The following is a 121,554-nucleotide window of genomic DNA, read 5'->3' as shown; positions in this document are numbered from 1 at the left end:
TTACTGTCATTCTAGGCAAAGCAAATTTACTGAAAGTGACTTCGGAAAATTAGGTACATCGTAGAGCTCGCCAAATCACAATTCACGGCGTTATTTACCAGAGGGTATACTGTGTGTTTAGAATTAAAAAAATCGGATATTTACTCGAAAAATCAAAGTAGAAAAATAGCATATTAGTGATGACGGCTTTCAAATCACTAATGATAACTTTGAAACGTCGCTAATAGCCTAGAATCGTTTAGAATGTTTTGGAAAAATCCGCATACACGAACGCCGAAGTGTTCGTTCCACCATATTGGATTGTGTTTACAAAATGCATTTTTAGAGGTACTTTCGTCTAATTGTTACATACATTGGCTCAATCACACGTTTGAGAATATTCATGGGAAGAGTATCGTTGCACTAATTAAGGAATTTCCAATATATACCTTACAATGAGGTGGTGAATTCTGTCCTGTGTGACGCCATGACGCTAAATCACGCACAACGACGACGGTAGTTATCTGCATTTCTGACTAATTCTCTTTGTTACATTGGAAAACATGGTAAACCAATAACAGTACACAGATTGTCAGTATGGTTCAGATTACTTACGTGCCACATTTTTGTACATACGATCCCTCAATCAAGAAAATCCCTCCTCTGGAAATACAGCGTACTGTTGTCAGTGAACACGCCATTTTGTAAAGGTCGGTCACCGGTAGTGATGTCATACGGATGTAAACATTGTACATATTTGGTAATTTCTTTGAGGTGTAAACCTCTAACTCGGTACCCAGCGTGTTCTTTGTTTTTGTCTAGTTTGAATTATGATCAACGTCTTGATAATCCACAGATATGGCGGAAACCTTTTTGTGTAGGGTCACATTATTTATGGGTAGTAAGCAGTACAGAGAACGACGTCACTTATGACAGTGGTGTTATGTTTTAATGCGCTACTGCGATCATGAGAATGAGACAAAATGCATCGATTCGATGCTAAAAAGGTGCGATTTTAGAGTGTGTAAGGAACAGATTACTGCACTCGTGTCTGTCAGATACCATTGATCTTACAACTCGTTGTTACAAAGCGTATCTAACTCGGTTCCGCTCGTTAGATACGTTTTGAAACAACTCGTTGTAAGATCAACGGTATCTGACAGACACTCGTGTAGTAATCTCTATATCTCTTTCACTGCCGAGGCTTAAACTAATCGGAATAACAAATATGATGGGACGGATGAAAAGCCGGCGTACCTGGGAGATGCACATATGACACTATAATGTGGGAAGCGCACGTAGTATACCTACAAAATACGAACAATCATTTTTATACTAATATATGAGTTTCATTTGCTTGTTTCCTGTTTAACGCTGTAATCAGCAATATGCAGTCTTTGTTTCGACAGTTTTGACTAGACATAACATTGACCTATGATGTAGTTGGTTGGTTTGTTGTTTAACGCCGCACTCAGCAATATTCCAGCTATATGACGGCGGTCTGGAAATAATCGAGTCTGGACCAGACAATCCAGTGATTTACATCATGAGCATCGATCCACGCAATTGGGATCGATGACATGCATCAACCAAGTCAGCGAGCCTGACCTCCCGATCCCTTTAGTCGCCTTTAACGGCAAGCATGCATGGGTTGCTGAAGACCTATTCTACCCCGGATCCGGAATCTTCACGGGTCAACTTATGATGTAGATGGAGTCTCACACAGCTGGTATGATGCCGCGCAAGCATCGAACCTGCCAAGGCGATAGGTTGGCAATCTGCAAACAGAGGGCTTGACGTAAATAGCCGAAAGTGAGATTGATAGTTTGGTCGGCTTTATTTACTGGAACCCTTTCCACCCCACAATCCACACGGGGAATATAGGCTATAAAACTGGGCGAAGATAATTATTGTTAATTATTTAATTATTTAAAGTAATAAATGAAAATAACGTCCAAAACTGGAGGTGCTAAGCTTATTTCAACAATAATGAAATGCTAAAATTATTAATGTGACTTCCTGATATGGGTGAGTGAGTGAGTAGAGTTTATACGTCGCTTCTAGCAATATTTCAGCAGTATCACTTGACACTTGAAAAGAGATTCGCACCTTGTAACCATGTGGGAAATAGATCGCGGGTCTTCGGCATGAAAAGTAAAACGTTTAAAACCATTTGTCTACCCCAAGAAAATTGTCGTTAAAACATTTGTCACACTTTTACTGGATATGTGTTTCTGTTCTAGATACTTATGTATGATTGATAGTTATAAACCTATCCAACCAATTACGATGTACGTTTCTTATAAAACATTTCTATATTATGAGAGAGACGATTATCAAACGGATGACATTCTTTTTGTTTCGACTAATGGTCTGGCTTTATTTCTCCCAGACACTGAGAATGATGAAAGGTGCCAACTAGATAAGGATAGACTGTTTTAACACTTGGTACACCAAGCAACACCAACGTATTGCAATTTAAAGAAATGTTTTTCGACCTACCGACCCTTCCTTTTTGTCAGAAAATCCTTAAGGAAACTAGGCTGGTCTAACTGAGCATAATACTAAATTTCTAAAGAATTTCACTGTCCCTCTCGTTCACCTGTATACGGAGGAACCGGTCGGTAGGCAGCTACAGTGAAATGATGTGATATCATCACCCGATCACTGAATACCATTGTGTACAGGTGCAATGTATGACAAATATAATATAAAACGTCAATGCCAGAGCATAACCCGTCTCTATTATCTGCAAACACATATTCCATTTGGCGCTTAAAGCACAATAATGATGAAAAATGTAGGAATGGATCATTGACAATGAGTGATGACACCAGGTGTTCGCGATAGGGTATGTCTTGCCCTACTAGTAGCAACCACCTTCTACACAATTTGCATTAAGAAATATGTGTTCTTGTTCCGGGGATACCATGCGTTATGATTATGATGATGATTATGATTAAGTTTAACCGCTGTTGTGTTTGATAGTGACTATGTTGTTTACAGAAGGCCCGGACTTTATTCGCCGCATGGGTACAACGTGTGAAGCCAATTTCAGGTGTCCCCTACAGTGATTTGGCTGGAATATTGCTTCAAGCGGCGTAAAACCTCACTCACTCACTGATTTTGTTGGCTGTTGTGATACATCTGGAGTATTGCTGACTTTAAACAACATTCGATTCAGCTTCCATCACATATACCACTGCACTTCTGACAAAAGCAGTTATTATTTACAATATGTTTATGTTTACACTATTCTAAACTGAAAGAACTGTATCCTTCTTTACATTGTCGGTGCACGTGGCGAATCTTTGTTTTCATATTGATTAAAAACAACAAAATTCAAAAGTACTTTTATTTTCATGTTCCGGGTCAATGTTTGAGAATTTCTTCATATGCAGCACCATTCGTATATATGAAAGTCACCAAAGCAGTATCATTAATACGACTGGCCTAACACTCATATACAGCCCCGTCCAAACATAAGAAGGTCACCAAGGTATCATTAATACAACTGGCGCAAAACCCATAGACACAGCTCCGACCAGAAGCCATTTAACCAATCAGAACACTGCTATCCTTCACTGCCGACTAGCCTGTCTCTTGGGCGCCATCTTGTAGCCAAAGCGCTACCGGTATCCACAAATTTTACCGCCATTTGTTGCATTTCTGTGTGGAACGTCCTCAAAGACGGTTATTATTGTCAATTTTATGGCGAACGAAAAGTAGGAAGTAAACAGCACGTGAGATACCGACGGGTTGGACTCGCATTTGCTGGTTGAGATGATATCTGGTCGGATGAACCTGAATGGGCTACAAGCTCATCATCAGCTGATGAATTCATGAAATATTGTCGGCTACAGTCGAGGCCTACGTGGACTTAATGGTAGCCTCACTAGGACGTCATCGAGTCCAACCTACTAGCATTTCTTATTTTATATACAGGTCATATTTTTTCGTTTAGCATGAATGTGGGAATTCGTACTTAAATGCTAGCTTTTCCTTCATGACTACAAGAACTGTTACAACGATTACTACAACACATCTAGCTACGTCCTAGATGTCGCTAGGAAAGTATTGGAAAATATTTTGAATTTTAAGAAGATCTACTGAATTTCATTGTCAAATGTCATCATTGTCGGAGAAGATTTCTTACAAATAAAAATACGTAGCTTAATCTACAGACATAATAGGGAAAGTGTAGATATTGAGTGACGGGGGGAAAAGAGATATTTTCGCGCGAATGAAAATATCACCTGTTCCCCCGTCACGAGATGAGAGAAACATGATATGTCACGAGACACATGGAATATCCTATTTATTATAAATATACTTTTTGTGCAGTTACCTACCGGAAAATTAAACTAGTTCATTACAAATGTAAAACCTTGAAACTTCAATTCTCCCTACCTGAAACACAGGGACGGTTCACCACCCCTTGTATTTGCGAGTCAAAAAGTACTTTCGTGTTTGCAAAATCTTAAAAATATACACAAAAGTATCCAAAAATATTTAGGGTCACGATAATTCTTAATCATACATTTCTATATTATTATATACAAAATCCACTTTAACAAAAAATATTCTTGAATACTAGGAGACGCTGAGAGAAGCGAAAGAATACACGCTGGTCAAGTAACCTAAAAATTTCGCTGTGCGAAACGAACAGTCTCGATTGACGAATTAAATGAGAAATTTACAGTTCATAACGAAGCATTTCCAGAGAAGAATAATAAGCAAGAAGTGATATTAAATCCATAAATGACCATCCGTCATTATTTTGCCTTGTCAATATGGAACTTACGAAACAAGGACGTCAACAATTGTGTTGGGGCTAGTCACATACGACAAAGGGAGACAATTAAAGGGGAAGTAACTGTTGTATGACAATAGTTCTATCACTGCAGTGAAATATCAAGTGTTATGTTCACTGCAGTGAAAAAATCACTTTTCTCAATTTCAGAAAACTATTTCATGCTAAAGTATTAAATAAATAGCAGCATCACCATTGGTTCAATAGATACAAACGGTTTAACCGACTGACGGTGTAACACCATTTCTTATTTGTTATGACGCAGGTTGCCCAGTGATCCAAGGCGATGGAAATCTCCTTGCAGAGATGCATCCATTATTTGCATGAGGATTCGCTGATCGTTGGTCTTAATCAAATATTTCCCCTGATGATAACACTTGGTTTGTCAGCACCATATCCGTACTCGTGGGTTTCAACAAAATAGTACATGTCTACGCCCGCATCATTTCGGTCTTTCCGCACTCACTCACTCACTCACGCACTCAACCACTCTCTCAACCACCCAAACTAACCAACCAACAAACCAAGTACTTACTAAAGCACTCCCTCACTTGTTAAGTGTTTGATACTACTAGACTTCATCACTACCAAGTTATGACAAATAGAAGTGGTTGGTCATTGAATTTACTTCTCAGCTTCTAGAACGCCATCAGACGACGCTGACAGTGACGTGTGCATATGTGCTTACAGTAAGGGAGGTAACTCTCAAGCCATCAATACGTAACATCACTCAAACCCTCACTCACTCAAACATCCTCTGTCCAGTATCTCTAAAATATTATGCCACCGGTATCATATTTAGTTTCGCAAAGCAGCCGTGCAGCTTCAGCTGAACGTACACCAGCAGTGGTCATTCATAAACCTTTCACCAAATCATAAGGAACTTGCATAAACTTCATACAACAATACCCTCTCGTGTTTCAACTACAGTGAATCGATAAAGTTCATCATAATTCATGCTGCCATCCAGGTTGCCATACAAACTGACGACAGCACCTGCTTGTTTAGGCTGAATTTGGCCTTGAAACACGGCCGGAGACACCGGTGAAGCTCCTCGCCCGTCCACGAGGATTCGCTTCAATTTCACAGAATCGACAAGGAAATCGACGGTCTGCCCTGCTGGAATGAACCCGCTCTGAGGTTCGACCAATGTGGCCATGCAAGCCTGGGTGAATGGGTAAGAAGTTGGGAAGGGTTGACAGTCTTGTACAGCAGTCTTGCATTGGACAAGGTAAACTGCAATCAAATCAACACTGTTTCCATCGGTGCCAGGTGGCTTTGCAAACAGGGATATCTTATAGTACCCCACCTTCGGGAAACGCGCCCTCACCCTCATACCACTGTAGGAGTACTCTGATGTGACAAAATCGTTGAGATCGGGGATGTTCTGAACGGCATGTTCCATCTTTAGCAGGGTTGAAGCATTCTCAACCATGCCCACAGAGAATTCTAAAATACCGCTGTCTGTCACAAAGAAGTCATCTTTATAAACATCATTGACAAAACCATAGTTCTCTGCGACCGCCTTGACACCCCATAGTCCATTGTTTTCAGGAAATGGCTTCATCCCTGGTATGAAAGACATACATTTTATTGAATATGAGATCAGTGCGCAGTGACGATACTCCTCTCCATGTGCTTCTCCGTATACTTGCAGCCTGTAGGTAGCTCTTGCAGGAGGGTACACCGTTATGCCAAACGAACCGTCTTTCTTTCGACGAGGAACAACATACCTGTCACATTCTTCTCCAGTGTCGGAGTTTTTGAATTTGCAAACAACATTCACAAGCATCAGTCTGTTGACTCTGAACTCGATCTTCACAGTCCTGTCCACATGGATGACACAGTCTTTGTGAGTCAGAAGCTCCAATCCCCATTGCAACGCTGCCAGGGTTGGTGATACCTTCTTGTTGAAGAGGTTCAGATTCAGAGGGGGATTCAGCAGCTGGTACTGGCAACTGACATCAAGTCCTCCACGGAGGTACGGGTAATGGCTCCACACAAACTTCTGTGGGTCCATCAGGAAGTAGAAGTCGTTGAACATGGGACAGAACTGGTTCTCGTCATCAATGTAACCAGATCCCCATGTGCAGTCGACTTGACGCCATTCCCCGTGAACGAAGACGATGTTCCAGGTGTGGTTTACGTCATCAAATGATTTGAATGGGGTGTCGGGGTCGTAGAAGTAGTCTTTGGAGAATCCCGGCACAACTCTTGCCACGATGTCAACTTCTCTGAAATAAATGCAACTAGCACTCATCGCGTGAACAAATAACATGTATTTTATAATAAAATTATTTTTTGAAGAATGAAGAAAATGACATTGGAAGATAATGCATACATATATTATATTACTCAAAAGAAGTTGAGGATCACAGGATTCCTTCGTATTATCATTATATGCATCGACTCAAGCTTATGGCTGCCCAGCCTTCATCAGGCAAACAATGAGTGTATATGTATGTATTTATCTCCTTTCCCCAATGGGAATGAACACAAAAGAGGTTTCATATAATTAATCTGATATGGCATGACGGCTCAACTAAAGTTAATCTCTTTTGACCAGTATATTATGTGATAAAAGCGTTAAGCATTGGTTAACCTAATGGTAGTTTATAAAGCCTATAGTGGCATTTGGGACAATAAATGATTGCTACGAGCGTGATTTATAAGTATGAAAATATGTTTCATACTCAACTTGGGTACATAAGCAATTGAACGAAAATGTATTGTACAAACTTGAAACTGTATTGCTTACGTTAAATGTACAGCTAATGTTACCTGCAAAGAGCTGTGAAAATATTTGCAAATCCATGACACACCGCCTTCCTTGTTAACAAAATTGTTTGGGGGTCACAAGGCATATTCCTGTAAGTGCCTGAGAGAATCGAGATGATGTCGTATCTGAAACAAATATTAACTACATACAGCTGTATGAGATAGTCCTTACATTAAAATAGTGAGTGAGTTAGCCCATATACAGTACATACATTTGAAATTTGTGGTAAATGAAAAAAAGTATATTGGTTCTATGCTGCTTTGAACACTATTCCAGTAATATCACGACGTGTCAGCTTAATGTGGGAGGAAAGCCCAAAGTGATGCATGTCTCGGACGTTTACCACTTCGTGAAACCCACGAGCACGGGTATGCTGCTGACAAACCTAGAAACATAATCTGAACCGGGATTTGAACCCTCAATCACGTCTCGGGCGTGCCCAAGGGACGCAACTCTGCACAGCGAACAACGTCGCCTTCAGATGACTGGGTCACCCGTATCTGTCATCTTAACTGCATTATCATAATAATAAGTAAATGATCGGATGGTCAGGCTCGGTAATTTGGTTGTGATCGTACCCTAATTCTGGGGATCGTCGCGCAAAATATCAATCACTGGAATATCGGTTACAGACTCAATGGTTTACAGGCTCTCAAAAGTGTGGCTCCCAGTTCCGATTTCGGAGATAATTTCATAGTAATTCCGGAGTAGAATAGGTACACAGTATCCAATGCCTTTGGGTATTCCTCGTCAGTATAGAGACACAGAGTACCCGAGGAGTCTCTAAGCCAGAATTAAGGAGAATAAGGCGATTACAATATGTATCCGGATGTATTATGTGTTGTTCAACTGCTAGGCCAGGGCCATGATAAAGCTTATAAACTGCCCCCATTTGGTACTTGGGGCATGTACTGTCCCAGGATGTTCTTTATGGAGATGAAGGTGAAATGGGGTTTAACGTCGCGTCAAAGATTATTGCACTTATATAGCGACGTGCATGCACGTGTATATGTGTGTGTATGGCTGCTTGTGATAATCCGGACTGATGCCGATTTATAGTGCTAGCTCACTGAGATACCATGCCGCAGTTTAACATGTATACCCCACTCAGAGACAGTATACTGACTCCGAGCCGACCAGTCCTTGTTTTAGCCCCTTAATGTCGAGCGCCAGACAGGGTAACAACAAGTACCATCTTTTAACGTCTTTTGGTATGACGCGGCTGGGGATCGAACCCCGGACCTTCCGCTCTCCGGGCGGACGCTCTACCGTTAGACCACGGAGGCGGTCTTGTACTTTATGAAAGCACTGTATTCCGAATTGTAATATAAATCAACACCTATTCCAGGTGAGTGTCGTCGACGGAGACGTGTCTGGCAGTGTTGAAGTCATGCATTGGTCAGTTGATGCAGAAGGAAGCCATGGTGTCAGCTTCACAACACCGGAAAATGTATAACCCAGGCAGATCCACATCATGAGTATTAAACATGATGAGTATTGACCCAAAAGTGTACGTGTGAATTTCCCCCTGTCACATAAATAAAATAGGTGAGTGAGCTCACGCCGCTTTGAACAATATTTCAGTTATATCACAACATCCAAGTCTGAGCCGTTTACCACTGTTTAGTACTGAGAATCCTGAAACATGATAAGGGTGATCTGTCATTCAAACACAAGGGCAAAGGTTTCAGTGCCTGAGGTTGGTTGGTTTGGTTGGTTTGTTGTTTAACGCCACACTCAGCAATACCCCAGCCATATGACGGCGGTCTGTAAATAATCGAGTCTGGACCAGACAATCCAGTGATTAATGTCATGAGCATCGATCCACGCAATTGGTATCGATGACATGCATCAACCAAGTCAGCGAGCCTGACCACCCGATCCCGTTAGTCGCCTTTTACGACAAGCACAGTCACCTTTTACGGCAAGCGTGGGTTGCTGAAGACCTATTCTACCCCGGAATCTTTACGGGTCTCTGTGCCTGAGGGACAAAGGCGGAAGTTGTACCCACGTGATGCTGTGAGTGATCCACCGGTAGATGGCCCTCACACGGTGAAGATCATCCGGGGCTTTGTGTGTGAGATATGTAGCGAGAGATCTCAGACTGGAACATGACGTCTCCGGACACTGAAACATTCATCGAAGTGTAAATTAACTTTAATTTATAAAAGAGGCATTCACAAAATGAATAAAAAACACAATAAATGACTGCAATCAAAACCAAAGAACATATTGTCGAATCTGTAAAACAACTAATTCGAATGCATCTGAAGAGTCCCATAACGGTTGGTTGTTTAACGCCGCACTCAGCAATCACCCACCTATATGACGGCTGTCTGTAAATAATCGAGGCAGGATCAGACAATGATACATGGTCCAGGGGTACTTCAATCTATGTTTGTGAGTGAGTGAGTTGGATTTAACGGTGCTTTTAACATTATTCCAGACATATCACGGCGTGTCAGCCTTTGTGGGAGGCAAGCCCGAAGTGATGCAGGTCTCAGACGTTTACCACTTCGGTGAAACCCACGAGCACGGGTATGGTGCTGTCAAAATTAGAAACATAATCGGGGCGAACCGGGATTTGAACCCACAATCATGGGTTTCTGGCGTGCCCAAGGGACGCATCTCTGCCCAGCGAATCACGGCGCCTTAGACGACTGGGCCACCCGACTGGGCCCCTCTACATATCTAGATGATAACCTACCTGTAGAGCATGCCTATCAGTTTCTTCGAACACAGCGGCATTTCTTATTAAGTCCTTTCTCCGAGCAACTGGAGGTACCAAGGCAGGTTTCTGTGGGCCAAACGTATAACCGTTTGTTCGTATCTCCGAGTTGCTGCTCCTTCTGACGGTCACGTCCTTTGGCCTCACGTTTTTAGTCGGCGGGTTGGAAATCTTCATAGGTGTCGTCACAAGTCTCTGACCTGTACCGATAATTGGTGCTTGGTTGGTTGTCGTGACAACAACCTTGTTGCCGCTTTGTTTCACCGGTGACGTTCGACGTTCCGTACGACTTTCCATGGAGGTGCTGGAGGACAACCTCTGTCGTTCCCGCGATCGCCTCTCAGTTACGTGTGTCGCGTTATGCATCTTGCTGATGGATGCTTTCTGATTTGATGACATGGCAACGACTTTCTGGTTGCTGGAAGATCGAACCATATGTGGTCTTGAGCTTTCTGTGCGAGTTTCAGTATACTGATTTGAAGACTGTCGGACATACATCTCCTTTGAGGTTCCATCAAACACATGCATGACACTCGGTCTGCTTCCCGCCTTCCCGGGGTTCCTCTGCATAACGCCGACGTTAACAGGTGCCCCAGTGTCGGAGGCACTGAAGACCATGATTCCCCTTGAGCTTTCTTCGGACCCTCGACTCCTCCGGCCGGGACTACGACTCCTACTCCGAGTTCTGACTCTTGGCATGGAATAAAAACTTGTTGACCACTTCCCCATTCGTGGGGGGAACAGTGAGTATCGCTTCGTCACTTATAAATCTGTAGCCTCGACCAAACGAGCTGCTGTTTGAGGGGACCCTCAGGATCCGTCTCTCTGTCCTCTTCTTATTCCCCTTTTTTGATGATGACTGGCCCATGTTTTGTACCTGAGAGGAAACACGATTATGTTAAAATGCTAGGTTCATAGTGTTTGTTTGTATGTTTGTTGTTTAACACCGTACTTAGCAATATTCCAGCCCGGAGAGAGGAAGGTCCGGGTTCGATCCCCGACCGCGTCATACCAAAAGACGTTTTAAGATGGTACTTGTTGTTACCCTGTCTGGCGCTCGGCATTAAGGGGCTAAAACAAGGACTGGTCGGGTCGGAGTCAGTATACTGTGTCTGAGTGGGGTATTCATGTTAAACTGCGGCATGGTATCTCAGTGTGCTAGCACTATAAATCGGCATCAGTCCGGACTAGTCCGTGTGCGAAATACGCTACAGTCAGTCAGACTAGTACAAGCAGCCACACACACACACACACACACACACACACACGTGCATGCACGTCGCTATATAAGTGCAATAATCTTGGACGCGACGTCAAACCCCATTTCACTTCACCTCACCTCATGTGTACGTTTTTAAAAAAAACATATCTAGGTGTTTTAACTTACACAAACTAAACATTGTAAAATATACAAAAGATATTGTGAACGTTCTGTCAAGCGGTCTAATGTCAACACCTGCCAGTGATTCACTATAACAGTGAGTGAGTCATTTTACTCCGATGTTAGCAATATTCCAGCCATATCACGGCGGGGGACACCAGAAATGGGCTTCACATGTCGTGAATCGAACCCGGGTCTTCGGCGTGACCAGCGAACGCTTCAACCACGAGGCACCCGACCGCGATTGACTTTAACAACAAAAGGTACATCAGTTACATTGTTACGTATAAACGAGTTATTGACGTGTTTAACAGTATTTCAGTTATATCGCGGCGTGTCAGCTTAATGTGGGAGGAAAGCCTGAAGTGATGCAGGTTTACCACTTCGGTGAAACCCACGAGCACGGGTATGGTGCTGACAAACCTAGAAACATAATCGGAGCGAACCGGGATTCGAACCACAATCATAGGTTTCTGGCCTGCCCAAGGGACGCAACTCTGCACAGCGAATCGCGGCGCCTGAGACGACTGGGCCACCCGTGCCCCCACGTATAAACGAAGTAGATGCATGGGCGGATACAGCTTTTTTGAAAAGGGGGGATGCATAATTAAGATCTATTTATTGTCTTTGGTGGTAATTTATACAGAAATAAAGATTTTTTTCGAAATAAAAAGGCGTGTGTGTGTGTGTGTGTGTGCGCGCCCCCCCCCCCCCCCCCCCCCCTGTATCTTACCATGAGATGATTTAGATACAGTTAATGCTCTCAACAAATTAACATAATGATAAAAGATTGTACACTCGCCGACATATATGTTTTTTACTGTGTAGCACGAAACATGATCCACGCTACAACGTACAGTTACTCCCAACGAAATACGATTGTGCTGCACAGTGTGTCCATTCACAAATCGGGATATTCACAATGAGCACCGCCCACGTCGTCGCCTTAGTGTAACAGTCATGTCGAACTCCAACATGTGGGCTTTCGTGTGCTGAATAAACTAGTGTTGTTAAGCATGTCATGTCACCTCTCACTGCATTTGTGTGAATCTCTGACGATATCCAGGCGTTCCTTGGCGTGTTAATACCATAGACATAGTTTGAACAGACTTCAAATGGTCAAATTACTTGTCAGGTACAGACAAAAACAAACAATGATAAACTGCTGCAATAGCTTTCAGCTTGTAATCGCAGCGTGGTGTGGGTTAGAGGTGAGGTTAAATTGGGTTTAACGTCGCGTCCAAGATAATTGCACTTATATAGCGACGTGCGAGTACGGGTGTGTGTGTGTGTGTGTGTGTGTGTGTGTGTGTTGCTGCTTGTACTAGTCCGGACTGATGACGATTTATAGTGCTACCTCACTGAGATACCATGCCGCAGTTTAACATGAATACCCCACTCAGACACAGTATACTGACTCCGACCCGACCAGTCCTTGTTTTAGCCCCTTAATGCCAGACAGGGTAACAACAAGTACCATCTTTCAACGTCTTTTGGTATGACGCGGCCGGGGATCGAACCCCGGACCTTCCTCTCTCCGGGCGGACGCTCTACCACAAGACCACGGAGGCGGCGATGTGGGTTAGAACAGGGTAGAGGAAAGCGAATTGTTACTGAGTACATAGGAGTTAGGGAGAGAGTTATTTTTAATGCCAATAAAAACATTCAATGAAAGAGTGAGTGAGTGAGTAAGGTTTTACGCCACTTTTAGCATTATTCCAGCAATATCACGGCGGGGGACAGCACACAGGGGCGTGACGAGTGGAATGCAGAGAAGGGGTGTTGTGAAGGAATTCCAGGATGTAGCATATAACATACAAGACAAAGTGTGAAGAAGGGGAGGAGCTTCGGAATGGTAGCTGAGCTCCAGATAATTTTTTGAGCAATAGAGTTTTTACTAGAAGTTTTCTATTTTTATTGGGTTATTACATTTTTCATTGGGTGACCAATATTTTTTTCACTCATCTATTCATCACTCTTATCGGTTTTTCCTAAAATGAATAAGCATGTTGAGATTAAACAAAAATGAAAGAATGTTTTAGATGTATATAACGGTTCTAAATATAGGCTTGACTTGGAAAGTAAATTAGCTCGTAAATGTGTTTCAGAAATTAGCTCCGTCCAGCTTCACCGGCTTTTTACGCGTGATGAGTTTAAATATTTTAGTTTTTCATTTAATGCATGCGCTTCTGTATGCAAGTTAATTGAAGTAATTGGGTTTTGAATAGTTTTGGGGGTATTTTACGTAAATACGCCGCTTCTCTGCAGCTCTGTGGTAGTATTAGAATTATGGAATGGTTGCGATGGGGTGTTTGTGTGTGTGTGTGTGTGTGTGTGTGTGTGTGTGTGTGTGTGTGTGTGTGTGTGTGTGTGTGTGTGTGTGTGTGTGTGTGTTGGGGGGGGGGGAGTTGGTGCGGTTATGAAAGTATAGTCGACAAGGGACAAGAGAGTTAGGTGGGGTGAGCTATGGGGAGAGGGAATGGGGGGTTACGTCTCCTATAAACATTCAGTATATCCATTTATGTATTATCTGTGCCACGTCACATCCCTTCCTGTCTCCTTAGATGTAATATCCCAGCCTGCGGGATGCTTAACCAAACTTAAAGGTATGCACTGTGTGGGAGTGTGGTGGGGGAGGTGTGTGTGTGTGGGGGGGGGGGGGGGGGGGGGGGGGGGAGAGAGGGTGGAGAGTGCAAGGAAGTGAGGTTGGGTAGGGAGTGGGTATGTTTGAAGGAACAGTACGGTATCAGAGAGGAGGCGAGGGAGGAATGATGAATAAACGAGTTCCCCTTTAAACTCTTATTGGGGATGTTTGGATGAATAATTTTTTTCCGGAGAGGGAGGAGAGAGGTGCTGGTGAGAGTGAGTGAGTGAGTGAGTGAGTTTGGTTTAACGCCGCTTTTAACATTATTCCAGTTATATCGCGGCGTGTCAGCTTAATGTGGGAGGAAAGCCCGAAGTGATGCAGGTCTCAGACGTTTACCACTTCGGTGAAACCCACGAGCACGGGTATGGTGCTGACAAACCTAGAAACATAATCGGGGCGAACCGGGATTCGAACCCACAATCATAGGTTTCTGGCGTGCCCAAGGGACGCAACTCTGCACAGCGAATCGCGGCGCCTTAGACGACTGGGCCACCCGTGCCCCCCGGTGCTGGTGAGAAACTACAGTGGTAGTAGCGGTGAGTTGGGGCAGGCTTGAAGGATCATTATTCAGTCCAGTACCGAGTATGTCTGAAGGAGGGCGTGGTCGAGGGGACAGAAAGACGTGACTTGACGAGAGGGAGACGTTTGAAACAGAAAACCATACACCAGAAACACCTATACAACAACCGATGTCATTGCAGGAAAAAAAGGGATCCTTAAGAAGAGAGATCTTAAATTATGTGGTGATCTTTGCCTGCATGATAAGCCGCCTATGTCAGAGAAATACCTGACATTAAAAAGCTTGCAGTGATATTGTAATTAGTAACATGATAATCTATCTTACCGGTCGTATTCCCAACTGTATATCCTCGTTAACACCTGGATTATCACGGAAGTCGATAAAACAAAGGCAGACTGTCACTCGTGGGAGCGCCGCGCTCCACTGGCCATGACACAGTCTCGATGAGGACGACTGCAACGCATTCCTGCACGATCCGCATAATATCAATCGAAAATGATCCGAATCGGGACGTGAAAAGGCATTCACGAACACAAAGCCATTGACATACGAGTTTTGTATGTGACACAAATCTGAAAGGGAACGTCAGATCCTCTATGAATTATGACCGGTTCAATACATTCTCAGCCCGAGCTTGTGTTGTAGGGCTGTGCATTGCCGGCTAGCTTGAATAATACCGTTTGACTGACAGGTGGGTTTTACTGTCCAAGGGACGCAAACATAAAGGGGATAGCTTCGATTTTTCTTTAGTCAGACGCATCTCAAAGCCCAAGAAAATATCTCACGCCCTGGGTGTGTAAAGTTAAGATACTCTGTTGAGGTCAAGGCTTATGTTGGCGGTGTTCTGTTCATAACTAATGTTCTTGTAAGACACGCATGTTAAACAGGTGAAGAAGCTGTTATACCTGAATTTCCCTGAAGTTGAAATACAATCAAATGCCCGTTAGTAAACACGTCTGACCTGCTGTAGTGTGTTGTACGCTATTCAGTGTGTGCACAGGTTTCATACATGATATAACAAGTCCCGTAATGTCCCGTGTCATGCCTTAAACCCCCTTTGCATATATGTCACGGTGAATAACACGCTTGTGGGCCCTCTTTTATCAGAGAGCAACGTCACCTCTTGTACACAATATATACAGGCCCGTCAAATCAGGGTTAGAATCTTTAGCAACCCATGCTTGTCGTTAGAGGCGACTATGCTTGTCGTAAGAGGTGACTAACGGGGTCGGTTAGTCAGGCTCGCTGACTTGGTTGATGCAAGTCATAGTATCCCAATAGCGTGGATCGATGCTCAACATATCAATCACTGGATTGTTTGGTTCAGTCTCAATTATTTACAGCTCGACATCATATATCTTGAATATTGCTCAGCACGGCGTTATATAACAAACAAACAAGATATGTCCATATTATATGTATGTTTTCACCAAAAGTGGACATAGAACACCTTGGTTTTCAGGTGGCGATACTATTTTAGATTTACAACCTTTGGTAATGGTATGATTATGGACAAATAATATAATCGGGCATGGCTATATATGACCAGGACAAGTATTTAAAAGGCAATGTAACGCTCCAAGATGGACACTAACTGACCGTTGCCCGAAGGTAATTCCTCCGCAAAGACTGCACGGTAAAGGGTAAAGTACAAAGCTTCTCCCTACCCTATCTACCCGTGAAGACCCGGGGTAGAATAGGTGTTCAGCAACCCATGCTGGCCGTAAAAGGCGTCTATGCTTGTCGTAAGAGGCGACTAACGGGATCGGGTGGTCAGGCTCGCTGACTTGGTTGATGTCATCGATCACAATTGCGTGGATCGATGCTCATGATATTGATCACTGGATTGACTTGTCCAGACTCGATTATTAACAGACCCTTCCCTATCACCCAGATCCGTTTTTAATTTTTTATTCAGGTAACTATGGTTTCACGGCACCGAATCAGATCTCAATAACTGGTTGAAGACACGCCTCATGTACAGATGATTTCCCAAGGTATCCGACCAAGGCTGGGCTATTTATGCTGATGGCGTGTCATCGCGCCACGTTGGTGGGTATCGCTGCTCATAATTTCATTCACTCTGCCTGGTCCAGATTCGATTACTTGTCGTCTAAATACTGCTGACTGCGACGTTAAACAGCATTCACTCAGTCACATGTGATATAAAAGAAGCAGGTCATTACATCCCTCATATTTGTAATTTATTTGTCACATTTACAGAACATTGAAAGGGCGACACATCATGCAGATAAAGAGGCAACAACGCCTCAGTAACGATCTAACACAGAAACGCACATGTGTTGTTAACGAGGATGCATGTACGTCTCGAAACTGTACAATATTTTAGTAGGTGGGTATTGCAGCTATATTTCTACAGGGGACACCAGAAATGGCCATCACGCATTGTGAAGGAAATCGAACCGGGCCTTCAGCATTCCGAGCAAACACTTTAACCACTAGGCTTACCATTGCTACTGTACCATGGTTTTAGTGAGTGAGTGAGTATGGCTTTACGACGCTTTTAGCAATATCACGGCGGGGGACACCAGAAATGGGCTTCAAACATTATACCCATGTCGGGTATCGAACCCGGAGGTCACAGCAAAAGAAACGGAGTCACAGCAAAAGAAACGGGGCTCACAGCAAAAAAGAACCGAGGTCACAGCAAAAAATACGGAGGTCACAGCAATAGATACGGAGGTCACAGCAAAAGATACGGAGGTCACAGCAAAAGTAACGGGGGCCACAGCAGAAGATACGGAGGTCACAGCAAAAGAAACGGAGGTCACAGCAAAAGATACGGAGGTCCCAGCAAAAAAAACAGGGGTCACAGCAAAAGATACAGAGGTCACAGCAAAAGATACGGAAGTCACAGCAAAAGATACGGAAGTCACAGCTAAAGATACGGAGGTCACAGCAATACATACGGAGTCACATCAAATGAAACGGAGGTCACAGCAGTACACACGGAGGTCACAGCAAATGAAACTGAGGTCACAGCAATACATACGGAGGTCACAGCAATAGAAACGGAGGTCACAGCAAAAGAAACGGAGTCACAGCAAAAGAAACGGGGCTCACAGCAAAAAAAAACCGAGGTCACAGCAAAAAATACGGAGGTCACAGCAAAAGATACGGAGGTCACAGCAAAAGATACGGAGGTCACAGCAAAAGTAACGGGGGCCACAGCAGAAGATACGGAGGTCACAGCAAAAGAAACGGGGCTCACAGCAAAAGATACGGAGGTCCCAGCAAAAGAAACGGGGGTCACAGCAAAAGATACGGAGGTCACAGCAAAAGATACGGAAGTCACTGCAAAAGATACGGAGGTCACAGCTAAAGATACGGAGGTCACAGCAATACATACGGAGTCACATCAAATGAAACGGAGGTCACAGCAAAAGAAACGGAGGTCACAGCAATACATACGGAGGTCACAGCAATAGAAACGGAGCTCACATCAATAGAAACGGAGCTCACAGCAATACAAACGGAGGTCACAGCAGTACACACGGAGGTCACAGCAATACATACGGAGGTCACAGCAAAAGTAACAGAGGTCACAGCAAAAGATACGGAGGTCACAGCAAAAGATACGGAGGTAACGGCAATACATACGGAGGTCACATCAAATGAAACGGAGGTCACAGCTGTACATGGAGGTCACAGCAAAAGAAACGGAGCTCACAGCAAAAGAAACGGAGCTCACAACAATACAAACGGAGGTCACAGCAGTACACATAGAGGTCACAACAATACATACGGAGGTCACAGCAAAAGAAACGGAGGTCACAGCAATACATACGGAGGTCACAGCAATAGAAACGGAGCTCACAGCAATACATACGGAGGTCACAGCAATAGAAACGGAGGTCACAGCAATACAAATGGAGGTCACAGCAGTACACACGGAAATCACAGCAATACATACGGAGGTCACAGCAAAAGATACAGAGGTCAGCAAAAGATACGGAGGTCACAGCAATACATACGGAGTCACATCAAATGAAACGGAGGTCACAGCAGTACACATGGAGGTCTCAGCAAAAGAAACGGAGGTCACAGCAATACATACGGAGGTCACATCAATAGAAACGGAGCTCACAGCAAAAGAAACGGAGGTCACAACAATACAAACGGAGGTCACAGCAAAAGATACGGAGGTCACAGCAAAAGATACGGAGGTAGCAGCAATACATACGGAGGTCACATCAAATGAAACGGAGGTCACAGCTGTACACACGGAGGTCACAGCAAAAGAAACGGAGCTCACAGCAAAAGAAACGGAGGTCACAGCAGTACACACGGAGGTCACGGAAGTCAAGTCATCCTACCGGGTATCCATCCATTGCTGGGTGAACAGAGGCGTATTTTGAACAACGTCATTTGCCTAAAGAGACACCACATGTGTATTACACAAACAAATTACAACTGACATTGAGTATATACATGTATGTCCTACAGCCAAACAGTTAAACACAAAACCATGTATATAAATTACATCGCGATCAGTACGGTCGTGCCACGGTACTGTACCGAGGGCGTGCCATCATCTGTGGATTATTTAAATCTGTCATAGATGATGATGGGGAAACATAGCTCATTGCTTGCTGGTATGGAATTGGAAGGGTGTTTTGGCTGTACATACTAGGGTCCACGTGACCATACGAAGGCGAGACATATCCTCCCTGGTATTCATTCTGAATCTGAAGAGCTTGGAGACTAGACTGGTAGTCTGGTGTGCCGTGAGAGGGAACAGGGGAAGGACCTCTGTAGAATCCGTTATCAACATATCCTGTGTAACTCACTGCCGATAATCTTTGCTGCTTTGGTCTTGTATCTTCATCATCGTCTTCGTCTTCATTTTCATCATCCTCAGTATCCTCTTCCTCATCATTGTCACCGTTGTCACTCGCCTTGTTAACATTCGCTCTGTGGTGTGCATTGTTATTTGCTTTGGCATTTGCTTTATCGTCATTAATGTGTAAATCGTATTCATTGTCATTCTCATCTTCATCAACTTCTCTTTTGCCTGGTTCTTCCTCATCTGTGTCGTGTGTGTTTTTTACTACTGGTGCTCTGTGCACTCCCTGGTGTGGAACGTACCTATTGTTTCTCTGATTGTTCATATGTTCAGCGACCGGTTGATTTCCCCCTGCATTTCTGCCTTCATCATATTCGTCATCTTCTTCTTCATCATCCTCCTCCACCTCTTTATTGAACTGTTCAGGTTTAACAGGTTCAACCATCCTACCATTATAGGGCTCATACCTCATTGTATCCTCTTGCTCATCATACAGTATATCGGGCACTTGTTGCCAACTTCTCACTCTCGCTGTGGAAGAGGTCGACCCTCTCCTGCTTTTCACTAACACTGGCGGCTCCAATCCGTTCTTACTCTGGTTGTTCACTTGTTGCCAACTTCTTACACTCGCAGTGGAAGACGTCGACCCTCGCCTGCTTTTCACTAATACTGTTTGCCCCAAACCGTAACCCTGGTTGTTCACATGTGAAGACTCCACGCCATGCTCTCCTTTGCCGCCTTTGTGTCTTCCTTCATTCTGCAGTCTTCCCTTCTCACCATCAGGATCTTGATACACCGCAATTTCTGGAGGATCTATTGAAGGTGGTATATCGCCGTATGGTTCGTCTTCCTGTGATTCAGTATCTGGTTCAGGAGAAGGTGCTGGAGGAGGAGTTTTCCCCTTCTTTTTCCTTTTTCTTGGTTTGGAACTTTCTGAGGCTAAATACCTCTGTACTTCAGTTTTGTCAGAAAAGGAGGAACATGATCTCATGCCTTTCAAACAATTAATGAAAATGAAGACAACTGGATTATAACTGCCTGGCTCGTTTGGATCAGAAGCAAAAATCTGCAGTTTGTAATATCCAGAATAAGGCAACCTGACCATGATTGCCATCGTTGTACTATTTGTAGCTTCTGAAACAAAGTCATCTAGATTGCCAGATTGTTGCGAATGTTCCAGTCGAATAATGTTGTCTACTTTCCATTTCACTGGCAGTGAGAATTCAAGGGTTCCATCTTCTGACAAGAATAAATTTTCCTCATAAACGTCCTCTGAGAATCCACAATCGACAGCACCAGCCTGCCCACCCCACATGCCAAAATGTTCAGGGTATGGTTCACCATTGTCATCAGCTTCAATGCAGTTGATGATGTAACTTACAAGACCTTGGTGTTTAGACATGCCTTCTGTTTCTCCAAACAACATAAGTTTGTATGTACCTTCAGATGGAGGTTTTACCTTTGCTGAAAAAATACCATCTTTCTTATATAAGATCACATTACTTTCGTAATCCTGTCCGCTTCTCTTACGATGGAATGTACAGGATACATTCACCATATGTACTTTACTTGTACGGAAGTTTATAGTGACATCGTGTACAACGTCAATTTTGCCTTGGGTATGAGAGAGCAGTTCCAGCCCCCATTCCATGCCATTCCTGTCAGGCTTCACGGTCAGGTTAAACTCATCCAGTGTGATCGGCGTCTTGAGGAGTTGGAACGGAGCACTGTATTCCATACTGTCTTCCATGTAGGGATAATGGGCAAGAATGAATACATCAGGGTCTGTGAGGAAGTTCAGTTCATTGTAATTCCAGACAAACCTGTTGCTTTTGTCCATCTGACCTGCTCCCCACGTCACGTCAACTGGCCACCAAGTACCATTGATACAAACGATGTTCCAAGCGTGGTTGACGAAAGAGTCCTCGGTGATAGGGACACTGGGGTCGTAGGTGGTTCCCTTAGAGAAGCCTGCCACGTAGTAACAAGGCACGGAGACTACCCTGCAACAGAAGAAAACAAACAGATGCACTCATCTCTTATTACCTTGTATTTATCACACACATCGGTTGTCACATGAACACTTGTCTAGCGTTTGTGATGGAGGGAATGCCCCCATGTTGTTTCAAGATGCTTTCTAAATCTCTATGCTATGTTATGGTGCTTGGCAATCAGATTAGTGGATAAATCTTCTTTATCAGACATACACATCGTTACAAGGATACGTCTTTCCCCTTCACCTGTTGAACGTTTTGTGTGTATAATAAAGACGTTTTTAACATTTAACTCCTTGTCTTGTTTAGGTCCAACGTCTGAATGACTATAAAGGCTAAATCGCGGTGCAAATAAACGAATCAAGGCTATTCTTATTCTCAGTGTTTGAAGACATTTGGTCTCTCACTCCAAGTGGTCACGCTCAATTAGCATGACCAGATGGTAGAATGCTTAGTGTGCCCGGGTCAGTCGACTTAGTCCTGTACATTGCCAATCTCAAACTTACCCACAAGTTCTATGTAGTCGAAGGCCTACAACAAGACGTGTTACTTGGCCTTGACTTTTTAAAACAGCATACAGCTTCAGTTGACTACTCAAACAACAAGCTTTGTCTTTACAATGGCCTAGCTGAGGCGCCCTTCCTCTGCCCCCGTGCAGATAGCCTCTTGGCCAGATGTCCAACACATGTTAGCATTCCCCCAAGGTCGGAAATATGTCTTGTATTAGACATGCCAATTAACACCCCTGCCGACGCCTCTGGTACACTACAGCCACTTAGTGACTTAACCCAAACACACCAGGTGATAGGTACTCATTGTGTAGTCAGATGTGTTGACTCTCAAGTCCCATACAGATTACTCAACCCTACCAATTCTACAATCACCTTACCGGCAAATGCACCTATTGCTATGTTTGAGTCACTTGATTCCAACTTTGACTTAGGACCACTCAGAGACACTACAGCGGCTCAATTAAAGTCAATCAACAACATCTCCTTGACTGACAATTCAACTGCTACTGACTTCCGACAGCGAGCAGCTGAACTAGACATTGACCTCTCTCAAGCTGACTTGTCTGAAGACCAAAAACAGACTTTGTTAACATTCATTGGCCGACATCGTGACTGCTTTGCTAAAGACATCACTGAACTGGGCCGGACTCATATGTTTTCCCACTCTATAGACACTGGTGACAACCGCCCTGTTCGAAAGCGTCCCTATCCAGTACATCCCAAACATCGAAATGACATGGACACTCACATTAGGGATATGTTAGACAATGACATCATTGAGCCATCCTTTTCCCCATGGTCGGCACCTGTGTTACTAGTTAAGAAGAAGTCAGGAGATACAAGATTTTGCATAGATTTTCGCGAACTTAACAAAGTCACGCTTGTTCAACATTATCCAATAGGAAATATAGATGAATCCCTCATGTCACTAGGAAAAGGTAATCCCCAAATTTTCTCATCTCTTGACATGATGAGCGGGTATCATCAAATTCCCCTGTCCCCAGACAGTCGAGAGAAAACTGCCTTTATTGCCCCTGGTCACGGTCAGTTCCACTTCAAGGTCATGCCATTCGGACTGGTCAACGCCCCCAGTTGTTTTGCTTTCATTATGTCCTCCATATTTTCTGGAATGTCTTACAAATATGTTTTAACATATTTGGACGACTTGTTGATTCACAGCTCGTCCTTTGACGAACACCTTCAACACTTAGAAGCGGTTTTCAACAAATTTAGGGAGGCTGGGCTTAAGCTCAAGCCCTCAAAATGCAATTTCGCAGTGAAAGAAATTCCTTATCTGGGCCATATTATCTCTAAGGAAGGGGTATCTATGGATCCCTTGAAAGTAGAGAGTGTCAAAACATATCCCCGCCCAACAAACATCCGGGAGTTGCGAGCATTTCTTGGCCTGACCTCCTACTATCGCAAATTCATAAAGGGTTATGCAACGATAGCTACCCCTTTACATGCTCTACTTCACAAAAACGTCACCTTCACATGGCCTGAAGCAGCCGAGAAGGCATTCCTGGAGCTAAAACAAACGCTCATATCTTCCCCAATACTAGTATACCCTGATTTCAACAAACCCTTCATCTTAGCATGTGACGCCTGTGACAGCAGCATGGGTTGGGTACTGTCACAGATTGATGACAATAAACAGGAACATCCTGTTGCGTATGGGGGGAAAAGCCTTAACAAGGCACAGAAATTGTACCCTGTCACTCAAAAGGAGTGCCTGGCCATTGTTGAGGGGATCAAACATTTTAAGTCATATTTGGCATACAACAAATTCACAGTCATTACTGATCATTCGGCCCTGCAATTCCTCAGGTCGATCAAAGATGCAACGGGAAAGTTAGGTCGCTGGTCTCTCATGCTGAGCCAGTATGACTTTGACCTCCAATATGTCCCTGGTCCTAAACATGGCAATGCGGACGGCATGAGTAGACGTTCCTATGCCACTGCAGTTCCGTATGATGATGAGGAACAGCTGGGCATACATTCCATCACTACTCCTCAAGCAGATCTGATTCCCGACGAGGAATCACAAACTGACCCCAACCAAACCCCAGTGGATTATTGCAAAGCAGTTGGCATCTCGGCAGCACACTTAGCTAAATTACAACAGCTAGATGAGGCATTTGCTGACATAATCCGATATCTGACGGACAATGTACTCCCAGACAATGACAAATCAGCCCGCCGAGTGCTGTTACAGGCCCCTGATTACGTCTTGGATGATGGTTTACTAATCCATCATTACACACCACAGGATCAAGGGGGGTACCCCAAACGGTGTTACCGTCAGGTGTGCATACCCAAACCACTACATCATGACGTCATGAAAGCTTATCATGACAGTTTTCTGTCCTCTCACCTCGGCGTGGACAGATGTTATGCCTCCATAAGGCTCAAGTACTATTGGCCTGGTATGTATAACTTTGTCAAGATGTGGGTCGGCTCCTGCACTGACTGCCAGGCGGCAAAACGATATATTCATTACCGCCCTGCTCCACTGAGACCCCTGCCGTTTGTTGATGTTTTCGACCGTTGGTCCATTGACCTAATTGGCAAGCTCACCAAAACAGCAGAAGGATACCAGTATGTACTGGTGTGTGTTGATTCAGCATCACGCTGGTGTGAAGCATTTCCACTCAAATCTAAAGTTAGCAAAGAAGTTGCATCTGTCCTCTTTGACAACATCATTTGTAGGTACTCGTGTCCTCGTGCGATACTAAAAGACAGAGGCAAGGAGATGACATCCAAACTGATGTCAGAATTATGCCATATCTTGGGAGTTAACCGCCTCAAAACATCGCCATTTCATGCTCAGTGCAATGCTGCGGTTGAACGCATGAACGCGGTGATCTCACAGTCAATCAGAGCATACTGTGAGGATGCTAAAGAGGCGTGGCCCTACATTCTTCCAAGCATAATGGCTGGGTATCGGCTCAGTCCCGCAATTAATTCCACTGGGTATTCTCCCTATTTCATGTTGTTTGGGCGAGAACCCCGTATGCCCATTGACAACATATTACAGCCAATCCCTGGAAACTTACCTCCTCAAACAAGGACTGACCTCAGGGAACTGTTAGATAATCTGGAAATGGCGCGAAACATAGCCACACAGAATGTCCACGCAGCCCAAGAATCATACAAAGCTAGATATGACAAGAAGGCCCAAATTCCCACTTTCACGGTTGGGCAGAAAGTATGGTTAAAGAAAGGAAACCTAAAAGCCCACCTCAGCCGCAAACTGCAACGCCAGTGGGATTGGCCATACTATATTGTCTTTGCGTACGAAACGCCCAATTACTTATTGAGACAATGTTTAACCAACAAACCCCTGAAGGCGCCTATCCACGCAAATCGCTTAAGGCCCTACGTGGGAGAGGACAGTCGGCCGCAACCGCCCCCACTTGACCTTGCGAACCCTACCGATACCATTGGTGCCAATAACGCTGACCCAGATAACCATACGAGTACCCAAAGTGACAATGACAATACGCCACACATTACGCTCCCAACTTCCCAACAAGGCCACAAACAGCTAGCCACACCCACATCCAACTCGGCATTCAACTCCCACGATAACAGTTGGGATCCCGAGGATGATGTCCCACTGGCCATACTGCAAAGGAGATGGAATACGACTAACCAATCCACATCTAACACTGACACAGTAGAGGAAGCACCTTTCATTGAACAGGTGTTATCGTCAAAACGCATCGGCGGCATTCAACACTTCAAGGTGAAATACGTTGAACGTCCTACTCCACAGTGGGTCTCTCAGTCACAAATACCCACCTTTATCGTAGAAGACTACTATGCGAGATGCACTCTAAAGAGTAAACAAAAACAACAAAAACAAAAGAAAGCTGACAGCAAACCTATACTGTAACCAATTCTCCAGAATCCAACATCTTAGCATATCTTATGCTTAACAAAAGTGACACAGACATACCTGAAGCATTTTATGTCTTATACGTCAGTAACATTACACCATACATCCTCGGTCGCAATCAATTACATAATACGAATAACATTCATACACGCTATAGTAGTGGTGCAAGTATACACGACACGGCTGACTGACCGACACGGCGGACGTAATATAAATATACACACCTCATTTTTACTTTTATTTTCTCAATAATTCGGTCATCCCCTTTGTTGGTGATATATCTTATATTCATGTATGAATGGTTGGAGGGATGAAAGGACTGATCAGTTTGTGTTTTGTATAGGTGTCAACTGTAAGTAAACAGGTACAGGACAAACCACAGACAAAAGAGCCATCACGCCATTGTCTGTGGCCCTGGAGTGACACCAGGTGTTATAATGAAGGAATAGTCGTATAGTACAGAAGAGATGAGATGGAGAGGTGTCAACTGTAGATAAACAGGTACAGGACAACCCGCAGACAAAAGAGCCATCACGCCATTGTCTGGGGCCCTGAAGAGACACCAGGTGTCATGTCGCTATGCGGCAGGGTGGCTGATGGATTCCACCGTCTGTCTGTCCTTTGATCACGGACAGACACACAGGCGTGTTCGATACCCATGGGAGGGGGATAGAGCAATCATCCTCCCTCCTACAAGTCCCGGTAGTAGTTAAAGGGCCAGCCAACCCGAGGGGAACAATGTGAGGTTATTGCGGACCCGGGATGTTGATGTTATGTGAATATATGTACTGTAATTGTGGAGAACGAGAGTATTTGCGCAACAGAAAGAGGTATGAATGTTTCATGATTAAGTTATTGATTTTGTTTATGAAATGCCAAGCAATGGTAAACAAAGTCTTTTATACTAGAGATGATAGTAAGTAGGGTATCAATAGGTTTACAAAGAAACCTTTATCTTTACACAGGGTGATGACCGACTTACTTCTCTGTTCCTGGTTGTTTCTGGTCACTGTGACCAGTAAAGCATACGCACAGGACCATGACCGCCTACACTACGGTGTACTCTTTTCAGAGAGAGGGAAACTGACAGCGTTCGACGAGTCATGGACACACACATTCGCCTTAACCCTACCACAGCCTTACTTGAGAAATCTGTCATATGAATTACCAGCCTGTATGTCTCATCTTAATACCACCTGCAGAAACACACACTTTCATGTCAGCACAATACTCAATTTTGTAAATACAATCCATACACGCGCCAACACTGACCTGGAAAACACAATAAAATTAATCAGAGACCTAATTCCTGACACCCCTGAAATAACATCGAGAACACGAAAAACGCGTAGTTTATTACCCTGGCTAGGTCAACTCGCCAAGGGAGCCTTTGGACTGGCCACAGAGCGTGACCTAAAAATAGTAACTGACCACATAAGACTCATAGCAGAAAAAATGCACACACGTGACATAGGATTCAACACTTCCCAACATCAAATGGCCTCATACATGACACAAACAAACGCCAGGTTTGACGGCATCGTCAAACTCATCGAAAACAACCATAAACAAATAGTACAAACAGGTGCATTTTCTCTCCAAGAGATCAAGTGGTATGAGAAGTTCTTCTCCACACTCCTACTTATGGTGGGTCGAGAAAACCAACTTGCAGCCATCGTGCAGTCCCAATCCCAGTCTCTCCTGGCAGGCATCTTTCAACTCTTAAGAGGTCGCCTGTCCCCCAACATTGTACCATTACACACACTATTAACAACAATAACATCCATACAAGAAAACCTGGCTCATAACTACCCTGAATTCAAACTCCGGTATACGGACACCACAATGTATTACACAGACGTTGACGTACATCTGGCCCGCCATAACAACATAATGTTTGTTACCCTCTTAATACCCTTAGTGTCTGACAGTACTGTGATGCGAGTATACCGGACATCTACGTTCTCTCTACCGACTCACGTGGCCTCCCCACACGCTACGATAATTCGAAATGTGGCTCCATACATTGCTATATCCATGGATAGTAGGAAGTATGTGGAACTTCAGACTGAACAATATGAAGCGTGTAATGGACACTCACATATACACTGCAATATACTGCCACCAGAGTCCACGTTTGGATCACCGACTTGTACCCTAGCTTTATTTCTTAACGACATCGACTTGGTACACGAATTATGTAACTTTCATTTCCTACCAAATGGCACTAAAGCGGATATGTTTGAACTCAGGTCAGGTAAAGTTGTTTTACAAAATGTACCTGATATCACTTACAGGTGTGGAAGAAAAGTTAAAGTCCATAAGGGATGTAGTCTGTGTCATGCCCCTATGTATTGTTCATGCTCACTACATGCTAGCAATAAAACCATTCCCCCACGTCTTAACGACTGCAGTATCCACAACAATGCCACTCGTATCGAATATCCGGTAAACATTGGGTTCTTGCGTCATTTCTTTGATACAGACCAAATCAAAAACACCATTCAAACATTGTTAGCACAGGAACCGGTTCAATACAGAACCGCACCCCTCCGTTTGGCAAATGCTACTTTCAACAAACTGATAAAAACCGACAAAGAACTGAGTGTTAACGTTAAACACGTGGTGGCACAAGCAAAGGCAGATCAGATTATATATACGGATCCCTCTGACCCGTTGTTTACAAATTCCCTGACCGGAGAGTCCGATACATTCGGTTGGACTAACCCGTTTACTTATCTAAACATGGCAATGTGGGGAATATTGATTATCTTTGGATTCATACTATTTACCATGAATCGTAGAATTGGCCTCTTGCGGGTCCAACTACTAGCCCGAGGTATTACGGCGGCGAAAGTATCCACAACGCTGGACATATTAGTTTGGACTCCCTCCACATCTGGCACTGCAGCCAACTATACCCCGTCCATACTTACTCGTATTCAAGAGTATCTCAAACTAGAAATAATCATGCTAATGCTCATGTTCCTGGTTGTCCTCATGTTAAGCCTTTATATATATAAACTCAAAACAAGAGTGGTGTCCACACTCCACATTAGCTTTTCATCCGGTACCGAGTCTGTATGTTTGAAAATTGCCGAGATCTGTGCCCCACCTCTTGTTTTATCCCTCTCTGACCAGGATTATTCACCTTCATTGGTGGTCATCAATGACAGTCACCGGTTGTTCTCTGACCAACTTACGATTACATGGCCAGGTAACAACTTGTCAGTCATTACCCTAATCTCACAAACGCGCCTTGTCCTCCCTCCCAACCTCACTGTATCAAAACTAGTGGCAAGAAAATTGAAACGGCTACTTAAGTCCCATTATATAACTAGCCTGTACTTGGTCCACGCCAATGTCCATTACTTGGTCAAGGCAGTTGAAAAACCCAACCAACCAGGCCCACCACCCAGTTCTACCCATCGCTTGTACCCCTCTCTGCAAACATAAATATTTCACTGATGACTTTGTACCATTGTAATAACGAGCTACGGCAGTAGCATATGTACAAATGTAACTGATTTCTGTGTTATCATTGGTATATTGTAACGTTGGCACATTTTGTCTATACTGTTCCGACGAAACCGATGATTATATTTTAATTTGTAAATTATACATGTATAAGTATTGCAAAATTTTAAAGTCGACGTCATGTCAACGATATTGTCCATCACTACCATTCGTACAAATTGTCAACCTTTATTTATGCTGTCATCACTGCCGTCTTTTTGTTTATGCCATTGTACATAATATAGTCATGTGTATTTATCTATGTACGTATAGATAGAAAAATATAAAACGTGGTCCACACGCACTTGATTGTATATCATTTTTTTAAAAAGAACAACAAAATGAGTTTAAAAATTGTGTCCATTTGAAAACATGTTAACATATCATTCATAACTTTAGTTTCTCTTTTACCTGAATGTTTATAATTACCTTGACCACCGTACCTCATTTGCAATCCTGAGTTAGGACGCGTGGACGCGTCCTTAAACATAGAGGGGCCGTATATCATAGGCAAGATTTGCAGGACGGGCTCTGTATTAAGAAACATCAATCAGTGACATTACTCACACCCTCCCCCTTCGTCTCCCCCTTAGTCTCCCCCTTGGCAAAAGTACCTTGGGGGGGATGCACCTTGAACTACCGGTGACATGGCTAGAACACGCATGTTAGCCACGGAGGGACGTCTAAATAAGGGGTGAGGGAAGTCAGGTGTATTCCTAGAACTCAGAGATATTCTTAGAATACAAGTCCAAAAAGAAGATATCCTGATGGTCACTGCATTGACAACATGGGGGATTGCAGACGAGGTGCTACTGGTCAGGAGGTATAACCTTATTAGGAACATTGTCAGGAATGTGAGATATGTTGAGGAAAGATATATATGATTGTGAACCAGCCGAGCTGGGCAGTTGAGACTGAGAGTTAGAGCCAACCGTTGTAACTGTCTCAATAAAGTTGTTGTGGACCCTCAGACGGACTTGTGTCGTATATCGAAGGAGACAAGAGAAGTATCCCCTAGAACATAATCTTCTACGGCGGATATATGTTCTATGTGTGTAGCACTCAATGATAGGGCGAGGAAGTAAACTGTTTATAAGGGCTGTGGTTGACACACTGGACATGTCCAATTTAAATGAAAAAAAACATTCAATCGTACTAAAAGTATCAGACATCTTCAAACACTTGACAGTTACTCTTTTTCTTTCTTTCTGGCAAGTACACAATGATGGTCAAAATGAGGGTCTACACGTGAAGGGCAGGACAAAAAATCCTGTACAAGTTCAATGATAAAATCATCCTACCGGAAAACCACTGCAATCTGCCGTTTTGACACATTTTACTTTTATTTACGCATTAAGTGTTGTTATAAATCCACTGCGAAAACAAACGTGTTGAAATGAATAAAGCCTAGTTCTTATTTTATCATAGTAACATATCTGATAACTTTTATAACAATTCATCAAGGTTAAGTGAGTGAGTAAGTTTGGTCTTTCGCCGCTTTTAGCAATATTCCAGCAATATCACGGCGGGGGACACCACAAATGGGCTTCACACATTTTACCCATATCGGCAATCGAACCCGGGTCTTCGGCGTGACGAGCGAACGCTTTAACCACTAGGCTACTCCATCGCCTCTCTTAAGGTTTAGCTGATATTTTACATACAGAGCCTGTGATCGAGAACGAGCCCTTATCAGTTCTTGTCCTTTTTAAAGAGCATGTGAACAGTAGTGACACATTTCATTTCAGATTGGAAACACCGAGTTATTGCAGATCACCATTATGACAGTGGGTGAGTATGGTTTTACGCCGCTTTTAGCAATATTCCAGCAATATCACGGCGGGGGACACCACAAATGGGCTTCACACATTGTACCCATTGATGTTGGTGTTGATTACGATGTACAGAATTCACGCATGGATTGACAGACGGAGAATCTGTTTGGAACTACGTTTTCATAGTATATAGAAATATATAGTGACGAATCTGAAAGCCAACAGCTCTGTGAATACTGCCGGCATGAACCCTCCTTCATCTTGAGGTCATAACAGCAGGACTGGAGTGAGTAAGTGGGTTGGGTTTAACGTCGCTTTTAACAGTATTCCAGTTATATCACGCGTGTCAGCTTAATGTGGGAGGAAAGCCCGAAGTGATGCAGGACTCTGACGTTTACCACTTCGGTGAAACCCACGAGCACGGGTATGGTGAGCAGGATTGGAACTGACTGATGGATGTACAATCCGATAGCAAGGAAGGCATCTTACTTGCACAATGCTTCAAACAGCTGAGCATATCCGTCACACACGCTGATGCGATACTTCAGCACTGACTTGGGGTCGGACGGGTAGACGTGCTTCTTGGTGAGGAAGGATTCGGTATCATAGCTATGTCAAAACAAAATACACAACTTTGTTACAGATTGCAATGAACGGAGAACTCATAGCAATAAGAGTTCATTCTATGATTCCGACTATATCATGAGCATGTGTTTATAAATCAAAATCAAATAGTAATGATACTAGATGTTCTTGAAAAAGTGAACGTATCCTGCCCCATCGGTGGTATCCGTCACAAATACATGCAAAGGCAAGTCAAGTGTTCATCTCCTTTAATGATTGATGCGGCATATGCTTCTGGTAACAACGCATGTTGGGAGTGGATTATCCCAGGTTACCTTCTGAGTTGCCACATACTCATTGTCATCTCAATGTCAATACGAATTAGCTCACCTATATTGAAAATAACTATGATTATGATTATGGTAAAGTACATAACGTAATAATAGTAGGAGAGTAGATAATGTTCAGTATCAGTTTCCGCTGAGTGGTGGATCCCCTGAGGTACACAACGGTCGAGTTTCATATATATATACTACTCAACATTAGATATTTTTATAGTTCCATGACACACAAACTATTCCAATGGAATTACATATCGGATTATTCCTATCTAAGGTTGAATAGTATACAATACTGCCACCTTAAATAGTATTGTAACTATATGTTTAGGGGTGACAGTGACGACTGAAGTGAAAAAGACAAAAACGTGTTTACCATATATTCAGCGCCATCCATTTGTAGAAAGCTCGCACCTTCTCCAGGTCCTGCTTTGCTTCATGAGAAAGATACCTTGCCAAATCCTCCACCGATTGGCAATGCTCATCAGGAACCTGAAAGTAATCACACTCTCATTGCCCACAATGTGATGTAGATGTTTGAGACAACACCAGCGATCACGAATCCTTCTGGGCGTTGCCGTTGTGTTTTCATCCTCTCGAATGGGCATGTGGTAATGTCTACTGTTACTGATCATAATGAGTGAGTGAGTGAGTTGTGTTTAACGCCGCTTTTAACAGTTTTACAGTTATATCACGGCGGGTCAGCTTAATGTGGGAGGAGAGCCCGAAGTGATGCAGGTCTCAGACGTTTACGACTTTGTTGAAACCCATGAGCACGGGTATGGTGCTGACAAACCTAGGAACATAATCGGGGCGACCCGGGATTCGAACCCACAATCATAGGTTGCTGGCGTGCCCAAGGGACGCAACTCTGCACAGCGCCTAAGACGACTGGGCCACCCGTGCCCCCGTTACTGATCATAAGAACTCGGTTGTGTTTTAATAATCGATGACCAAACGCCAATTCAGGTTTAGGATTCGCTCCATATTCAATATTACACGTATTGACGCCAGTTTTAAATGAGGTGCTTCTTACGTACTTACTCTGCAGTTAGTTCAGGCAAAGGGTTTGCTTTGTCTGTGTGTTACAATAAATGCGACAAACCCGATTCCATATTCAACAGAATTTTTTTATGAATCCTATCAAATAGCAATGATACTAGGTGTTCGTGAAAAGGTCAGCCTATCCTGCCCCACCGATTGCAACCGTCACAAACACGTGCACATTCAAAGGCAAGTCAAATGTTAACCTGAAGAGACGCGGGAACATATGGTACAAGTCCAAATAGGGAATTGCATCGCTTTTTGTCACTGATGCGTCAAATTTGGAAATGTCCTCCACATGTCTACTAAAAAACTTTTTGAAAGTTTTACTTGGGCCTTGAACGTTAAAACCTTGATCAAACAACTTCTGAACAAGAATCGTATGGCACTCATTGAAATCTAGGTAGAAAGAGCATTCTCGATTGCGTATCAAAACTTGTAAACATCAAAGGCTGGAGCTGCTGGGACATTAAGCACAGTTCTAGAAGAAGTGTTTCTTTCTAGGGACGTTTGGTCTGCTTCTTTGTATTGCAATTCCCAGAGTGTTGTAAATTCGAACTCATTCAGTTTAAAATCGACTGAGAAGATAAGCATTAGACAGGGACGCCACGAGTATCATCATTTGATATGGCGAGGTAAAGTGAGTGGGTTGGGTTCATAACGCCGTTTTTAACAGTATTCCAGTTATATCACGGCGTGTCAACTTAATATGGGAGGAAAGCCTGAGTTGATGCAGGTCTCAGACGTTTTCCACTTCGGTAAAACCAACGAGCCCAAGCACAGACCTAGAAAACATAGTCGGGGCGAGCCGAGGTTCGAACCCACAATCATAGATTTTCTGGCGTGCCTGAGGCACGCAACTCTGCACAGCGAATCGCGGCGACTTAGACGACTGAGCCACCCGTGCCACCAGAGGTGAAAGAAACACCTGCTTCCTGCTCTCCGAACAGACGCTCTATTCACGAGACTACGGATGCGGTTTTGTCATTGTAGGACTAAACAATATCCCGCAATATGAATAAACGTCACACAGAACAAATACACACGACGAATTAGCTTAGCTCAAGACGTACACACTCACGAATTCTGGGAACACCTCGTGCCGTCACTGTTTGGGCTGTTTCAACTTACATGGGTACGAATGTGAATACTCATCAGATATGTATACGTCGATGAATAACGTGATGTATTTGTGAATGAACTTTATCTTATTAATGTGGTAGCATGGGTGACCCTATCTTCTAAGGCGCTAGAATTCGCTCATAGTTGCGTCCCTTGCGCGCCGGGAACGTATGACCAATTGTTCGAATCCCTGATTCACCCTGATTATGTGTCTTGGTTCGCGAGGACCATGACCGTGGTTTTCACCGATATGGTATAGATACCCGCGAAGAACTGGGGTAGAATAGGTCTTCAGCAACGCATGCTTGTCGTAAGAGGCGCCTAACGGGATCGGGTGGTCCGGCTCACTGACTTGGTTGATGCATGTCATCGTATCCCAGTTGCGTGGATCGATGCTCATGACATCAATCGCTAGATTGTCTGGAACGGTCCCGATTATTTACAGACCGCCGTCATGGAATATTTTTGCTGAGTGCGGCGTTAAACACCAAACAAACAAACACTAGTTGATGACCTGCATCGCTTCGGGCGTTCCGCGCACCGCAAGCTGAAACGCAAAAACAAATATATTGTTCGAAGCAGGATTTAACCAAACTCACTCACTCTTTGCTTCTAAAGAAAAACGCCCATACCTGTTTCGCCCACGAGTCCCTCTTGGCAAACACCGACACATCTGGGATTAAATCGTCTTTTCTCTTCTTTGGCCGCGGCAAATTTGGGATCCCGCCTTGAGTCGTCTTGGTTTTGTTCTTGTTCCGTATTTGAGGTTTCACCACCTGAGTGACACTATGGCGAGCCCGTGAGGAACCAGTATCGTCGCCCTTGGGTCTCCTGTCCTGCTCTGTGCTTCGTCCACAGCCCATCTGAAAGCAAAAAGTACTTCCATATTCATAACAAAAATAATATCTTGTCTTCGTTTGTTTTGTATTTCAACGCCACACTCAGCAGTGTTCCAGCTATGAACACACAATGCCATTTAGAAAGTGGTCAAATGTAACAAAGTTATATTTGTGACAACACTTTCTTAGTAAAGTACAGATTCTCGTACTCTTTTGGGTTGAGTCCCTGACTTTGTGTGCTGGCGATTAGGTGCCTCACTTTGGCAGTGTGGGTTCGAATCCCGGACGGGACTCAACCAAAAAAGTACGAGAATTTGTACTTTACTAAGAAAGTGTTATTCCAAATATAACATTTATTAGCAGTGTTCCAGCTATATGACGGCGGTCTGTAAATAATCGAATTTGGACCCGACAATCCTATGATTGTCATCAGGAGTATCAATCTGCGACGACATGCATCAGCCGATCCCGTTAGTAGCCTCTTACGGCAAGCATGGGTTGCTGAAGACCTATTCTACCTCAGAATCTTCACGGGACTAATATCTAGTAACTTATCATAGACCGGGGCTTGTCTATAGCGATATTGCCAAAGTTTGGAAATGTGATATTTTTGGGGAATAACAGGTTTGGTTGGGTTGCAATGTTCTTTAATGAGCTAGTTTGATCAGTGCGTAAAACGACACTGCTCGTATGAGACATACATCTGATGTATAATACTCTAGCTTTGACGTTTTAGGTTTCTAAAACTCGAAATCCACTAATGATTGAGACCGCCTCCGTGGTCTAATGGTAGAGCGTCCGCACGGAGAGCGGAAGGTCCGGGGTTCGATCACCAGCCGCGTCATGTCAAAAGACGTTAAAAGATGGTACATGTTGTTACCCTGTCTGGTGCTCAGCATTAAGGGGCTAAAACAAGGACTGGTCGGCTCGGAGTCAGTATACTGTCTCTGAGTGGGGTATTCATGTTTAAATGCGGCATGGTATCTTAGTGTGCTAGCACTATAAATCGGCATCAGTCCGGACGAGTACAAGCAGCCACACACAACACACACAACACACATACACGTGCATGCACGTCGCTATATGCAATAATCTTGGACGCGACGTTAAACCCAATTTCACCTCACCTCACCACTAATGATTGTTATTGATGAGACAATAGCGAACCCGTTACTGTATTAGGCTTTAGTGAACTTGTAAAAGAGACGTGTAGAATATCTGGCTTCAGACACTCAACACATATCAATACTCAATCATACCAGGGTCGTCGGCATGACGTGTGTACCTTGTTTACTATGTGAGTAAGTCAGTTGGGTCAAGCGTCGCTTTGAACAATATTCAAATTATATCACGTCGTTCCAGCCAAATATGGGAGGAAAACCCTACGTTTACCGCCACAGGGCACGGGTATGGTGCTGACAAACCTAGAAACATAATCGGGGCGAACAGGAATGTCTGGTCCAACCTCTATTACTGGATTTAGTATTTAGACGCTGTAATATTGCTGAGTGCGGAGTTAAACAACAAACAACAAATGACGAACGGTCACTGTGACCAACTAACTATATGTACTTCCCAACAGACATTCTTCATCTAATGGACCGCCTCCGTGGTCCAGTGGTAGAGCGTCCACCCGGAGAGCGGAAGGTCCGGGGTTCGATCCCCGACCGCGTCATACCAAAAGACGTTAAAAGATGGTACATGTTGTTACCCTGTCTGGCGCTCAGCATTAAGGGGCTAAAACAAGGACTGATCGGCTCGGAGTCAGTATACTGTGTCTGAGTGGGGTATTCATGTTAAACTGCGGCATGGTATCTCAGTGAGCTAGCACTATAAATCGACATCAGTCCGGACTAGTACAAGCAGCCACACAAACATAACAAACACGTACATGCACGTCGCTATATAAGTGCAATAATCTTGGACGCGACGTTAAACCCCATTTCACCTCACCTCTTCATCTAATGATAATAGTATTTAAGTCTATTTGTTGAAAGCAAACTACAATATACAACAGATTATAATAAGAGAACAATTTGAGCATACACCCGCTCCTGTCATATGTTTTCAGGAACTATTGGTTCCCGTGATAGAACTGATTGTGGTATGGATGTCAGTGTTGTCATAAAGTCACACGTAAGTTAAACTGGGTCTTTGTCTTTCGAGATACAAAATACGGATATGAAAAACATTAAGAATTCACATTCAATTTGTAAGAGCTATATATATATATACGTCATTATTTACAGATTAAAATACAAAATGCATCAAAGAGGTTTTTTGGGTGATCCTGGCAAAGTCAGGCTGGTTAGGCTCATCATCAGCTCAGGGCCCTTGCCCCCTCTACACGCAGCCCAGGCAGCGAATGGGACTTCTCCCAGGAAGCGCTGCCTAGTCAAACCCACCCAGAACTTTTCAGAGAATGTGAAGACTCCCCATAACCCAGATTACCCAGATTGTCAGAAGGGCTGTTTTCCTGGTAGCAAACCCGGGTACTCTCCCAATGTCAGTCAACAGATTGGGAGGTACCAAACCTAAGGCACCGAGAACAAGGGGGAGTCGGACAACTTGGTATTTTTGGGATGCAAGCGTGACATTTCGAAAGCGAGGTCCGCATATTTGTCATGTTTATCCTCGATCTTGTCAATCACATTAGTATCAAGAGGGACAGAAAATTCAATGATATAAATGATTTCATTAGATTTATATAAAAAGGCAAGGTCAGGTTCGTTGGCCTGGTTACGTCTGAGGATCAACAACACCAAAAGATTATGAAAGAACGGGTACAGCATAAATATTTGGGGCTTTAACTTTACTGCGAGTGTTCTGCTCTGAACTCCAGGTTTTCTTAAGCCTAGATTTGTACTCTGCCCGAAGTTTGTCGTTGATATGGGCATTATGAAGTTTGACCCTAACCTGCATCCCTAAGTACGTATAGGCCTGACATTCCACGAGATGGTCAATAACTCCTCCTCCAAGTAAACTGACTGATCCTCCCTCTTCTACCTTGCTACGTTTCATATGAAAAATGTTGCATTTGTCGAATATTATTTTTATTATTATCATTAACTTGAAAAATAAATTTTCTCCGTTCCATGGGAATTGTTTACTGTCGGACATTCTAACTTATATGTCCACACAGTTCACACAAAGACCCCTATTCCTGCCATTCGTTCCATAATTCGTTCTTAATTATTTTAAAGCACTACAGCTATTACCAAAGACCTACCTTGATGGCAACAGCAGAACTCCTCCAGTTTCGAGCAACGTTCTGCCGTTAATTAAAGTGTACCTCCTAGCATGGCCAAGAATATTTGTAAATACCTACATACTAATAGGACGCTAATATCAGGGTATCATCAGCGGAATATCGGTCGTGAAAGGTGGTATAGAAAGTGAATGTCACAGCTGGTTAATTTCGAATAGATAGCAAATACATTGACATGTAAAGATTTGTATACAAGGCGAGGACCCCCACCTCGTTCCGGTCGTGTTGATAGAGGCAATCCAGGAATAATATGTATCACAAACTACCTATATTGTAGAACCGTGTGTGATAAAAGTTTATTGGTTGATTTCGGGTGATATATACATTGTCCTTAAGTTGGATACGGACGTCACACTTTCCTCTACATTTGTGTATTAAATACCGCTCTGAATATAATTAATGAGCTTTTAAAAGAGGCGTGCTCTCAAGTTCACTGAAGACATATTATTAAGATAGATAGGCGAATCACATGCGTGACGGACATTCGTAAATTACTATAAGGCTATGATTTGTGACATATGAAAACACGCAGTGGTTATAGTTGGGAAATGTTTACCTGTTTACCTCGAAGTGTTTTCCTGTTTACACAGTGTGTTGATGTATGTCCTTGGACACATACAACCGGGTGACTGTATGTCAGCTTGTGTGTTTGTTTGTTTGTTGTTTAACGCCGCACTCAGCAATATTCCAGTTATATGACGGCTGTCTGTTAATAAACGAGTCTGAACCAGAGATCCAGTGATTGACATCATGAGCATCGATCTACAATTAGATCGGGCCTGACCACCCGATCCCGTTAGTCGCCTTTTACGACAAGCATGGGTTGCTGAAGACCAATTTTAACCCAGATCACCACGGGGGGTTGTGTGTTAGGAGTGAAGGGAGTGGGTGCTATTGGGGACTTTACTATTGCTGCAATAATCACTATCAATATTATCGATCTACGCAATGGGTATACGAGGACACCCGATCCCGTTAATCGCCTCTCAAGACAAGCCTGGGTTGCAAACGATTGTTTCTAACCGGAATTGTCGGGGAGTGTAAATAACACGTGACGGTTATATGAACTTAGCGTGCTTTACTCATATTAAACATATGTTTTTAGTCTATTAGTTAATCTAAATGCTTCATTTTGGACACTGATGCGTCAAATTTGGAAATGTCCTCCACAAGTCTACCGAAAACGTCTTTTAAGTCTTTACTAAGGCCTTGGCTGTTGTAACCACGTCTTTACTAAGGCCTTGACTGTTGTAACCACGTCTTTACTAAGGCCTTGACTGTTGTAACCACGTCTTTACTAAGGCCTTGACTGTTGTAACCCTGATCAAAGAACCTTTAACATGGGCCGTATGACGATCTTTGAAATTTTCCATGAAATGGCATGCTCGATTGTACCTCAAAAGTTGTCAAAATGTAGACACCAATGGCAGGAGCTGCTGGAATATTACCCGACTCAGTCACGTGACTAACTATGGTCATCAACTGATTTGACGTTTAACAAATATGAACATAATTTGTCTATGCAACAGAATAACCAGTCCAGATCGAGTAAAAGGTAAGCATGTCCTGTCCAACACGTAGCACCCGATATTCACATAATTTGCATATAAAAGTCAATATTCATTGCCTGACGCCGTACATCAGTACTCCTGCTATGCGACGGCGGCCTGTAAGCAAACCACACAATCAGGTGATTGATGAATAAGAAACTCCAGTGACATAATTTTACATTTACTGAATTTGTTGAACCAAATAAAAAATATTAAGTACATGTATATTTATTCATTATTTGAATTATCATTCTAATAACCGTTCAGGACTCACTTAAATGGTAAACTGAATCGACACACAATAAACTGTGTAGATGTTAGGTTCGCCAATAATTCCAACGACGATGAGAATAGGTCTTCAGCAACCCATGCTTGCCGTAAAAGGTGACTATGCTTGTCGTAAAAGGCGACTAACGGGATCGGGTGGTCAGGCTCGATCCCGATTGCGTGGATCGATGCTCATGATATCAATCACTAGATTGTCTGGTCCAGACTCGATTATTTCCAGACCGCCGTCATATAGCTGTAATATTGCTGAGTGCGGCGTTAAACAACAAACCAACAACAACAACAACCAACAACAACGACGATGAACCAAATCTCTTATGGCACCTACCTTCGGTCTTCTTATGGCGCCTACCTTCGGTCTCGCGATAAGGCAACACGCTTCCACGTCTCACGATCAGTGTAAGACGGAAGCTAGTGTGCCCGTCACGTGTATAGTCAGGTTCCACTTTCAATGACGGTACCCCTTTAGACACCAGTAGCCAACACACGCTATGTTTACCATCGTTGTAGCGAAGCTATTCAGATAGCATAAAAGGTCCTTTTAACGTGACATCAATAGGATATCAATAGCATAGGGAATATTGCCGTTGTAAATTCAGGCGGAAGACTTATGCCTAAATTGTTACATTTAACACCGCGTTTTGGGGAACATACTGTTTGTGTATTTGTTTGTTTGTTGTTTAACGCCATATTCCAGTTGTATCTGTGTAAATAAAATCATGAACATCGATCTACGTAATTGGTATACGATGACATGCATCAACCAAGTCAGCGAGCTTGACCACCCGATCCCGTTAGTCGTCTCTTACGACAAGCACAGTCGCCTTTTACGGCAAGCATGGGTTGCTGAAGACCTATTCTACCCCGGATTTTCACGGGTCGAGGAACATTCTGAAAAAAAGGTACTGTTACTGTTGGCGAATGCGTTTTAATGACATTTAACAAATTATACCATACAAGATTATTATGCTGTGTCAATATCAATATTCATATTTCACAAAATATGTACATAAAAGTGAAAAAAATATTGGGAGGGCTCACGTGGTTCAAATAAACTTCCTCCCCCGTCTTTGGGGTAATCTCTTTATACATAATGACAGTCGATTCTGCGATTCAGACGATACCATAAGCATGTGTTTATGAATCACTATCAAATGATCATGATAGCAGGTGTTCGCGTAAAGGTGAGCAAACCAGTGGCATCCGTCACAAACACTTGCAAGGGCAAGTCAATCGTAGAAAAAATGGGAACATGTGGTACAAGTCAAAATAAGGAATTGCAACGGACATATTTTTTGTCACTGATGCGTCGAGTTTGGAAATGTCCTTTACATGTTAACCATACGACTTTATAAAAAGCTTTACTGAGGCCTTAAAAGTCTTAACCCTGATAAAAGACTGACTGTTACAGTCTAATTCCGACCACACAAGATCGTGAAATAGCCACGAATACCGAGCCATTCATTTCGTCAATCCGAACTCACGATCATAGGTTTCTGCACAGCAAATTGCAGCGCCTTAGACGACTGTGCCACTCGTGCCCCCAAAAAACTGCAAGACCACACAATATTTTTACAATTTAGAAAGAGGACGTTATACGAATACTAGAGGCTAACTGAACAGCCATATGTAACCACTCTTGTGAACATTTCACACGTGCACGTGCACCGCATGGGTCATATTTCAATAAATCCAAATTACTCATTCATTTAGTAACTTTCGATGAAAGAACAAACAATTACACGAGGCGTCAAAAAAACTGTGCATTATATGTTGTAGAAGGATCACTCGGGGTGCATGGGGTTTAATGCGTCCCGCGTTATGTTTTATACCACAAGTCGGAGATTTATTCCCCCGCTGAGAAATTTATTCCCGTCCATGGCGGGTTACACAGTATTTTATCAATATCACGTGGACCAATCAGATACCATCATTATGACATGGGACCCTTGATGATCCTGGGTAGATTATGTCTTCAGCAACCCATTCTTGCCGTAAAAGGACACTATGCTTGTCGTAAGAGGCAACTAACGGGATCGGGTGGTCAGACTCGCTGACCTCGTTGATGCTCTTTACGGGTTACTGTGACTTAGAGGAGAAGTATCTGGTGTATTTTTCAGATAATGACTGATAATCTATAAACCAATGCGATAGCAAAATCTACAAAGACCCTGTGATAAATCTGATAAAAGAATTGTGATTCATTTGTGATACTATTTACATTGATACGCATTTGTGGTACCAAATTGTGTATATTGGACATTTCGTGATATGTACGTTCAAAAAAAGACAAAGAAGTATTTGTTTGACACAGCTCGGATACTTAGTGTCAACAAGATTTTCAAAGTAAACACATCAAAAGGGAGAAATAAAAAACCCTGTGGCTGGTGCCATGAGGGAACACTAATGGTTATGTGCAGCCAACAAACAATTATGTTGTTTGTTTGGTTATGTGTTTGTTGTTTAACGCCGCACATAGCAACAATTTTATCCCAGCAATATGACGGCGGTCTTTAAATAACCAAGTCAGGACCAGACAATCCAGTGATTGACATCTTGAGCATCGATCTACGTAATTGGGATATAATGACATACATCAACCAAATCAGCAAGCCTGACCACCCGATCCCGTTAGTTGCCTCTTACCACAAGCATAGTACAACAACTTCACGTACATAAAGTCAAAATGGCCGTCACTATGTTGACGGGTAGATTTCTAAAGTCAATGAGACGGTGTACATGCTTGAGTCATAACTGATCAACTTGCCGATCACTCAAGGGTAATTTAAAAGATGTGTCGAAAAGATACTGAAGTAAATCATAGACTGATGCTTAAGACCAGTTCTAACCTGTATTGTCACGCGTAAATCATTTATGTACACCGTGTGAACTTTATGTCGACGTTCACATCTAACACATTCTCAGACAGTTATTTTCCACCCGCATACAGGTTTACACACTTTTAGCAATATTTCAGCAATATCACGGTGACAGACACAACAAATGGGCTTTCACAATGTACCCATGTGACGAATCGAAACAGAGGCTTCGGCGTGACGAGCGAACACTTTAACCACTGGGCTACCACACGGCTTCTGTTGTCAAAGACGTCCAGTTATACCTTATCAAAACCATTCTAAAATGGACCGAGGACCAAGCACTTTAACAAGCCCAAGTCAACATACGCATGGATACAACAAAGAATTTACACAATGCACAGTGGAGTCTGGGATGCAACCGATTATGTGACGATATTTCAAATCACCTGGTACACCACCAGCTTATTTTTTATTTAAATGGACATGAATATATAATGTATATGAAAGTATACATCATGCGTATTATTAGCGTATGGCCTCAACTGCGATGAATAGATGCCTGGTTAAGCGATGGATCAAGATTTCTCCTCCGTCGAGGGGGTGGAAGAGCACGGGTCTACAGTCGTCGGGGTGAACGTTACGCCGGATACAGCGTACAGGTCAGTGGACAGGTTTGGTGGGGGTAGCGTTATAATGTGGGCGGCTATCTCTCATCATGGCAGGACAGGTTTGGTCCATATCCAGGACAATCTTACGGCTCAAAGACACCATCAACGAAACTGTAAAGGTGTTGTACATTATTTTTAGAACGCTTTAAACTGTATATCAGTTGTAAACAATGTGTATGGGACACAAATAATGTTGCCTCTAGTTTTAGAAACAAACCGACCCTTAATTTGTTAGACGACTTAAGCAAAATGTGTCCAGCCTTCCATACATTGAGAGTCGCCTTTCAAACCGCAGATCAAACTGTCCTATGCACACTACAGCGCTGACCTTTATCTGAACAGGGGGTCTAAGACGCCGCAATTCGCTGTGCAGAGTTGCGTCCCATGGGCACGCCAGAAACCTATGATTGTGGGTTGGAATCCCGGTTCACCCCGATTATGTTTCTAGGTTTGTCAGCACCATTCTCGTGCTCGTCGGTTTCACCGAAGTGGTAAACGTCTGAGACTTGCATCACTTCGAGCTTTCCTCCCACATAAAGGTGACACGCCGTGATATAACTTGAATACTGTTCAAACCAGCATTAAACCCAACTCATTCACTCATCTTACATTTTCTGTGTGAAGCCTTGCTCAAAGGAAAGGCTTATCATTTTTCCGATAATCGACAAGAAAGGCACCAAGGCAAACACGCTCAGGTCCCTCTTTGTGTGAATTGGGTGCAAATAATTTAATCCCATAGAAGCCTTGGCTTTGTAACTGTGCACGGATATTAACAGACGAATCCGTTTCAGAAACAGATATGTTCGTGTCTTCGTTCGTCTTTTCAGCAGCAACTATCTCCAGTGACACATCAATCTTCCTGTCGGTTGGCAACTTGATTTCAACCTCACCCTTCTCAGCAAAGAATATGCTGTTAGACAGAGCGTCTTTGGTGAAGCCGTACTGTAGAGCTTTGGTCCTCATTCCCCATGGCCCAGGCTGTTTAGGATAAGGTCTGTCGTCAGGATGAGCATCCGCACTTTGTATCAGAATACTCCCGATGTGTTTCCGTTCTGGCGCCCTTGTCGTCAGGTTTCTGGCAAAGAGACGAAGGGAATAATATCCAGCCTTGGGCAGTCGACATTTTATATGAACCTGGCCATTTTTCCTGTATGCCATAATGAACTTGTACAGATCTTTCGTATCATCGGCATCTTTCAATAGCACCGTAAAGTCACTTTCAGGTCTAGCGTTGAATATCAACTCAGCTGCGCCATTCTTTGCAATCACTACATCCGTTTTGTTAATATCTGACTGAAACCCATATGCACTTGCATTGGATTGTACTCCCCAAAGACCTTGATGCTTTGGGTAGGGTTTCACAGATTCAGCACACGATGTACAGCGAAGGAAATAGGATGTCAAGGGATGGAACGATTCGCAATTAGAATCTTTTTGTCCTAATATTTTTAATGTGTAGTTGCCCGTTCTTGGAGGCGTGACCTTGACAGTGAAACCCCCGTCATCTTTTTTTCTAATCAACACATAGTTGCAGCAATCTTTCCCTGTGTTTTCTTCAACGAGTCCACACATCATACGTTGGACTGTAGTTCTGGTACATCGCGCTGTTATTTCACATGACATTTCCACATCAACAACTTGGTGCCTGTGAGTTGTTGACTCAAATCCCCATTCAATGCCTCTGTTGTAGGGCACTGCTGCTTTTGAAAATTCCTCCAGACTTATTGGTTTCCGAAGTAACTGGTACATGGCACTCTCGGAGAGGCTGTTTTTCATGAAAGGAAAATGTTTTATTGCAAAAAGATTTGGATCCATCAAAAAGTGGATTTCCTCATACTGGCGTAGGAACACGTAGTTTTTGTCGATAGGCCCCGTTCCCCATGTGACCTCAATTGGCCACCAGTCACCGTTCACAAAGACTATATTCCAGGCATGGTCTGTGTCCTCATCAGCTGTATATTTATGTTCTGGGTGATGTCCAAAGCTTTTAGCAAAACCGGATATCTTTTTACAAGGAATGTTCACCTCCCTGAAACAAATAGAAGTGAAATGGCATTTTGTTCAAGACACTTTCTGAAACACATGATATTACCCATAAGGCAGAATGATCTCTGTTACAACTTCCTGATATTTGCACATGTGTATTGTAGCGATTCTCAAAGCTTGTTGGTGAGTTGAAGCCACCCTACGTCACAGTGTTTCATTGTTTACAAAACATACTGATCAGAAGGAAACAGTTGTTTGTGGTTCGTCTTGAGATAGCTCGTTCAAATACACCAATCGCTTAACTTGGGACTGATCTCGTGCTTTTCATGCTCTGTATCCGAAAGACTAGTACGCTGAACAGCTAAACATCATGAGTTGACGCATCCTTGTTGGACGATGTCGTCCATATGTTGATAACATTAGAAAATATTCCATGATCGGAAGTTAATCGCTTTTAATGATAGAAAGTGTTTCAGTTTCCACACTATGACGTCATCCATTGTTCATAACGTCACAAATTGATTACAATACGTCATCTAAGCTAAATGCTGCCTTCAGTGACGTTTCTCTGTTACAGTAGGATTGACATTTCATACGTTTTTCTTCATTTTCTCTCTTCAATGCCAAGGTGTAATATATAGAATAACCAACTCGAACAAATTCTGCACAGCTCGTTTGTGTTATCTAAATATCTAATAACATCTAATAAAACATGAATCCATGTTAATAGTTTTGATGATTTAACTCAGTTACTTGTAATATCAAGTGAAGAATAAAATAAGTGAGTGAGTGAGTTGGGTTAAACGCTGCTTTTAATAGTATTCCAGTTATATCACGGCGTGTCAGCTTAATGTGGGAGGAAAGCCCGAAGTGATGCAGGTCTCAGACGTTTACCACTTCGGTGAAACCCACGAGCACGGGTATGGTGCTGACAAACCTAGAAACATAATAAGCGCGAACCGGGGTCGAACCCACAAGAATAAAATCAGCCTCCCTGTCAATAACACTGTTATCTGAATATAATGTCCGGGAAGCTTCGAGCAACGAGACATGAAAATTTAAAAATTATCCAAAATTTTAAGTCACTCATCCCAACCATTTGAAATACGTGCCCGTTCTTTAATATTCGAAATATCCTCTATTTTCAGTGCGTATTGTTTATGTATTAAGAAGTTAAACACTGCACTGTTATCTATTTATTGATAGTAACATAATACATTAGTTCCTTATGGATAAACTAACGATAGAACATGGGACTGAACTGATCCATGATGCAAAAAATAACACGAATCCACACTTGTTTGTTTGTTGTTTAACACAACACTCCAGCTATATGACGCGGTCTATCAATAACCGAGTCTGGACCAGACAATCTAGTGATTGACACCATGGACACCGATCTACGCAGCTAGATAGGATGACATGCATCAACCAAGTCAGCGAGCCTGACCACCCGATCCCGTAAGTCTCCATTAGACTTATTCTAAGCAGGATCTACACTGGTTATCAGTACGTACCTGCAAAGCTCTTTAAACAGAGTGGCGAAACCTTCACATACACCTGTCGCCATTTTGAGAACTGACTCAGCATCCTGAGGGCCGATGTAGTCACGTTGGAAGCCTGCAGCATCATAACTAAAACGAAACATGAAAACAATTATATACTACTCAATTACAGATAGGGATACAGAGATAGCCGAAGCTGTTCGTACCCTGGCCCACCACGCGGTCTTCCTCTACAATTATTAACTCCCATATTCAAATACAGATTAACGGCAGTCGTCGGGCTAAATCGCATTATGGAGCGGGGTCTAGATGTAAGTAATCAACCTGTAAAACTCTCCAACTTCAGACGCAGGGTCATACAGTTGTGTGTCTAATGTACATTTACGACGCATATAACCCAGTGCATTTGTCATATCTCCTTGTCAGAATGATGAGATATGATTGGTCCACGTGATCTTGATCAAATACTATGTATCCCGCCTTAGAGGTAAACACATTTCCCAGCGGGTGAATAAATCCCTTATATCCCGCCACGAGCAAGACAAGTTGCACGTGGATTTCTGAATCAGAATAAATCCCATATATCCCGCTTACATTCAACCGCACGCTTTTCCCGAGTCAGTGAGAGTCACGTGGCATAGCACAAGTTCACCTCAGTTCAATCGAACAGCTGTTTTCTATAAATTTTGAATATATTTAAATAATTTTACAATGGCATTTTTAAACATGTCGGTAAGATAAAGTCGTTGTAGCAGGTTCATTCGGTTTGTTGTTTAACGCCGCACTCAGCAATATTCCAGCTTTTTGACGGCGGTCTGTAAATAATCGAGTCTGGACCAGACAATCCAGTGATTAATATCCACGCAATTCGGATCGATGACGTGCATCAACCAAGTCAGCGAGCCTGACCACCCGATCCCGTTAGTCGCCTTTTACGACAAGCTTAGTCACCCTTTACGGCAAGAATGGGTTGCTGAAGACCTATTCTACCCCGGAATCTTCGGGGGTCAGGTTCATTCGGAGTACATGGGGTTTTATACCACTCGTCTCCAGCTCAGGGTATAAAATCTAACGCAGGACACACAAAACCCCACGTACCCCACGTGATCCAGCTTCAACGTTTAATATTACCTGATGTTATGTGTGATCCACATGTAAAATGCTCGAACTTTCTCCATGTCAGTCAGGGCTGGCTTCACAAGGTATTGAGCGAGGGAGGACACGGAAGATGTCACATCTGTTGGTGCCTTTTATTGGTAATAAGAATACCTGAGCTATAAAGAATCACTTCATGGCACCCTTATAATAGTTACATTTCGTTATTTGTGTAAATATCAAGCACAGAAAGCGAACCGATCAATCATCAAATATACATCAGAAAAAAATATAAGCACCGCCCGATTCTCTCATTTTACAATATGTGATGGTCTTATCCTTTATTGAGTTGTATGTATTGTAGGTGAGGTGAAATTGGGTTTAACGTCGCGTCCAAGATTATTGCACTTATATAGCGACGTGCAGGCACGTGTATGTGTGTTTGTGTGTGGCTGCTTGTACTAGTCCGGACTGATGCCGATTTATAGTGCTAGCACACTGAGATACCATGCCGCAGTTTAACATGAATACCCCACTCAGACTACAGTATACTGACTCCGAGCCGACCCGTCATTGATTTAGCCCCTTAATACCGAGCGCCAGACAGGGTAACAACAAGTACCATCTTTTAACGTCTTTTGGTATGACGCGGCTGGGGATCGAACCCCGGACCTTACGCTTTCCGGGCGGACGCACTACCACTAGACCACGGAGGCGGTCTGTATGTATTATAAAGTGCTGACATCATCTAAAAAGCTACCTTTTACTGAAAACATAGATCTGCATATAGTAGTGTATTGGCACTAGCGGTCCAGTCCTCTTAGGCCCTGTAATTCACTATGCATGATGACGTTCCTTTGGCGCGTTTGAAGCCTATGTTCGAATCCCAGTTCTCCTTGATCACACACACAAGCACACGTATTATGGTTCACTTTGACGATGCCAAGTGCTAAACGTCCACACTCAGGGCCATCGAGCGAGGCTTGTCTCCCACCTCCAGCGTGCATACAATACAAATCAAATACGGTCCAAAGTGGTGTTACCCGTGAATTGGTCTTCAGCTGCAGCAACCCAAAATTCATGTCCTGGAAACGTCCCATGTGAATTCCAGGGCAGAATAAGTTCCTAGTGTCCAACACAATTCTTTTCATTTGACTAAAATTAAACCCAATGGAAATTCTGGGTTGGAATATTGGTCCCCATCAACCTGAGGTGGTCGAAAGAGGAGACTAAAGGGATCGGGTGGTCAGGCTTGCTGACTTGGTTGATGTATGTCATTGTAACCCTGTTGCGCAGTCGTCATGCTGTCAACCACTTGATTGTCTGCTCCAGACGTGTGTGCGGCGCAAAACAAAAACAAAACAAAACAAACTCAAAATAGCGTTAACCTCACACACTCACTGACGTTTGTAGTATATGTATTGTGTACATGATCAGATTGCGCAAAAACTACAAACCGCCAAGGCATGCTGGTCGATATATTTAAAATCTGACACAGGGGGAACAGCTTCGGAACGCCTCTTCTTGGCGGGTTTGATAGGAGGGTCTGCGTCGTGGCCAGATATAGACTGTACGGTCTCAAGAGTGTCTCCCCGGGAAGACGCAATCGAGCTGTTGCTGCCCATCTCTCTGTCAAAAATTGGAAAATATGTGATTCCTGCCTTCATTCGAGAAGGTCTATTACACATTACCCCTTGAGGTTTACATCAGTAGGGCAAAATGTGGACTTTTAGTAACACCTTGTAATGCTTTCCTGTATCCAAGACAGAGGGCAATCAATCCGCATAAGACATAGGTCTAATTAAGATTTGACACTGTCCGTGTAACTCCCCATACAACAAACACTCCCGTGAAGATCCGGGTGACAATAGGTATTCAGCACATGCTTGTCTTAAGAGACTAATGGGATCGGGTGGTCAGGCTCGCTGATTTGGTTGACGTATGTCATTGTATCCTCATTGCGGGGATCGATGCTCATGATGTTGTCACTGGATTGTCACAGTTCGCTATACCAAACTAGGGTTTGACAATTAGTATAGACAATGTCTCAGATCCACGTCTTAGTTCTTCACACTCGACTAACCACATAGAGACAATGTCTCAGTTCCACACCCTAAACTAACAACACAGCGATAATGTCTCAGATCCATGTCTCAGTTCCCCATATTAAAACTAACTACACAGGGACAATATATCTGTCCTAAACACTACAAAAACTACAAAGACATTATGTCTCAGTTCTACAGTAAACTATCCCAACAGAAACAATGTGTCAGTTCCTGACACTACACTAACTACACAGACATAATGTCTGAGATCCACGTCTCAGTTCCCCACACTAAACTAACTACACAGACATAATGTCTGAGATCCACGTCTCAGTTCCCCACACTAAACTAACTACACAGACATAATGTCTGAGATCCACGTCTCAGTTCCCCACACTAAACTAACTACACAGACATAATGTCTGAGATCCACGTCTCAGTTCCCCACACTACACTAACTACACAGACATAATGTCTGAGATCAACGTCTCAGTTCCCCACACTAAACTAACTACACAGACATAATGTCTGAGATCCACGTCTCAGTTCCCCACACTACACTAACTACACAGACATAATGTCTGAGATCAACGTCTCAGTTCCCCACACTACACTAACTACACAGACATAATGTCTGAGATCCACGTCTCAGTTCCCCACACTAAACTAACTACACAGACATAATGTCTGAGATCCACGTCTCAGTTCCCCACACTAAACTAACTACACAGACATAATGTCTGAGATCCACGTCTCAGTTCCCCACACTAAACTAACTACACAGACATAATGTCTGAGATCCACGTCTCAGTTCCCCACACTAAACTAACTACACAGACATTATGTCTGAGATCCACGTCTCAGTTCCCCACACTACACTAACTACACAGACATAATGTTTGATATCCACGTCTTAGTTCCCTAAACTAAACTAACTACACAGACATAATGTCTGAGATCCTCGTCTCAGTTCCCCACACTAAACTAACTACACAGACATTATGTCTGAGATCCACGTCTTAGTTCCCATAACTAAACTAACTACACAGACATAATGTCTCAGATCCACGTCTCGGCTCCCCACACTTAACTAACTACACAGACATAATGTCTGAGATCAACGTCTCAGTTCCCCACACTAAACTAACTACACAGTGCGTTGGTTTCACACAGTAAGTAACTACATAGTGCCTCGGTTTCACACAGTAAGTAACTACACAGTGCGTCGGTTGCAAACAATAAGTAACTACACACTGCGTCGGTTTCACACAGTAAGTAACTACATAGTGCGTCGGTTTCACACAGTAAGTAACTACACAGTGCCTCGGTTTCACACAGTAAGTAACTACACAGTGCGTCGGTTTCACACACTGAAGTAACTACACAGTGCGTCGGTTTCACACAGTAAGTAACTACACAGTGCGTCGGTTTCACACAGTAAGTAACTACACAGTGCGCGGGTTCACACAGTAAGTAACTACACAGTGCGTCGGTTTCACACAGTAAGTAACTACACAGTGCGTCGGTTTCACACAGTAAGTAACTACACAGTGCGTCGGTTTCACACAGTAAGTAACTACACAGGGCGTCGGTTTCACACACTAAAATAACTACACAGTGCGTCGGTTTCACACAAATTACAATGAATGAAACCTGGGCTTCAATCAGAAACCACTCCCCCACTCCCCATTTATGAAGTGGTCAAGTGTAACAAATGTTATAAATGTGGATAACACTTTGTTAGTAACGTACAGACTCTTGTACTTTTCGGGGATGAGTCCCATCCGGGATTTGAGCCCCCACGTTCGCGATCTAACCACTCAGCCACCGAGTCTTCCACAAAAATAAAAGTCCGGCAATTGGTGGTCTGGATCACGTACTGTGTGTAGCCCTCTGACAAGTGTACAGAACGTGCTTTGAACACACAATGCCATTTAGAAAGTAGTCAAATGTAACAAATGTTACTTTTGGGATAACGCTTTCTTAGATTTTGTGTGCTGGCGATTAGGTGCCTTACTCTGGCAGTCTGGGTTCGAATCCCGGATGGGACTCAACCCCCAAAAGGTACTAGAATTTCTACTTTACTAGCAAAGTGTTATCTCAAATATAAAATGTTACGAGTGTATTATAGTTTGGTTTTCGTAATAAAACCCAGACGAGAGACAGTATAAACTTACCTTCGTGGAACGTTAGCTGCAAACAAACAACTGTTTTATGTTTACATGTTTAAAATCGCTTAGCAGCGTCACTGACACTGTTATCTGACACTGAGTTAGTTGTATTTCCTAAATTAGCACATGATACATTGTCAGTCCAGTGCAGAGTGTGTAAGTGGAGATAGCTTTAACTCTAGGTGTAGGCTCAACGGGTTTTTACTCCTCCGGCGTGATATATACTCTTCAAATGTAAGAAACCCAAAGCCAGATTTGTGTGAGGTAGGAAAATACATTTATACGAGGAACCGTGGAATTGCTAACACCAGATTAATCGACCAAAAGACATTACACAAGCAATGCCTGTTTAAAATAATATTAGTGTTTAAATGTTTTATTAATAAACTGATCGCCAACGTGGTCTATACGTGGTAGAGCTTCCACCCGGAGAGTGGAAGGTCCGGGGTTCGATCTCCGGCCGCGTCATAGCAAAAGAACTTAAAAGATGGTACTTGTTGTTTCCCTGCCTGGTCCTCGACATTTAGGGCATAAAAGAAGGGCTGGTCGGTTGGAGTCAATGTACTGTGTCTGAGTTGGCCTACTAAGATCGACATGAGTCCGGCCTAGAACAAGCAGCCACACATATAAGTGCAATAATCTTGGGCGCGACGTTAAACCCCATTTCACCTCACCTCTCAAAGAATTGTTCATTAAACAAACCGACAAACCAGTACAGTGAAAAATGATCCCCGGTCGCGTCAGCCCAAATGACGTTAAATGATGGTATTCGTCAGTATACTGTGTCTGGGTGGGATATTCATGTTAAAGTGCGGCATGGTATCTCCGTGGGCTATTCAATCGGCATTAGCCTGGACTTAATATTAATAATAATAAGTGCATTTATAATGCGCCAGATTCCATTCACCGAGTGGATGCTCATAGCGCTACACTATTATTACCCTGGTCAATGGATCAGTGAGCACTCGATATTCATTCTCAGCTCCCTGGGTAGTATACAACCCAAGCTGCCCGTGAGGAGCTAGAAGGTTAACAGCCACTTACCATCTCATCTTACCGGTTACCCACTTACTTGTGCAATCAGCCACACACATACACACACACACACACACACGTACATGCACGTCACTATATATGCGCAATAATCTTAAACGCGACGTAAAACCCCATTTCACCCCCACCTATTCATAAACTGTGACATGTACTTAATCGTGTCTATTTATTCCCAACACGTCAAGTGGATTTGGGCAACCGCCAACCTCGCGAGATTAGCAAAATCGATATTTTTTTTGTATACCCGTTTAGGGAAGTTAGATCACAAGCTGAGCTCATCTGTGACATAGCAACCACACTCACACAACTGTTAAAAACAGCAACACAACTTCCTGGTCAACCCGCCCCTGTTTACCCGCTGCGAAGATAAAGCAGCTGTGCGTCAGCTATGTTGGGGACGTGACAGGTACAAATGATATCCATTGCATTCGCACAGCCACTTGTGTGAGCTTAATGTGGACACGGCGATTACTTGCACGATCTCTGACTAAAGGCTTAGAAAATAGTCACAACAGTGAGTGTTTAGTGTCGGCGCACTGGGCAAAATTCCAGCTATATGACGGAAGTCTGTAAATAATCGGGTCTAGACTAGACAATCCAGTGATTGACATCATGAGCATCGATCTACGCAGCTAGATCAAGTCAGCGAACCTGACCACCCGATCCCATTAGTCGCCTTTTACGGCAAGCATATTCGCCTTTTACGTCAAGCATGGGTTGCTGAAGACCTATTCTACCCCGGATCTTCACGGTTCCACAAACAGTGAGTGAGTGAGTGAGCAAGTGAGCGTGCGTGCGTATGTACGTGCGTGCGTGTGTGCGTGTGTGCGTGTTTGAATGAGTGCGCGAGCATGGTTTAACGCCGCTATGAACACTGTTTAAGTTATTTCGAGGCGTGTCAACTTAATGTGGGAGGAAAGCCCGAAGTGATGCAGGTCTCAGACGTTGACCACCTCGGTGAAACCCACGAGCACGGGTATGGTGCTGACAAACTTCGAGGGGGTGGTCGGGTGGCCTAGTGGTTAAAGCGTTCGCTCGTCACGCCGAAGACCCGGGTTCGATTCCCGATATTTGTACAATGTGTGTCCCCCGCCGTGATATTGCTGGAATATTGCTAAAAGCGGCGTAAAACCATACTCACTCATTGAAAAACCTAGAAACATAATTGAGACGACTCTCAAGGGACGAAACTCTGCACCGCGAATATAGGAGCCTCCGACAACTGGGCCACTCGAGCCCCCAGAGTCGCTATATCACCTCAGGAATCCTGGTTGCCGAGTTAATTGTCAGACGTTTTGTAGGTTCTGAGAACTGAGAAGATATACGGTGATGAATTGTCTACCCAATATTATATAATTAAAGACAAGTTTTAGATAGCAGGCTGTGCTGAATTTTGTTCGTGGGACGAAACGTTATATTTGAGAGCCTTATGTACACTGTGTGCGAACAAACCTACCGCCTTAATATCAGAACGACATTATGATATTAACATACATCATATAACGCTACACATTCGATTGGAAAATTTACAAATATATTGTGAATAAGTGTTTCGTTATGACGTCAAAAAACGTCGGGGATGTCTACGTATGCACATAGAAAAGGGGAATAACTCCATTATCCTTATCAGTAAGCCATTGTAACTCCGTATCGATAGCCAGATGTATTCTGTGGATCACGACAATTAATTAGCGTATCGACACGGGTATTCCTGGTGACCCCAGCCGTGATATTGAAGTAATTTTGCTAAAAGCGGGGCAGATCACTGCAATAAGTTCTTACATGTACATATATATGCTTTCATTCACCTGATGAATGAGTAAGCATATACATGTACTCTGAAACGTTGTGTTCCTCACAGCAAAGAAGGGGCACGGGTGGCCCAGTCGTCCAAGGCGCCGCGATTCGCTGTGCAGAGTTGCGTCCCTTGGGTCACGCCAGAAACCGATGATTGTGTGTTCGAATCGCGGTTCGCCCCAATTATGTTTCTAGGTTTGTCAACACCATACCCGTGCTCGTGGGTTTCACCGAAGTGGTCCCATGATCCTCAGTGAGGTGGTCTAACTTTGGTTGCTGGTGGTTTATAGCCTATTTTTAATTGATATTATTATTCTATGTACTTACTGGTGTTTTAAATTTGATCTGGTTTGTTTTATTGTTTAATTGTGATATTTACCCTACCATTTTACTGTCCTTTGTTGACAGGAATATCGAAATTATTATCTTGTTCTCATCGCGATATGGCTGCAATATTGCCGATGCGATGAAAAATTTAACTCACTCACTCACCGAAGTGGTAAACGTCTTAGACCTGCGTCACTTCGGGCTTTCCTCCCACATTAAGCTGACACGACGTGATATAACTGGAATACTGTTAAAAGCGGCGTTAAACCCAACTCACTCATTCACAAAAAAGAAGTTGCAGCCATAAAATCTCTTCCTTATGTGTATCACATCTAAATGCCCTTCAAACACTTGATCTCTTCAACACATCTACCATTAATCATTTTACAGCTTTACTAAGGTACTGGGTGTTGTAAGCATCATCAAACGACGGGGGATCAAGAGTCGTATAATGCTTTTTGAAATAGAGCTGACGTTGAATAGATTTCATTCAGTCATCGGTTGGAGTTTAAAGTATGGGAACGTCCGCCAGTGTTATAAATAGAACACAGGGCATAAAGTGACACGATCACTGTGGCATGTTGTGTTCAGCTACCTGTGTTTGAGAACACGTTCAGGTAGATTTCACGTGTGTCTACTCAAAGAAGCAAAGAAGTGTGTCTAGTTACTTAACATGGGAGGGAGACTATCAACCCCTGGACGATACAGAGAGAGCGCAGCTTCGGATGAATCGCATCCACCTGTTCGGCCGCCATCCATGTCCAGAAAGAAGCTTCTACCGGCCTCATTTGAAGACATAGATAGCTTTTCGCTGAAGGTAGAGTCTCAAACGTTGATGTATCAAACTAATATTGGATATATAAATCACATTAGACAATATTTAGTATTTGACCAAGCAAAGGATTCAGCTGTGATGTGTCTTCTAATCTCTAATATTTAATCAATGTATACTATTTGTAAACAGTGTCACGTATGTTCTAAATATACACATTTCCGTGCGCCGCTGGCTGTACATGTATGTATATGACTTATACTTTATATAGAGAGTAGAGGTAATTTAGGTCAATGGATATGTCCGTGCATCAGTAGTTATGTGACAGAAAGTAGACGCGTCATATGTATTGCACACGGAGACCTATGCCGATATCGTGGGTTGTGGGTATAGGTTTTTCATGATATATGCTGAGTCATCAGTGCGTTGTTATTTAGAAATACGTAATAGAGGTTCCTACTTTCGGTTTTCGCAATGATTTGATGGTTGATGTCCCCCCGGGATTAACGCGTGGGTAGTCCGAGCGGATTCGTCACATTCAGATCACGTCAGGCTTTGGGATGACATGCTCGCTTAGAAATGTGTCAAGGTATGTCACCTTGACCTGATGCAGGTAACACATGGTCGTGATGGATCAATTCACCTGTGAAGTGGCGGCTGTGCGAGGACGCGTTAATGTCAACACTGAGACACCCAACAGGTGCGATCAAGTCTTGTTTTTTAGTTGCTTAACGCCGCACTCAGCATATTCCAGCTATATGACGGAGGTCTGTAAATAATCGAGTCTGGACCAGACAATCCGGTGATTGACACCATGATCATCGATCCACGTAATTGGGATACGATGACATGCTTCAACCAAGTCAGCGAGCCTAACCACCCGATCCCGTTAGTCGCCTCTTACGACAAGCATAGTCGCCTTTTACGGCAAGCATGGGTTGCTGAAGACCTATTCTACCCAGCATCTTTATAATCACCACTATCGCATCCTGTTATCATACCAGGAAAAAGGATATACAAAAACAGTCCAAGGGAATAACTAACGGCCTACGAGGAATCACGGTTTGTCTTTACCTTGGGAATCCGTATAATCCGTATGTCCGAGGTTTGGGTTGTTTTCTCTTTCTTACCAACAATCACATTTACAGCAACGTGTCCAGATCCCATCTCTAACCGCCTACAAAATTTCCTGCATCAGTAGCCCAAAACAAATGTATCTCAACGTAACATTAATAATAAACAAGCGACAGCAATACTTAATTACTATATAAGTTTAATTTGTTTGCCGCAAAAAAATAGTTTTAATGAAACAAATAATGACAAATCACAAGCATGAAGCTATCAATTAATGTTAATATTTATAAAACGACCTTGACCAACTTATAACAATTTGACCCAGTGTCTATTATATTAAGAGGGGGACATCTAAGATGTCGCGATTCGCTGTGCAGAGTTGCGTCCCTTGGGCACGCCAGAAACCTATGATCGTGAGTTCGAATCCCGGTTCGCCCTGATTATATTTCTAGGTTTGTCAGCATCATACCCGTGCTCGTGGGTTTCACCTAAGTGGTAAACGTCTAAGACCTGCATCACTTCGGGCTTTCCTCCCACATTCAGCTGACACGACGCGATATAACCCGAATAATGTTAAAAGCGGCTTAAACCCAACTCACTCACTCACTATTATATTAAGACAAATTGTAATAAATATTTGTATGACCGCTGTAAATATATAACAATAACGATCGTAAAACTTGAATTGTAATAACAAATGCAGCTTAAATTAACAATCAATAGGTAATTACACCGCAGCATAGCCGATACAATTAAATGATAACTGTATTCACAGGCACCTGTTTCCGCATGCGTGTCGGTGACGAAACTCGCCCAATATCTGATGCAGTCGGCCAAGAATGACATGGTGAAGGTTCGAGCTTTCTACAGATGGATCGCAGAGAATATCAGGTACAGTTGCAGGAACACACAATGCCATTATGAATTGGTCAAATGTAACAAATGTTTCTTTGTAAAGTGTGGGTTCCAATCCCGGATGGGACACAACCAAAAATTAAATACTAGATTCTGTACTTTACAAAGAAAGAGTTATCCAAAATCTTACATTTGTAGCATACTTGCAGGTGTTTGAAGTTACCCCGACACTCATACCCGTGTGTAGTAATATTTACAAGTCGAGCAAGTTAATTCATCACGGTTTTTCACGGTGGTATGGTGATATGTGCATTCCGCGAAATAGAAAAATATTGTACAAAATCATTATTTCGCAGAATTTAAAGAAAATAAGTGATTGAGTTGGAGAAGGATCGAAAAGAATTACAAATTGATTGAATTTTATCTGTTGAGAATCGATTTGAGGAATTGCTTGCCCAGACTCTGTATATAGTATCTGAGGGTAGTATCCATGTTAAAACCGCCATTAGTCCTGACTAGTACAAGCAGCTCCCCCCCCCTTCCACACACACACACACACACGCACACGCACGCACACGAACACGCACACGCACACATACACACGCACACGCACACGCACACGCACCCACACACATGCCTGTCGCTATATAAGTATCTTCAGTCAGGGACTACCTAGGACAATACACTCACTCCCCCACTCCCTCACTCACTTTATTTCAGCTACGACGCCTTTGGTGTACGCCTGAAGACATACGGACGCCAGGACGCCGAACGTGTGCTACAAAGACGACAGGGCGTCTGTGAAGGTTATGCCAACTTGTTCCTGTCTCTCTGCAGGTTAGTACAGATATAACACTGTACACTGTACACATATACCATCTGAAAATTAATGACATATTCCATGTAAATCATTCACAGGATGGGGAGTGTGGTTATAACACAATTACTTATGTTTGTAAATGTTTACAACTTCGTAAAGGACAGTCACTCGGTGATAACAAAACGTACGAGTCTCAGCATCTCGGCAACGCAACCCTGTACAGATGAAGATGATGTTAAATGGGGCTCACCGTCGCGTTCAAGATAAGTGCACTGACACAGCGACGTCCACGCATTGGGCTATTGCCAACAGTAGGGTGAAATGCATTTATAACTACCTCTATCTCAATAAAATTTGTTTTATGCACATACCGTTGTTGTACATTGGTCATTTTGCAACCTTTGCAACTGTTTGTGCTATATGCCGGTTTTGAAAAAAATGAATCCTTTTTTATATTTTCAGTGAAGTGGGAATCCCCTGTAAGATGGTGATAGGTTTTAGCAAGGGTCGCAGCTACAACCCCGAGATTGGCTTCACGCCGGAATCAGAAACAGCGCATGCGTGGAACATCGTGTACGTCAATGGACAGTGGCTCCCTCTGGACGTGACCTGGGGAGCTGGCAGCGTCGATGAACACAACCGATTCCAGAAGCGTTATGAAGACATGCACTTCCTGACGGATCCCAAGGACTTTGCAGTGAAACACTTACCCTATATGGATAACGACATGGACGAAAGCAAGGTGTTCCAGCTGCTGAAACGACCCCTCTCACTTGAGGAGTTTAACAAAAACGCAATGGTCGACACTGCAGGAACAACATGGGGCTTTGTGTCGACTTATAAACATCACACAATTGACGTGGAGAAAAAGTGTATTATTACGTTTAAAACACGTCGTATGGATCTACAAAACATATCTTGCCATCTGAAAGACAAATCTTCAATAGAATACGAGCGATACGTTGTTTTACGAAAGACAGGTAAAAACAGGTTTAAAATGGAGGTTACACCGCCAAGGATAGGGAAGTACGACCTGAGACTTTTCGGTAAAGCCCTTGATTCGACTGAAGTTGGCCATTCACAAATAATCACTTATAAGATAAACTGCAAATCAGTATTTGACAAGGTGCATTCACACCCAGTTCATTCTGGGTTATGGGGAGTGAAGAGAGACGTTGACGTGGCGAAGTATGGCTTTGCGTCCTCAGTGAGGTCAAAGGACGTTATAGTGAGTACAAATGGGACATTCAAATTGAGATTAAAGACACAAAGAAATCCCAAAGCAATATTTCGACTGGAGGACGCAGACAAAAAGGACCTCAGTCAACATATTTGTCCATTCCTGGGACGTGGGTTTATAGAAGTTACTGGAAACTTACCAAAGGAAGGAGTTTATAAACTCATTTTGCACAGCAACAGTGGAGATGGTCAGAGGGAGTACGATCACCTGGGAGAGTGGATGATTAAATGTGATAGTCCGTCCTCAAAACCCTCAACATATCCCAGTCAGGACACACTTTGGGGTGCTCGGACAGAAGCCACCAAGTACGGATTTCTTGACGATATATTCTCCAAGAGCGTGTTCTCAACCAGCAATGGTGAACTGCAACTGCAGTTGAAGACAAGCAAGTTTGTAACAACGTCCGTGAAACTGTACCAACGAGAGTCAAAGTTGGAGAAGCATGTGTTCGACTATTACAACGGCAAAACGCTGGTTATTAAAGCAAGGCTACCCAACTCTGGGTTTTACAAGTTGTCTCTGTTTGCTCAACATGAAGACAAGAAAACGTCTCAGTCCCTCGATCTGGTGGCTGACTTCCTTGTTGAAAGTAAATCGGATACTGAAAACATGAAGCCTTTTCCAGTGGTCTACACACATGCAAAGACTTACGGATGTACCCTAATGGAACCATTACATGGGTCTTTAGCAGCCAATCAAAATGTTCGTCTCAGACTGCGATCGAAGACTCTGAAGCGAGTTATGGTCAACAATGATGTCCATGAAAAGAAGTCAGGAGATGTGTTTGACATCACTTTTGAGGTACCTGGGAGGGGGTCTGTGGGAGTCTTTGGGACCCCGGATCTGGAAGGATCCAAATTTGATGGACTCTACGAGTACACCGTTAGTTGATGCACGTGACACAGTGGTCCATACGTCTTCCTGTCCTTCAGACGTCCCTACATGTGACATCCCATTCATATAAACTTCCGGGAAGAATAAAGAAGAGACTTTGGTTTTGGCTGAAATAAAACAAACAGGAAATGAGGATTTGAGGGTGATCTATTTGATACAGGGAGGGAGGGTGGGGGTGGGTGTAGGGTGTGTGTGTGTGTGTGTGTGTGGGGGGGGGGGGGGGGGGTGGGGGGGTGGGGTGGGGGGAGACACGGGGGGCCCGGTCGCTATGCAGAGTTGCGTCCCTTTGGCACGCCAGAAGTGGTAAACGTCTGAGACCTGCATCACATTCGGCTTTCCTCTCACATTAAGCTTAAAATTGTAAAGAGTCTCAGCTACATCCCAAAAAGACACTGATTTTCAGTTTATCTGCCGATTATTTTGATAATGCTAACAATTATCACAGTAGTTGTTCTAGATTCACGATTGAGAAGGGCGACGCCATGTTTGTTTGTAAACACTGAAAGTAGTACCTATACCTGAAAGTAGTTCGTCAGTGATTACGCTCATTTCAAGAACACATTCTCTTGGAAAACGTGTGAACGTCAAAATGTGTCTTTCATACCCTTTTGAACGTCAGTTTCGGGGCAGCTCGACCGTGGGTGTTAGTGGGTGAATATGGTTTTACGCCGCTTTTAGCAATGTTCCAGCAATATCACAGCTGGGCACACCAGAAATGGGCTTCACACATTGTAATCATGTCGGGAATCGAACCCGGGTCTTCGGCGTGACGAGCTAACGCTTTAACCTCCAGGCTACCAGACCGCCCCTCGTCAAGTGGAAAATACATATATCGTGTAAACGTAAATAAATTATATTATCATACACTACAGGGCAAAAGAAAGTATACATCCATGTTTGATAGTGGCTGATAATGAAAAAAACATGAAAGAAGTGGTTGCTCGATGGTGAGGTATTTGATATCTGTACTATAAATGCCGGGCCAAAACAATATGTACTTGAAAATTATGATTTGACCAAACAATTACGAACGTTATCAAAACGTTACTCGGCTGAAAGCAGTCGCCGAGACAACAATGCAAGCTTAAGGTTCAAAAGACAACCCGCTGGGAGCTGACCCGTGAAGATTCCGGTGTAGAATAGGTCTTCAGCAACCTATGCTTGCTGTAAAAGGTGACTATGCTTGTCGTAAAAGGCGACTAACGGTCAGGCTCGCTGATTTGGTTGATGCATGTCATCGATACCAATTGCGTGGATCGTTGCTAATGATATTAATCACTGGATTGTCTGGTCCAGACTCGATTATTTACAGACCGCCGTCATATGGCTGGAAATATTGCTGAGTGCGGCGTTAAACAAAAAAAACAACCAATCAACCGCTGTGAGCTCGTCATTGATATGATGCATGTACTATTCCCTACAGTACCCGTATCAAATAATCAGCATCAAACACTTCCTTTTCCAGGCAGCGTCTGTTTGTTTGTTTGTTTGTTTGTTTAAATAATTGTATTTCAAGTTGTTTTTGTATATAATCATATCCAAATGTATGATAAAGTAATTTTAATGACCTCAAGTATTTGTTATTACTTTTGTTTACATTTTTAATATTTGCAAACTCGAAACTACTTTTTAAGTCAAGTCGCAATTACAAGGGGGGGGGGGGGTGGGTGGGGGGGGGGGGGGGGGGGGGGGGGGGGTGTAACGACAATGCGTGTTAGATAGGGAGAATTTACGTTTCAAGGTTTCATTTGTAAATAATTTTCCGCTAGACAGCAACACAAGAAGTATATAATAAATATATTCGTGAAAATATCTCCTTTCCTCACACGATGAGAAAAACATTATATTTCACTCGACACATGAAATATCCTCCATGTGACACAGAAATACCTACGTGATAGCCACAGTTGTGACCAGCTGGTATATGTAATTGACTGCAAGCAGCACCAGATGGTGTAATTGTCTATTTAAATCCATACTCTTCCTGTGATACGGAGACAGCGCTACGCTTACGAAAAAACACCGAGTCAAGGATGTGTGTACTGAGTTTTGTACTAATGATGCTAAAATAACAATCCCATTAAAATCAGATCTTAGTTCTTGCTATCGCTAAACAAAGATCTGAGGACATCCCATTACGGGTCACGTCAGAACGACCTTTCATCCAACCAATCAGAGCGTCGCTTACCAGATCATGAAAGTAACAGTCGGTATTGGGGTTTTCCGAAAGACAGTTACGGGTTTTATGATTATATTTATACACTCTAGGACACCTATAAGCCTTTCCAGAATATTCTTCTTATCAGTTTTAATATTTTTAATCGAGAATACGTCAAAATATGTTTCGAAGCGTAGTCGCCGGTTTGAAACTTGTGTCGTAAAGCTCAAGAAAGCTGCCTTCTGATTGGCTAATGTCCATTTCTTGTCGGTCATTTCATTGGTCGGTCAAAATTCGCGAAAAAGGTCGTTCTGACGCGACCCGTAATGGGATGTCCTCAGATCTTTGTTCAGCGGTAGCGAAAACTAAGATCTGATTTTAATGAGATTGCTAAAATAATGAATTATGCTATAGTTATGACCACAATTCCGAATTTAAGTTATGATCTCATTCGCCTGGACACCAAAATATCCCCATCAAAAATGACGAGATTGATAAACGTTCCAGGTGTAGAAATACATACTGTGGCGTGACATGAATCATGTGATTGTTAAATTTATGCACGTAACCTGACACGCCCACAAAGTCAGTAGCCAATCAACGCAGAGTCGGGTCAAAACAAAGTTCGAAGGACCTGTCAATCAAGGCAAGGGGCAAGACGAACTGCAACTGTCAGACTGCAACGAGCCGGAACAAATATTTTCAGGAGAAGGCGGCTGTTTCAAATGACATGGTCAGTTACCGCCAGATTCGAACTTTAGTTCCCTGAGTACGGGAGTCAAATTTTGTTTCGTCACTATATGGCTGAAATATTGCCGATGTGACTCTAAACTTTAACTCACTCACTCACTCACTCACTCACTGAGTACGGGAAGACACAGTTGGAAAAATGCTAGTTAGAAATGAAACCCGAAGACATGGAAGTTGTGGAACCGAGGCGAGCGGGGAAAAAAACAGGCCAGCGAGCCTGCACGTTGTTATTTCATTCCTTCTCGGCCTTCGATCTGAAAGGGTTGTTTGGACAATGAATATGCATAAATTTCGCTAAATGTCATGTGCATAACCATACACGTGAACAGAAAGGGAATGCCCTCGACTGTAATACTGGGATTCCCCGACATTCTGTTGTAATAAAAGTAGTCCGCTTCAGTGGGCGTGGCTTAATTTTTTACATTCATTGGGTAATGTATGCAATAACTCGTGACCAATTCAACTAATCAGAATGCAGGAATTTCAATGAACACAGGGAAAATTTAAATAAAGGTTGTTGATCCGAACTGAAACACAACAGTAACTGGTATTCAACAATAAGTCTGTTTATCAGCACCATACCCGTGCTCGTGGGTTTCACCGAAGTGGTCAACGTCCTGCATCACTTCGGGCTTTCCTCCCACATTAAGCTGACAAGCTGCGATATAACTGGAACACTGTTCAAAGCGGCGTTAAACCCAACTCACTCTTTTTATCATCCCAAACTGACCTCCACATGAAATATCGCTTGGGTGAGATAAATGATTATCACAACACTTTGCAGACCATTGTGTCCTCATCGGTTTCCAGTTTGTAAACACAAGACGCTCCAGGGGACGGGGGAGCGGGAGTTTGAGGTCACGGTGACCTCTCCCAGCAGTGGACAGTGTGTTCTGAAAGTGTACGGGAGCACGGATGGTTCGAAAGAACATTGCAATGTCCAGATGGCGTCTTGTATCATCAACTGTACGTCAGGGAGAGAGAGTACAGTACACGATCCGGGGAATGGGGCGTTAGGCAAGACGCAATGGAATATGGATTTACGGAGGACATATTCTCAAACAAGTTCCTTTCAACAAATAAAAGGAAAGCTACCATTCGGTCCAGACCACAAGATAGATTTATAGACATTTTAGATTGGAGAATTCAGCATCGGAAAGCATTGAGAACAGTTTAAAATATGAATACATGAATGGTTTCCTCGTGATAACGGCATTTTTACCAGAAACAGGAGTTCATAAACTGATTCTATAAAGCGAAAAAGATGAGAGCTCACAATCCCTTCATTAAATTTCTGATTTTTTCATCAGGCGCACCGATAGATCATATGACAAAATCATTAGATATGGGACAAAATATAAGATTATTTAATAGAATTATACTTCAGCAAAAAGCTGATAGAAACTTCGAGTGAATTCGTTAGGTGAGTATTACGCCGTGTTTCAGTTCAATAATGACGTGTGATATTTATGTGGGAGAAAACTTGACGCGTTGCAAGTCAAAGACCTTTACCAATGGATATGGTGCTGATAAACCAAGAATCATAACAATGGTGACTTTGGGAATCGAACCAGCGATTATTGAGTTAAGGCACGCCTAATGGTAGCGTGCTCACTCTCAAAAAAGGAAAAAACAAAAGACGCAGGTTTTTGTAATAGTATAGAGCTGCATCACCCTTCGTAGGCGATTTAGATTTTATTCCGTCGTCAAGAATGTTTGATCATTAAGGGGCATAACGCACAAGCCCAGAATGCAAGACGTCAACCGCATTGTCTCATTCAATATTCAATATTGTCTTGCTTGTATAATACGGCTAAGAATTTTCTTAGCGAGACTTGATCCTATGTCAATTAGCCCTTGATGCAAACCTAGCACGACGTAACATATAACGTATAATCTGACAGAAAGGTCTGAAGCGTTCATAAACTATACATTTTGAGTTGAAGCTCAAAGGGGGGTAACTTCAGTTTGTATACGCTGTGAAAGTCACTTCCAAATAGCATCTGAAATATATGTGATAATATATGTTTTTAATTTTTCGGGAAAAGATGATCTGCTATTCTATTGCCTGGAGTGCCGGTCACCTTCGTACGTGGTTTCTCATCACTTCTTCCTTCATCAGATAGTGTCCGTATTCAGATAGTGGTATCTGTGATCAGATAGTGGTACCTGTGATGGGATAGTGGTGTCTGTGATCAGATAGTGTCCGTATTCAGATAGTGGTACCTGTGATGGGATAGTGTACGTATTCAGATAGTGGCATCTGTGATCAGATAGTGGTGTCTGTGATCAGATAGTGTCCGTATTCAGATAGTGGTACCTGTGATCAGATAGTGGTACCTGTGATGGGATAGTGTACGTATTCAGATAGTGGCATCTGTGATCAGATAGTGGTGTCTGTGATCAGATAGTGTCTGTATTCAGATAGTGGTATCTGTGATAACATAGTGATGTCTGTAATCAGATAGTGGTATCTGTAATCCGATAGTGGTGTCTGTAAAAATTATCTGTAATGTAAAAAAGGATTTTGCAATATCGTGCCAGCTTATACCATTTCTTCAAACTACTTCTTTACAAATTGTTATGCTTTATGTATTAATTACTTCTGTGAAAACATGTCTCCCCGTCGGCCCAAGACAGCATTGAATACAATCAAGGTATTATTACTACTGTCCATACAGATCCGGGTTAAAATTGGTCTCCACCAACCCATACCTGTCGTTAATATCGACTATGCTTGTCGTAAGAGGCAGCTAACGGGATCGACTGGTCAGGCCCGCTGATTTGGTTGATGCATGTCGTATCCCAAATGCGTAGATCGATGCTCATGATGTCAACTGATGTCGATCACTAGATTGTCTGGTCCAGACTCGATAATTTACAGACCGCCGTAATATACCTGGAATATTGCTGAGTGCTTGCTTGATGGTTTTACCATAAATTCTTTTACGTACATATTTCTGGGTTGATATGTTGTTTCCATTTGAGAATCGACACGTTACAGTATGGAGGGCATATTCAAAGGCAATATAAATTATCCTGTACATGCAAGATAGGACAGTATATGTCTTATAAAAGCTTCAGGAATGGTTGTGTTTCATACTTGTTCTCGTTTATATGTCAAAAGAAACAGAAAAAGAAACAACAGTTGTAAACAGTGAACGGTTGCATGGTTTTCACACACGTGAATGTTATAAACATTGGGCGGTCAGACACGTCGCTCAACACACAACACATTTATTACGTTTGTGGTTATATTGTCAAAGCGTTTATTGGGCTGTCATTGAACAAAGACTCACGAATGAGCCAGACGCACATTTTATGTTCATGTTGCAGCAATGAATAAATAAAATGTATAAATGATATTACACCAAGGTTGTACCCTGGCCATGGATGAAACACGAAGATTGTACACTGGCCGTGGGTGATACACCAAGGTGGTACACTCCCATGGATGATACACCAAGGCTCACTCTAGCCATGGCTGATACACCAAGGTGGTACACTGGTCATGTATGGTACACCAAGTTGGTACATTGGCCATGGATGATACACCAAGGATGTACACAGGCCATGGATGATACACCAAGATGGTACACTGGTCATGGATGATACACCAAGATGGTACACTGGCCATGGATGATACACCAAGGTGGTACACAGGCCATGGACAATACACCAATGGGGTACACTGGTCATGGATGATACACCAAGATGTTACACTGGCCATGGATGATACACCAAGGATGTACACAGGCCATGGATGATACACCAAGGTGGAACGCTGGTCTTGGATGATACACCAAGATGGTACACTGGCCATGGATGATACACCAAGGTGGTACACAGGCCATGGACAATACACCAACGGGGTACACTGGTCTTGGATGATACACCAAGATGGTACACTGGCCATGGATGATACACCAAGGATGTACACTGGTCATGGACGATACACCAAGATGGTACACAGGCCATGGATGATACACCAAGGATGTACACTGGTCATGGACGATACACCAAGGTGGTACACAGGCCATGGATGATACACCAAGGTGGTACACTGGCCATGGATGATACACCAAGGATGTACACTGGTCATGGACGATACACCAAGATGGTACACTGGTCATGAATGATACACCAAGGTGGAACACTGGTCATGGATGATACACCAAGGTGGTACACTGGCCATGGATGATACACCAAGGTGGTACACTGGCCATGGATGATACACCAAGGATGTACACTGGCCATGGATGATACACCAAGGATGTACACTGGTCATGGATGATACACCCAGGTGGTACACTGGCCATGGATTATACACCAAGGTGGTATACTGGCCATGGATGATACACCAAGGATGTACACTGGCCATGGATGATACACCAAGGTGGTACACAGGCCATTGATCATACACCAAGGATGTACACAGGCCATGGATGATATACCAAGGTGGTACAGTGGTCTTGGACAACACACCCAGGTGGTACACTGGTCATGGATGATACACCAAGGATGTACACTGGTCATGGATGATACACCAAGGATGTACACTGGCCATGGATGATACACCAAGGATGTACACTGGCCATGGACAATACACCCAGGTGGTACACTGTCCATAGATGGTACACCAAGGTATTACACTGGTCATGGATGATACACCAAGGTATTACACTGGTCATGGATGATACACCAAGGTGGTACACTGGCCATGGATGATACACCAATGTGGTACACTGGTCATGGATAATACACCAAGAATGTACAGTGGCCATGGATGATACACCAAGATGGTACACTGGTCATGGACGATACACCAAGATGGTACACAGGCCATGGATGATACACCAAGGGCGTACACTGGCCATGGATGATACACCAAGATGGTACACTGGTCATGGACGATACACCAAGGTGGTACACAGGCCAGTGATCATACACCAAGGATGTACACTGGTCATGGATGATACACCAAGATGGTACACTGGTCATGGATGATACACCAAGGTGGTACACTGGCCATGGATGATACACCAAGATGGTACACTGGTCATGGATGATACACCAAGGTGGTACACTGGTCATGGATGATACACCAAGGTGGTACACTGGCCATGGATGGTACACCAAGGATGTACACTGGTCATCGATGATACACCAAGGTGGTACACATGCCGTGGATGATACACTAATGAGGTACACTGGCCATGGACAATACACCCAGGTGGTACACAGGTCATGGACGATACACCAAGGTGGTACAAAGGTCATGGGCAATACACCAAGGTGGTACACTGGTCATTGATGATACACCAAGGATGTACACTGGTCATGGACGATACACCAAGATGGTACACTGGTCATGGATGATACACCCAGGTGGTACACTGGTCATGGATGATACACCAAGGATGTACACTGGCCATGGATGATACACCAAGGATGTACACTGGTCATTGATGATACACCAAGGATGTACACTGGCCATGGATGATACACCAAGGATGTACACTGGTCATTGATGATACACCAAGGATGTACACTGGTCATTGATGATACACCAAGGATGTACACTGGCCATGGATGATACACCAAGATGGTACACTGGCCATGGATGATACACCAAGATGGTACACTGGACATGGACGATACACCAAGGATGTACACTGGTCATTGATGATACACCAAGGATGTACACTGGACATGGACGATACACCAAGGATGTACACTGGTCATTGATGATACACCAAGGATGTACACTGGCCATGGACGATACACCAAGATGGTACACTGGACATGGACGATACACAAAGGATGTACACTGGACATGGACGATACACCAAGGATGTACACTGGCCATGGATGATACACCAAGGATGTACACTGGTCATTGATGATACACCAAGGATGTACACTGGCCATGGACGATACACCAAGATGGTACACTGGACATGGACGATACACCAAGGATGTACACTGGACATGGACGATACACCAAGGATGTACACTGGCCATGGATGATACACCAAGGATGTACACTGGTCATTGATGATACACCAAGGATGTACACTGGCCATGGATGATACACCAAGGTGGTACACTGGCCATGGATGATACACACACACGTGGTACACTGGCCTTGGGTGATACACCAAGGTGGTACACTGGTCATCGATGATACACCAAGGTGGTACACTGGTCATCGATGATACACCAAACTGGTACACTGGCCGTGGATGATACACCATGATACTCATGTTGTGGAAAACTAATATAGCCTGTACATTGTTAAGTGTTGATTTCCAAGTTGTAGAATGAAGGCTAACCCAAAAATCGTAACGTAAAGAACCGAGTTGTGAAATCAGTAAATAACCACACAAGATCAATGCATTACAAACAAAGTATATTGAAACACACATGATTTGGGGTATAATAAAAAATGCAACATAATAGGTCACATCTGTGGCAGCAGCAATAAATAATACGCCCTATAACACAAGTCAGTGCACTCACGAATGTCTCGAAACGTGTCAGTTGAATGTATTGATTGAGGTACGTGCTCCGCTCTTGAATCCACAGAACGGTGTTATAGGTATCCCGCCCGCCCGCACTGGGCCAATAGATAAGACACAAGTCCGGTTATAGAGAGCCTCGAATCACCCTCGTCTGGGTGTTCTATATATTGAATAAAACAAGTTAGGGATCATGAACGTTTTGGTGGATATTTTTGGTTAAAAAACTGAGCACACACTTTTATGAAAATATCCCTCAAAGTATTCCTAACCCAAAACTCTTCAGTGTAGGTAGAGCCAGTCTTCTCCAAACTGTCCCATCGCGAAACGCATCGAATTGACAACTGTAAAACAAATTCTTCACACTGGGTCTCTGTATATGAAGGGTAACGAAGCATTTAAAGTGCTTGGACAGAGCGTGGACTTGAACAACTAAGGGAGATAACTCTATAACAGTATCATCATATGCTATCAGAAAACTTGATATTTTATGAGCGCCTCATTTTTCCAACTTTAACAATTATCTTAAATAAACTTATGATATATCTACTGCCACATAACAACATGGATAATACACCAAGGTTGTATTCGAATAGTATACACGCAGATTGTACATTTTATAATACCTCCAGGTCGCACACTGGATAACATACAATGTCGAGCAGAGGATAACACACCAAGATTGCACAATGGATAACACAGCAAGGTCGTAGACAGGATAACATACCAAGGTCGTACACTGGATAATACACCAAGGTCGTGCAGTATATAAGACATCAAGGTCGTACACTGGATAATACACCAAGGTCGTACAGTATATAACACATCAAGGTCGTACACTGGATAATACACCAAGGTCGTGCAGTATATAAAACATCAAGGTCGTACACTGGATAATACACCAAGGTCGTGCAGTATATAAAACATCAAGGTCGTACACTGGATAATACACCAAGGTCGTGCAGTATATAACACATCAAGGTCGTACACTGGATAATACACCAAGGTCGTGCAGTATATAACACATCAAGGTCGTACACTTGATAATACACCAAGGTCGTGCAGTATATAAAACATCAAGGTCGTACACTTGATAATACACCAAGGTCGTGCAGTATATAAAACATCAAGGTCGTACACTTGATAATACACCAAGGTCGTGCAGTATATAACACATCAAGGTCGTACACTGGATAATCCACCAAGGTCGTACACTGGATAATCCACCAAGGTCGTACACTGGTTAATACACCAAGGTTGTATTCAGGATAATACCGTAAAAGGCGACTACGCTTGTCGTAAGATGCATGCGACTAACGGGATCGGGTGGTCAGGCTCGCTGACTTGGTTGATGCATGTCATCGATCCCAATTGCGCGGATCGATGGTCATGATATTATTCAATGGATTGTCTGGTCCAGACTTGATTATTTACAGACCGCCATCATATAACTGGAATATTGCTGAGTGTGGCGTTAAACAACAAACCAACCAACCAACATCCATGTTGTCTTAATACCGCCGCTTTGCGAATGCCGCATACATTGCAGGAATACCCACATAGAATGACCACACCATGTATTCCATGACGTTATATCATAACCTCACTAATCGCTTTATCCAAGCTCAGCGCGCTCTCAACCGCTACCTCAGGATGTATTTGCAGACCCGTTTAAGGTGGGTCGAAGGTCAAAGTCGTTACCATGTTTGCAGAGTGCCGGAAGGTCATGTGACTGGGAAAAAAGCAAACCCTATTGTTTCGTCCATAGAGGGACAATCTTTCCAACCCTAGTACTATTTGTGATTTTAAAGAGTTACCTTGAAATGTGCGGCACATACTCATCGAAAATCAAGGTAATCGTATTGTACTTGACAACTAGTCTTGTGACGTCATTAATACTTTTACCAGTTACACATACAACAAATAAGTAACTATTTATATACTAGTGATCGAAATAGAGGTTACTCACGTGTGTCTGTTAGGCACCTTTTTATCATCGAATCGATGCATATTTTATCTGATTTCATGTCGCAGTGGCGCATTAATACATAACACAACGGCCATTAGTGACGTCATCCGTTTTACTACTCATACCAACTGTGACCCTCCACAAAAATGTTTCCGCCATATTTCCGGAAGCAAGGCGATGATGATAATGCAAACTAGATAAAATCAAAGAACGTTCATAAAATGCACAAAACTCATAGAGTTTCGACACAGATATAGGTTAATTTGACAGAAGCACGAGAATCTAATCAATGATTTATGATCACAATTATGATCACAATGTGACTGTGATCGAAGGTCATTAAGTAGTATGGAATATGAACACAAATGGTAGATGTTCGATTGAGTTGAGGTTAACTTGTGCTATGTCACGTGACTCAGACTGATTCGGAAACAGCGTGCGGCTTTTTGCTTTGCAGCGGGGTTATAAGGGATTTATTCTGCCTCTCAGAAATCCACGTCCAGCCTGTATTGCTCGTGGCGGGGTGTGATATTTATTCCCCCTCTGAGAAATTTATTACCCTTCGAGGCGAGTGACACATTATTTTATCAAGATCACGTGGACCAATCAGATCTCATCTTTCTGATATGGAGTTATGATGTCTTCTTCTGTCCGGCAGTTTGCGCGGGAACGACACCTGTTGAGAATTACCTGCAGACATCATGTCATGCATGACGTGCACATAATCTGTGAAAAGAAGCAGATTAACGTGCATTAAAACCCGATATATAAATATACAGATTAGCGCACATGTATTATCCTATTATTTCCAATCGGATCAGTCGGTGTAATATTTACCACGCAACTAAGCAACATGTACGGCCATTCAAAGCATGCTGCGGTTGTTTGCCAGATACCACATGTCGGCAGGGAAGAAAGATGTACTGTGTAGAACCTTGTCAGACTGGACAGGCGTAGAAGGACGGGGGATACCACGTGAATGCGTAGGGAGCGAGGGAGGTCTGTATAACGCCGTTTTGAAAAGCAGTATATTTGTCTCAAAATAATATCCATGTAAACTCCCCAAGGAGCTGAGAATGAAAATCGAGTGCACACTGATCAATTGGCCGGGGTAATAATGTAGGCTTTGAGCAGGCCTTAGGTTTTGGATATTGCGTACTATAAATATGTACATAATTATGATTATGATTATGATTATTATTATGTCGCGTTAATGAGCGAAGAAGGACCAAAGAGAAGTACATACGCGGCTAAGAGACAGAGAATTGAACTTGGTCGGATCTGAGATTCGAACTCACGATCTAAGGACTATGCCGCATTTTAACGTGAATAACCCATCTCAGACACAGTATCACTGGAAAATCTGGTCTAGACTTTATTTACAGACCGCCGCAAAATAGCTGGAATATTGCTGAGTGCGGCGTTAAGCAACAAACAAACACAGGACGCCAACCTACCCATTCACGCGCCTAACCATTCACTCACTCACCTTAACAAACTCTAACCAACCCATCCACCAAAGGCGGATTCAACATTTTTAAAAGGGAGGGGTCCAAAATATCAAAATCCTCTCTCAGATAATTTTACTGCCCACAACATACAACATTTAGTCTTCAAATGGGGGCACAGGGGGATGGACGTGGGGTTCGGACCCCCTAGAACCCCCTACCGGATCCGCCTATGTCAACCCAACCATCTGTTTGTAATTACTCGCTTACCTAAACCCGCTCGTCGTGGCATTAATGCACATATACCATAACCTATTTCAGTGATCGGGGGCACGGTGGGCCAGTCGTCTAAGGCGCCGCGCTGTCAATTATAGGCCAACGCAAGTTACACTTACATATGTATACATGAGATTTTGATAAGTAGTCAGACTACAAATGTATACTCTACAGCCACAACGTTTTACATTTTAACGTCACAAAGGCTACGTTATGACGTTTGCAATTAATTGCCTTTGAAGTAGTTCTCAAACGCACCACTTCAACTTGTAGCTATTCAATGCCTCAAGTAATTTCAGAGATATAGAAGACGAAAGCGCATTATCTCGTTTGCCAATCTTTGTAAGTTTACTTACTATGGAGGGCACGGGTGGCCACAGTGATTTGCTGTGCAGAGTTGCGCCCCCTGGGCAAGCAAGAAACCTATGATAGTTGATTTGAATCTCGATTCGCCCCGATTATGTTTCTAGGATTGTCAGCACCATACCCGTGCTCGTGGGTTTCACCGAAGTGGTCAACGTCTGAGACCTGCATCACTTCGGGCTTTCCTCCCACATTAAACTGACACGCCGTGATATAACTGGAATAATGTTAAAAGCGTCGTTAAACCCAACTCACTCACGCGCTCATTATTTCAGTGATCAGGAAACACCCACCTTTCATCCACCATGGGTTGTGGCAACTCCAAGCAAGAGATCGTATCTGCGACAAGCGCAACATGGGCGATTCCGTCGACGGAGAAATTCAGGTTAGAAACCATGAGCCCTATTGGTGCAGGCGAGCCAGGGGACCCATGGAACTCGAGCACACCCAGGAGCCCGTGTGTGAACGTCAGCCCCTGGGACCGCGAGGTGACGGACGACCTGCTGGAGACTCATACGAGTGATTACAAGGACACGAACCCTCCCATCACTCCGCCGAGGAAGAGGAAATCAGAGGCAGTTCCCCCACCAGCAGCCTTTGCATCTATTGACGAATATGTTGTCAAGGTAAGGATGATGACTCGCTCTGCGGGGAGAGAGAGAGGGAGAGAGAGAGAGGGGGAGAGAGGGAGGGAGAGAGAGAGAGAGAGAGAGAGGGAGAGAGGGAGGGAGAGAGAGAGAGAGAGAGAGAGAGGGAGGGAGGGAGGGACGGAGGGAGGGAGAGAGAAAGAGAGAGAGGGGGGAGAGAGAGAGAGAGAGAGAGAGAGGGAGGGAGAGAGAGAGAGAGAGAGAGAGAGCGGGGGGGAGAGAGAGAGAGGGAGAGAGGGAGGGAGAGAGGAGAGAGAGGGAGGGAGGGAGGGAGGGAGAGAGAGAGAGAGAGAGAGAGCAGGCGGGGGAGAGAGCCAGCGCGAGAGCGAGAGAGAGCGGCGGAGGGAGGGCGGGCGAGAGCTGAGAGAGAGAGCGAGAGCGCGAGCGGAGGGAGGGAGAGAGAGCGCGAGCGAGCAGAGCGAGCGAGAGAGAGAGCGAGCGGGGGGACGAGCAGAGAGAGAGTCTCTGAACTGCACATTTTTTATGCACCCCCATTAACTATGGAGGCGCGTAAAACTAAACTGGGTATACCTCCAATCCACCTCGCACCAAGGAACGACATTCACCCCCCCCCCCCCCCCCCCCCCACACACCACACACCCACTCCAAACGTATATATTACATATAGCGTTTTTTCTACATTTTTTCTACAAATATCTCCATTTATTTTGGAGTTGGGATACGGGCGGAAGTCTTACATTATGACTGCACGAGGTCATAGTAACCTCTCTTCAAGTCCCGGGTAAAGAATAGGTCTTCAGCAACCCATGTTTGCCGTAACTGGCGACAATGTTTGTCGTAAGTTTGTCGTAAGAGGCGACGAAGGGGATCGGGTGGTCAGGCACCCAGACTTGGTTGATGCATGTCATTATATCCAAATTGCTTAGATCGATGCTCATGATGTTAATCACTTGATTGTCTGTCCAGATTCGATTATTTACGTACCGCCGTCATATAGCTGGAATTTGCTGAGCGCGGCGTAAAAAAACAAACAAACTAATGGTAACATCTATGGCAGATGAGCCTATCAGGAAAAGGTGCAGCGTTTTCACCTTGTAATGTTTCGATGATGTAATGTGCACTCAATCACATGACAAGTAATTCACTCAGCTGAAGCCCCTAACTTACCCTAATATACTGATCAAGAGATATAAGTATACACCACATATTCAAACATGCACAGGGGGCGGTCGGGTAGCCTAGTGGTTAAAGCGTTCGCTCGTCACGCCGAAGGCCCGGGTTCGATTCCCGACATGGGTACAATGTGTGAAGCCCATTTCTGGTGTCCCCCCGCCGTGATATTGCTGGAATATTGCTAAAAGCGGCGTAAAACCATACTCACTCACTCACTCACTCAAACATGCACACATAACCGTCGTTCGTACAATGGACTCTACTTTTAGCAGATATTTCCTTTAATTATGGAAAGGTTTTTTTTCATCATTAAATAGATTTCCATTTCTGGAATTTCGTTTCTTCAAAATATAACATTCCATCTTGTCAAATGTAGTTACAGGGCAATGGAAATCAATCCAAACAAACCCAGTGTAATCAGGAATCAGAGGCTGGAACCACGCACTCCAAACAAAAAGAGCAAAAGAAAGTTTACACTTGAAAATTCACACCTCACTCTGCTCATTCTCTGTACTGTGAAATTTCGAGGTGAAGTGAGGTGAGGTAAATTGGGTTTAACATCGCATCAAAGATTATTGCACTTATATAGCGACGTGCTTGTTATAGTCCGGACTGATGCCGATTTATAGTGCTAGCTCACTGAGATACCATGTACTCCGAACCGACCAGTCCTCGTTTTAGCACCTTAATGCCGAGCGCCAGACAGGGTAACAACAAGTACCATCTTTTAACATCTTTTGGTATGACGCAGCCGGGTATCGAACCCCGGACCTTCCGCTCTCCGGGCGGACGCTCTACCCCTAGACCACGGAGGCGGTGATATTTCCAATACCTTGTTCCTTGAGACGTCATGTGCACGGCACCTGTTGTAAGACACTCATTGATATGAGGCATGCAATGTCGCCCATGATACATTTATAATACATCAGCATTGAATAACCATTTCGTGAGTGTTTAAAATGTAGCCACTATCAAACATTAGTGTATACAGTAAACTACGGTTATGACGAACTCAGAGGGATCAATATTTTTGTTCGTTATAACCGGAGTTCGTTATAAGCGTTTCAACTAAAGCATACCGCAAATGACCGGGACCAAAAACAACAGTTCGTTACATCCGTCACTTCGTTATAAGCGTGTTAGTTAAAACCTTTCATTGGTTTTCAATTTGCAAATACCGAACTACACTTACCGCATGGTGTTATCTAGCTGTTCGTTAGGATAGTGCCGGAGAGTCAAGATGTAGACGTATTTACTTATGAAATGTACTTCAGTAACTTTTGGAGTTAAATGCGTACTTGTGCAAACCCGTGTGCAGATTTACACCAGAATTTTAGTTTATACCAGCATAAAAGCAACAAATATTGAAGTGAATTCTTACTGAACTCGACTGACAACTTCCGGTCATTGACGTTTTCCTTCACGTCATCTTTTGTTTGGAACTATCAACCCTCTACCCCTTACACTCAAGAAAACTTCAAAGGTTTCAGTACCAGAAATACCACATTGCCGCCGATTTCTAGCCTTTCTGTGTAGTGAGTGAGTATGGTTTTACGCCGCTTTTAGCACTATTCCAGCAATATCACGGCGGGGGACACCAGAAATGGGCTTCACACATTGTACCCACGTCGGGAATCGAACCCGGGTCTTTGGCGTGACGAGCTAACGCTTTAACCACTAGGCTACCCGACCGCCCCCCTTTCTGTGTAGGCAGTGCCATGAAAATCATTAACATATTAAAGGCGTTTTGAGATAATTATAATATAATGACGTATATCACAAAAATTTTGCTCCCCATTGCTTCCAGGCTCCCGACAGCGTTCAGTCATCAGTGGCCTTCCTCGCTCAGTACCTCACAAGACCAGCCCAGAATGACATGGATAAAGTCCGCGCATTCTTCAGATGGATTGCTCACAATATCAGGTAGACGTGGTCCAGAGTGAGTGAGTGAGTGAGTTGGGTTTAACGCCGCTTTTAACAGTATTCCAGTCATATCACGGCGTGTCAGCTTAATGTGGGAGGAAAGCCCGAAGTGATGCAGGTCTCAGACGTTTACCACTTCGGTGAAACCCACGAGTAGGGTATGGTCCTGACAAACCTAGAAACATAATCGGGGCGAACCGGGATTCGAACCCACAATCATAGGTTTCTGGCGTGCCTAAGGGACGCAACTCTGCACAGCGAATCGCTGCGATTTAGACGACTGGGCCACCCGTGGCCCCTGATGCGGTCCAGTAGACTGACACAGACACATTGTTCATGTTTCCTTCAGTATATTGGTATGTGACGTCTAAGTCAAACTAAACTAGAACACGTTAACCCCAACTCATCCCATCATGTACAGGTGCAGAGTGGGGTAGGCAAGTGGTTAAAGCGTTCGCTCGCCACGACGAAGGGCGGGTTCGATTCCCCACATGGGTAATGTGTGAAGCCATTTCTTGTTCTCCCTGCCGTTATGTTTCTGGAATGTTGCTAAGCGGATTTGACTCCCACTCATTCACTCACATATAGATGCAACATTTGACATTGACATCAAACATGAACAATGGTCCTGACAGCTTTTCTTCCCATGTGAGTGAGTGAGTGAGTGTGTGAGTATCGTTTTACGCCGCTTTTAGCAATATTCCAGCAATATCACGGCGGGGGACACTGGAAATGGACTTCACACATTGTACCAATGTCGGGAATCGAACCCGGGTCTTCGTCGTGACGAGCGAACGCATTAACCACTAGGCTACCCGACCGCCCCTCTTCCCATGTGGTCGATGTTTGTGTTGCTCGCAAAATTATATAGCAAGTCTTTGAAAGGCATTTATAAGTGATACACATAGGGAAGAGAGTGAGTGAGTGAGTGAGTTGGGTTTTACGACGCTTTTAACAGTATTCCAGTTATATCACGGCGTGTAAGCTTAACGTTGGACGAAAGCCAGAAGTGATGCAGGTCTCAGACGTTTACGACTTCGGTGAAACCCACGAGCACGGGTATGGTCCTGACAAACCTAGAAACATAATCGGGGCGAACCGGGATTCGAACCCACAATCGTAGGTTTCTGGCGTGCCCAAGGGACGCAACTCTGCACACTTAGGGAAGAGAATGTATTGATGTCAGCTACTTTATTATGATGAACACAACGTTTCGGAGTGTATACTTACCCCTTCATCAGGTGAGTAAATGCTATGAGGTATAGAACCTGTAAGCCACAAAAGTAATAGAATAACAAAGGTGACTTCCAGTTGTCCATCACTGAAAACTATCAGTGCTAATTTACTGTTAAGTGTTCGATTGTCTATTGCTAATCACTTATCAGTGCCAATTATCTGTTGACTTCCCTTGTTAAGTTTCCACATGTGTTATCTCATTACTTTTGTTGTTCTTACATGTACATATATATGTTCTCTGTCTCACAGCATTTATTCACCAGATGAAGGTGTAAGTGTATATTCCGAAACGATGCGTTCCTCATAATAAAGAAGTGGACATCCGTAAATTCTCTTCCTCAAAATTACATAAATTAGCTCACAATTATTGAGAAATTTGTACCTCCATGCTTGCGATTCCAGATATGACACCAACATCCTGAAAAGGGGTAAATGCGGTCCCCAGGACGCTGAATCTGTGCTGCGGTACAAGAGGGCTGTGTGTGCCGGCTTCTCATCGCTCTTCCTAGCGCTCTGCAGGTCAGTCATCAGTAGCTCAACAAATTTAGCTGTCTTTCGTTTGTTTGTTTGTTTGTTGTTTAACGCCACACTCAGCAATATTCCAGTTATATGACGGCGGTCTGTAAATAATCGTGTCTGGATCAGACAATCGAGTGATTGACATCATGAGCATCGATCCACGCAATTGGGATACGATGACATGTATCAACCAAGTCAGCGAGCCTGACCACCCGATCCCGTCAGTCGCCTCTTACGACAAGCATAGTCGCCTTTTACGGCAACGCATGGGCTTCTGAAGACCTAACCTAGTGGTTAAAGCGTTCGCTCTTCATGCCGAAGACACGGGTTCGATTCCCGACATGGGTACACTGTGTGAAGCCCATTTCAAGTGTCCCCCGCCGTGATATTGCTGAAATATTGCTAAAAGCGGCGTAAAGCCATACTCAATCATTCACTCATAAAAGATACATTTCACTGAATGGTATTTTCCACCACCTTCAAAAACGTTTAATAGACATGTGTTTCTTTTGTGTTTACAGGTCGGTGAGGATACCCTGCAAGGTTGTATCCGGCATCGCCAAAGGACATGGGCTGGACCCCGAAGTGAGGGTCACGGCGGATACCGACACCAACCACGCCTGGAACATCGTCTACGTCAACGGTGATTGGAGACCCATCGAAGTCACGTGGGGTGCGGGTTACATTGGCGGCAAGTTCAAATATGTAAAACAGTTTAACGAGTTCCACTTTTTAACCGACCCGGATGACTTCGCGGTGAAACACTTGCCATATATAGACAAAAACTACGACAAAAGTCACTGTTATCAATTGCTGGCCAAACCTTTAACGATTGATGAATATGCAAAAGCTATCTGTCCCCATATTGAGGGAATTGAATGGGGATTTGAGTCTAAAACACACGGTCAGGTTGTAGACGTGGACAAAGAATGTGAAATTAGGATTGCAACGAAACGAATCACCTTACAGGATCTTTTCTCTGACCTCAAAGACATATCAACGGGGAAACATTACAATGAACATGTCCTGCTGAGAAAGACGCCAGATGGTGGGTTTTCTGTTAAGGTAACACCTCCAATCACAGGTAAATTTGAACTGCGACTGTACGGTGAAAAGAAAGGTGCCGCTCGGAATAAGTGTCTCATGACCTATACAATACGCTGTCACAGCGTGTCCACACTTGTGAAGCCTTATCCCAAAAGCTGGGGGACATGGGGCTTAAAAGCCGACCCGGAAACGTATGGCTTTAAGAAGGACACTTGCACAATCGATCTGGTCAAAGCAAAAAATGGAAAAGCTGAAATAAACATGATGGTTAAACCATGTGCTTCTCCCTCTTTCAATCTGGTTCATTCTGAAGATAAGAGAAAAGACCTCACAAAGTTCCTCATGGCATTCATAAAAGACGGAATGCTGAAAGTAAAGTTTCGTTTTCCACTGCCCGGCTATTACAAATTTTCAATATTTGGCCCAAAAGTCACTGGCTCGAAAAATGAACATGATCACCTTGGAGACATTCTTATAGAAAGCGAGGATTCCCATCCGGATATGCTCCCGTATCCCACAATGCACTTCACGTGGGGCCTCTTCCCAGGAGCGACCAAATATGGATTTCTGTCTGTGCCTCATGCTGGAGACATTCTTAGTTCTGATAGCGGCAAGATTTGTATGAAGTTCAAGGTCAAACCTAACATAGCCGTATCATTTAGGTTGGAGCATGCCACACAGAAAATTGTCAACCTTGACCGATTGTTGATGGCCTTTGTTCAAACCGACACGCTCCATATCTCCGCACGCCTACCGGAAGTGGGTTATTATAAGCTGAATGTGTTTGGCAAAGACATTACCCAAACATCAAAAGACAGTAACGACCATATTGGCCATTATCTGCTTAGCTGTTCAGATCCGTGTAAAGATCTAAAGCCGTATCCAGACAACCATGGCACATGGGGAATAAAACAGATGGCTAGGGATTACGGCTTTCCACCGAACATATTTTCCCAGAGTTCCCTGACGACGAGTGAGGCGGACGTTGAGATGAAACTAATGGTGGACCCCACAGTGTCGACCACGTTTACACTGTCTCACTCAGAGAAAGAGATCTCTGACATTGACCGATACGTCTTCTCGTCCATCACAAATGACACTCTTGTTCTCAAAGTCAGATTTCCTAAATCCGGCTTTTATAAACTGGCTGTATTCGCAAAGCATCCTGATGCAGATGGTGGGGCATCATATGACCACATGGGTAACATATTGATTGAAAGTAAAACTGAAGTGTTAGGGATCAAACCCTTTCCTACAAACTACACCGCGGCTAATGACTATGGCTGCGTTCTACTGGAGCCTCTCTGTGGTGACATTCCAGCCAATCAAACCACCCGACTGCGGATGACGTCAGACAGTGTTCTGCGGATAATGATCAACAAAGAAGTTCACAGAAAGGGAGACAGTAACGAGTTTGACGTCACGTTTACCGCTCCAAGAAAGGGAGATTCTGTTTCAGTGTATGGGAGCTCGGAGGATTCAGGGAAACTTTGTAGCCTCTTTAAGTTCCTGTGTGTGTAACATGTAAGTTCCTGTGTGTGTAATATGTAAGTTCCTGTGTGTGTAACATGTGAATCATTACTCGGAATGCCTTTGTGTCGTTGTTGCTGAATCCTACTTAGACTTAGGATGACACCACAAACAACAGTTGGACATCTAGCATGTTACGCATGCGTTATACAGGATGTACTTGGTACATTTCTATAGCTCAATTACCAAAGCATGTTGTCACATATCTTCAGTGAAGGTCTTGATCTAATAAAAAAACAGGTTGTCAGTTCTGTACAGTGAAGGTCTTGATCTAATACCACAGGATCTTGTCACGTGTCTACAGTAAAGGTCTTGATCTAATCCCACAGCAGGTTGTCACGTGTGTACTGTGAAGGTCTTGATCTAATACCACAGCGGGTTGTCACGTGTCTACAGTGAAGGTCCTGATCTAATACCACAGCAGGTTGCCACGTGTCGACAGTGAAGGTCTTGATCTAATACCACAGCAGTTTGTCACGTATGTACAGTAAAGGTCTTGATCTAATACCACAAGAGGTTGTCGCGTGTGTACTGTGAAGGTCTTGATCTAATACCACAGGATCTTGTCACGTGTCTACAGTGAAGGTCTTGATCTAATGCCACAGCAGGTTGACACGTGTCTACAGTGAAGTTCTTGATCTAATACCACAGCAGGTTGTCACGTGTCTACAATAAAGGTCTTGATCTAATACCAGATCAGGTTGTCACGTGTGTACAGTGGAGGTCTTGATCTAATGCCACATCAGGTTGTCACGTGTCTACAGTGACGGTCTTGATCTAATACCACAGCAGGTTGTCACGTGTCTACAAAAAAGGTATTGATCTAATGCCACAGCAGGTTGTCACGTGTCTACAGTGAAGTTCTTGATCTAATACCACAGCAGGTTGTCACGTGTCTAAAGTGAAGGTTTTGATCTAATACCACATCAGGTTGTCACATGTCTACAATGAAGGTCTTGATCTAATGCCACAGCAGGTTGTCACGCGTCTAAAGTGAAGGTTTTGATCTAATACCACAGCAGGTTGTCACGTGTGTACAGTGAAGGTCTTGATCTAATACCACAGCGGGTTGTCACTTGTCGACTGTGAAGGTCTTGATCTAATACCACAACAGGTTGTCACGTGTCTACAGCGAAGGTCTTGATCTAATACCACAGCAGAATGTCACGTGTCTACAATAAAGGTCTTGATCTAATACCACTGCATGTTGTCACGTGTCTACAATAAAGGTCTTGATCTAATACCACAGCAGGTTGTCACATGTCTACAGTGAAGGTCTTGATCTAATACCACTGCATGTTGTCACGTGTCTACAATAAAGGTCTTGATCTAATACCACAGCAGGTTGTCACATGTCTACAGTGAAGGTTGATCTAATACCCCAGCAGGTTGTCACGTGTCGACTGTGAAGATCTTGATCTAATACCACATCAAGTTGTCACGTGTCTATAACGAAGGTCTTGATCTAACACCACAGCAGGTTGTCACTGAAGGTCTTGATCTAATACCACAGCAGGTTGTCACTTGTCGACTGTGAAGGTCTTGATCTAATACCACAACAGGTTGTCACGTGTCTACAGCGAAGGTCTTGATCTAATACCACAGCAGAATGTCACGTGTCTACAATAAAGGTCTTGATCTAATACCACTGCATGTTGTCACGTGTCTACAATAAAGGTCTTGATCTAATACCACAGCAGGTTGTCACATGTCTACAGTGAAGGTTGATCTAATACCCCAGCAGGTTGTCACGTGTCGACTGTGAAGATCTTGATCTAATACCACATCAAGTTGTCACGTGTCTATAACGAAGGTCTTGATCTAACACCACAGCAGGTTGTCACTGAAGGTCTTGATCTAATACCACAGCAGGTTGTCACTTGTCTACAGTGAAGGTCTTGATCTAATACCACAGCAGGTTGTCATGTGTGTACAGGGAAGGTCTTGATCTAATACCACAGCAGGTTGTCACGTGTCTACAGCGAAGGTCTTGATCTAATACCACAGCAGGTTGTCACGTGTCTACAGTGAAGGTCTTGATCTAATACCACAGCAGGTTGTCACGTGTCTACAGTGAAGGTCTTGATCTAATACCACAGCAGGTTGTCATGTGTGTACAGGGAAGGTCTTGATCTAATACCACAGCAGGTTGTCACGTGTCTACAGTGAAGGTCTTGATCTAATACCACAGCAGGTTGTCACGTGTGTACAGTGAAGATCTTGATCTAATACCACAGCAGGTTGTCACGTGTGTACAGTGAAGGTCTTGATCTAATACCACAGCAGGTTGTCACGTGTCTACAGTGAAGTTCTTGATCTAATACCACAGAAGGTTGTCACACGTCTACAGTGAAGGTCTTGATCTATTACCACAGCAGGTTGTCACGTGTCTACAGTGAAGGTCTTGATCTATTACCACAGCAGGTTGTCACATGTCTACAATGAAGGTCGTGATCTAACATCACTGCAGGTTGTCACTTATCTACAGTTGAGGTCATGCTTGACGCCAACACTGTCCTTGGCGTGTCTTTGTCGATATCTCTGGTTTCACATGCTTGATAAAATTTCATTCGCCAGTCGCCAGAGCCGACAACTGGTAAACGGGGAAATGGGTTGCCATGCGGTGTGTCATCGTACACCGACGGCGAAGGATGTCGATAATTCCTTCGAGAAATAGCTTGAATATTGCTGACAGCCGGCTGACACAAAACCACAATGCACTAACTCGCTGAATAGAGTTCTTGTGTCCAGGTGCTACCGGCAGGCGAGGTCGTGTGTACCCTTTTCTATAACACCTGGGCCCCGTTCCACAAAGTGATCTCAGCGCTACGATCATCGTAAATCTATGTTAAAGTAAGGGAGTTACGATCGTCATAGCGCTAAGATCGCTTTGTGGAACGGGACCCTGGGCCCACTTGCACAGAACAATCTTAGTTACAATTGATCTTAGGCGGCTAAATCAACTTTACAATCACCATACAATTGTCCTGTTCCACTTGCACAAACCGATCTTAGCGCGATTGTAAGACGGCTTGGAGTTAAGATCGCGATCTAAGCTAAGATTGAAATCTTCAACGGCGGAGGTACGAATATCTTAAACTCGACTCCTGTCTACAGTTGTCTGCAGACGCGCATAGCTTGCTGCGCATACAATAAGTGGAACCAGTAACGACACACAACACGTACCTCCCGACATCGCACCTTGCGCAGTTTCAAGAAAGGTCCCAATTATTTGAAGGAAACGATGATGGCATATATTCTTGGCGGCATTAGTACTATCCTGATTTAGGAATTGTTTTCTATTGCAAATAGAAAAATACATACTCGTGTTATTTATTAAAACTATTGAAATACGAATAAATACATTATTTAGTGACACAATTGTTATGAAATAAAAATAAATAATAATGATAATATTTCCTAATAACATAACACGTTAATGCATCACGTCATCTATTTGGGGGAGTTTTTCGTAATATCCTAAATATATCCTTCATGTTTTTGTTTCGTTGCTACAACAAAGGATCTTATGACTACCTTTTCAAAACACAGAAAGACGGGAAATTTCTAAAACGCATAGACGGTAAATAAGAATAATGAATACTGTTTCGAGAAAGCTGTTGTTTAATATGTATTCGCTGGGTAATAATTCTTTTTTTTTTAAAGTGTGAATTTTACTTTTGCTATTTATGGGACATTTTACACAAATTTCAAATGTCTCATTATGTGTATTTGCTTGTGCGATGAATACTTGTACTTTTTTCTCTTAAATTCAGATTTTAACCCCTCGTACCCGTCCCACTCGATTTTAGATTTAAGCATGTTTTTGTCCACTAGTCCTTATAATGATAACATATAGCAAAACCCTTAACATGGACAAATTTCTACTAGTCCTTATGATACCTTAACTATTGGGCAGTTTGGTAAGGACTACAGGACTAGTGCCAATTTCAAACGCTGATGTAAGATTTTGCTCTTCAACTTGTATTTATTTGTAGATTAATTTAATTAATTAATTAATTAAAAAATATAGCGGGTGCTCAGCGATTCAACAACATTAATACACTGGGTAAGGTAGATTGTACTCTACGGGCTTCAAGCTCCTTACAGAGATAGCCCGTTCGCGGAGCTCTCTATATTATCGCTGCCACCAGCCAAAACTCCCCACTGTGATCGGTGGCCCCAACCATGCTTGGAGTTGAACTCGCAACCGAATTACAGATATGTTTACAAACAAGTGTCGTAACGCCGAATACACTTACCGCTGATAAATTACTTTCTTTGTTTGTCAATTTGAATTTCTGTTTCATTAACTATCATCTTTAATTGATATAGTGAGAATGTAAGGGAGACGTTGGTTGATTTTCAGTTAGTCTGCAATCTCGAACCAATCTGATTATACAAACAACAAAGTAAATTCATATGGAAAACATGGTCAGTCGTAAACCTTTTAAAAATGAAACATGATGACATTCCCAAAGACATAATCAAAAGTATAAACAGTACTACATATGGGGTTAGAGGGCAAATTTCAAGATTCTTGTAATGGCCACGCCCACACTGGTGGCAGCGATGTTACCGAGAGTGTAACGAAGGTGTCACGCGCTGGGAAGGAGCTTGTACGGGCTTATACAAAGGGAAACCACTCCCATCTAGAGTATAAACTAAGATTAGCTGCCCTTGATTTATCCAAAAGGTCACGGACGTTACAAATCGCTTGCAGACGACTTAGGTTTTTATCCTTCCCTTGTTTAGCGAAAAGGTATGTTGTTTCATACTTCTTTCAGCATTTAGTCGGATGTGAATATTCCTTTTAGCTATCGACTCGATAGTTATATGGTTAACTATTGCAATTAACGATATTTCTCACGTTGAATCTGTGGTGCGTTTTTCATGTTGTTAAAGTGTCGATTCGAATCATAAAGTTCAAAATCAAAATAAAGAGGCAATGTTTGAATGTAAAGCAGATTATTTATGTAAAACAGACAAAGCCTTGCATGCCATTTTGTCATGTTTATTCAGGGACTACACCGATCTTAGCTACTTAGTTTCGATTGTAGCTTACAATGATCTTAGCCTACAATCGCTTTGTGCAAGTGAATGACGATTGTAGCCGAAGCCTAAGATCGCGATCTTAAGGATTTACAATAATTGTAGCGCTAAGATTGCTCTGTGCAAGTGGACCCTGGTGTCAACACTGATTTTCAGAGATCTATTCATATATTTTCCATTGCTATTTTGCCTTTTACTCCCAAATGAATCTGTTTCGACGGATAATCGGGACTGGTTATTCTGTGGCCTTGACGTTTTATATTCGATGGTTTTGTAATCGACCAGACCGATGACCTTTCGTTTATTGTGTGACAGTTAGATGAACCTTGTGGCGAAATAAACGTCAGATTCCAGGTTATTTATAAGCTGCAGTGAAGGGGTAGTGTATCCTGTATTGAAAACAGTATCAAGAAACAGGATGGGTCAACCTGGCGCTGCGTCATTGTACATTAAGTCAACAGTGTTGTCTCTATTACGACATCAATGCTTTGCGCGTGGAATCATGTTTCCAATTGTGGATTTTTAACAACTCGAATATTTTCAACAATATGCATAATAAACTCAAACAATGATAGTTTAAGACCTTTGCGTCTTTTACTCGTAAACAATATTCAACGTGCTTAAATCTTGTCAGTATGGAACGACACAACTGTCTTTGACAATGAAACTGTTGTAGGGAGTCCGCATAGATAGATAGTTGAAACTAGAATGCATCAACCTTGACCGAATCGTAATCTATCAGTAGTATGTCTACGTCTTATCGTACAGACATCACTGTGACACATCACATGATCCTTCATCACTACACACTTATATCATCCTCGCGAGGCAAGAGACTTAACTGACTGTAAAAGTCAAGTTTCCACTCTTGCCGAATTTGGCTGGTATTTCTGCGCTCGATCGTATCGCCACCGGTGGCTATCACGAGTTATGTTTTTCTATGTCCCTCCTATTGACCAATCAGATTCCACTTGTCATATAACCCGCATATGGTGAAGGCGATCTGATTGATAATCAATATCAGCGTTGTAATAAAACGGGTCTTTCTTACTTCGTGAAGTGGATCAATCACGTGAGCACTTTGAATTAAGACATGAAAAGATTTGGAAAATAAAGTTGTCAGTACATATGTTTTGCAAATCCTGCAGTTGCCCGAAATCTGCACAGCAGTTTACGAACCGGATGTCGATTTCGTTGCGCGATTTTGATTGGATTATACATAATATAAACTCTTTGGTCCAGCCAAAATGTAACTCCAGGATTCCAACCTAGCTCGGCAAGGATGGAAACTGGACTTTCATAGTCAGTTAATTCCCTTGCCTCTGGAAGATGCACTTATATGTACATTTCATCACTATCCACAGCACGTTAACCATTACAACATCTTCGTTGCTGTAGCGTTTCCTAGTACGTGTGAAGGAACGTGTCTATACACCCTGTGGGGCGTTTTAAGGTACGCTATTGATGACACTGTACTGACAATTGTCATCACAGGGGCACACGGAGGAAGACGTTGGTTGCTCACGTGTTACTGGAATGTCAAGACCACGCCCCAGCCCCGGCTTGGTTAAAACAAGAATTGCAGTTAGATCCGCTATCTGTCATAGATCTCCTAAAGCCAAGAGATGCAATAGTGAAGGACAAACTAATTCTATTTCTGAGAGATGAACAGCTGCTCGAACATATATAAATAGAGCAGCCAAAGATACAAATGAAATTATATCAATACAAAAACAGAAATTCTGTGAATACCAAACTCACAATAGATATGTGTACCCTACTCACACACATGAGTCCCAAAGAGGGACAGGTCAGCCGAAATTGCGACCTCTTAAACACTTAATGCAACAACAGCACTTAATGCAACAACAACAACAACAACAGACGTTGGTCTTGTGCGAACACGATAGCATCATTCGACGCATCTTCGTCGTAGCGGAATGCAATGGTAGTGAGTTCGAACCCCGTATTCATCCAGATTATGACAAGTAATTCATGTATGGTTTTTCCCTTCACCAAACTCGTCTTCAATTCGGCGTCCAGCAACAGATGCTTGTCGTAAGAAACGACTGAATTCATCTTGGGGTCAGGATCTGTGGATTGGATGACACTGAATCCCAATTGTGTAGATCGATCCTTACTTCTCAATCACTTCATGGTCACAATTAATTATTTACAGACCGTCATCCAATTTACTGAGCCTGATTACACGATCCGACCTAGGACCCCCCCCCCCCCCCCCCCCCCCCCCCCCCCCGGTCCTGTATACACCTGTTGGTGCCCCTCTAGAATGCATATTGTAATTGTTGAGTTCACACGATGAACACACGACAGTAGAAATAGAAATTCAAGTGTCACAACATAAGATTCCAACATAGCATTATTTTTTGCAGTCGTGATTTAAATCTGCTACACGACACTTAATAACTTTGTTTCCTAAAAACGACGACATGTTGAGACCCCCTACTGACCATTATGTAAAGATATAAGAGACTTACTTTCTGCTACATATTTCCTAGGGCATGTCTTATGACGTGTGTTGAAGCGAGCTGCCATGAAAGCAACACAAAACATTCCGGAAACAAATTAAAGTGAGGTGAGGCGAGGCGAGGCGAGGCGAGGCGAGGCGAGGTGAGGTGAGGTGAGGTGAGGTGAGGTGAAGTGCGGTGAGATGAGGCGAGGCGAGGTGAGGTGAGGTGAGGTGAAGCGAGGCGAGGCGAGGCGAGGTGAAGTGCAGTGAGGTGAGGCGAGGCGAGGCGAGGCGAGGCGAGGTGAGGTGAGGTGAAGTGCAGTGAGGTGAGGCGAGGCGAGGCGAGGCGAGGTGAGGTGAGGTGAGGTGAGGTGAGGTGAAGTGCAGTGAGGTGAGGCGAGGCGAGGTGAGGTGCGGTGAGGTGAGGCGAGGCGAGGTGAGGTGAGGTGAGGTGAGGCGAGGCGAGGCGAGGTGAGGTGAGGTGTGGTGAGGCGAGGCGAGGCGAGGTGAGGTGAGGTGAGGTGAGGTGAGGTGAAGTGTGGTGAGGTGAAGTGCGGTGAGGGGAGGTGAGGTGAAGTGCGGTGAGATGAGGCGAGGCAAGGCGAGGCGAGGCGAGGTGAGGTGAAGTGTGGTGAGGTGAAGTGCGGTGAGGGGAGGTGAGGTGAAGTGCGGTGAGATGAGGCGAGGCGAGGTGAGGGGAGGTGAAGTGCGGTGAGGTGAAGTGCTGTGAAGGGAGGGGAGGTGAGGTGAAAAGCGGTGAGGGGAGTGGAGGTGAAGTGAAGTGCTGTAAGGTGAGGTGAAGTGAGGTGAGGTCAGGTGAAGTGCGGTGAGGTGAGGTGAAGTGCAGTGAGGTGAGGTGAAGTGCGGTGAGGGGAGGTGAGGTGAAGTGCGGTGAGGGGAGTGGAGGTGAAGTGCGGTGAGGTGAAGTGAGGTGAGGTGAGGTGAAGTGCGGTGAGGTCAGGTGAAGTGCTGTAAGGTGAGGTGAAGTGAGGTGAGGGGAGGGGAGGTGAAGTGTGGTGTGGTGAAGTGAGGTGAGGTCAGGTGAAGTGCTGTAAGGTGAGGTGAAGTGAGGTGAGGGGAGGTGAGGTGAAGTGCGGTGAGGTGAGGTGAGGTGAAGTGCGGTGAGGTCAGGTGAAGTGCTGTAAGGTGAGGTGCGGTGAGGGGAGGTGAGGTGAAGTGCGGTGAGGTGAAGTGAGGTGAGGTGAGGTGAAGTGAGGTGAGGTCAGGTGAAGTGCGGTGAGGTGAAGTGCAGTGAGGTGAGGTGAGGTGAAGTGCGGTGAGGTGAAGTGAGGTGAGGTGAGGTGAAGTGCGGTGAGGTCAGGTGAAGTGCTGTAAGGTGAGGTGAAGTGAGGTGAGGGGAGGTGAGGTGAAGTGCGGTGAGGTGAAGTGAGGTGAAGTGAGGTGAAGTGAAGTGCGGTGAGGTCAGGTGAAGTGCTGTAAGGTGAGGTGAAGTGCGGTGAGGTGAGGTGAGGTGAAGTGCGGTGAGGTGAAGTGAGGTGAGTTGAAGTGAGGTGAGGTCAGGTGAAGTGCGGTGAGGTGAGGTGAAGTGCAGTGAGGGGAGGTGAGGTGAAGTGCGGTGAGGGGAGGTGAGGTGAAGTGCGGTGAGGTGAGGTGAGGTGAGGTGAAGTGCGGTGAGGGGAGGTGAGGTACGGTGAGGTGAGGTGAGGTGAATTGCGGTGAGGTGAGGTGAGGTGAAGCGCGGTGAGGGGAGGGGAGTGGAGGTGCGGTGAGGTGAGGTGAAGTGCGGTGAGGTGAGGTGAAGTGCAGTGAGGTGAGGTGAAGTTCGGTGAGGTGAGGTGAGGTGAAGTGCGGTGAGGTGAGGTGAAGTGCGGTGAGGTGAGGTGATGTGAAGTGAGGTTAGGTGAAGTGCATTGAGGGGAGGGGAGGGGAGGGGAGGGGAGGTTAAGTGCGGTGAGGTGAGGTGAAGTGCGGTGAGGTAGGAGGGGTGGGGAGGTGAAGTGCGGTGAGGTGAGGGGAGGGGAGGTGAAGTGCGGTGAGGGGAGGTGAGGTGAAGTGCGGTGAGGTGAGGTGAGGTGAGGTGAAGTGCGGTGAGGTGAGGTGAAGTGCAGTGAGGTGAGGTGAGGTACGGTGAGGTGAGGTGAGGTGAATTGCGGTGAGGTGAGGTGAGGTGAAGTGAAGCGGTGAGGGGAGGGGAGTGGAGGTGCGGTGAGGTGAGTTGAAGTGCGGTGAGGTGAGGTGAAGTGCAGTGAGGTGAGGTGAAGTTCGGTGAGGTGAGGTGAGGTGAAGTGCGGTGAGGTGAGGTGAAGTGCGGTGAGGTGAGGTGATGTGAAGTGAGGTTAGGTGAAGTGCATTGAGGGGAGGGGAGGGGAGGGGAGGTTAAGTGCGGTGAGGTGAGGTGAAGTGCGGTGAGGTAGGAGGGGTGGGGAGGTGAAGTGCGGTGAGGTGAGGGGAGGGGAGGTGAAGTGCGGTGAGGGGAGGTGAGGTGAAGTGCGGTGAGGTGAGGTGAGGTGAGGTGAGGTGAGGTGAATTGCGGTGAGGTGAGGTGAGGTGAGGTGAAGCGCGGTGAGGGGAGGGGAGTGGAGGTGCGGTGAGGTGAGGTGAAGTGCGGTGAGGTGAGGTGAAGTGCAGTGAGGTGAGGTGAAGTGCGGTGAGGTGAGGTGAAGTGCGGTGAGGTGAGGTGAAGTGCGGTGAGGTGAGGTGAGGTGAAGTTAGGTTAGGTGAAGTGCATTGAGGGGAGGGGAGGGGAGGGGAGGGGAGGTTAAGTGCGGTGAGGTGAGGTGAAGTGCGGTGAGGTAGGAGGGGTGGGGAGGTGAAGTGCGGTGAGGGGAGGGGAGGGTAGGTGAGGTGAGGTGAGGCGAGGCGAGAAGGGACACCGGCATTAATCCTACACTTTAACAAAAATTATAATTTGTTGGTGACAATAATCACGGCTACAAGACACAGCTCTGTCCTGCCAACAAAATGCTAAAGGTTGTATGCCACTGAGAAAGTAAGACCCCTAATAAACACACACACACACACTCTCTCTCTGTCTGTCTCTCTCTCTCTCTCTCTCTCTCTCTCTCTCTGTCTCTCTCTCTCCATCAATCAATGTCTCTGTGAAATGTTCATGCGAAGCACAAATTTCCACAGCATGCATTATACTGTAGTTATAGATTACAGACAGGCTAGCCCACACAATGTATAAACTACTTAGTAATAAATTTAAGAGAGCGCCAGGATTGTCGTCCTGATAAGATAAGTGTTTATTTATCAGCACTTCCTGGTTGGGACGTTGTTATGTAGATGGTTGCCAAGGGCTGCATGTCAAATGTCGTATGCAGGAAAGCAATCTTCCATACAAGGTGCTCGAAATGTTTTCCTCTGCGTTTAAGCTGTAGATTTCCAAGATACGACTCAGATTAATAATTAATCAACCAAATCAACAGACCATGGCAATACAACAAATATTTTTTTATTATATTTAATATAATATATTTTTAATATAAACTAAAGAAAATATTGGCTCACTTGGAAATATGAGTAGGTAAATCATTTACGTTTGTACTAATGTATTTACTTTCACAATTTATAATAATGTAAGAAATGCACAAACATATCTATTTATATACGTACACCTCAGAGTGTTATGGTATCACTTTAGACATGGCCTACTAGTTTCTTCACTTACTGTGGAGACCGCCTCCGTGGTCTAATGGTAGGAGAGCTGAAGGTCCGGGGTTCGATCCCCGGCCGCGTCATACCAAAAGACGTTAAAAGATGGTACTTGTTGTTACCCCTGTCTGGCGCTCGGCATTAAGGGGGCTAAAACAAGGACTGCCTCGACAACGTTACCGCCTTATACCGACTACCACAATCTAGCACAATGGTGTTTGTTTATTTAACGCTGCGTTCAGCAATATTCTACCTGTTTACAAATAATCGAATCTAGACCAGACAATCCCGTCAGCCGCCTCCTTCGACAAACATGGATTGCTGAAAATCAATTCTAACCCGGATCTTCACAGGGCATGTAATAGCGACATGTGATATACACACACATATTACACACATGCATATGTCGACATGTATTCGACACATGTGCATCGAGTCGGAATGTTTCAGATACTTCCCAGAATCCCACTGTCATATAGGTTGGTGAGGTGAAATGTGGTTTACCGTCGCGTCCAAGATTATTGCGACGTGCATGTGTGTTTGTGTGGCTGCTTGTACTGGTCAGGACTGATACCGATTTATAGTGCTAGCTCACTGAGATACCATGCCGCAGTTTAACATGAATACCTCACTCAGACACAGTATACTGACTCCGAGCCGGCCAGTCCTTGTTGGCGAGCCCTTAATGCCGAGCGCCAGACAGGGTAACAACAAGTACCATCTTTTAACGTCTTTAGGTATGACGCAGCCGGGGATCGAACCCCGGACCTTCCGCACTCAGGGCGGACGCTCTACCACTAGACCACGGAGGCGGTCTGTCATAATAAAATGTTCTAACAGGTATGGTTGGTCATTGGTTGACTAGCTAGCTGTTTAACAAACCCTGGGTCGTTGCTAAACAGTAACAGTAACGTGTTCCTTTGAACTTACACAATTAACGGATCACCGACCGAACATTTTTCTTTGCTTAACTCACCAACCCCCAACCCCACCCCCAACCCCCGCTCCCACCTCCTACCCCTAGTCATGTTTCCCAGAATCCGAGACCCCGTTTCTTGCTAAAGGAGATTATCATGATAACACCAACAGGCCGTCAGGTTGAAATATATTCTGTATTTGTCAATGGATCAGGATATCATCAATACAGATCAGTTCAAAGATGAGACACGCACTATAGCTATTCAGGCATTCTTGTACGGGTCGATTTCAGAAATTAGAATTGACATGTATTGTTCAATCTTCCATAACTCAATGTCTATTCAATGTTTTGTGCTTCCGGGTTCTACAGGTCAGTAGTCACTGACATGACGTTTATCTAGGGTGTATTTGATGAGTAGTGTTGTGGCAACTCGGACTAGGTGCAACAGGCCAATCACTGCACATAAGTGATAGATATACACTCATAGTACTGCCGCTTATCATACACAAACTTCGAGCCATAAACTGCATTCACTCGACAACACATAAGGCATCTGGCTGGATGTGGTAGAGGTATGTATCTTTCCGAGTATCGCGTTATGAATTTGTATGTGCACAATTATAAAAGTATAAAAAAGTGAAAATCATCACTTTAAATGTTAATTCAGTGAACCTCCCGACAATGGATTCAGGCATTGTATGTTTATGATTGAGTTTAAACTTTGACATTGTACATGTTGCAAATCAGATTATGGTATTTCCTTAATTGAGATGTGTCAGAGAAGCGTTAGCAGTCTGTTTCAACCAGAAAAACATATCAACACATAAATAATACTCAATATGTCGTAGTATAATATTCCATAAATGCTTTATAATTGTCATAGTAATGAACTATTCATGTATATTTTTCTGCTAACTCAACTCGACCTCGATATCGCGCTACTTGTTTTCGTCACTGTAATTTAACAAGCAGATTATAATTGTGGTTAAGCTGCAATAGGTCGACTTACCCTCCAGTGTTCACAACACGTTAATGAGCCTGCTTGTCTCCCCTAACACGGTAACACAACCTCCCGCAGAGTTTTCCTATTGTAAATCATGTCATGAATATCATTATTATTTTCAAAAAGCGTGTTCTTAAAGAGGTACCTCACGTGGATAAATTGACAGTCCCTGCAAGTTTCATTCGCGTCACCAGCAATACATTGTGTAGATCGGCTGCCTGAAATGTAATGTGTTATCAGTCTATCATTTTCGTTGATTACACAGACGCAATACATGTCCGACTCCAGTAGACATTACACAGGAGAAAACTCATCACAGGGCATTTGTTTGTTTGTTTGTTTGACCAGACAAACCACTGATGGATATCACGAACAGTGTCCCATGTCGTCGGTGACTGTCACGCAATCGGCCGGGTCACCACTCCTGACAACCAGACACCTCACACGACAAGCTCACGTTGTGGGGGGCTTATGTTTACGGACCCCACACGAAGACAAAATGTTAATCCCAACAATGAAATGGATCATACATTATTATACGAGGATGACGGTTATAAGGGGCTTTAGCGTGAAATTCGGAAGTCATTTGTGATGTACATGTGGCTGCTTGTAATAGTCCGGACTTAGGTCGGATCTTATTGCTAACCCACTGTGATAACATGTCGTAGTTTAATATGAATACCCAACTCAGACCTTGCGATGACTCCGAGCCGAGGCAGGTTAACAGCAAGTGTTATCTTTTAACGTAGTTTGGTATGACGCGGCCTGATGATTGATTCATGGACTTACCCACAATTCTAGGCTTGACAGTATCCAGGTAATTGCGACTCGCGGTCTGTGTCTCTTGTTTCGTGTTTTTCTTGTGTATGTATGTATCGACTAGAACCCGAGGTCCCCCCGGACTCACCTGACTATAGGGTGTGGATGGTGATTCAGATAGCTGTACAGACTGTAGGGTGTGGATGGTGATTCAGATGGCTGTACAGACTGTAGGGTGTGGATGTTGTCTCAGCTGGCTGTACTGACTGTAGGGTGTGGATGCTGTTTCAGCTGGCTGTACTGACTGTAGGGTGTGGATGGTGATTCAGCTGGCTGTACTGACTGTAGGGTGTGGATGGTGATTCAACTGGCTATAGTGACTGTAGGGTGTGGTTGTTGATTCAGCTGGCTGTACTGACTGTAGGGTGTGGATGGTGATTCAGCTGGCTGTACTGACTGTAGAGTGTGGATCGTGATTCAGCTGGCTGTACTGACTGTAGGATGTGGATGCTGTCTCAGATGGCTGTACTGACTGTAGGGTGTGGATGGTGATTCAGCTGGCTGTACTGACTGTAGGATGTGGATGCTGTCTCAGATGGCTGTACTGACTGTAGGGTGTGGATGGTGATTCAGATGGCTGTACTGACTGTAGGGTGTGGATAGTGTTTCAGATGGCTGTACTGACTGTAGGATGTGGATGCTGTCTCAGATGGCTGTACTGACTGTAGGGTGTGGATGGTGATTCAGATGGCTGTACTGACTGTAGGGTGTGGATGGTGTTTCAGATAGTTGTACTGACTGTAGGGTGTGGATGGTGTCTCAGATGGCTGTACTGAATGTAGGGTGTGGATGGTGATTCAGATGGTTGTACTGACTGTAGGGTGTGGATGGTGATTCAGACGGCTGTACTGAATGTAGGGTGTGGATGGTGTTTCAGATGGTTGTACTGACTGTAGGGTGTGGATGGTGTTTCAGATAACTGAAATGACAGTCGGGTGTGGATGGTGTTTCAGACGGCTGTACTGAATGTAGGGTGTGGATGGTGATTCAGATGGCTGTACTGGCTGTAGGGTGTTGATAGTGTTTCAGATGGCTGTACTGACTGTAGGGTGTGGATGGTGTTTCAGATAGTTGTACTGACTGTAGGATGTGGATGGTGATTCAGACGGCTGTGCTGAATGTAGGTTGTTGATGGCGTTTCTGATGGCTGTACTGACTTTAGGGTGTGGATAGTGTTTCAGATGGCTGTACTGACTGTAGGGTGTTGATGGTGTCTAAGATGTCAGTACTGACTGTAGGGTGTTGATGGTGATTCAGATGGCTGTACTGACTGTAGGGTGTTGATGGTGTCTCAGATGGCTGTACTGACTGTAGGGTGTTGATGGTGTCCCAGTTGGCTGTACTGACTGTAGGGTGTGGATAGTGTTTCAGATGGCAGTACTGACTGTAGGGTGTTGATGGTGTCTCAGATGGCTGTACTGACTGTAGAGTGTTGATGGTGTCCCAGATGGCAGTACTGACCGTAGGGTGTGGATGGTGTCTCAGATAGCTGTACAGACTATAGGGTGTTGTTTGGTAACCGCTTGGTTGCATACATTTGTTATCACATATTTCAGAAATTATCTCTCGACTATGTTCGACAACAGCCATAAATTCTTTGTTTCAGGTTTCATTATGGGATGCATGAAGTCGAAACAAGTCGGCGTGGAAGAACAAAGCCCCGGCCGAGCAGAACCGACCCCCGCCCGAACAGATCCAACACGCAACGACCCCAACCCTCCACTGAAGCCCCCTAAAAAGAAGAAGTGTGATGCGGTGCCTTCTCCGGAAGCGTTTGCTGCTATTGATGCGCATGCGCTAAAGGTGAGAATAGACGGAGGGTGAGTTTAAGTGACTATATTCGTGAAAGATGCCGGTCAATGTACCGTTTCTCTGTTGAATGAGAATCAAATATATATCCCTAAAAAATTTTGGGGGTCTGCAAGAATGTTTATGTCTGCAACACGTAACACCAAAACACGTCCTATTGTTTGCACGTGCCTCACGCAGTAGCGCCACACACATGCGTTGGGTGTCATTCCTGATTTTGACAATTTTCAAGGAAGATCGATCAATCTCTGTGGACCATTATTTATGTCAGTCGTATTGATTCTGCTTATCATACAGTTATGATTTACTTGACTCAATTCATTGTTTGTGAGAGGGGGTCAGGTGGCCCGGTCGTCTAAGGCGCCGCGATTCGCTGTACAGAGTTACGCCCCTTGGGCACGCCAGAAACCTATGATTGTGGGTTCGAACCCCGGCTCGCCCCGATTATGTTTCTAGTTTTGTCAACACCATACCCGTGCTCGTGGGTTTCACCGAAAACGTTTGTTATATATATATATATATGGTAAACGTCTGAGACCTGTATGACTTCGGGCTTTCCTCCCACATTATATAACTGGAATACTGTTAAAAGCAGCGTTAAATCCAACTCACTCACTCACTCGCCTATCAGGTCTGTCTAGAAACGTATATACATTCTGGCAGCAGCGACAATTACGTATGACGTACTCTCAGAGGACAAACAGGTTACAGGGTCGGCCTGCAGGGTTTAACACGACTTTTAACAATATTTCAACTGTATCATTATTGGCGGAGTGAGCTTAAAGTGACAGATAACGGATCGTGATTATTACGATTCTTGGATTCGAACTCAGAACCAGCAGATACTGGCAAGTAAGTTTGTCCTGTCGATATCCATTTCTGGAACCTTTAACAACTGCTAACCTTGGGCTGTGACATCCGGTTTAAACAACGGACACTCCCCAAACCGTAGAATCAAGTTCCTGATAATTGAATAACTATAATTACAGTGAAACCGTTAGAACGGACTATTTGTCCATGAAGCCCGCTTTCAGGGGATTACTGAAATGAACGTCTTCATTCATGCATAGATCTGGAAAACGGGTTTATCTGTTGACCGTAACGGTACTGTGCGGTGTAACTGCATGTCTGTTCTTTGTCTAGGCTCCGGCCAGTGCTCGCTCATCCGTGACCTCCCTAGCACAGTACCTGGTGAAGCCAGCTCGGAATGACATGGAGAAAATCCGGGCCTTCTACAGATGGCTTGGTGACAATATCAGGTGCGTTCGGTACAGGTTTGTTGTGTATAGTGGTTGTTTGTTTCTTGTAAAACTCCATACTCAGCAATACTCCAGCTTTATCAATGTTTGAGTCTAGACCAGATATATCTGTAATTGACATCACAAGCATTGATCTATGCAATTGTTATACGATGTCATGCATCAACCAAGTCAGCAAGCCCCATCCGATTCTGTCAGTGGCCTCTTACGACAAGCATCGGTTGCTGAAGCCAAATTCTAACCCGGATCTTCATGGGGGCGATCCATTATGTCGTATGGTACAACAAGCACAGGATCTTTTCTAACCAGGAATCCAAAAGGTGCTGTATGTTATTTAAATGCATCTTATTACTTTCATTACAATCCGCTGAGACCCAGGGTAGAATAGATCTTCAGCAACCCATGCTTGCCGTAAAAGGCGACTTGCTTGGCAGAGGCCACTGACTGGATAGGGTGGTCAGGCTCGCTCACTTGCCTGATGCATGTCATCGTATCCCAATTGCTTGGATCGATGCGCATGATGTCTCTCATTCCATTGTCTGATCCGGACTCGATTATTTACTGAACGCTGCCATAAAGCTGGAATATTGCTGTGTGCATCATTAAACAACAAACAAACACACTTCCTTTACAACTTCTAATCGTTTTCTACATGTCTTAAAGCCCCCTTTACACAAGGCTGCGACCTTTATGTCACCTTAAAGCGATCAAAAACAGGCCAGGACGCTCAATGGTCGCCTGTACCCAGAACATCATGTATCTATGTAACTGCGCCAGCAGTTGTTCAGCAGTAAGTGCTCGAGTTGTTCAGCGTCTGCAACCACAGTGAAACAATGCAGATACAAACCCTCTATTTATAGGCAGACTGTGGAGGCATTACAGGTAGCTCAAAGGCGGCAGAAAAGAGGCAGAAGCATTGCCATGGTGTCTCAAGGGTTACCGTGGTCGCCGAATGGAGACACAGCGGTCGCCACCTCCCGTGTTCCACCTTGGAACGACCTAGGCAACCATTCCAGGCCTCCTTTGAGCCTCCAACGACGACCCGGCAAATTTTATGGTCGCACACGGGAGGCACAAAGGTCGCCATCCTGTATAAAGGCCCAAATAGGTATGCGGGCAAAATGGCATGCGCACTTCGTCCTTTATTATCTCATGTGCTTATTTCTTTGACAGTTACGACGCAGCCGGGTTCTTTAGTGGCAACAGTGGCTCTCAGGACCCCGATGCAGTGCTGAAGCGTGGATCTAGTGTCTGCGAAGGATATGCCAGACTCTTTCAATCTCTCTGCGAGTAGGTCATCCTCAGGACATAAACATACTGCGTTTTCAATTATAATATAAGTTAACTGTAGCGACCCTTAACTAGATGTGAAACAAAAATTTCAAATGTTCTCAATTGCAGTATGACAAAGTAAAATATTTTGAGTAAAGCAACATTTGCTGAGACCGACCAGTGAAGACCCGGTAAGAGAATAGGTCTTCAGCAACCCATGCTCGCCGTAAAAGGCAACTATACTTGTCGTAAGAGGCGACTAACGGGATCGGGTGGTCAGACTCGCTGACTTGTTTGATGCTGGCCATCGTATGCCAATTAGGATCGATGCTCAAGATCACTCGATTGTCTTGACTAAATTATATGCAGATCGCCGTCATATAGGTGGAACAATGCTGAGTGCGTCGTCCAATAACAGACAAACAAATAAATGTGTTGAGTCCAGTGTTTGAGTTGGTAGGTGTTCTGAATCGAGTACAAATCGATAGGAGCCGTTACTGAAAGTATCACGTTGTGTAAGCTCAAACATTAGGGCATGACAGACAGGCATTGGAAGTCTATCATACCTACATCGTAAGCCATAAGTAGGGCACTCATAAAGGATATTATATACACACCTTGCAAGGATAGATTAGTTCTGCACTACACGTCGCTGTTATGACGTGGCACCGCTGAATGTGTCAACAGAACATGGACAAGCGCCAAAATTGTAATGTCAAAAATGAGTAATTGAAACACAAGTTATGACAAGCACACAAAAGATATAATTGACTATTTCTTCTTTCGAAAAAAAATACGATGTTCAGAACATGTGTTAACACACCATATCTAAGCATTAGATAATCCCGTGAAGATCCGGGGTAGAATAAATATTCAGCAACCCATAAAAGGTGACTATGCTTGCTGTAAGAGGCGACTAACGGGATCGGGTGGTCAGGCTCGCTGACTTGGTTGATGCATGTCATCGATCCCAATTGCGTGGATCAATGCTTATGATATCAACCACTGGATTGTCTGGTCCAAACTCGATTATTTACAGACCGTCGTCATGTGGGGTGTTTAAACAACAAACAAACAAACAAACAAAGCATACAAATGCAATGCATTCCTAAATCTCGTTAACACGTTTTATGTTTACCTTTATCGTTACAGCGAATGCAAGATACCTTGCAAAAAGGTCTCTGGTTTCTCCAAAGGGTTCGGCTACAACCCAGAAAATCCCTTCACACTAAACACGCAAACGGACCATGCGTGGAACGTCGTGTATGTTCAGGGTGAGTGGCGCCATGTTGAGTGTACGTGGGGAGCCGGACACCTGAACAACGACCATAAGTACGAGAAACAGTTCGAAGAATTATATTTCCTCACTGATCCTGAGGATTTTGTCATCAAACATTTTCCATATGCTGACAAGAATTTAGAAGCCAGTATCCCTCTGCAGCTGTTGAAAAAACCGTTATCTCTCGAGGAGTTCAGCAATGCTCTTTGTCCAATGACCAGTGGTATCAGATGGGGGTTTGAATGTACGAGCCACAAGACTCAAGTGATCACAGTAGACAAGGAATGTGAAATCAGCTTCAAGACTCGAAATGTAAAACTCAGTGGAATATTGTGTCACTTGAAGGAGAAGAACACTCAGAAGGAATACAGCCAGTATGTCCTCTTAAGGAAACAAGGAGACAAGTATACAGTAAGAGTTACTCCACCTGCCGAAGACAAATACAACCTGGGGATCTTTGGCAAGCCAGAATCGTCATCAGGTACCACACACCATTCACTCATCACCTTTGTTTTACAGTGTCAGTCTGTTGCCAAAGATCTGCGTCCATACCCTATGAAGCAGGGATCTTGGGGTGCAAGTCAAGACGCCATTCAATATGGCTTCACCAGCGACATATTGGGAAAGGATGTTCTGACTACATCGACTGGCGAAGTAGAACTCAGGATCAAGACGTCGAGGCTTGTCCCCATCTCACTGCGTCTTGAACAAGCAGACTCTACTCAGACTGACCTTGATCGATATGTATTTGGCTTTTATGAGGGCAATACTCTTGTTCTTAAAGCAAGAGTACCCAATGTTGGCTTTTATAAGTTAACACTATTTGGAAAACATCCCGAGAACTCAGAGTCATCTTCGTTTGACCATGTTGCTGACTTTTTGATCGAAAGCAAAAAAGCTGTAAGCAATGTTCTCCCTTTCCCCGGTGCTTACACTGCTGCTCAGAAATATGGCTGCCATCTGCATGAGCCTCTCTCTGGGGATCTTCCAGCCAATCAGGATGTTCGACTTAAGCTAAGCTCAGATAGTTTAACTAAGTTAATGGTCAACAAACAAGTGAAGGAGAAGGAAGGTAAAGAGTTCAACTTTACCTTTAAAACGCCGTCAAAGGGAGAAGAGTTAAGTGTGTATGGTACCTCTGGCGATAGTTCTAGCTTTGATGGCCTATACACGTACAGAATTGTGTGACTCTGAATTTACTCAAAGGTGCATTTCAACATCGAACTAGCTTAACGCTGACAGCCTTGACCGCTTGATGAGGTCAAGAAGCAGATTAGGTCTGTGATCACTTCCTTCAGTAGAAAAGAAAGCACCAGATTTGTGTTTGTTTTTATATATACATCCAGTAGTTACTAAAATATATCAACAGAGAATATATTTGTTGAATATTACAGACAGTCCGTCCAGATGTTTGATGCGCATTCATGTATTTACTGCAAACTGACATATGTTCCGTTGGTGTGGAGGTCTATCTAGCAGAGGAGTCCACCATACGACTCAACCATAATCATGTGACGGGCGGTCGGTTAGCCTAGTGGTTAAAGCGCTGGCTCGTCACGCCTAAGACCCGGGTTCGATTCCCCATATGGGTAAGATGTGTGAAGCCCATTTTCCGGTGTCCCCCGCCGTGATAATACTGGAATATTGCTAAAAGCGCAGTAAAACCATACAAACTCGCTCACCCTCTAATCATATGTATATTATCCACTATCGCACTTTCGACTCATCGACCTTAATTGTTGGGTATGGTGTGGAAATGAAATCTTATTCCCGCTTGTATGAACACATCTTAACACGATTTCTTTAAGTTTTGTTTGTTTCTGAAATTAGGCCGGTCTTGAGGGCCATCATGATCCCCACCATACCATGTCCACTTTCAATAAGACGAAATATTTAGCATGATCATGAAACGATTGCCATGTGTCATCACTATGGGTGAGTCGAATTGAGTGAGTCAGTGTCATGTATGACGTTACAATAAACAATAATTGATAAAATGGTTTCAGAGTTGTGTCAATCCTTGTATTCATTTAACTAACTAGGGATATTGCTTAAAAAGTAGTAAATCTGTTTATAGTTTATGAAATTGCCATTATTTGATATACAGTTAGTATTACGTTAGGTTAGTGTTAGTGTTAAGGGTTAATTATAAGGGCTAGTTATATTTCTTGACAGAGCATATTTTGTAGCTTCTTATTTAACGCCACACAAGAGATGTCGTTATCATGGCGCAAGAGAGGGGTCACACAAATGATGCCAGAAGGGGATGTCGCACGGGGTGCAAGAGAGGGGTCTCCCACAGGGTGCAAAGAGAGGTGTCACTAACAGGGTACAAGAGAGGGATCTCCAACAGGCTGCAAATGAAGGGTCTCCCACAGGGTGCAAAAGAAGGGTCTCCCACAGGGTGCAAAAGAGGTGTCGCCATTAGGGTGCAAAAGAGGGGTCTCCCACAGGGTGCAAGAGAGATGTCGCCATTAGGGTGCAAAAGAGGGGTCTCCCACAGGGTGCCAAAGTGGTGTCTCCCACAGGGTGCAAGCGAGGTGTCAATCAGAGTGTGAAAGACAGCTGTCACTCACAGGGCGCATGGAACGGGTCCTTCAAAGAGTGCAAAAGAGGCCATTATTTGATATACAGTTTGGGTTACGTAAGGTTAGTGACCGGGTTAAGGGTTAAGAGAAGGGTCCCTCAAAGGATGCCAGAGGGGGGGTGTGAGGTGTCACTCACAGGATGCAAGAGTGGTGTCGCCAACAGGGTGCAAAAGATGTGTCACTCACAAGGTGCAAGAGAAGTGTCTCCCACAGGGTTCAGGGAAGATGTCCCCCACAGGGTGCAAGAGAAGGGTCTCCCACAGGGTGCAGGAGAAGTGTCACTCACAGGGTGCTAGACAAGTGACTCCCACAGGGTGCTAGAGAAGTGTCTCCCACAGAGTGCCAGAGAAGTGTCTCCTACAGGGTGCAGGAGAAGTGTCTCCCACAGGGTGGAAGAGAAGTGTCTCCCACAGGGTGCAAGAGAAGTGTCCCCCACAGGGTGCTAGACAAGTGTCTCCCACAGGGTGCTAGACAAGTGTCTCCCACAGGGTGCAGGAGAAGTGTCTCCCACAGGGTGCAAGAGAAGTGTCTTCCACAGGATGCTAGCTAGAGAAGTGTCTCCCACAGGGTGCAAGAGAAGTGTCTCCTACAGGGTGCAAGAGAAGTGTCTCCTACAGGGTGCTAGACAAGTGTCTCCCACAGGGTGCTAGACAAGTGTCTCCCACAGGGTTCAGGAGAGATGTCCCCACAGGGTGCAAGAGAAGTGTCTCCTACAGGGTGCTAGACAAGTGTCTCCCACAGGGTGCTATACAAGTGTCTCCCACAGGGTACAGGGGAGATGTTCCCCGCAGGGTGCAAGAGAAGGGTCTCCCACAGGGTGCAAGAGAAGTGTCACTCACAGGGTTCAAGAGAAGTGTCTCCCACAGGGTGCAAGGGAGCTGTCGTTATCATCGATAAATATAGGGGTCTCGCACAGGGTGCAAGGGAGCTGTCGTTATCATCGATAAAGATAGGGGTCTCGCACGGGGTGCAAGAGAGGTGTCTCCCATAGGGTGCAAGAGAGGTGCAATAGATATTTTAGCATTACATTATCCCATTCTTTTTCGAAATTCGGAAATTTTACAATAACCAATCAGTAACAGTGTGTATGATAATCTATGCAGCAACATATTAACGATAAAAATCCTGCTCACCATAATTAAACACATTAATTAAATAATTTCCGTGGATTTTTCAGAATAATGCATGACAAATTCCATGCCCCATGTACAAACACTTTTGTCATGATTCCCCATGATGATCTTAAAATTGCACGTGCATAAATTCCCAAGGCATTGTTGCAAAGTCAGTCTTTGTTCATTTATTATTTCCAACATGTCACATAGTAGTCGGTGACGCACGGGAACTTTAATCCGCCAGTATGTATGTTCTGAAGGCCACTGACAACCTCATTAAAAATAGGGGGACACGGGTGGCCCAGTAGTCTGAGGCGCCGCGATTCGCTGTGCAGAGTTGCGTCCCTTGGGCACGCTGAAATACTGAACACCGATACGACATTTCATTCAGGTTTTAACATGAGGAAAGTGAAGGATCTTTGTCCATTGTACAATTCCGACTATATCATAAGAATGTGCTGATGAATAGTGATGATACCAGATGTTCGCGAAAAGTTGAGTGTAGAATGACCCACCGCTGGCACCGTCACAAACACATGCAAAGGCAAGTCTACTGTTCACCTGACACGGAATCATATGGTACACGTCAAAATGATTTGTTACTGATGCGACAAATTAAAAAAATGTCCTCAATATGTGTACTGTAATACGTTTTTTAAAGCTTTACAAAGGTCAAAATGTTGCGGATGTTATTATTGGGGGAAAAAGTAATAAAGAATGTGTTGTAAAAATAACAAAATGAAAGTAAAGAATATAAATAATCATTACATAAAAATGTAATCCATGTATGTGTTTAAAATGTAGAACCACATCACATACATCACAACAAAAATGGTGTAAAAATATTTTGTTTAATGTTACACATTGTAATAAGTTCACATAAAAGATATGAACACGACCATATCCTGCATCAAACTTTAGATATACTTGTAAAAATCATCAACGGATTCGCTTAATTCAGAAATCTGTTTGCTTGGTTTTTCCTCGACCCTGATAAAGAGATTTATCGATCTGAATACCACATATGAACTTCATATCACAAGTCAATAAAGGCAAGCCTACCTCTGTGAACGTCTACCAATATTCATATTTGAACGTAACATATGCTCCTTCGGAAAGTGACCCATGAAGATTCGGGGTAGAATAGGTATTCAGCAACCCATGCTTGCCGTAAAAGGCAACTATGCTTGTCGTAAGAGGCGACTAACGGGATCGGGTGGTCAAGCTCGCTGACTTGTATCATGCATGTCATCGATCCTGATTGCTTGATTGATGCTCATAAAGTCAATCAATGGATTGCCTCGTCCAGACTTTATTATTAACAGACCTTCGTCATATAGCTTGAATATTGCTGAGTGCGGCGTTAAACAACAAACCAACCAACTAACTTTGGAAAGACGTATGGTGTCTTTATAACACTTCATATGCATTCTGTCCTTGTATGTCTGCGTACAGATCCCATGGTGACCCCATGCTTGCCGTAAAAGGTGACTATGCTTCTTGTAAAAGGCGACTAACGGGATCGGGTGGTCAGGCTCGGTGACTTTTTTGATGCATGTCATCAATCCCACTTGCGTAGATCGATGCTCATGATATTAATCACTGGATTGTCTGGTCGAGACTCGATTATTTACAGACCGCCGTCATATAGTTGGAATATTGCTGAGTGCGGCGTTAAACAACCAGCCAACAAACCCATGGTGACCCCACATCTTCCAACATGGATGCAGCAGGTGCGCGCCCTCCAGTGAAGAAACAACAGGTCCTGCAGCTGAGGCGGATCACTCATCCCACTTCCATCAATGTCATCCTGAAGTCATCCATCATCTGAACATGTACGTCGGTCTGGGACTCCCAGTTGTGGGAAAGTAAGCGAATGTGTCGGTAACAAGGGTCACGCGGGTACAGGGGAGTCGGGATGGTGCTGCACGTCATAACGTCCAGTCTCCATCTTCACTCTTAAACGCAGAAGGGAAGTTGGACAACCTTACGTCCTCGGACAAGTGACGGTTCCCTGTCATTATTTGATCTCGGTCCAGTTCCCGTTTCTGACCTGAAGTAGAGACACTTATATGATTCACTACGTTTATGGGGGCACGGGTATCCTAGTCGTCTAAGGTGCCGCGATTCAATGTGTAGAGTTGCGTCCCTTGGGCACGTCAGATTGTGGGTTCGGATCCCCGTTCGCCCCGAGTCTGCGCAATAACCAGGCTCGTAGGTTTCACGGAAGTGGTAAACGTCTGAGACCTGCATCACTTCTGGCTTTCCTCCAACATTAAGCTGACACGCCGCGATATAACGGGAATACTGTTAAAAGCGGTGTTAAACCCAACTCACTCACTCCCTACGTTTACAAAGTAAATACTTCAACAACTTCATAGGTCAACCAAATGATATAATTCTCGTATCGTTATGTTGGGAGGCATTCAAGCCTTATCATAACATTACGACATAATATTTCTGCAATTAGAGAAAGTTGCTAGATATCTATAGATTGTTTGTTGTTTAATGCCGCACTCTGCAATATTCCAGCTATATGACGGCGGTCTGTCTAGACCAGACAATCCAGTGATTGAGCATCGATCCAAGCAATTGCGACCAATGACATGAATCAACCAAGTCAGCGAGCCTGACCACCCGATTCCGTTAGTTGCCTCTTACGACAAGCATAGTCGCCTTTTACGGCAAGCAATTGAGATCGATGTGACATTTCAATGATTGACATCACGAGCATCGATCTGCTCAATTGGCATGACATGCATCAACCAAGTCAGCGAGTCTGACCACCCGATCCCGTTAGTCGCCTCTTACGACAAGCAAAGTTTGCTGAAGATCAATTCTAATCGGGATCTCCACGGGTACGTGTAATTAGTGGCACCTGGACTTGCTGACGTATAATTTACCTGCACCAAGTTTTCGTGCTCCACACTCTGTATATCTTGGTGTCAAAACCGAAATAAAGAAGATTTTCATTTTTGGATTGAAATAACGCACAATCTCAAAGGGTCCCAACTCACAACTCAACAATTTGAACAGAAATAATATTTTTATATGTGTCACATGCTAAAGCTGGTATGTAAATTTATCATCTACAACTGGCTTCGCGAGGTAATATCACATGGGTGACATTAATGGGATGAAACACAATGCTTAGCAGACAACTATGACGTCACCTATGACCATGATGTCAAAATCAAACATCACTTATCTCTCTGCTACTGAAGCTGTTTAGCTTCACTATTTACACATTGTACATGCTGTTTTCAAACTGAAACAAGTTTGAAGAATCGTGTTGGATTATAAATATAACTTCCTCTCGTTTCTTTTGATTTCAATGTTAGACATAATGTATAGAAAGGTTGTGAGTAGGTGAAGTGATTTTAACCATCTTCTTCTCCTTCATCAATGGTTTCAAGAAGATCTTCCTTTGACCATTCCCGGGCGGACCACAGCTGCGACTGAACACAAACAACAGAATAATTGATCCATTAGTTTTTGTGTTAAATCTTAGTGGCTTGATGTTATTATTTATTTAAAGGACATGACAGATACGGTGTAGCAATTGGACATGTTTTATAACATTCTTTTTATTTACAAGGGTTTATTTTATTTACAAGGGTTTATTTTATTTACAAGGGTTTATTTAACTACATTTTCTACACAATGACATGTAATAGTGAGTGAGTGAGTTTTACGCCACTTTTAGCCATATTCCAGCAATATCACGGCGGGGGACACCGGAAATGGGCTTCACACATTGTACCCATGTCGGAAATCGAACCCGGGTCTTCGGCGTGACGAGCGAACGCTTTAACCACCAGGCTACCCGACCGCCCCGTGACATGTAATAACCACAAGCGCTTCGGGATATCAAAGTTTAGATTGTGCTTTAAGATTTCACCTGCTTCACGGGCTCTAAGAGAAATTGAGGAAGGGCCGATTTTAACGAAGAAGGAAAAAGAACGATTCATCATATACAAGTTCGTATCATCACGTCTTTCATACACTTGTATTCCGCCTGTCCATTTAACATATTGAAGAACAGCAGGGTTTATCTTCTTCGCGTTCTTAAACTGGTTTTGTATCTCACGAGAGGTACATTATTTAGAAAAGTTATTGTGCACTTTTGTGCAGAACCATTTTGCCATATATTTGCTGAGTGGAAAAGAAAGATGTCACCTTAAACTTGATATGAACAAGGACATGATAATGGTCACTGACTTCGATGACCACAAACAAACATTGAAATGATTCTGACCCACAATACACGTGCCAATAACGATATAATGGTCTCTTTTTGTTAATTCATCAGAAACTTCTCACTGTGATTCGGCACAGATGTAACACCAAGGAACAAGAAGGTTGCTAGGAGTTTGCATCATCAACTTTTACCTACGTGTACACTAGGGGTGACTATGCGTCTGGAAATCACTATTGCGATAACTATTGATATTGAAAGAAACTATTGCGATAACTATTGATATTGCAAGCACTTATTGCGATAAATATCGATAGTTTTCAGTGTATCATTTTAGAGCTGAATTAAACTTTGGAACTGAAGTTTCCTTTGAATGTGATAACCATAGCATCAAATAAAAAGTGAAGTTTGAGATATGACTGATTTGTTTTATCTTTACCTTAATTATTTAAGAAAAAGAAACTTCCACACTAGCATGTGTAAATTACCACCACTCGTGATCAAAAGAAAAACAATTTTGAACAACATTTAATGTATTTTATTGATATGGTAAATATAATCGAAACTTGCGATATTCCAAACTGAAATTTATACTATTGATTGGAAACTAAATTAACAATCGATTTATTGATTTTAAGGGCTTCCCAATAGCAATATGTCGATAGTTCAATTTATCGTGACACCCCTAGTATACACTGGTATTAAGCTTGTCCATTTAACATATGGAGGTAAAGCAAGATGTACATACTCCAGCATCAGTCTGCCGCTGACTTCGTGAAGGACACTCTGGATTATTGGTTGTCCCTGTGACATCCCGGTCAGTTCCCTCCGCATAGCTCTGAGGATCATCACCATACTGCACAGCCCCATCTGAAGCAACCATAACTGCATCATCCGTACCCTGGTGCTCGCTAGATATTCATCACACATGCGAAATAAACTGTTTAAAGGAAAACAATGGAGCTCTCGTTTATGTCTATCGTACATGTAGACAATGTTGCTTGTCTAGTGTAACGCCGCAGTATTCCAGTTACATGATTGCGGTCTGTAGATAATCGAGTCTGGACCAAACAATCACGCGATTGACATCATGAGCTACGATTGAGGATCAATTCACGCAATTGGGATACGATGGCATACATCAACTAAGTCGTTTGTTAGTTTGTGGTTTAACGCCGCACTCAGCGATATTCCAGCTATATGACAGCGTTCTGTAAAATAACCGAGTCTGTATCAGACAATCCAGTGATTGACATCATGAGCATCGATCCACGCAATTTGGATCGATGACATGCATCAACCAAGTCAACAAGCCTGACCAAGTTAGCGAGCCTGACTACCCGATCCCGTTTATCGCCTTTTATGACACACGTGGGTTCCTGAAGACCAATTCTAAACCGGATCTTCAAAGGGTGCAAATAATATATATTGCAACAATATCCATAAATTTAAACAACACAGAAGAAATATACATATTGTTTTCGTTTTCGTCGACATGATGGTTTAGTTGAAAATGACTAACACTTTAAATGTACAAGCGGGAATAATCAATGAATAGAAGAAGTTATCGCAGACAAACCTGAGATGAATAGCCATGATATGATGTTGTTTAACACAGAGGAATGACCTTGCCAGTCTACCACCACATGAATGATTCCAGGGAAATGGGTTGCATCTGTGAGTCTCATCCTCCATTCTTCAAGCGGCATTATGAAGGAACACACACCCTTCCCCCTGAGAATATATGATAGTAGTTACAATTTAAGTAAGTGAGTGAAGATACTTTTGCGCCGCTAATAGCAATGTTCAAGCAATACCACGGCGGGGAACAACACCATTGGACTTTACACAATGTTCTCATGTTGGAAATTGAACCCGGGCCTTTGGCGTGACAAGACAACGCTTTGACCACGTAGTTACCCCACCACCCAGTTGCCATTTAAAATAGTTTAGAATAAGTAGACATGAAGTACCCGTCCTTAGAAAGTTTGTACCATGCGTCTTGTTTCTGTGCGGTTAATAGGGAGCATAGGCTTGGGTCAGCTGGCAGTCCTAGCAAGTCTGATTAAATACCCTAAACCATTACCTTGTATATCTGTTCCCTCAAATGTTGTCATGTATATTAATGAAGCATGTAAAGATTTTTCTAATAACACAGATACAATGTTCCAGTTTAACATAAGGTAGTACTTGCAACGCCTAGGCCTAGACCTAGGAAATTGGCACCATATCATGGACCATCGTCTGGTTCTTGTGAAGAAAAGATGCATTTACTCTTAGACTCCACACACTATAAAGAATAGTCTTCGTTAAGGGACATATACAAACTGGTTTGTTTTTAGAACAATTGCATCTACAGACCTTAGAGACTGTCCTCAGATCACAGGGAACCGTCTCCGTTAAAGGTCATATAGAAACTGGTTCGTTTAAGGAACAACTGCATCTAATGAACAAAGAGACTGTCATCAGATTACAGTGAACTGCGAGGGACATAAAACTAACTATTTCGTTAAGGAACAACCTTGATACTTCACAAGGTATCACTTGACGTGCGACTAATGATATCATGTCAGACTCGTTGGAGGAACATATACAAACTGGTTTGTTTTTAGAACAATTGCATCTACAGACCATAGAAACTGTCCTCAGATTAAAGTGAACTGCGAGGGACATAAAACTAACTTTTTCGTTAAGAAACAACATTAATACTTGACGTGCGACTAATGATACCATGTGAGACTCTTGAATGCATGTCATCATGCCCATCACGTCTTATGTTACCAGTTACTGGTCGCCGCGACAAAGCTGGACTATTGCTGACTTCAACGTTCACACCTTTAACAATTCCTGTTACCTGGCTGCCGGCGTGGGTTCCCCTGATCCTGGTGCTTCCTCTGATTCAATGACGACAAATGTTGACCCTAACGTCTTCAGTGTTCCAACAACGTCTCCCAAGAGTGCCTTACTGCCATCAGATGCTTTGATTTTCACAAGAACAGCCTTCTTCTCGATGGTTTCTGTTACCATACAGAATTTCTGCAGACTTAAGAACCACAGAGCATCACAATTGTCATTGTTAACAATGGAAGACGTCAGAGCCAAAGACGATAAAAATGTGGTGATGATACATTTGTGCTTTTCTTCCGAGACGACAAGATCCAAATGCGTATAATTGTCTTTAAGAATATTGTCAATAAAATTCTCAAAATGGACCTCTGAGGCTATGTCTGATTCTAACAACACTCCGTTAACTACACTGAACTGTTCAGGACTGACCTCCTTAAATGTTTTGGCAATCCTGTCAGAAAGAACTAAGTTGTAAGCGCTTACTTTATCCAGACGTTGATATTTGTTCATGACTAAAGTTAACACAATCAATGGCATGCCCTGCAAAATGAGGAACACATCCAGAACTGCATCAGCAGGTGTTATGCCCAAGGCATCGTCAAGTGGTTGATGTGTGATATAGGCTAGCCCGTTTCTGGAAAGCTCTTCGATTCGTTGGAATAGAACGTCTGTGTTTGGAACAGTTCCCGGTGTTGATGAAGGGCACATGTTTATTTCCCCTTAAATAAATAAATAAGCAAACAAAACAGAAAGGTGTTGAAAGGCAATTGCAATTTATCATCAAAAACTGACTCCTACAGGAGATATCGCTTTGGTGAGATCAAGCTATATCTATATGGTAGATATGGCTGCAATGAAATTGCATCATGATGCTTTGTAGATCATTGTGCCGTCATTGGCTACCTTGATCAATGTTGATCTACCTGGACAATCAAATGACATCACTAATGGCTCGGATCCTAATGCTGTTAGCAGTACTTGTTTATACTTAAGACACTGGTTATCACTGTCTACAAACTGAACAAGTTGGAAGAATGGTGTTCGATAATAAATAAAATCTCAGGAATTCTCTCTATACGAGTCAAATAGGTATCAAGAAAAGGGATTTCTGTGCAAATAATTCGATAGATAAAGGTATACTATAGAGAAGAAACAATGTTGAGTTAACTGCATTTAGAACTTGAAATATATATTTTGATCAGCATCGGTAAAGTGTTATTTACATTATCAGCTTACGGAAAAAACATAGTACAAGTTCATTCCAATCGGGGACAAATGTGTGTGGTTTCATAGAAGCCTAATATTGTTATCGGTGTCCATTGGTCATGATGTTGATAAAATATAATGTAATAAGCTTCATGGTATCTCACTCTTACTCATTCTAGCCAGTTCATTGTGCACACGTACCTGTAATTTGTCTTATCTCCATTTCGGACATCTCTAACCTGTGAAACCAAAGAACAATTGCGTCAAATTTGTCCCACTCCATTTTGAACATTATTCAATGAATGAATGTTTCATTTCCGAAAGAAGTCGAACTACGGGTGTGTTTATGCTACTAGAGACATGTTAATTCCTTATAACCATTTTAGAACATTTCTTAACATATGCTTTTGTTGATTTCAATCACTTTTAATAATCAAAGAATCATTTGTTTTCGCGAACACCTGGTGTCATCACTGATTTGCAGGGATCTATTCATACAATTCCACTACTTTACCAATTGAATCTGAAGATAATCGGCAGCTAAACGAGATTGATTATCAGCGGGCCTTGATGTTTGGAATTTATTGCAATGCATGGAACACTATAAGGTGTGTCCATTCGTACTTACTCCTCAGTGTGGATAGTTAGATATCCATTTTGCTCTCAATGCCCACCAATATCTTCTGCCAAATATTCTCGTGTATGATTCTTCAACTGAAACATCGTGGATTCAGTATTATCGTTTCTATGAATGTATAGGATGTTATTACAGTTCAACTCGAAGTACATTTCAGTGCTGTTTTATCTTCTGTGATCTTCACTATTACACTAATTCTGAAGAATGTGGTGTCACGTGGTCATGAGTACAGTGCACAGGTCACAAATCAGGTGAAGTTAGGCAACGTTGGTTGCGGAGAGTAGGTGGATGGAGACCGTGTTCGGCACCTTTACTCCTGAGAGTTTATATGGCTTTGGTCATGTCTCACACTGAAGAGCAAGACCGCCTCCGTGATCTAGTGGTAGAGCGGAGAGGTCCGGGGTTCGATCCCCATTTCGCGTTATACCAATAGAAGTTAAAAGATGGTACTTGTTGTTACCCTGTCTGGCGCTCGGGATTAAGGGGCTAAAACAAGGACTAGTCGGCTCGGAGTCAGTATACTGTGTCTGAGTGGGCTATTCATGTTAACTGCGGCGTGGTATCTCAGTGAGCTAGCACTATAAATCGGCATCATTCAGGACTAGTACAAGCAGTCACACAAACACACACACGTACATGCACGTCGCTATATAAGTGCAATAACACACGCGACGTTAAACCCCATTTCACCTCATCTCACTGAAGAGCATGTGTAGCGTGGGTGGTTGCACCCTGGGCGACTGACTTTGTTCGAAATATGGCTCTGTGAACACAGCAAGGAATGGCTACTTGATAAGTGTCTTGCTTGATAATAAAAAAGATGTTATCCATAAATTTGTAATCCACTTTGTACCGGATTCGACAGTAGATGGTAATGTGACTATTACCATTTTAGCGCCTCAAAATAAATACAGAACAAGTTCTATAACTGCGATCATAACCCCGGTTGGGTTTTTGAGTTATATATTCGTTTCAATATGGACCGATGTGACGCTAATTCATACACACGGGGAAATAGTTAATTGGATAGGGTTCCTTTCATTCGGATTATGAGGGGCGGTTGGGCAGCCTTGATGGCCTGGGTTCGATTCCCCACTTGGGTAGAATGCGTGAAGCCATTTCTGGTGTCCTCCGCCGTAGTACGTATTGCTGGAATATTGCTAAAACCGTCACTCACTGGGATTAAAATTTTTCCAAGTATCTGAGAACAGTCTGCTGCCATTCATAGGAACAAATAAGGACGTTACAATGTGTGTTAAAGTATGTTATTTTTAAAATATGTCTTTGTGAGTAGTACTTACTGGTAGAAAAACAACACCTTGTGCTGTACAGGTTTTGTTCAAGTGAGATTTCTCTTCTTGCACACAGTTTGTGCAGCAATAGGTTTATTTTATTATTCATCGTATTAACATCTCGATTTAATCAATATTGCATTCATGATGTTTGCCTATTGTGCTTCAAGCGATATTTGCATATACTATCTTTAGAATGATTAGACTAAATGGTCTCTCAATTTATACATGCTACACGTTTTCAGTCCCAAAAATATTAAAGTCACATATTGTGTTTTGATTACGACAACGGTCAGTTATTGTGGCAGCTGTCGTAAACTGTAGACTTCAGTTCAAACACTGTCATATATTTTATATTTTATGCGCACTTCAATTGAGCAGAGCGAATAGTGTCAGTTAATATTGATAGTGGCCACCGTCTTTTTTTAACTTGTATAGCGCATACGTCAATCTCCAGACACAGGATATGCGACCTGTAAGCCACGATACTGCTGGAGAAGAATACAAATACAATTTTCTAGGCATCTGTATTAAGTCTTTAAAACCTCTTGAGGTGAGGTGAAAGGAGTTTAACGTCCCGTTTAAGATTATTTCACTTACATAGCGACGTGCATGCACGTGTGTATGTGTGTGGTTAGCTTATACTGGTTCGGACTGATGCCGATTTTATAGTGCTACCCTGAGATACTATGTCGCAATTTCACATGGATACCCCACTCAGACCCAACCAGTCCTTGTTTTAGCCCCCTCGTACCGAGCGCCAGACAGGTAACAAGAAGTACCATCTTTTAAACGTATTTTGGAATCACTCCGGACCTCACGCTCTCCGGGTGGACGCTCTACCATTAAACCACGGAGGGAGTATGATACCCCTTGAACACATGTACAGTGAATGTTGGTTGGTTGGTTTGTTGTTTAACGCCGCTCTCAGCAATATTCCACCTATATGACGGAGGTCTGTAAATAATCGAGTCTTGACCAGACAATCCAGTGATTAATATCATGAGCATCGATCCACGCAATTTGGATCGATGACATGCATCAACCAAGTCAGCGAGCCTGACCACCCGATCCCGTGTGTCGCCTTTTATGACAAGCATAGTCGCCTTTTTACGGCAAGCATGGGTTGCTGAAGACCTATTCTACCCCGGATCTACACATGTATTATGCAGCAGATAGTTAGAAATAAAATGCAAGTTACATACCACCACTGCACAGCACATAACACACTGTACAAGTTACATACCACCACTGCACAGCACAGAACACACTGTACAAGTTACATACCACCACTGCACAGCACAGAACACACTGTACAAGTTACATACTACCACTGCACAGCACAGAACACACTGTACAAGTTACATACTACCACTGCACAGCACAGAACACACTGTACAAGTTACATACTACCACTGCACAGCACAGAACACACTGTACAAGTTACATACCACCACTGCACGGCACAGAATACACTGTACAAGTTACATACCACCACTGCACGGCACAGAACACACTGTACAAGTTACATACGACCACTGCACAGCACAGAACACACTGTACAAGTTACATACCACCACTGCACAGCACAGAACACACTGTACAAGTTACATACCACCACTGCACAGCACAGAACACACTGTACAAGTTACATACCACCACTGCACAGCACAGAACACACTGTACAAGTTACATACTACCACTGCACAGCACAGAACACACTGTACAAGTTACATACCACCACTGCACAGCACAGAACACACTGTACAAGTTACATACCACCACTGCACAGCACAGAACACACTGTACAAGTTACATACCACCACTGCACGGCACAGAACACACTGTACAAGTTACATACCACCACTGCACGGCACAGAACACACTGTACAAGTTACATACCACCACTGCACAGCACAGAACACACTGTACAAGTTACATACCACCACTGCACAGCACAGAACACACTGTACAAGTTACATACCACCACTGCACAGCACAGAACACACTGTACAAGTTACATACCACCACTGCACAGCACAGAACACACTGTACAAATTACATACTACCACTGCACGGCACAGAACACACTGTACAAGTTACATACCACCACTGCACGGCACAGAACACACTGTACAAGTTACATACCACCACTGCACAGCACAGAACACACTGTACAAGTTACATACCACCACTGCACAGCACAGAACACACTGTACAAGTTACATACCACCACTGCACAGCACAGAACACACTGTACAAGTTACATACTACCACTGCACAGCACAGAACACACTGTACAAGTTACATACCACCACTGCACGGCACAGAACACACTGTACAAGTTACATACTACCACTGCACAGCACAGAACACACTGTACAAGTTACATACCACCACTGCACAGCACAGAACACACTGTACAAGTTACATACCACCACTGCACAGCACAGAACACACTGTACAAGTTACATACCACCACTGCACAGCACAGAACACACTGTACAAGTTACATACCACCACTTCACGGCACAGAACACACTGTACAAGTTACATACTACCACTGCACGGCACAGAACACACTGTACAAGTTACATACTACCACTGCACAGCACAGAACACACTGTACAAGTTACATACCACCACTGCACAGCACAGAACACACTGTACAAGTTACATACTACCACTGCACAGCACAGAACACACTGTACAAGTTACATACTACCACTGCACAGCACAGAACACACTGTACAAGTTACATACCACCACTGCACAGCACAGAACACACTGTACAAGTTACATACTACCACTGCACAGCACAGAACACACTGTATAAGTTACATACCACCACTGCACAGCACAGAACACACTGTACAAGTTACATACTACCACTGCACAGCACAGAACACACTGTACAAGTTACATACCACCACTGCACAGCACAGAACACACTGTACAAGTTACATACCACAACTGCACGGCACAGAACACACTGTACAAGTTACATACTACCACTGCACAGCACAGAACACACTGTACAAGTTACATACCACCACTGCACAGCACAGAACACACTGTACAAGTTACATACTACCACTGCACGGCACAGAACACACTGTACAAGTTACATACTACCACTGCACAGCACAGAACACACTGTACAAGTTACATACCACCACTGCACAGCACAGAACACACTGTACAAGTTACATACCACCACTGCACAGCACAGAACACACTGTACAAGTTACATACCACCAATGCACAGCACAGAACACACTGTACAAGTTACATACCACCACTTCACGGCACAGAACACACTGTACAAGTTACATACTACCACTGCACGGCACAGAACACACTGTACAAGTTACATACTACCACTGCACAGCACAGAACACACTGTACAAGTTACATACCACCACTGCACAGCACAGAACACACTGTACAAGTTACATACTACCACTGCACAGCACAGAACACACTGTACAAGTTCACGTATTGTACATGGGACATGCTTGGTGACTTGCTACCCCGATACGGCGGAGAGCGTTCGCCAAAATATATTGTTGGATTGACAGGTTCATATTACTTTTACAGTCCGTTAGGATACAGCTGGAATATTGCTGAGTGCGTCGTTATACAACAAACAGAAAACCCCCAATATATATATATGTATGTTACACTCTTAATATGTTGGATCAAGGAATTCCGTAAGGTGTACATATAAATGCGTACATCACAGGCGTGAAGAACGTAACATCCTACTACCACTGGTATTGCTCCATTATATACCACGGTATCACAAAAACGTATGCCATCGTTGAATGAGATGATAGGTCCTATTTTGCTTCCACTTTTACACATATATCAAACACGTACATAGGTGAAATAGAACCTAGCGTTACTTACCTTGATTTCGTCATACAGTTTCGTACCTCGTCCTTATCTAGCAAATAGACCCGATTCAATGCCTATTGAGCGAGGGACATATCATACGCTATACTAAGCTGGCTTGCAAGGGTATAAGCACTCTATAGCATTTATGTTCAAACAAACTCTGTGCTCATGCAAAGAGATATTCAACGGGAAGTATTCAGTTTGTTCCTAGACGTGTGTGGTATTCTCTGCAATAAGCCGCTTAGAAAGTGAACAAGAATTAACAATACATCAGCGTGTTCATATATTCAACGTCGACAGTTTACACAATCCAAACTGTAATAACTATACACCTCCAGACGCCAAATCTTTGACACCACATGCATCCTTTCAGTTGGTTCATGTTCACATGGCAAGTGAATTGATAGGAATACGATAGATACCCTGGGCATGGACCACTGATTTCATTCAATACACCTGTCATTTATTATATCACTCAAACAAATTAAGCGTATGCGCTTATGCCATCGACAAGAGGCGTTCAATGGAAATAGTGTCAAGTAGCACAGTACAACTGGGTATAGTGTACAGACGTAGCGTTGTTGCATAGTGGGCTTGACTACCTGAATGTGTCCCACCCGTGAAGATCCGGGTAAGAATATATATCCCCAGCAACCCATTTGTCATAAGAGAGTAACGGGATCAGGCTCGCTGGTTGATGTATGTCATCCTACCCCAGTTGCGTAGCTTGATGCTCACGATGCTCACTGGATTGTCCGGTAAAGATTTTTTAACAGACCACCGTCATACAGCTGGAATATTGTTGCATGTGTCCGTTGTCTGTCCACACCCCAACTGTCAACGGTGCACGGAATGTAATTTCAGGTTGATCTCTCCCCCCAAAAATGTGTTCACATCTTTAGAGGTACGAAGGAGCATACCTTTCTTAAGAAAGATTTAAAGATTCTAGCTCAATGGTCCTTTTTGTAGAGTTACAGCATTCAAAACATTAGTATTGCTTTCAAAAAATTTTATGGTAGATATTAGGACAACGTTTCCAAATCTGACGCATCATACAAAAAAATAATTTCACAATTGATCAATGTTTCACATGCCAAGGTAAGGCAATTGTTTACATCATATTGTGTTTAAACTGATGTAATTTTGTGTTAGTTTTAATCCTCAGTATTTATGTAGAATATATATTTTAATATAAATGATGACACTGACTATACCTCCAAGTGAGCAACTGATCCCTGGTGCTATATTTGATGGGTCTAAACCT

At 43.6% G+C, this 121,554-nt stretch overlaps 8 protein-coding genes and 1 pseudogene across 8 annotated transcripts; 5 read left to right on the top strand and 4 right to left on the bottom strand.

Moving 5' to 3' along the window:
- Positions 1-3,367: 3,367 nt before the first annotated feature.
- On the bottom strand, positions 3,368-15,285 carry LOC139447537 (kyphoscoliosis peptidase-like; annotated as a pseudogene).
- Positions 15,286-17,043: 1,758 nt separating this feature from the next.
- LOC139448271 (uncharacterized) lies at positions 17,044-40,765 on the bottom strand. The gene is made up of 5 exons (XM_071229803.1): positions 40,694-40,765; positions 35,053-35,283; positions 32,631-32,746; positions 31,842-31,961; positions 17,044-21,657 (listed from the first exon to the last, which is right to left on the bottom strand). The coding sequence occupies exons 2-5, from the start codon at positions 35,281-35,283 to the stop codon at positions 19,359-19,361; spliced, it is 2,766 nt and encodes a 921-aa protein (XP_071085904.1). The 5' UTR covers positions 40,694-40,765; the 3' UTR covers positions 17,044-19,358.
- LOC139449056 (RNA-binding motif protein, Y chromosome, family 1 member B-like) lies at positions 17,424-18,190 on the top strand. Its single transcript, XM_071230526.1, has 2 exons — positions 17,424-17,745; positions 17,907-18,190. Exons 1-2 carry the CDS (start codon positions 17,424-17,426, stop codon positions 18,188-18,190), a joined length of 606 nt encoding a protein of 201 aa, XP_071086627.1.
- Positions 18,483-19,226, top strand: LOC139449055 (uncharacterized). The gene has a single exon (XM_071230525.1). The coding sequence runs from the start codon at positions 18,483-18,485 to the stop codon at positions 19,224-19,226; it is 744 nt and encodes a 247-aa protein (XP_071086626.1).
- A 3,322-nt stretch (positions 40,766-44,087) lies between the features above and the next one.
- On the bottom strand, positions 44,088-50,063 carry LOC139448370 (kyphoscoliosis peptidase-like). The gene is made up of 4 exons (XM_071229909.1): positions 49,896-50,063; positions 48,475-48,590; positions 47,356-47,472; positions 44,088-45,881 (listed from the first exon to the last, which is right to left on the bottom strand). The coding sequence occupies exons 1-4, from the start codon at positions 50,061-50,063 to the stop codon at positions 44,483-44,485; spliced, it is 1,800 nt and encodes a 599-aa protein (XP_071086010.1). The 3' UTR covers positions 44,088-44,482.
- Positions 50,064-56,388: 6,325 nt separating this feature from the next.
- Positions 56,389-61,644, top strand: LOC139447716 (kyphoscoliosis peptidase-like). The gene is made up of 4 exons (XM_071229167.1): positions 56,389-56,651; positions 58,456-58,571; positions 59,256-59,372; positions 59,818-61,644. Exons 1-4 carry the CDS (start codon positions 56,508-56,510, stop codon positions 61,484-61,486), a joined length of 2,046 nt encoding a protein of 681 aa, XP_071085268.1. The 5' UTR covers positions 56,389-56,507; the 3' UTR covers positions 61,487-61,644.
- Positions 61,645-75,279: 13,635 nt separating this feature from the next.
- LOC139447314 (uncharacterized) lies at positions 75,280-83,001 on the top strand. The gene is made up of 4 exons (XM_071228617.1): positions 75,280-75,600; positions 78,563-78,678; positions 80,317-80,433; positions 80,955-83,001. Exons 1-4 carry the CDS (start codon positions 75,280-75,282, stop codon positions 82,999-83,001), a joined length of 2,601 nt encoding a protein of 866 aa, XP_071084718.1.
- Positions 83,002-96,865: 13,864 nt separating this feature from the next.
- LOC139448369 (kyphoscoliosis peptidase-like) lies at positions 96,866-103,895 on the top strand. Its single transcript, XM_071229908.1, has 5 exons — positions 96,866-96,886; positions 98,495-98,691; positions 99,841-99,956; positions 101,130-101,246; positions 102,381-103,895. Exons 2-5 carry the CDS (start codon positions 98,503-98,505, stop codon positions 103,693-103,695), a joined length of 1,737 nt encoding a protein of 578 aa, XP_071086009.1. The 5' UTR covers positions 96,866-96,886; positions 98,495-98,502; the 3' UTR covers positions 103,696-103,895.
- Positions 103,896-109,221: 5,326 nt separating this feature from the next.
- On the bottom strand, positions 109,222-120,348 carry LOC139448179 (uncharacterized). The gene is made up of 7 exons (XM_071229700.1): positions 120,303-120,348; positions 115,090-115,175; positions 114,663-114,700; positions 113,263-113,974; positions 111,988-112,142; positions 111,157-111,278; positions 109,222-109,668 (listed from the first exon to the last, which is right to left on the bottom strand). Exons 3-7 carry the CDS (start codon positions 114,691-114,693, stop codon positions 109,591-109,593), a joined length of 1,098 nt encoding a protein of 365 aa, XP_071085801.1. The 5' UTR covers positions 114,694-114,700; positions 115,090-115,175; positions 120,303-120,348; the 3' UTR covers positions 109,222-109,590.
- Positions 120,349-121,554: the final 1,206 nt, after the last annotated feature.

The sequence above is a fragment of the Haliotis cracherodii genome, unplaced genomic scaffold (genome assembly GCF_022045235.1).
Source record: "Haliotis cracherodii isolate W230 unplaced genomic scaffold, xgHalCrac1.p SCAF_7, whole genome shotgun sequence".
NCBI classification, from domain to species: domain Eukaryota; kingdom Metazoa; phylum Mollusca; class Gastropoda; order Lepetellida; family Haliotidae; genus Haliotis; species Haliotis cracherodii.
This window is presented reverse-complemented; position numbering and strand designations above follow the sequence as displayed.

Coding starts and splice junctions, on each gene's coding strand:
- LOC139449056 (XM_071230526.1), top strand. CDS start 17,424: ATGTCGGGTATCGAACCCGGAGGTCACAGCAAAAGAAACGGAGTCACA. Junction 17,746..17,906: donor CAAAAGATACGGAAGTCACA/GCTAAAGATACG, acceptor AAAGAAACGGAG/TCACAGCAAAAGAAACGGGG.
- LOC139449055 (XM_071230525.1), top strand. CDS start 18,483: ATGAAACGGAGGTCACAGCTGTACATGGAGGTCACAGCAAAAGAAACG.
- LOC139448271 (XM_071229803.1), bottom strand. CDS start 35,283: ATGGGCTGTGGACGAAGCACAGAGCAGGACAGGAGACCCAAGGGCGAC. Junction 32,747..35,052: donor GGGACTCGTGGGCGAAACAG/GTATGGGCGTTT, acceptor GATTACTTTCAG/GTTCCTGATGAGCATTGCCA. Junction 31,962..32,630: donor TGGATGGCGCTGAATATATG/GTAAACACGTTT, acceptor GTTTTGACATAG/CTATGATACCGAATCCTTCC.
- LOC139448370 (XM_071229909.1), bottom strand. CDS start 50,063: ATGGGCAGCAACAGCTCGATTGCGTCTTCCCGGGGAGACACTCTTGAG. Junction 48,591..49,895: donor TCGACCAGCATGCCTTGGCG/GTTTGTAGTTTT, acceptor TACCAATAAAAG/GCACCAACAGATGTGACATC. Junction 45,882..47,355: donor CTGTTTAAAGAGCTTTGCAG/GTACGTACTGAT, acceptor TATTTGTTTCAG/GGAGGTGAACATTCCTTGTA.
- LOC139447716 (XM_071229167.1), top strand. CDS start 56,508: ATGGGAGGGAGACTATCAACCCCTGGACGATACAGAGAGAGCGCAGCT. Junction 56,652..58,455: donor TAGATAGCTTTTCGCTGAAG/GTAGAGTCTCAA, acceptor CTGTATTCACAG/GCACCTGTTTCCGCATGCGT. Junction 59,373..59,817: donor TTGTTCCTGTCTCTCTGCAG/GTTAGTACAGAT, acceptor TTATATTTTCAG/TGAAGTGGGAATCCCCTGTA.
- LOC139447314 (XM_071228617.1), top strand. CDS start 75,280: ATGGGTTGTGGCAACTCCAAGCAAGAGATCGTATCTGCGACAAGCGCA. Junction 75,601..78,562: donor TTGACGAATATGTTGTCAAG/GTAAGGATGATG, acceptor CATTGCTTCCAG/GCTCCCGACAGCGTTCAGTC. Junction 78,679..80,316: donor TGGATTGCTCACAATATCAG/GTAGACGTGGTC, acceptor TTGCGATTCCAG/ATATGACACCAACATCCTGA.
- LOC139448369 (XM_071229908.1), top strand. CDS start 98,503: ATGGGATGCATGAAGTCGAAACAAGTCGGCGTGGAAGAACAAAGCCCC. Junction 98,692..99,840: donor TTGATGCGCATGCGCTAAAG/GTGAGAATAGAC, acceptor TTCTTTGTCTAG/GCTCCGGCCAGTGCTCGCTC. Junction 101,247..102,380: donor CTCTTTCAATCTCTCTGCGA/GTAGGTCATCCT, acceptor TTATCGTTACAG/CGAATGCAAGATACCTTGCA.
- LOC139448179 (XM_071229700.1), bottom strand. CDS start 114,693: ATGTCCGAAATGGAGATAAGACAAATTACAG. Junction 111,279..111,987: donor ATCATGGCTATTCATCTCAG/GTTTGTCTGCGA, acceptor TGGTTGCTTCAG/ATGGGGCTGTGCAGTATGGT. Junction 109,669..111,156: donor AGCGGCAGACTGATGCTGGA/GTATGTACATCT, acceptor GTTTGTGTTCAG/TCGCAGCTGTGGTCCGCCCG.